This window comes from Camellia sinensis, unplaced genomic scaffold (assembly GCF_055761805.1).
Source record: "Camellia sinensis isolate YWXY unplaced genomic scaffold, ASM5576180v1 Unanchor12, whole genome shotgun sequence".
Taxonomy (NCBI): domain Eukaryota; kingdom Viridiplantae; phylum Streptophyta; class Magnoliopsida; order Ericales; family Theaceae; genus Camellia; species Camellia sinensis.
Genome location: NW_028128998.1, coordinates 2,434,778 through 2,578,956, shown reverse-complemented (window position 1 = coordinate 2,578,956; position 144,179 = coordinate 2,434,778). Strand labels below are relative to the sequence as shown.

The window sequence follows — 144,179 nt, the reverse complement described above, 5'->3', positions numbered from 1 at the left end:
TCGACTACAACAATTCTATATATTTCTCTACCATATACATAATTCAATTTCACTCCACATAAGCACTTAGTCATGTAAACACAGACGGACTATTCTTTTACGACGACATCCATCCCATGAAAAACCAAGAATTCTTAGTAGAACGAGTATTGATCAAGTACCCTTCTAATGAGAAATCAAGGAATTTAACATGCGCAAACAACATCCCAAACGTCCAATCCCATACCCATTTAGTCACATAAGCATGTTATCACATAGTCACAAAATGCATAATACTTCCTAAACATGCTAAATGAACCCATTGTGGTTAAACAACCACTTCCCACGAGTTCTAAGTATTCAAACCCGGTAGCTCTAATACCAAGTTGTAACGCCCCAAATTTCTAGCCCAAGTGATAATACAACAATCATGACACTTTCAAGGAGAAACGAATATAAATCTCCAAACTTACATTACATGATACAATAGTTCTTGATGCAACAATACATTAACCCAATAACAAGTAAATAAAAAAATAAATACCCACAAGGGTTTACTAGTTTCCAGGGCTTGAGCCTAGTTACACAAAATGGTTATTCAAACCCACACACATATAGCCCTTGGCTTACACACAGAGTCACAGCAAAATGAGAGTCTCGTACTCTCAACACACATTTCCTCGCCTTTAGTTAGGCAGCATCACCACATCTTTTCTTGCACAAAAATCCCGTAGGGTGAGCATAAAGTCCAATAGGAAATCTTTAACAAAGTATATACATTTTATACAAGTCTTAAGAGATGAAATGCACTGTAGACACCCCATTTTTGACCGTCCTCAAGACTTGGACGTCACCGTTTGAACACTCGGTGATTATCCATGTTTGTGTTCGTTTGGAGTTCCCGGAGGTCTCGGCTCGCGCGCCCCGCCTCAGGATCTCCGAACTTGACCGTTTAGTGTCCGGTTTTGCACCGAACACTTGTGTTTTGCCTTGGAAGGGCAGGGTAGGGCTTGTAGACCATCCCCACCCATCACCGGCAGTGGCTAGATGCCACCGGCTGGTTTTTGCTGCCACCGGCAAAATAGTTTGCCGGTCGGCACTATTTGTTGCCAGTCAGCACTTTTTTGTGCCGGTCGGCACTTTGTTTGGCCAAGATGGCATTTTTTGCCGGCCGATTGCTGTTCATCTGCTTTTGCAGATATTTTAGGACAGCTGTATAACTTTTTCTCCCCTCCATACACGTGTATGGAGGGATCTCCCTCTTGCAAAGCTTGTTGAATAAGCTTTACAAGAGGCTTATAGAGAGAGCTCTCTCTAAGGCTTAAAAAAAGAGGCTTAGACATTTTTGAGAGAGAAAAAGACAGAGGAGAGCTCTAGTTTTTTTAGGGTTAGGGTTAGACATACACAATCTATCTCTCTTTCCCTCCCATTTTGCATACTAGGTGTTTTGTGCCTTACTATTGCACACAAACACCTAGTGTTTCACCTTCCTCTTGGAGCTGAGGTTCTAAGGAGTGTGTTTTGAAGTTTTGGTGTTGGTTTGGAGCTCAAGGAGGCCATTGGAGCACCATTGTTGAAGAGGACTACAAGGGTGAGATTCTAGTCCATTTTTCCCCCATTTTTGCATTGATTTTCTACTAGTCTTAGAGCTGTTTTTGTGATTATTGTATAACATAAAAAAGTTCTATTTTTAAGCCCTCTTTATTGTTTATTAAGAGTGTTTTGTTGTTTGAGGGGTGTTGACCACCCTTAGGCCTCAAAAGGCCTCATTTTGAGCCATTTTGTGCTAGCTCCGGGATTTTGGTTTTGAGGTCTCTTCACCACTGAAATCTTGAGGGATTTCAGTGGTGAAGATGATCCTTTGAAGTCCCAAGAAGGAGAGGGCCACCCCCTCTCCTTGTTGTCCTTGAAAAGGGCACATTTTGGCCTTCCTAAGGAAGCCTATGCTTGAGTGTGTGTTGAGCATGTTTGGTTTGTTTTTCATGCTTATATATCCATGATATAACATGATTTAAAGTTGGTTTTGGAACCTTATGCATGTTTAGCATAGTTGCCTTATAATGCCATGTTTGTGCCTTAACATGATCTAGGTTGTTAGCCTTTGTTGGAGCATGTTTTAGGCTTGTATTTGTGAAGATTATATGCTTATTTTGCCATGTTTTAGATCTGTCCATAGTCGTTTGGGTCGATTTTAGCATGCATTATATGGCTCCTTTGCATTTAGGCTTGTTGGCCTTGAGTATGTGCATGTGTAGCATGCAATCTTTGCATTGTTTTGGTGATTTGGGATCATTCTACATGTCATTTCAGTCCCATTTCCATGCTTGTTTGATTGCCTCGCATGCCTCTTTAATGCTTTGAAAGCATGTTTTGCAATGTTCCATGTTTTGGTGCCTTTGCATGCCTTTGAATTTGGGCCACTTAGATGCCATCTAAGGAGTCCTTTGGCCTTGTTTTAACATGCTAAAAATCTATTTTTAGTTGTTTAATGCATGCCATGTTTGGTCATGATAAGTGTAGTTCAATGCCTTATCGACTTGCCTTGAACACTTGGACTTTTTGTTGCATGCTTGACTTGATTTATAATTTGATTTGGCATCATTTTATAACATGATTTTAAGGCTCATGTTGCATGCTAATTTGTCCATGTTTCCTTCTTTCAAGTGTGCTTGAATGTTGTTTGATTCATGCTTAAGTGTTGGTCCTTATGAGCATGTGTGTGTTCATGCCATTTAGCTCTCACTCTTTAGCACTTTTGGCTACTGTTTTAGGCCTATTTTAGAGTCGCCTAATTCATGTTTAAGTCCATCTTTGCATCCATTTGCATTGCCATATGCATGCTTGTATGCTTGCATAAGTGTTTTGCCATGCCATGTTGCATTCCTAGCTTGTATGCCTAGGTTGCATTGCATTTTGCATGCATGCCTTGTTCCTTGAATTGGTGATAGGAATTGGGCCTAATTTGTTTGATTGGTGTGCATTGCATTTGAAACCAAAGTTGCATACTCGGTTCTTTGGGCCATCATGCATGGAAATGCGTGATTGGTGGTCCGAGAACCGAGGCACATGTCCCTTTGAGTCATCACAATGATAAGAGACATGGTTGATGCATACATGCCTTGAAATATGCTACCATGCCTTGTTTTGCCCTTTGTTGCTGTGAGTTGCAGGTTCTGCAGGAATACTCTGCCGACCGGCAGTGTAGTGTGCCGACCGGCACATTCTTCTCTGCCGACAGACCCTATTTTGTGCCGATGGCCATACTACACTGCCGGTGGAAGTTTCACTCAGCCGGTGATGATCCCCTCTGTCCAGGGATGTAGTCCTGAGGCTTTGACAGCCTCTAGAGGAGGAAAGGAAGGAAAACAGAGGCATCTTGCGCATGGTGGCGCGTCTCCCGAGACGCTTTCCTGCTTTAATTAATTTAATTCAATTTGTTAATTAAATTAGTTAATTTGTAATATTAATTAGCTTGCGTAGTTAGTTAATTTGTAATATTTATTCGGTCCCTCCAAGCGAGGGCAAATCTGTAATAAGTGTGTGTGGGTGTGTGAATGTCTTCCAATCCCCACTTCTTTCTTCCCTTTTACTTACCTGCTTTGATGGTTAGTATTAGGGCACGTCTAATTTAGCATACCTTATGCTACGCATGTGTGCATCCATGCATTTGTATTGCATGCATTAGGCTCGGTACATCACGCTAATTGCATCAATACTTCAATTCCCAAACTGAATACGTGATAATTGTGCATTTTCACATGACATGTTTAGGATAGCCGAGCCTATTCTAGCAACATTTTGTATGCGATGCATTAGGCACTTCACATGGACTTGGATCATGCACGATTGCTAACAAGTTCTTTGTTTTGGCACGGAGTACTATGTAAGTATTTCCGCTTTAGCATATCGCACGAGTGTGAATGTTGCCATGACAGCATGCTTGACATGTGGCTAGATGCTTATGTGTTAAACTGTTTTGAATGCCTGTGGGTGAAGGCCGGATTGTTTGAGTTGGAAAAACTCGTTGAAATCCGTATTTTAGCCTACTTGCGAGTAGCAAATTCCAAAGCATTTTTCAAACCAAACGGATATGCAATGTTTATTTCCAAATTAGGCAATCTAGTCTATACTTGTTTGCTGTGCGCATAACATAGTAATTCTAGGCTAATAAATGGAATAAGAACACGTAACGTTTTCAAAAACGGATATCACGGTTAGTAGAGGCCGGTCTTCGGACCGGGCGAAAGGGGGTGCTCATAGCTGACCTTCCCCGATCGTACCCAAGCTCCCGAGCCGAGACAACTCCGGTGATGACGGACATGTGGCCTTCGGCACCGAGTCAGGGTTTCCTAAATTCCCCCATTTTAAAATATTTAGGTGGCGACTCTGTATCTGGCAAAGCAGTCCATGTTTGGCACTACTTTTCAAAAAATCTGTTTTCTCAAACGATTTGCCAGATTTGGACTCTTTGGTTCAGATTAAGAACCGTGACACAAATCGAGTCCGAACTGTAGCATGAGGCCCACGCGGGCGCTGTTACAGTTTCTGGCGACTCTGCTGGGGAGTTTTAGAGAGTTTGACTTGAACTCGTGATATCCTGTTTTGATCTCATTTATGTGTTTCTTTGCATTGCATGTGCATTGGTGCGCCTAGGAACACAGTGTTTGCCATCTGCCATTCCTGAACGGTTTGCCGGAGGCTTGTCTTGTCAAGGCATGTCCATAAGGCTGACCGGCTATGGGCTCTGACAGCATGGGAACACAAACCCCGGTTTTACCGGGGCACCCTTTTTGACCATTCGACCTAGTGCATATTCGGAATCCGTAGTGACCATTCCAAACTAGGACAGGTTGCTTACCCGATAGGTTGTGTGAAACCGCTGTGTGCGTAGTGAAACCCTAGCTCCTGACAAAATAGGACAGGGAAACCCTACCCAAACATAGGGGTGTTTTGGCTCTCTCTTACTTGCTATGTGCTTTTAGAGTGTCCCTCTACAGGAACGCACATGTCGGTTCGCAAGCCAGAGTATCTAACCTGGGAACACCAGTATCAGTATCAGTTGTGAGAATCAGTTATCCGCGGGTATCAGATTCAGTATTTTGGGGAACAGAAATCTGGGAACAGTGATCAGCAGTAGGGAACAGTTGTTCGGCTACACCCGTGTTTGATCAGTTTGGGCTGAAGTGCTGTCTGTTTTTCTTTCAGTTCAGAGAGTTGCAGAGTTGATACAGGACAACCAGTATCCCCCCTTTGCTGAGGCAGGATTTATGGCGGCACAAAGTTCAGAAGAAATTGTGGTTATGGCAGCTGTATCGGAGCAGGGAACCACTCCGCAGAATGAGGCCAGCATCAGTATGTCATATCCGCCCAGGATGCCCGTTGTGCACCCGGTCTGGACTCCCCAGTTATACCAGGCTCGTGAGCCCACCACATTCGAATTGATGGGGATGATAGGCGATCTCCAAAGGTCTGTGGCAGACCTCGCCTATGGAATGTCGGCTTCGCCGCCAGCGGCACCGTATGCCGGGAATTTTGTACCACAGGAGCCCCCGCTACTGGGGCGGATTGTGATAGAGCTCAGCCAGCCAGAGGTGACTTCCGGCTATAGCCACGACATGCCAGCACCAACCCAGACCCTCGATCAGGCTGAGGCCAGGGGAAAGGACAAGTCAAAGATAGACGCCGACCCCATTGAACAACTGCTGTGGGCAGTCGAGGCTCTGAAGGCCAGAGGGATGAACAAGCAACAAACATCTGCAATAGTGACCAAAGCTATAGATGATGCTTTCCCCGCTCCAACCAAAGGCAGTTCAAGCCAGGCAGAAAACCGGGATGGGCCCCGTCATGCCCAAACAGTTCCTGTTGTTCCCAACCCTGCACCGGGAAAGGTTCAAAAAGCCAAGGCAGCGCCAGCTGATCCTTTCGCCAGCGCGTCTGGCAAGAATCCTCAAACTGCAAAGTACCTGCCCCGAGGGCGCAGAGTCTTTCACGACCTCCACATGCCTTTGTCTAGGGCATTGTCGATATTGGCGAAGAATGGGCATCTTAAGCCTTTGGAGCCCCGAATGCTCCCGAAGAATCTCCCCGCCACCCATGATGCTACCTTGTACTGCGCGTACCATCAACAGTCCGGTCACAGCACCGATGGATGTTCCCGCCTTCGTCATGAAGTGCAGGATTTGATTGATAACAAGGTTATCCTACCACCCACCTCAGGCAAGCCCGTTACCACCCAGTTGCTGGATTTCGAGGGCTCAGATACTGCGAGTATGTAAAGTGAACCGCCTGCGGGCAACATTTGGTACATTTTTGGATGAAGCGTCTGGCACGCATTTTTGAGCATCGGTGAAACCGAGTTTTGTAAATCCTGGCTTGGATATCGAGTCAGTCTTTTGTTTTGAGTCTGTCTCTCTGTCTTGAGTCAGTCTTTTTCTGCTTAAGTGGCTGTCTTGTTGTATCGAGTCAGTCCCCGTTGTATATAATACCAGGTGATTCTGGGGTTGTTGCCTCGAACACCGTTTTGTTTTGTAATTATCTGTTTTGTTTTGAGTCTGTCTCTACCGAGGGGCCGGTTGCACCAACAAAGCCGATTGAAACAGCTGTTGCTATCTCAACCTTCATGCTTGCTTTCAGCATAAGTGCCAGAGAATTTGATTGGGCTGACAGTACATCTCGCCTGCTCTCCTGCGCGCCAAACTCATAGCATTAACCTAAGTTTTTCAAAAAGAAAACCTTTTGAACACTGCGGTGATAAAAACGAAGAGGAAGGAATTCCTCGGGTTTTGCAAAATTTTGGTCATTTTGAGAGAAAGAGAGGCGTGCTAAGCCTTTTTGTGAATAAAGCCATGCTTGTTGGCGTGAGTACTGAGAAGGACCCTGGCCTGATCCAGATTGGTTCCACACTATCTTCGGCGCGAGCGATTCGTCGCCTTCTTAAAATCTTTCAAAAACAAATATTTTACGCGGCCTTGTGAAGACCTGTGTGGAATCGCTCTTGAGATCGCGCAGCTTAGGATCGCTCTCAGCCTCAAGATTCAACCCGTTCCGACTTTGAACCCATTCAGACTGTTCAGAAAAGTTCAACGGACAAATGCCATGAAAGGCCCGTGTGGCCAGTTTTGAGGTAGCCTTCGATCACGAAGCATCAAAGTCGAATCAGAAGGAGTAGATCTCGCCGGAAGAAGCTCGTAGAGCAACCCTGATGGATTCTCCGCAAATCAGTGCAACAGCCGTTCTCCTAGACACAGAGAGGCTTCAATTTCAAAAAAAAAACATTTGGCATGGACTTGCTACACTTTTACCCTTTGAGAGGCTCGCTGGGCCGAAAACCCGGAAGGGCGACCCAGGCAAAAGTTAGAGCAAAACAAAAAAAAAGAGAAGAAAAGAAAAGCAAAAAAAAAGAAAAAAAAGCAAGAAAAAGAAAAAAGAAAAGAAAAAGAAACGAACAAAAGAAAATGAAAAGAAGCTCGCAAGGTCGAAAACCTGCATTGGGCGCCTTGGCAAAAGTAAGAGCCAAACAAAGTGAAGGTTAAAATACCCGAGTGGACCTTAACCGGAACTACGTAAGGCTTGATTCCCATGTTTGGGATACGTAGGCAACTTCATCATGAAGTCCAGCCCCCAACGCTTTCATAAGCGTCTCAGTCCATGCAATGGTTTCGATTTCATCTCAAAGTCCAGTGGCCGACACTCTTCAAGGTGATTGTGTCCATATATGTGTTGTGACCGTCTTCGTCATCTCTGTGTCTAAGAGCTCGACCACCGCCAATGAAGACTGTCTGCGGATTGCTGCGGCACCATCCCAAACAAGGGGCAACTTTCCGTTGCCACAAGCCGTCGTGAGACGCCATTCAAACTAGGGGCAACTTTCTGTTGCCTCCTACCCCCCTTTAAACCAGGGGCAATTTTCCATTGCCTCCGATCCGATGTTGCGCATCTCGAAGGGTAAGTTCCATGCTCGTTGAGCATTGACTGTTTGAAAAATAGTTTTTGAAAATTTTTACTGAGGTTGACTATTTTCTCGAAAATTATTTCGTTTTCCAAAACCGGACCATTGTCTTGGATCCAAAAGGAAAATTTTCAGTGCTTGCTGCCTGACTTGCATGCTTTTCAAATCAAAAATCGAACAAGTACGTTAATCCAACTCTCGTTTTGATCAAAACCGTTTTAGTAGAAGGCAAAAACGAAAAATGGTTAAAATGATGAACTAGGGGCACAGTTGAGCCAGGCGTTCTGTCTCTCCCCCGTCATCGACGTACTTGCCAGAAGAGCACTCTGCCCGCTGGAAGAAATAGCCGTGAGCTAACGGTGTTGAGCATGAACCCGCACCTTTCATTTATCCATCAAATCACCCCGGGGAGGGATGAAAAATGAGAGATTGAAGAATAGAGAGGTGTAAGTTGAGAGAAAAGTGAGGAAAAGGGTTTTGAGAGAAAATCCGAGCTTGAGAGCCGAATGATGTGAGAATCACAAATCAGAAAGGGTGGGAAACAATGCCCAGATTGAACTGGCTCCTCGTGGTCCGAGGTCCCCCATCTTCGGTTACGCGTCTGTGTGTCGTGTCTCTTTCATTTGACGGTCTCGTCTTTTGTTTTGAGTCTCTCCCGAACATGTCTCGTTGTGTTTAGGTCGTATACCTCTTTATTTGAGTCCTTTCCGCTGTGTTCAGTGGTAGGCTCGATATCCCGGTTTGAAAAACCCTCATTTGATTTCAAAAATCATTTATGCTCAGAATGCTGTGCCATTCTCTACATTCGAGCGTGTTTCGACTCCAACCGGTTCCATCTTTGAGCTCCGTCATGTCAGATTGGGCCGTTTGTTCAGAGTTTGCTGTGTGTAGAATGAACCGAATGCTGTGTTTTGGGCTGTATGCAGATCAATCCCCAACAGAGTAAGGGCTGTGTGTCTAAGAATCAGGCAGTGGGTTACTTGGATCATTTTGCTGTTGGCTGTTTAAGTTATCTGATTATTACAGTGCAAGTGTTCAATTTTCAGACAACCAATCAATTCCATTTACATTGAGGTGTAACATGATGAGATGCGATGTAATGCATGAAATGTGTAAATGTAAACACTTTTTCAGATAAAAAGTCTGTTTCATTTCACTATCTTTTCAAATGTACAAGCTTTGGAAACAAAACCTGCCTGTGGCAGTACAAGGTAATCTATCTACCAACCAAAAAGAAAAGTACAAGGAAAGAAAGAAAAGATAGCAAAAATCTACATCTGTGTCAAGCACTCCGAAGGGCCGTCAGTCTGTCCTGGTCCTCTTCCTGGACGAGGGTCCAGGAGCATCATCAGCGTCGTCGTCAGAGCCTGAGCTAAAACCGTCTCCGGTCTCCTCCTCCGATGACTCTGCCTCCGCCTCTGACTCCTCGTCGTCATCCTCGTCCGGGACTGGAGCTCGCGAGCTGCTCCCGACGTGAGTACGCCCACCCCTAGTGCGGGGAAATATCCTGCCCTCCTCATCTCTCCCCCGGGCAGGGACAGAAGGTCTGGCTGGAGCACCTCCTGCCATGGGAATCTGGAAAGGAGGCTGAAAAAGTACACAAAAAGTGAAATGCATCAGTATACTGTAGACAGTTTATCAGTGCAGAATGCAGTGTATGAATACAGTGTATGAATGCCGTGAGCAGTTTATCAGTACAGAGTACAATGCAGAATGCAGTGTATGCAGTGTTCAGATACTGTGAGATCAGTGTGTCAGGTGTTGTGCCGTGAATCAGATTATGCGAAGCAGTGTATGAATGGTTTGAGGCCAGTGTCAGAAGGACACACCGGTATGCTGTAGACAGCCAGAAGGTCAAATGTCCGCTGGAGCATCCCCATCATCGAGGCATTCATCGCCAGCGACTGACGGGTGTACTCAGAAGAAGCCTGCAAAAGTATCAGATGCATCAGTATTCTGTGGAATATCAGTAAACTGAAATGAGATAACTGTACGAAGTGCAGTGATACATACCGGCGGAAGGTCGGGGATGTCAGTGAACTCATGCCCAGCTGGTGGAGGGGCGAAGGGGATCTGATAGGTCGCCCCACCCTGCCCCTGGAAAGTCAGCACAGCGGGCAGGGCAGGCCACCCAGCTCCTCGTCCACCCCGCACTCCGCCCCTGCCACGGACCCGGGCCCTCCTCGAAGATCCGGCCCCTGCTCCTGCTCCGGCCCCAGCCGCCGATGCTACAGGCCTGGCCCCCTCTGCTCGACGGCCGCTCAAAGGTCACATCAGGTACGTCCGCACGTACTCCTGATAGTCGCCGGTGCCTCGGAAGCCGGCCTCCTCCCAGCCGATGGAGTAATCATCCAGCTGCTCAGTGGTCAGCCCCTCGGTCTCCCTCATCTCTGCAGGAGGGTGAACCGGGACTATCTGCTCAGGTAACCCGCGGGTCTGGCGTAGAAAACGCTCCCCCAGGTACCAAGCCCGACAGACCGGGCCCTCTAGCAGAATCCGGAAACGCGAGGTCTCCTCAGCACCAGGGAACCGACCCCGCATCGCCGACGGCAAGGAAGCCCATGGCCGCCATGTGATCTGAAAGTAACAGACAGTCTGTTATCTACTGTTATTGAAATATGCAGTTGGAAAGCGAAGCTTAAACGAACTGAAAGTAAAGCATACCTCTGTAGGGGTGATGGTGTCGAAATATCGGCGGAAGAAGCCGAACGTCTCCCGAGGTCGCCGGGTGCATCTCCCGTCAAAGCGACTCGAGAAAGGAATAGCCGGAGGAGGCTCCGCAACTGGTACAGGTGCAAGCCTAGGGAAGTAGGCGTAAACCCACAACTGCAAAACAGATGTCAGTATGACCATCAGATAAAGCAGGGTATACAGAATAAAGCAGAAATGGCAGAGCCGTGTGTTGAGCCGTGTATTGTGTGCAGTGTACAGTGTGAGCAGTGTACAGTCAGTGCAAAGCAGAATGTATGTGTGTGCCGTGTGTACAGTATACAGTGAGTGTAAAGCAGACCGCAGTGTGTGCAGTATACAGAGTACAGAAAGTACGAGACAGGAATGAAAAAGCGGAGAAGAAGTGTACCTCCCAAGCCCGCCAGTAACCTCCAAGCAGCTGGCCGCTGCCGCGAGAAGCCGAGCTCATATAGCCGTACAGGGTGGCCAGAGCAGCGCCGCCCCAGTCATAGTGCAAGATGTCTCGGACGTCCACCAGTGCGCTGAGAAGGCAGAGAGGCACGGTGTTCGCCCGGTCGGCGAAGATAGTAGTCCCGAAAAGGAACATGAGGAAGCCCCGAGCATACCTCTCCACGTCCTCCTCGGTCATCTGAGTCTCCTCCCCCAATGCGGGCAGGACCCTGAACTGTGCCTCGAACCAGGAATAGCGGACGAAGCCTGGGCGAGCTAGCGGAGGGGCCTCCCCCAGTAGATGAACCTGAGCGGCGGTCCACTCATCCATCGCTATGTCGAAGGGGATCGGATCACCCCCTACCCCGATGCCTGTGAGCATCGAGAAGTCATGAGGGGTCATCGTCATGTCCCCTGTAGCAGAGAAATGGAAAGAATCGGTGGTGTCCCACCACCTCTCCGCCAGAGCAGCAAGAAGAGGTCTGCAAGTAGACAGCCTAGAGAGTCCTCGGCAGAAGGAGCCGAAACCCGCCCGGTCCACGATGCGTCGGACCGCATCAGGGAGCTCGTCATACCACTCCCGCGCACCAGTATTCCCATACCCGCGAATGGTATGGGAACCCTCCTGCAAACAGAAAACAACAATGGCAAGACAACATTCAAAATGCAATTTTGAAAAGACAGATATCGCATGTATGCAAGTTTGCCAGATTCAGGCAGATACCGGGTGCCGGTGTGCTTACAGAAAATACGTGTGCTGTGTCAGCGTGTTTGGGCGTTTCAGAACAGATATGGCATGTATGCAAGTTTGACAGCTTCAGACAAATACTGGGTACCAGTGTGTGTGCAGTAGAATACAGTAAGTACAGTGTGTTTGAGTGATTCAGGGCTAGTGCAGTGTGTGTGCATGTGTCAGTCTCAAGCAGATATCGGTTGTATGTATGTTTACAGTCAACTACGGTCTACGGCATATTAGATTTCAGCAGTTAAAGAATACAACTAACTATGGCAGTTTTTGTATCCTACATTGCGAAAAGTAAAGCAGAAGATGAAGAGTTACCTCGGAAGTGCCGAATGAAAGGTGGGAGGTAGGCTCACGCAGTAGTAGCTCAGGCGCCGCGTACCTCTCGAAGCTCCGGAACTGACGTAGACCGTCTGGAGGCAGAACGTGAATCGCCGGCTGGTAGGTCGCCGGGTCGAACGGGCGCTCGCTCAGTGGTAAGAGCTCGACCCCGGGGTCCATCTCGTGGTCCGGGGGAGTCCCGACACGTGGAATGTCGTCCGCCATGTAGAGAGTGGTGTGAAAATGGCCGGAAAAGGAAAACCGAGCCGGAATACGAAGAGTCAACTGAAAAGTCAACTCCCGAGAGGGTCGAAAATGGCCGGGAAGGCCGGAATGTGAAAAGGCACGGAAATGAAGAGGAAAGTGAGGGGAACAAACCCCGAGAAGGCGAGAACGCCGAACGAGGCGCCGAAACGAGAATGTGATCGGTGGAAAATGTCCGAAACGCGAAGAGAAACGCGAATCCGACGACGAAACGGGCGTAGAACGCGAAGAAACGGGCGAAAAATGAGACAGAAGCACTCTAGAGAGAGAGGGCAAGAATTTTCGGCGGTGGAAAAGTGAAGAATAGGGTTTTCAAGCCCTATTTTATAATGCCCGAAGTGAAAAGACAAAACTGCCCCGATTCAGCAACTGTTTGCCGGTCGGCAATGTTTTGTGCCGGCCGGCACTTTTTTGTGCCGATAGAATTGTTTTTGTGCCGATGGCCAGCCAGTGGCCTCCCCTTTCTGCCGGTGGGGTTCCCACAGCCTTGTTTAGGCCATTTGAGTTGTTTTGGGTCTTCATAGCTCAAGAAAGTGCAGGAAAGTGCATCTCCGATGTTCAACCGGCCCCCGTTTTGACCGCTGGCCGTGTCTCCAGTGCGTGGCACTCGAATTCGTGCAAGGTGTATCCTTTTTGTATCCTTTTGAATTCAAAAGTTGCCCCATGTGTGTTGCACAAGTTCATCACACTACTTCGGTGCATTACATCGCACTATCGTGCGCCACCCCTGTGCATTGTCGTGCACATTTCTCATGCATCATCATTGCATTTCCATTCCATGCATTGTCGTGCATTCCGGAATACATGCGTTGTTGCGCGTTTGAGCCCGTTTACATTCCATGTGGCGTGCATGTCACACTGGTCATCGCACTGTTTTGTGCATTGCATTGTTCGCGCTGTTCTGCGCATTGCACTGTTTTGTGCATTTCAAACCTCGCGCTGTTCTGCGCATCGCACTGTTTTGTGCATTTCAAACTATCGCACTGTTTTGTGCATTGCATTGTTCGCGCTGTTCTGCGCATTGCACTGTTTTTGTGCATTTCAAACCTCGCGCTGTTCTGCGCATCGCACTGTTTTGTGCATTTCAAACTATCGCACTGTTTTGTGCATTGCATTGTTCGCGCTGTTCTGCGCATTGCACTGTTTTGTGCATTTCAAACCTCGCGCTGTTCTGCGCATCGCACTGTTTTTGTGCATTTCAAACCTCGCGCTGTTCTGCGCATCGCACTGTTTTGTGCACCTCAATTGCATCTGGCATGTATCCCCTCGCGTTATTTTACGCACCTCACTTGTACTTGTTAGTACATTGCATTGTTTTGCATACGAACCGGCTTCGCGAAGCGTGTAAGTCCAATTTTCAAAATTCTGCATTCCGTGTGGCATACGTGTCACACATGCATACATTTTGGATTCCGGTCTAGGAGACCTTAAATCCTCTGAAGGTGCAATTCCTTCGGTGTTTGTCGTGCCCGAACGACTTTTCGGTGGTCTGGTAAAGCCACCAGTCTGTGCTTGCGATGAGTTCCTAGAAGACCAACGGGGACGGTGGAAACTAGAGTTCGAACGGCTTATGCCTAGAACGCAAAGGTTCGGGAGTTCCGAGACTAAAGTCTGGTTTAAATACCCAGGGGTTTACCCTCGGCTTGAAATCTGTATGGAAGCCCCATAGGTTGAGGCGGCATGTCTACGCCTCAGTTCTGGATACTGAACCAACCTAGTATATCACCCTGTTGGTAAGATAGGGAAAGTTGCAATCATAGTCATTGCATCATAGTGCATTGTCATGCATTTGCATTGTAGATTGCATGCATTCATTGCATCACCTTCCGCCTATGGCTTGCGCCTTTCCAGGTTGAGCTTGGTCCGGTATGTGCCCTTACTTTTCATGTTAGAACACAGTTCTTGTGTATCGCGCCGATTCCACGTTGATATGTTGGTTGAGGGTTGCGGCACCTTTTCTGTGTTACACATGGCTCGTACGTGTACATGCCTTTCCTAGGCAAGATTTGGTTTGGCTTGTATGCCATATCCATTGTATCCATGTCCATTCCATTGCATATTTGTAGATATTGCATTGTAGATTGCATGCATTCATTGCATCACCTCCCGCCTATGGCTTGCGCCTTTCCAGGTTGAGCTTGGTCCGGTATGTGCCCTTACTTTTCATGTTAAAACACAGTTCTAGTGTATCGCGCCGATTCCACGCTGGTATGTTGGTTGAGGGTTGCGGCACCTTTTCTGTGTTACACATGGCTTGTATGTATGCATGCCTTTCCTAGGCAAGATTTGGTTTGGCCTGCGTGCCATATTCATGTATTACATTGTAGTGTAATTTTTGCATCCGGCATTAGGATCATTATCCTTTCTCCAGCGGGTTGTTTCCCCACTTATGTCAATTCCACCCAATACTTGTTCTTGCGTCTGTCTACAATGCTCACAGTTCAGTTGACCGTTCTGTGGTAGACAGACTTGTTATCTCCATCAATCTATTTGACATAGATGTGGTTTCGAACCGCTCGTGATTGGATCACGATTCAATTGCTTTGCATGTAGCTTGCATTGTTTCAATTACATTGCATCTACATTTACATTGTTTATACATTGTTTTGTATATATCGCATATCGTTTTGCATCCACATTTGCATTGTCATGCATGTTGCTAACCATATTGTACCTGTTAAGTTTGTTTTCTTTGCAGGCACGATATTGTATGTACGGTTCATTCGAAGCTGGTGCAACCAGACGAGCCGCACAGGTATTGTATCTCCCGAGTGAGACGCATTGAGAATTCCATAATTCTCTTACATCCTTTCTGCATTGTAGTGTAGTTTGGTTTGCTAGCTTAAAACCGTTGCATGTTTGCTTCGTTACAGCTTTCTTTGCATGATCATAAGTTATGCTCGGCTCCGTGCATTGTCTTGCATTTTGCCCCTGCCTTCGGGCGCATATCTTATTTGTATTGCATGTTTGTCTAAGTCTTCGGCCTTGTCAAAAATGGGTCGTCTCTGGGCTTTGACATTCACTCCCGTCATTGTTATGACTTTCGAGTTCTGTCAAAGAGGGGCAACTGTAGACACCCCATTTTTGACCGTCCTCAAGACTTGGACGTCACCGTTTGAACACTCGGTGATTATCCATGTTTGTGTTCGTTTGGAGTTCCCGGAGGTCTCGGCTCGCGCGCCCCGCCTCAGGATCTCCGAACTTGACCGTTTAGTGTCCGGTTTTGCACCGAACACTTGTGTTTTGCCTTGGAAGGGCAGGGTAGGGCTTGTAGACCATCCCCACCCATCACCGGCAGTGGCTAGATGCCACCGGCTGGTTTTTGCTGCCACCGGCAAAATAGTTTGCCGGTCGGCACTATTTGTTGCCGGTCAGCACTTTTTTGTGCCGGTCGGCACTTTGTTTGGCCAAGATGGCATTTTTTGCCGGCCGATTGCTGTTCATCTGCTTTTGCAGATATTTTAGGACAGCTGTATAACTTTTTCTCCCCTCCATACACGTGTATGGAGGGATCTCCCTCTTGCAAAGCTTGTTGAATAAGCTTTACAAGAGGCTTATAGAGAGAGCTCTCTCTAAGGCTTAAAAAAAGAGGCTTAGACATTTTTGAGAGAGAAAAAGACAGAGGAGAGCTCTGGTTTTTTTAGGGTTAGGGTTAGACATACACAATCTATCTCTCTTTCCCTCCCATTTTGCATACTAGGTGTTTTGTGCCTTACTATTGCACACAAACACCTAGTGTTTCACCTTCCTCTTGGAGCTGAGGTTCTAAGGAGTGTGTTTTGAAGTTTTGGTGTTGGTTTGGAGCTCAAGGAGGCCATTGGAGCGCCATTGTTGAAGAGGACTACAAGGGTGAGATTCTAGTCCATTTTTCCCCCATTTTTGCATTGATTTTCTACTAGTCTTAGAGCTGTTTTTGTGATTATTGTATAACATAAAAAAGTTCTATTTTTAAGCCCTCTTTATTGTTTATTAAGAGTGTTTTGTTGTTTGAGGGGTGTTGACCACCCTTAGGCCTCAAAAGGCCTCATTTTGAGCCATTTTGTGCTAGCTCCGGGATTTTGGTTTTGAGGTCTCTTCACCACTGAAATCTTGAGGGATTTCAGTGGTGAAGATGATCCTTTGAAGTCCCAAGAAGGAGAGGGCCACCCCCTCTCCTTGTTGTCCTTGAAAAGGGCACATTTTGGCCTTCCTAAGGAAGCCTATGCTTGAGTGTGTGTTGAGCATGTTTGGTTTGTTTTTCATGCTTATATATCCATGATATAACATGATTTAAAGTTGGTTTTGGAACCTTATGCATGTTTAGCATAGTTGCCTTATAATGCCATGTTTGTGCCTTAACATGATCTAGGTTGTTAGCCTTTGTTGGAGCATGTTTTAGGCTTGTATTTGTGAAGATTATATGCTTATTTTGCCATGTTTTAGATCTGTCCATAGTCGTTTGGGTCGATTTTAGCATGCATTATATGGCTCCTTTGCATTTAGGCTTGTTGGCCTTGAGTATGTGCATGTGTAGCATGCAATCTTTGCATTGTTTTGGTGATTTGGGATCATTCTACATGTCATTTCAGTCCCATTTCCATGCTTGTTTGATTGCCTCGCATGCCTCTTTATTGCTTTGAAAGCATGTTTTGCAATGTTCCATGTTTTGGTGCCTTTGCATGCCTTTGAATTTGGGCCACTTAGATGCCATCTAAGGAGTCCTTTGGCCTTGTTTTAACATGCTAAAAATCTATTTTTAGTTGTTTAATGCATGCCATGTTTGGTCATGATAAGTGTAGTTCAATGCCTTATCGACTTGCCTTGAACACTTGGACTTTTTGTTGCATGCTTGACTTGATTTATAATTTGATTTGGCATCATTTTATAACATGATTTTAAGGCTCATGTTGCATGCTAATTTGTCCATGTTTCCTTCTTTCAAGTGTGCTTGAATGTTGTTTGATTCATGCTTAAGTGTTGGTCCTTATGAGCATGTGTGTGTGCATGCCATTTAGCTCTCACTCTTTAGCACTTTTGGCTACTGTTTTAGGCCTATTTTAGAGTCGCCTAATTCATGTTTAAGTCCATCTTTGCATCCATTTGCATTGCCATATGCATGCTTGTATGCTTGCATAAGTGTTTTGCCATGCCATGTTGCATTCCTAGCTTGTATGCCTAGGTTGCATTGCATTTTGCATGCATGCCTTGTTCCTTGAATTGGTGATAGGAATTGGGCCTAATTTGTTTGATTGGTGTGCATTGCATTTGAAACCAAAGTTGCATACTCGGTTCTTTGGGCCATCATGCATGGAAATGCGTGATTGGTGGTCCGAGAACCGAGGCACATGTCCCTTTGAGTCATCACAATGATAAGAGACATGGTTGATGCATACATGCCTTGAAATATGCTACCATGCCTTGTTTTGCCCTTTGTTGCTGTGAGTTGCAGGTTCTGCAGGAATACTCTGCCGACCGGCAGTGTAGTGTGCCGACCGGCACATTCTTCTCTGCCGACAGACCCTATTTTGTGCCGATGGCCATACTACACTGCCGGTGGAAGTTTCACTCAGCCGGTGATGATCCCCTCTGTCCAAGGATGTAGTCCTGAGGCTTTGACAGCCTCTAGAGGAGGAAAGGAAGGAAAACAGAGGCATCTTGCGCATGGTGGCGCGTCTCCCGAGACGCTTTCCTGCTTTAATTAATTTAATTCAATTTGTTAATTAAATTAGTTAATTTGTAATATTAATTAGCTTGCGTAGTTAGTTAATTTGTAATATTTATTCGGTCCCTCCAAGCGAGGGCAAATCTGTAATAAGTGTGTGTGGGTGTGTGAATGTCTTCCAATCCCCACTTCTTTCTTCCCTTTTACTTACCTGCTTTGATGGTTAGTATTAGGGCACGTCTAATTTAGCATACCTTATGCTACGCATGTGTGCATCCATGCATTTGTATTGCATGCATTAGGCTCGGTACATCACGCTAATTGCATCAATACTTCAATTCCCAAACTGAATACGTGATAATTGTGCATTTTCACATGACATGTTTAGGATAGCCGAGCCTATTCTAGCAACATTTTGTATGCGATGCATTAGGCACTTCACATGGACTTGGATCATGCACGATTGCTAACAAGTTCTTTGTTTTGGCACGGAGTACTATGTAAGTATTTCCGCTTTAGCATATCGCACGAGTGTGAATGTTGCCATGACAGCATGCTTGACATGTGGCTAGATGCTTATGTGTTAAACTGTTTTGAATGCCTGTGGGTGAAGGCCGGATTGTTTGAGTTGGAAAAACTCGTTGAAATCCGTATTTTAGCCTACTTGCGAGTAGCAAATTCCAAAGCATTTTTCAAACCAAACGGATATGCAATGTTTATTTCCAAATTAGGCAATCTAGTCTATACTTGTTTGCTGTGCGCATAACATAGTAATTCTAGGCTAATAAATGGAATAAGAACACGTAACGTTTTCAAAAACGGATATCACGGTTAGTAGAGGCCGGTCTTCGGACCGGGCGAAAGGGGGTGCTCATAGCTGACCTTCCCCGATCGTACCCAAGCTCCCGAGCCGAGACAACTCCGGTGATGACGGACATGTGGCCTTCGGCACCGAGTCAGGGTTTCCTAAATTCCCCCATTTTAAAATATTTAGGTGGCGACTCTGTATCTGGCAAAGCAGTCCATGTTTGGCACTACTTTTCAAAAAATCTGTTTTCTCAAACGATTTGCCAGATTTGGACTCTTTGGTTCAGATTAAGAACCGTGACACAAATCGAGTCCGAACTGTAGCATGAGGCCCACGCGGGCGCGTCTACATGCACATGTCATGCTATGCCCCTTTTTGAAAATAAATCACATTTTTATCTTTTGAAAACCATCATGCTCAATGATGTCATGCAATTTCAATTGTTCAAAACTTAACAATTTATTTCAAGGGCGGTAAGTACAACTCTGGTAATCTCTAGGTAGGTGTCTGCAAGTAGACTATACAAGTACTACCAATTTGTCATTTTTACCAACATTGACTAGAAGGCTCGACACCTATAATCTGTCATTTTTACCAGTATTAACTGGAAAGCTAGACACCTATTCAATTTCATCTACACCACCTGTCAAGACTTACCACCGTATTTACCCCAAAACCAATTCATGGAAACTTGTTTCTCAACATTCTTTTCTCAATGCAAGTTTTCAAATCAACTTTCAAAGTTTAATGTAATCAAATGAATTGATATGTCAATAACACAAGATGAATATAAATAATTTTATTCCAATTCATCATCCAAGGAATAACACAATTCCCTCTTCTCAAGTATCCTCAACAATTAGTCATTTCAAGACTATTTCAACGTTTTGAACAATAATTTCCAAAATGAACAACAATTCTCATATTCCTTGAAATTCATCATTTACGCGCTGTCTTCGTGCAGGTTTTAACGATCACAAACGACTCCAAGATAGAACCCAAAACTTTACAGGATCTGACACAATGCACAGTTGCACTAGAAGAATTTGCCAAAAATGTATCAATTTCCAGAAATATGGAATACAAAAATACAGTAAAGAGGAGAGAGAGAGAGAGAGAGAGAGAGAGAGAACAGAGAATGTTGTATATTTTTCCCAATGTTAGAGTCCTATATAAAAAGGCTCTATGGTGTCTGTTAGGAACAAACACACCTATTGCTTTTGAAACCAAACACATATTTAAAATTCAAATAAATAAGACTATTAAAATAAATAAATAAATAAATAAAGTTTTGAAGCTTTTAAGAAATCTCCAACAAAATTGCATTAAGCGAAATTCTGGGACAAGAAATTTAAAATTGTGATAGAGAAGTAACCTCCAAGTTCAATAAATTAATCAAGACACATAAATTGAAGAAATTTAATTGCAGAATGTTGAGATTTTTTTTTTTTTAAAAAAAAAAAAAGCAGCAATACTAGATAAACTTTCAAATAATTTGGAAGGAACAAAACTTCAACAAAGCTGTTGCATTGTTTTCCAAGTGGTAGGTCTATGGTTAGCAAGCTTAACTTCTTTCAGATATGTTTTGGACTGCTCTTGGAATAATAGAATTTTATCCAAAGGTTGCAACCAGTGCTCTTGTTAATCCAAGTTATACACTTCGCTGCCCAATCTTATCTCAAATAGTTGGTGCTCTTTTCTTCTTTGGAAAAGAAGACTTGACTTGATGTTGCTCCTTAATCACCCCTACCATTGGTACAAATCTTTTCAGTGTGCTAAACATCCCTATTTCTCACCCACCACCCTCACCAAAACCCACATTGACCACACCCCCAACCCAAACTCGGTACTGCTTACAAAACCCATAGGTCCTAAGCGTCATATCTGGCTTCCCCAATCATAAACTCAACTTCAAAAGTTACCAAGCTTTTTTTATTTCCCTCAACAAAGTATTCCCTCATTGAGAAAAACCACCACTTTGTATGTATATTGAGTGGGTAATTTGTATGAACAAATTGGGCCGCGTTAATTAAGCCGCGCTAATTGGGCTGAACTAGTTGGGCCAAGCACTGGGCCAAGGTAAGAGCTTGGGTAGCTCGATTGGGGATTGAATGGAATTGGAGCTAGCTAATTATGTGCAGGTCATATACAGAAGTCCGAGGGGGCTTTGGTGAGGAATGCCGAGCTCAATTTAGTTCGGCAGGTTGTCATTTGGCTGAGTGTACAAATCGGCTTGAGAAAGGGAGCAAACTGAGGTGACCTCAAGGAATGAAGCTGAGCTAGCTGTAGCTCAGCAAAGCACTACTCTTTGGTCAGGATTAGCACAGCTCGACTAGAAGTAGAACAAAGTAGGGTAGCTCGGTTGAGCACAGTAATAGCCGAGCAAAGAGTTATGCCATCTCGCTTGGCTTGCAGTGAGGAGGGTGTTCCCAGGATAGGCATTATCCTCGAAGAATATAATTCCTAAGAGGACTCTGCAGTGGAGAGTTAGAGTCCTACTGGGATTGTGCCACGCAGAATCTATAAAAGCTCATGATAACACCTATATCCAGGTATTGCAATTCTCACTTGTGAATACACATAGCTTTGTGTCCCTTGTCAACTTGCTGACTTAGGCATCGGAGGGATTTCTGGCACACACTCACCGGCTTGCTTACGATTGTGTTTTCAGGTGATAAAACAACAACGTTTGGACGAGCGCAAACTTGATCAATAGAATTATACGAGAAGAATTATTTTGTGCTCGTACAATTGGCGCCGTCTGTGGGAAGAACACAGAGAACTTACCTCTTGATTGAGTTTTTCCTCCAACTAGTTCCAATGGCGCACAACGAAGACTTGCCTCAATCTACCGTCAACAAGAAAACTCTAGAAGGGAACATGAGGCACGATGATTTTCCTCATGTTCCGCCCATGGTAGACCTAGACCCGCAGCGACGGAACCCTCATCGGGGCGTTCAAGAAAAACGGGGCTGAAGTCCCCGTTGCTCTCAGAGCCTAGATGGACAAAGTCGCAAGATGGATGCCCAAGTCTTAGAGGACTATATGAGGGAGCAAGATGAGTTAGTCAGAAGAATGGTGGCAAACATGGAAACTATGAAGCGACAGATAAAGGGCAAAGGTGTTGTAGGGGTTGAGAGCAGCGAAGGAAGAATGCATTCTCGCTATACAGGACATCGGGATAGGCAGGCCACGCCTACCCATTCTAGGAGTAGGAGCCTCAGAACAGGCGATACATATTCAAGAACTTCCAGGACTTGTGACTCTAGGTCTGAGAGAGTGAGGACTTAAAGGTCTTACCCAAAGGGAAGCAATTATCGACCCTCGCATACTCACCAAACTACCTCTAGACACACTGAGTTTCCCTGGTTGGTGGACTTGTGAACCGTTCTAGAAGAAAGGGTGCAAAGGAAAGAAGACGCCCAAGCCTGTGACCCTCATAGGGTCTCAGCTTTGTAATGGTTGGCACCTCAGATGTACGAAAGCGTTAAGGTTGGAATGCTAGTATCACGCCTTGCTTATAAACCAGCTGACAAAGCGTTGGCAAGGCTGCAGAGCTCGTCGTTTGTTCTGGCAATTGAGAACGCACCACTGCCCTTAGGCTTTAACCAGCCTAAGTTCACGACCTATGACGAAAAGTCGGATCCCTACATGCACCTAAGCAACTTCCGTCAAGTTATGGCCATATATTGATGGAATAAAGCTCTAATGTGCATCCTATTTCCGTCAAGCCTCAGCGAATCGGGCTTGACTTAGTTTGAGAAGTCTGAAGGTGGCATTGCTTCATGGGCGCAACCGACGGAGGTGTTTGTCACCAAGTTCAAGACAAACACCAAGACGCTAGTGGAGATAGACCAGTTGCTCGCCATCGACATGGGCGGAAAAAAAAAATGCTGAAGTCCTACAATAACAAATATTGGGAGACCTTCAACCACATAGGAGACTTCCCCACCAACCTAGCTATCGCACAGTACAAGTGAGGTTTTCCAACGGACTGCAAGTTGAAGGATTCAATGACAATGACGCCGCCCCTCACAATAGAAGCCCTAATGGAAAGAGTGCATCAGCACATCAGGGTAGAAAAAGCGAGGCTCATGCCACGGGTAAGTCCTGCACAACAGCGATGTCAGACAAAAAGCCCCCAGCAAAAGTTAACGTAGTCGAGAGGAAGGATCGACCGTGTAGAAATAATCGCGACGAAGACCGCAAAGCAAGGAGGCTAAGGGTCTGCACCGCCATCACAACGGTGTTCAAGAAACCTATCTACCGAATATTGAATGAGATCCACGATGAACCCTTCGTTCAACGGCCGGTCAAGTTGGGTGAAGCGCAAAGGGGCTATGACGAAAGATATAGGTGCACCTTCCATGACGAAGTTGGGCTCCGAACTGAAGATTGCACGTCTCTGAGGCAACATTTGAAAGAATTGGAGGAAACAGGCCACCTAGATCAGTACATTGAAGGGGGAGCTCAACTTGCTTTTCAAGATGGCAATGTGGCAGATGGGATGCCGGCAAATGGCTTGCCTCAAGGCGTGATAAATCTAATTCATAGAATCATTGAACGTAAGCGAGTCTACGAACTCAGAGGGATGATCAAAAAGGCAGAGCACGTGAGGGAAGTGCTGAGAGTCCAATACCATAAAGAAAGGGAATACCATCACTTTCTTAGATAGGGACTTGGCGAGGTTGCAGAACCCTCTCAACGATGCACTAGTGGTTACTTTGCGCGTCAAAAATTTTGATATTAAAATGATATTGATAAACTAGGGGAGCTCGTGCGAGATAATGCACTATGAGACTTTCAAACAATTGAAATTGGAGGACAAAGATTTGGTACCCGCGACTTCCCCACTGGTCAATTTTAACTTGATGCCAGGATGGCTGGTCGGCAAGATCATTTTTCCGGTCAAAGCTGGCTCAATGACAAAGCAAGTGGAGTTCTGAGTGTTGAAAGTCCCTTCCACTTATAACATCATCTTGGAGAGGGCATGGATGCATGTCATGCGAGCCGTTGCATCGACCTACCATCAGGTAATGTGGTTCCCTAACGAAGCTGGCGTAATTGAAGAGGTCTTGGGAGACCATATTATGTCCAAGTGATGCTTAAAAATCGACAAGAATGACCCAAAGAAGTTATGTTTTCTCGGCTCATCCTTGTCTAGCACCGAGAGAAAGGAGCTGATAGAATTTTTGATCTCCAATATCTAAGTGTTTGCCTAGACGCCATATGATATGCTTGGCATTTACCCAAATTTCATCTACCATTAACTTAATGTCTACCCCACCGCTAGACCAATTATACAACGGACTCGCAGATCGGTGCTATACCATGTAGAGTAGTGGCTGAAGAAGTAGGAAACCTGCTGGAAGTAGGGGCTATTAAAGAGGTTCACTATCCCAAGTGGATCTCCAACACTGTGGTGTTGCCCAAAAAAAATGGTAAATGGTTTGCATGGACTACAAGACAGTCAACAAAGCGTGCCCAAAAGATAGTTTCCCTTTACCAAGGATAGACCAACTAGTGGACCTAACTGCAGGTCACAACCAACTTAGTGTTCTCAATGCGTATCGTGGATACCATCAGATTGCTATATATGAACTAGACCAGGAGTTCACATCCTTCACGACTCCGAGGGGGTTATATTGTTATAAGGTCATGCCCTTTGGCCTGAAGAATGCGAGGGCAACATTCCAGTGAATGGTCACCAAAATGTTTGAACCATTGTCAAGTAAAATAGTGGAAGCCTACATTGATGACATGGTGGTCAAAAGTAAGGATAAAGCAGACCATCTTAACAACCTAGCTGAGATGTTTCAAATCTTGAAGATCTACAAGTTGCGTCTAAACGCCTCTAAGTGTGCGTTTGGGGTAGGGTCAGGCAAGTTTCTTGGCTTTCTAGTGACCAACTGCGATATAGAAGCAGATCCCTCCCAAATTAAGGCTGTTCAAGAGCTCAAAAGGCCTAACACGGTCAAGGAATTGCAACACTTGACAAGCCTAGCAGCCACACTAAACAAATTTATCAGTCGATTGTCAGATAGGTATCGACCATTCTTCCAAGCGCTTAAAGCAAAATTTCAGTAGGATGAAGAGTGCGAATAAGCTCTAAAGAGCCTAAAGGAGTATCTGACCTCGCCAACACTGTTAGCAACCCTAGTGCCTGGAAAGGAACTTTTCTTGTACTTGGCGGTTTCTTAATATGTCGTTAACGCGGTGTTGGTATGTGAGAAATGAATATAACCCTTGCTCATCTTTTATGTGAGCAAGACCATGCTGGATGCCGAAATGAGATATTTGTCATTAGAAAAGCTTGTTTTAGCCCTAATGGTAGCTTCAAGAAAGCTGTTGCACTACTTCCACTCACACACTATGGTCGTGTTAATGGCGTTCCCTCTAAAAGCCTTGTTTGAAAAGACGAACTTCTCTAAAAGAACACTGAAATGGGCAGCGGAGTTTGGACAATACAACATCAAATTCCAACCTAGGATGGCGATTAAGGCCCAAGCTTTGGCAGACTTTGTGGCAAAGTTTGCCCCAGGAAGTCATTCTGTTTGTCTGGTTGACCTGACTGAGGAAGCCTAACAATGGGGGGAAAGTGCTGGAGGAATTGAGCAGCCCCTATATCAACCTGGTTAACCGTGCAACGCGCCGTTAAGCCTAACAGTGGCTACATCATCCTCAGAGGCCAACAGCATATTGCCAAAGAGAAAAGGAGCAAGCCACACAAATACAAGCACAATTTGCGATGACATACATGAAAAGGAAATAGTAAAGCAGCCGAGCACTGAGGACCAGATCTGAACGATGGCTAAAGACTTGGAAGAAATCACCAATGTCCTAGACCCTAAAGCATCTTTAGATCCATCCACATGTTGGAAATTGTTTGTAGGAGAGATGTGGAAGCTCTTCGTAGATGGCGCATCCAACTGGTATGGGGCCGGACTTGGCATAGTCCTTATCTCGACAGACGGCTTGACCATTGAATAAGTAATCACACTTCGATTTCCAGCATCCAATAACGAAGTGGAGTACGAGACACTATTAGTCGGTCTGAAGTCAGCCCACCGGATGAAGGCCACCGAGCTAATGGTATATAGTGACTCCCAATTAGTAGTCAACCAAATATCTGGCCACTATGAAGCAAAGGATGACAGAATGGCCAAGTATCAAAAGCTAGTCAGAAACGAGATTATGAAATTCGAAGTCATGAGGATAGAACAAATTGGCCGAGAAGAGAATAGCACAGCAGATGAACTGGCTGGTTTGGCGTTGATGGCAGACACTTCTATCCCACACCCTTTGCTAATTGACTTCTTGCTAAGACCAAGCATTGAGGAACCTGAAGCGGCCGAGGTACTATGCACCAAGCTAGATCCCTCCTAGATAGACCCCATCATCACCTTCTTGAAAGATAAGATTTTGCCAGAGGACAAGAAGGAGGTGAACAAGATTCGAGCAACGTCGCAACGGTTTTGGCTTTCTCCATCCCTAGCGCTATACAAAAAATCTTTCACTGGACTATACTTGAAATGTGTCCATCCTAGCAAGGTTGAGGCATTTTTGTTCGAAATACACAAGGGCATTTGTAGAAGCCACCAAAGGGGTTGATCTTAGGCCTACCGAGCTATCTCACAAGGGTATTGGTGGCCATACATGCAGGCAAACATAAAGAAGTATGTTAAGAAATGCAAAAAAATGTCAGAAGTTAGCACATCAAATCCATCAGCTAGCTAGAGAGCTTTTACCTCTGACCAGCCCCTGGCCTTTCGCAATGTGGGCCTTAGACATAGTGGGACCACTCTCAACTATGCTAGGCTCCAGAAAGTTCTTAATCGTGGCAACAAACTACTTTACAAAATGGGTGGAGGCAGAGGCACTCACATCCATCAAGGAGAAAGACGTCAAGAGGTTTGTTTGGCAAAACATCATAACCTGGTTCAGAATTCCCAAGGCCCTGATATCAAACAATGGCACCCAATTTGATGGAAGAATCTTCAAGGGTTTTTGCGAAGAACACAAAATAGAATTTTACAACTCCACGCTAGTGTACCCCCAAGCCAATGGCTAGGTTGAAGCATCGAACAAGGTGATCTTAGATTGCTTGAAGAAGAGGTTAGAAAAAGTGAAAGAAAAGTGGGTTGAAGAACTACCCCATGTCCTGTGGGTCTACCGAATAATACCAAGATGATCAACTAGGGAAACGTCCTTTGCCTTGGCCTACAGCATGGACACAATAATCCTTTTGGAAGTCGGCCTCCCCACTATTAGAAGCGAAAATTTTGACCTAGAGCTGAATGGAGAAGTAATAGCCTTGGAGCTAGATATAGTCGAAGAACAAAAAGAAAGGGCTCTGATTCACATCGCTTCGTATCAGCAATAATTGTCCAGAAAATACAATAAGGTGGTGCATCCAAGGCAATTCAAGATTAGAGATTGGGTACTACATAAAGTAATAGGAAACACTTTGGTGCCTGGTGATGGCAAATTAGGACCCAACTGGGTGGGACCGTACAAAGTTATGGGGCTAGCAGGAAAGAGAGCTTACCACTTGGAGGACAATGATGGCCGAGCTATCCCAAGGCCATGGAACACAACCAATCTCAAAATATTTTATTTTTAGCTTTTTGTACTTGTCTTTTTACAACTCTTTGTTCGAATTTAATAAAACAAGTAGACAATTTCATTTTGAACACTTTTTCAATACTTGTACGTATTTCTATTGTTTAAAAATCTTTGCTCAACTAGCGGCAAAGTGGGTTGGCAGGTTTGACCAACCCCTTCTTAAAATCTTTGCAAGCCTGGGGGCAAAGAAGGTTGGCAAGTTTGACCAACAAGTTTTTGCACTCCTTAACCGAGATGGTCATCTCGGCCAAAGAAGGTTAGCAGGTTTGATCAACAGGTTTTTGCACTCTTTAACCGAGATGGTTATCTCGGCCAATGAAAGTTAGCAGGTGTAACCAAGTTTTTGCACTCTTTGACCGAGATGATCATCTCGGCCAGAGAACGTTGGCAGGTTTGACCAACAAGTTTTTGCACTCCTTGACCGAGATGGTTATCTCGCCAGAGAGAGTTGGCAGGTTTGACTAATAAGTTTTTGCACCCTTTGACCGAGATGGTTATCTTGGCTAAAGAGGGTTGGCATTTTTGAGCAACAATCTTTTACAGTCCTTGACCAAGATGGTTATCTCGGCCAGAGAGGATTGGCAGGTTCAGCCAACAATTTTATGCACTTTTTGACCGAGATGATTATCTCGACCAGAGAAGGTTAGCAGTTTTGACCAATTTTTGCACTACTTGACCGAGATGGTTATCTCGGCCAGAGAGGATTGGCAAGTTTGACCAACAATTTTTGGCACTCTTTGACCGAGATGATTATGTCGGCCAAAAAAGTTTGATAGGTTTGGCCAACAGTTTTTAGCATTCTTCGACCGAGATGGTTATCTAGGCTAAAGAAGGTTGGAAGGGCCATGTGTAGCTGAGCTGGTTAGCTCGCCAAAACATGCATTCAAAGTTGCAACATTTGAAAAGAAACACAAAATATATGCAAATAGTTGGAAATTTTCATTGATAAATGAAATGACTACAAAATGGGGGGCTGCTAGCCCAGTTACATTGCCGAAATAGGAAGAAAAGGAAAAAAACTACAAAGATGGAAAATATAGAAGCAAGTTTCATCACGGACAAGCAAACAGGTCGTCCAGCTCAGTATCGACACCAGCACCGACTTCATCGCTCGCCAAGTCGGCTCCAGTACCATCCTCTCAAGACCAAGTCAGTGATGCCTTCTTCGACAATCAGATTTGGCTCGGTTTGGCTCAATACTTCCAACCGAGCAAAAAGATCAATGGTTGGAGCAAGAGCATTGTTTGGCGCCGGGCTCTCCTTCTCCACCTCCAAGAATTTCTATTGAACGGCATTAGCATAACTCGTTATATAGCTTGGTATGAAATGTGGAGTAGGATTCTAGAAAACGTCAGAGTTAGGCACCTGATCGAGCTTCTCTGCCGCGGCTTTCTAACCACTTAAAGAAGATATCTTTGGTGACTTCGCATTGTTGAACGTAGGTTTCCTCACTCTCTTTGAAACTACAGTCCTTATCATCCTCCATCTTCTTCTGCATCGACGCTATTTCGGCATCTTTCTTCTCCTTCAGCTTGGCAAGCTCACGAAGATAGCGGTCTTTCTTTTCGACCAAGGATTTTTGCTTGGCTACCACAGCCTCATTGAGTAGCTCAGCCAATTGATCTCAATTAGTGGATAGCTCGGCCAGTTTGGCATTTACCCCCTTAAGCTCAGCATCCTTAGCCTCACTTTTGGCAATAGTCGCCCACGCTGTCTTCCTCAATTCAAGCGCACATCGGTGAGCAGCGTGGTTTTTCTGCACGGCCTATAATTCGGCCAAACAAGAAAAGAGTTAGACTGAGCCAAAAGTTGAAAATAAACAAAAAAGAAAACGCAAAACCCAAGCTTACTAACACCATAGGCTTGGTAGTTGACCGAATAGCTCTTAGCTCGGTCAGCTGTTCGTACCGGTCCATGTCGGTAGGCAGGTAGGAGGCCCTCTTGCCTAGATTAAAGTCTAGGTCGCTGTCCTTCTCAGTGCATACCGAATCAACCGTGGTCACAGCACAGCCTTTAAATGTCATAGCTGACGCCCAATACAGGGGAGAGGAAATGTCAAAACCACCAGAGTAGCGGCTTTTGGATGATAGTGAAGTTACAGGCAGATCGGCCTCTGGCTGCTCGGTCTCCTCTTCATCCATTAGTCACTGCTGCTCGATGGGTGAAATGCAGGCACGTTTGGTGGGCCAAGATGATGACGCCCTCGCTTTTAGGAGGGCAATGGCAGTTTCGCGCGGCTGCTCGGAGGGAGGATGCTCAGTCTGGAACTCGCCGGTGGCTTGCTTGGTGATTAGCGCTCAGACAACTCTCCTCTTAGCCATTTCTTGTTCTTCAGTGAGAGGGACGAGGTTGATTTCAGGGAGAGTTGGGTCAGGCTCAGGTGAGGACTCCAAGAGGAAGTCGGTCACCTTGCTCTTTCGCTTACCGCTATACCGGTAAGTCGGTTGGAAATTCAGGAGCTTGGTCTAGTCTTTATGCCGGTATCATAGTGCGGCACGGAGTCTTGATTGGTGTAGGGGTAGTTCTCCTTGAGTAAATTCAGATCTGTAAAGAAAACAAGGGTTAGCATGGTATAGCCCGATTTTTGGGCTTCGTGATCTTCAAAGTTTCCAGAGACCTAGAGAAAGTCGTCATCATGCAAGTCTTTGTCTGGCGTTCTCTTGATGAGTTTCTCTCGACCTCTCTTTATTTTGAGATAGTATACCCATCCGTCGTCATTTTGATTGAGCGAATATTGGTGGAAGATCTTGGCTAATCTGAGGTTGAAACCGAGACAGTGATTTAGCTCGATGATCCCATTTACTATCATATAGGTGTTAGTAGACAAATGAGTTGGGTAGAGCTTGGTTTGCCATAAGAATTCACAAATGAGAGACTAGACAGAAAACTATAGTCTGCCTTCTACAATGGACAGCACGGTGAAAGGGACGAAGCCAGGCTTGCCCCAAGGAATGGTGTCTAGCTCGGCCAGAGAGAGGTGTACATCATCAGGAATGTTGTAGGCCTTTTAGAACTCGGCTATGGCACCTGGTGAGCTAACCATGAAGCGGTACTTGCCCATGGTCTTAAATTAAAAAAGATAATAAGTTTTCTCAACTGGCTGGCTCGACTTCGATTGGGTATCTCGATTGAGCAGCACTGCCAAGTGCTGAAGTGAGGGTGTGCTTGGCCAACCTAGCCAAGTCTGCAAAGTGACAAATAAAAGGTGTTATGCCTAAGTGCTGACTGAGCTAAGACAACAGTGTAAACTAATCGTTTGATATTTTGCTTGGCCTGAAGTGTGTACACACGGTGCTTGGCTCGGTCTTCAGGTAACGGTCATAGTTCAGCCCAACAGTAAAGCAAGGTGTTAGCTCCGCTAAGGAAAGGCCGACTAATTAGCTCAATTGTGACCACGGGCAAGGTTTTAGCTCAATCAAGATCATGTGTGGGGCTTCTAGCTCAATTATGACTAGGTCAAGGTTTTAGCCCAGTCAAGATCATGTGTGGGGCTTTTAGCCCGATCAAGATCGTTTATGGTTTTTCTAGCTCTGTTGTAATCATTTAAAGTGTGTGCAAACAAGATTTTAGTTCAGTCGCTTTGCGATTTCAGATTGAAATCACTGTTTATGACTGGTTCTTGTTCCAGTCAAGAAGATTTGTTTTCGAACATGGAATTTTAATGGTTTTTTTACAGAGGTTATAATCTCAAGATCATTTTATGATAGGTTAACATGCTAAAACATTGTTTTTGAGCCTAGATGGTGGATTAACAGCACTAAAACATCAATAATGCGGAGAACGCCATGAATATTCATGGAAAAAGTGAGTTGGTTTGAGAAACTTACATTTTCAAGGGCTGAATCGAGTTCCAGACTGCAGAAATGATTCTCTGGGCAACTGCGAGTTGAATAGTGCAAATGTTTGAGGCATTGACGGGAGAATCGAGAAGAAGCATGAGTTCTAGGGTTTGCAGTGGAAGAAGTTGAACAGTAAAGGGTTTTGAGCGTATATCTGGGCTATATATATGAAGAAGGCATAAAGGTGGGACTGTTCAAATATTTGGGGTAGTGTGTGATAATTGTAGTAGAGTTACGGGCATAGTAGGACCTCGCCATGTGTCACAAACATACCAAGCATAACATATGTGTCAGAATAGTGGCAGAACGGGTGATACAGTTGACAAGACTTCTTAAAATCGAGCTAGTTCTGTGACCAAGTAACTATTTTAGTTCGGCTGATGTGAGCATTCATGGCTCGACCTGAGAGAAGTAATCTCAATCATGCTTTCTAGATGGAATTAAAGGGCAATTGAGAAGATAATTTGTATGAACAAATTGGATCAATCTAATTGGGCCGCGCTAATTAGGTTGAACTAGTTGGGTCAAGCACTGGGCCGAGGTAAGATCTTGGTTAGCTAGGTTGGGCACTGAATGGAATTGGACCTGGCTAATTATGTGCAGGTCATATACAGAAATCCGAGAGGGCTTCGGTGAGGAAGGGCGAGCTCGATTTAGTTTGGCAGGTTGTCATTGGGCTGAGTGTACAGTTCAGCTAGAGAAAATGAGCGAACTGAGGTGGCCTTAAGAAATGAAGCCAAGCTAGCCCTAGTTCGGTAAAGTGCTATTCTTTGGTCAAGATTAGCACAGCTCGGCTAGAAGCAGAACAAAGTAGGGTAGCTCGGTTGAGCGCAGTAATAGCCGAGCAAAGAGTTGCGCCATCTCGCTTGGCTTGCAGTGAGGTGGGTGTTCCAAGGATAGGCCTTATCCTTGAAGAATATGATTTCTAAGAGGACTCTGCAGTGGAGAGCTAGAGTCCTACTAGGATTCTGCCACGCAGAATCTATAAAAGCTCATGACAGCACCTATATCCAGGTATTGCAATTCTCACTTGTGAATACACAGAGCTTTGTGTCTCTTGTCAACTTGCTGACTTAAGCATCGGAGGGGTTTTCGGCACACACCCGCCGGCTAGCTTACGATTGTGTTTTCAGATGATAAGACGACAACGTTTGGAGGAGTGCAAACTTGATCAACAGGATTATACAAGAAGAATTATTTTGTGCTCGTACATATATAACAAGAAAAGACAACAATATGTACCAAACCAACAATATATATGTTGAATTCGAGTCAAGGGTAACTTTGTGGACAGTAGCTCATGCTTTACAATATTTTCTTTGCCATCATGCTTCAGCCTCGAATTATACATCTTGAGCCATGGAAGAAACATGAAAATTGGGGTTTTAAGTTGCAGAGATAGACTAAGACTAAGAGAGATGACTTTGGGTTGTCAATGGTGGTGGGGTTGATGAGCGTTGGATTGGTTAGACCATAGTTCTAAATCGCGATATCGATATTGGTAGTATCGACCAGTACATATCGAGAATTGGTTGTTGTGGCCGTGAAATTTTAAAAATTATTAGCAATCCCTCTAAAACTCAATTTTATGCCTTTTTTTGTTTTTTTTGGCGGGGGGACTCTTTTAGCCTTAATTTGTCACATTTTAATCAAAATTTTGATATATAGGAGAACTTTTGACTCATTTTCAACTAAATGATATGTATATATTTTAGTCTCAAGCTTTTTTTGGCATATATTAAACTTTTAATAAAAAAAATTGATGTAGAAATATTTTAAAAATTGATATGTTAAACTTTTAAAAATTGATGTAGGTGTACAAACAAATAAATACGAAAAAAAAAACTCTAAACATTTACAATCTACAAATCCACCATAAACATACGCACCTTCATGTACCTCACTCTTCTTATCCATTTCAATCTCTCATACCATAATATAACCACAAAGATTCCTATCCTCTCTCTCTCTCTCTCTCTCTCTCTCTCTTTAAAAAATGGTTGACGCTGACCGGAAGTTCTAGAACAATGGCTTTTCTGGCCAAACCCAGAAAAATATTTTAGCTTTAGATCGACACTAAAACAAGACCAAAAAAAAAAAAAAGAAATACGAAGTAGAAATAGAGCATAGCAAAACCCACAACAACTCACCAAAAACGGACGACAACAACAACAAAACAGGTTCTCTGCTCCAATTTCATCCATACTGGTGATTGCAAATCTGTATCGGACTGTATCGCCCCATGTATCAGATTCAGACCGCTACGAACTGGGACTCGAATGCTACGACTGTGAATTTCATTCTCACCGGTATACCAGTCCATATCCAAATTGGCACTCTGATTTTCCGGTACGAATAGGTCGGTATGGTACATATCGGCTGATATTTAGATCTATGGGTTAGACTAGGGATAAAAGTGAGAGATAGCATATATTGCATTTTTTATTTGACTTGTCCAAAGATTGATATTTTCTTTCTTTTATTATACTTTTAGTCTTTAGTTTTATTTTTTTATTTTTTTGCCTTTTATTTTTGAGGTTGAAATGGGCATTTTAAATTAATAGTATGATAAGGTCAGCAAAACCAGTCAGAGTTAGTGATGGACAATTAGTGACAGAGAGTTAACAGAAGGGGCGATGTGTTACCAACAAACAAACCAGAAGGGATGTCATTGTTATTTCAGAAATCTCAGAGGAGGTATCTATAATTTCGTTAAACCTCATGGAGCTCTATGTAATTTACCCAATTAATTTTTATTTTATTTTATTTATTTATTTATTTTTACGATTTCTATGGTCCACTGCACTTGCACAGACATAACATTTAACTTTTTTATCATTATTTTCTCTTGAGTTTTCCCAACCACATTATAAAAATCATTACTATGCTATTTTTGTATCCACACTTATTCAAACTATGCTATGTTTGTAAACGTAAAATAGTAATTTATGAAATTGCGTGATTTTGCCATAGCGGCCCAAGGTTATTAGATATTTTAAATTAAATATCAAATTGAGACTTTATATAAATAAATTTTTTTAAAAATTGAGGTCGTCAGCACTAAGAATTTTAAATCTTTTTTTTTTTCCTTTTTAGGCCTTAGGCAGCCATCTATCTTGCTTAATGGTCAATCTGCCTTGAATTTTGTGATTTCAAAAAGATGCATGATTTAAGATTTCACTCATTGTTGACACTTGCTAACTTAAAAATTGGGCCTCTTTTGGGAAGTGTAAAAAAAAATAAAAATAAAAAATAAACTAGTTTATTGACTTATTAGTTTCTTTGACTCATAGTACCTCTCTATTTTTTGTACGTTTTTTCATAATAAGCAAAAAAAATTAACTATTTTAGCACTTTCCAAAACAACCCTGAGACCTCGTTTGGAAACAAGTTATTTCAGTAATTTTTCAGCCTTTTACGAAACGATGTGTAGAAAAATAGAGAGAGTGATGTGACAGCTTATAATGATTTTTTGACTTTTTAATTAAAATATGTGGTAGCGTTTGGTAGAATTTTAGAATTATAATTTAATAATATATGTTTGGTTATGAGTTTTGAAAAGAGTTTTGAATTGAGTTTTAGGGGGAGTTTTGAGTTTTTGAAATTAAAAAAATTATTGATTCAAAAACTTACAACTCATAACCAAACACACAATTCAAAATTCTATTCAAAACTCATAAAAAAGTTTAAAAAAAGTTCAAAAATATTTTTTATTTAAAATATAAAAAAATAGCAAGTGTCAATTGCCCTAAAAAAAATCTGAAAAATAATTTTTATTTAAAATATAAAAAAATAACAGGTGCCATGTTCTTCAAAAATAACAATTTATCCCTTAAAAAGATAGACAAGTATATTTTTTAGACTTTTAAAAAAATTATATATATATATATATAATGATATATAAGTAAGATGATTAATTGATAATTAGAGAACATATGAGAGAGAGAGTTGCTTATGTATTCTAAGGCAATGTCACATAATTACGTTTAAAAAATGAGTCTAATTTTTTAATTTAAGTAACATTACATATATTTTTATGAATTTGGATTATTCATTTATGCAGGATGAATGTGAATAATTAATAATATTTAGTGGATTTCTTTATTCAAAACTTTGTGTTTAAGTAGGGGTTTAAGTAAAGTTAAACCTGTTTTTTCAGTCTCTAAAGCAAGCGATTTTAGTTTCGACCAAATTTTATTTGGTTTAATTTCTTCTTTCATCTTTTAATTTTTTCACAAATTTAAAATCTACATTCAACTTGCATATTTTCAAAGCTGTCAAATATATCTCCTCCTCCCTATTCTCTCATGTTTTGCCTATACCAAATTAACCCTTCCTCCCTATTCTCTCACACACGAGGCAAGTTGTTGGGATATGCCATAGTACTTTCAGGTGAGAGTTAAGTTGGGCCTCTTACAAATTTTATTCTCAAAATTGATACATGGATTTGTTGGCAAGGCAAACTTTGGGAAACAGATTGATCAATGGCATTGTTGTTGTTGGCATTGTACAAAATCACACACAAATTGAAAAGTTAAAAATGATGCAACAAACCTTTCACAAAATTAGTCCCAAAGAGAAACAATAGGATGCAAAACCTTTCTTTTATTATAATTTTATTATAAAGAAAAGAGCTTAACTTGGATAAGTTAACACATTCCATTGTGATACAATGAGGGCAAGGCAGGGCTAGGATAATATTAGTGACGTTGCATAGTACAATACATTCGTGGTATTTGCTCAGAGGGCAAGTGTGCCTGCTTTTACAATTGTGGTAATATTAGTGACGTAGCATTACCACAATTGTAAAAGCAGGCACACTTGCCCTCTGAGCAAATATCACGAATGTATTGTACTATGCCCGGCTTACCATGCTCCTTCAGACACTCTGCTTGCAGGCAACATCCGTGCATGGCAATGCAACCGGCACCACCACGAAACATATCTTTGCTGCCATTGCTTGCTTCTTCTTCTCTTGCTGCATCCCTACATTCCATCATTCAATCACCACCCACACCCACATTCATGTTCATACACACACACACATATATATCTATATAATAAGGCAAGAGGCTTTTTGAAAATGTCTTCAAATATATGAGAGATACATTTTGAATCAAGGGTTTAGATCCATTCTAATAAATATCAATGGTTCAGATGTGTTTGATTCCCGCCCAAACGCTCTCCTCTCTCTCCCCCACGTCTGCCTAAACATATCTCTTCAACTCCCTCTCTATAGGTTTCTCTCTCACGTTCTCACTTCAAAATAAAAAAAAAAAAACCTGATCTCCTGTTCTTACCTTTACCCTTCTACATCCTTCACCAACACACCACCACCGATCTGTTGCCGCCGCTTACCACCACCGACGCTGCTCATCATCTGTTCTTCTGCTTTAGATGAACGATCTCACCCACCCTCTTCCTCCTCAACGACAGGCGAAAGAGAGAGCAGCAGCAGAAGAGTCCCAAGTGGCCAATGAAAGTTGAATCGGAAGCTAATCCGATGGCTACACCATCTGAGAAAAGTCTGGTCCCAATCCGAGAAGTTAATCTGAGAAGCTCTCTCTCTCTCTCCAAAACCCTTGCCATACCTGAAAGTAAAACACCTCTCTCTCTCTCTCTCTATCATATTATATAAAACTATCTTTGCAATCGATTAGCTGTTTTGGGTTTGTAACAGAGGATTCAAGTTTTGCTGCTGAAAAGAAATTAGGCGATCCGACTAACAAAATAGAACATTTTTTATTACTCTCAGACTGTTTAATCTTTGCTCATATCAAATTTTGATTAACTGTTTACAGGAACATTTGATTTCTATAAATTTCAATTTCTATACATGATGTTTGAAAGGATGAGTGAGTTCAATAGGCCAACTCTTGCTAGAACAATTCTAAATTATAAAAAAAATTAAAATAAAATGTTGATAGTGGTTAAAAGGTTTAAAAGCATCAGAAAACCCGAAGTTTCTAACTGTGAAATTGTAATGAAATTGAGGTAGAAATGGGTTTGAACTTTTAACGCACTGATTAAAGGTTATAACAAACAGTCGGTTATTAGTCCAAAATGCAAACCAAAAATGTTTCTGATCATATATGGTAGTAATTTTACATGGCAAGAAATATAAAAGAATGTTCAGGTTATTAATTGAGCAACCAGCTTATTTCCTCCATTTGAAGCATTGTTCTGAATGAAAGCTGAGATTAAATCAAGTGTTTAATCACTACTACAATAATACCTAAACATCACACATTTATATTTAAAAACATCTCACTTTTATAAAGCATGATTAAAAATTTAATCTCAATTTTTGAAATAATTGAGATGTTACTTTTTTTTTATTTATTATCTTGGCTCTTAATTAATTGTGATGGTAGTTTATCATTTTGATCTCGCTTTTTTTATTCCATTCCACTTAATCTCTCCCTGTATTCATTCTGTTTTTCATTCATCTCTCTAATATTCAGTTTCATTCTGCTTGACCTCTTCATATCTTCATCGACTGGGGCTTCGTTCTCATCGTGTGTGGTTTATGAAATACTTGGAGTGATTGATTTCAGTCCATTGAAGTGATTAGAGAGATTGCAAGTCATGGGTTCTTATTCTGTTTTCATATTTAGCTTTGTTGTTTGTAATTTTAATGAGTAAGATGATTGCACTCAGAAGTAATAGCTCAGTAATTACCAATTCAAAAAAGGTTCAATGACCTGAAATTTATAATTTCTAATGCTTGCAGAATGATGATGCAAATTCGATATTTTTTTAGGGTAACTACACCATGCCATAACTTCCCTTAAATAAATAATATTACCTTAAATAAATAAATGAATAAAATAAAATAAAAAGAAAATAGGAGTAGCATGCTTTGCTGCCATATAATATTTGATATAATTACATCGAATTCTCTTTTAATAATATTAAAATAATCAAAATTAATGGTTTGTGGACATATGATAAATAAGAATAGAATATATATATTTTAACGTAATAGCATTTGACATTTTTCTTTTTTCATCCATAAACCTAACAAATTATTAGTAAAAATGGAGCCAAGTTTTAGGTAAATTAAAATAATTATGTCAAATTTATAGAAATCAAGTTAAAGGTTTACAGGAACATTTTTGATTAACTGTTTTACTCTTTGCTCATATATGTACCTTCTTTTAATTAATTGTACCTTTGATTAACTGTACCTTCTTTTAATTTTATTAGTTATGTCATGAATTGTAAACTCTTCTTAATTCCTCAATTTCATGTATACAATCTCATCCCTCTTTTGGTGTTGTTTAGTTGTGTTTTCTTTGTTAATGTTTGTTGATTGATTAGTTGGGTAGTGAAAACTGTAGTTGTTTTACATGTATGGTAATTATGTTAATACTTGATTGTATTGCCTCGATGGTAATTTTGTGATATGCTTAATGATGTTGACTGCCTTTCTCTAATTGCAATCTTGAATAGAAGAGTTTCTGACAGTTTGAGAGAGGTGGTCGATGGTGGGATGGGAGGTGAGTTCCTCCTGGCATGTAATAATGAGGAGGAGAATGGGAGAAACGCTTATTTACACCATGCCTTCAGTTTGTTTTGGGGTGCTGGAGATTGATGGGTCCAATAGATTTTAGAAATTCATGGTAATTTAGAAATTTATTGATCTGCTGGAGATTGATGGGTCCAATAGATTTTCTGGGTTTTGCAGCCTTAGATTGTTGATTTCTACGCGTGATTGATAGTACAATTAGCTGGGTTTTTCTAATCAATTGATGTTGAAAAGTTTGAGAATTGTGCATGTATATAATCATAGATTATGTATACGTATAGATGTTAGAATTTCTGTTTCTTTATTTTATTACACGTAACTTCTTGGAAATCACCATTTTTACCTAACATAAGTATAGATGATACAGATGGAAATCACCATTCTTGGAAATCACCATTCTTGGAAATCACCATTTTGAGAATTGTTTAGTAGTGATTTATTAATAACACCATTTTTACCTACCTTCTTGGAAATTACCATTTTGAGCTTCTCGCGAGGTTGTTTTTCTTTTTGATTATTTGTTTTTATTGATTGATTAATAACATATTTTGTATAAGCTAATTTATTATTATTATTAATAGTTAGTATAGAGCACATGTGTGTTCAAATTGTGAGATGGGTTTTTATATTTGGTTAAACATTCTGGAGAGTAATTGAGTAATTGAGGGAATTATTGACTTCTTTCAGTTAGCAATGGGTTTAGTTCTGAGTTTTTGAATTTTGCTTCGAAGCTCTTGCAGGTTTGATGATCTTCACAATCTTCTCTTTGTTATGTTTCTTTTTCATTTTTTATTTATGTAGCTTTCAATTTATTTGGATTGGTGTTTCTAAACCTTAAACTAATATGTATTTGTTTTTCTTCGGCCTCCTATAATTTATTTAGCAATGGGTTTACTTTTCCTTAAATGGGTTTTGTTAGCAATGGGTTTGATTCTCAAATATATATCAGTTAGCAATGGGTTTTGTTTTTCTTTGGATCACCTATAATTTATTTGGATTGGTGTTTCTAAACCTTAAACCTTAAACTAATTGTGAGATGGGTTTTTGTTTTTCTTTTGTGTTGAAGGAAAAGCAGCAGCAGCAGATGCCTAGCTCTTCGGCCTTCTCTCCAATCTCCTCCAGCAGGTATGATTCCTGACATATATAATATCCTTATCTATGTATTTGTACCATTTTTGTTTGGTAGATATGAAATTATAGAAGTGGCAAAACATGTGTAATGATTAAGTTCTAATTATTTCTGAATCTTTGATGAGATCTGTCATCTTGGTATTTGAATTTGATAGATTAGGTGATCTGGGTTTTCTCTTTTATTTATCATTGAGTTGGGTTTCAATTGTTAGGGTTAGATTCTCATTCTCAGTGTTCCTTTTGCTGCCATTTCATTGTTACAATCCAGAGGCTCCAATGTTATTTTACATTATTTATGGGTCATTTACATTGGGCTCCATACTGTTATTATTAGAATTCCATTCTCCCAAACCTACAATTTTATTAATTAAACTCAACTCATCTCAATCTAATACATTTTATCCAAGCACCAAGAAGTACATTAGTTTTTGAACTGGTTGTGGTGACCATTGAGTGTAGAACACCATTTAGTGTAAACTGGTTAGTTTTTTATTTTGTTGTACACTGGTTAGTTTTTCCAATTTTCTGTAGAACACCATTGACTGTTTTTTTATTACCACTGGTTAGTTTTTTATTTTGTTGTACACGGGTGATCCTCCTATTGTTATCATAGCAGCCACAAACATGGGGTGATCCTCCTGTTAAAATTAGAATTGGGTTATTCGGTGTTGATTAAAATTAGAATTTTCTTTGATTAGAATTAGAATTCTAAAATTAGAATTAGAATTATTTGATTCAATTTCAGTTTTTCTGTTATTGGGTTTTGTGAATTTTTTTTTTTGTTTCAGTGGCTTCAAGGTTCTGATAATTGATCTGTTTTTATCTGATGCTGCTCTCCAATTCTCCAGTCCTCGATTTTTGCAACTCGAACTTTGCTCGCAAGGTAACCTTCATCATCTTCTGAATTTTTTGGGTCTATCTTTGCGCCTTCTTCCAAGGTATTCATTCCCTTTTCCCACCACTTCGAATTGTGTTGATTGTGGACATTTGACGAGTTCTTTGCATTTTCTTTTCATTCCCTTTTCCAAGGTATTCATTCCCTTTTCAATTTCTTTGCATTTTCTCTGAATTTTGTTAATGGGCATTAGTTTTTTTGTTTCAATGGCTTCAAGGTTCTGGGACAATTAGATCTAATTTGATATAAATGGTGTTTTTTTTTTAATATAGAAACTGGGCAAACCCTTTTTCCATTGGATTGATAGTAGTTTATTACTTGAGTCTTTCAGCTCACAATTAATTGGAATAAGTTTTTTTTTTTTTGTGTCTTTTTATAAAAAAAGACAAACTAATTTCATGACTCAAAAATTTTACCAAGTTTTTCTGCTAAACTACCAACTAAATTAAGCCTTAGAAAATGTAGGCTCGCACCCTCTTTACGAGACATGAGCATCTTGAAGGAGTTGGAAAAATTTGTTCTTTATCTGCTCGCAAAACTTTTTGCTTTATTGTTGAATATAAACTGTGTTCACACCAATTGTTTTCAGTTCTCCTTGCAATATCTGTTCCATACATGAAAAATAATACATGGAAGTGAAACGTACGCATTCCTTTTAAGCACTAAATTGTACAGATTCAGTCAGTTTGTTTTTTTGTTCTCCTCGCACCCTCATTTTTTTTCCCCCTTTATTTGGGAGTGGGGATTGGTAAGCTGTGATAAACATATATTTATATAGTTTCAGCATTGCCTATTACTTTTTTAATACCCTATAAACAATTGCCCCCTTACTGTATAATGTTGATTTGTTGTTTTATCCATTGAATTTTATTATATCAGTTTAGTCTTATAGTTTATTTAATTTCAATCTAAATTTTGTTGGCTGCTACCCATGAGCTTACCAAATAGATCCAAAGAGGCTGGTTTGATATTTTTCTTATGGTCATGTATTGCTTAACAAATATTCAAAATTTATTGAAGGTTGGAAGCAAAATGAATCTGAATGGGTGTAGGTGAAGATTGAAGAAGATGACGGAGGGTTACATACACAAAATTGATGGGACTAAACTGATATAATAAATGGCTTTGGGTTTTTGGAAGAAAATAAATGGGGTTTTTTAAGTTGTATTGATTTGTAAATGATGGGAGAATTAAGTTAGTTAGAGTTTATTGTTGAATTACCAAGCGAAGATTTTGCTTTTTGAATTTTATTTTATTAAATTCTTTCTTAAGAACACGTCTTTCTTAAATTTTCCCTATAACATTATGTGATCAATTAAAGGAAGTTTCAAAAAGAAAGAGTTGAAAAAAATAAAATCTAAAGAAAATATTGATTGATTTTTATAAATTAATATTTTTATCAATCATTAATTTGTATTTGTGTTGATAATGTGTTGTGTTTGTTCGTAGTGTTTGCATTGGGTAACCAATTATTATTTTGCAACAATGTATGTGTTTGGTTTGAATGGGGTGGTCTATAAAAAAACATTTCAGTAGTGTGACAATGCGTGTGTTTGTTTTGAATTGGATAGTCTCTTTTAATTATCATATTGGCTGCCTTTTTACAAGTCTACATTTCTTCAGGCTTAAGTTTTTCTTATCTCTCTAATGATTTTGTATTTATTGTTGTATAAACTAAACGTGCACTTCTTTGACTAATGAGTGTTGAAACAGGGGCAATCTCGAGTGAGCAACAATCTCGAGGGCAGAATTTACACTATTTTTGGTTTTATTATTGACAAACTTTGAAAACGATTGACGTTGTATAAAGTTAAAGATTATGGCAGATTGACGCTGTAGAAATTTATATAGATTTGGTTTGGTTTGAGAGTTAAACATTTGAAGGTGTTTGTTATTTAGATTTTGATCAAGAATACTATTTTCGTATTGGCATGGTGTGCTCCAAACAGAGAACACCATTTTGTTGTTCCTTTTATTTGAAGTTGTGTTTATAATAAAGGGGATCCCCTTGCTCAAATGTATGTTATCTATTCATTTTTTGTATGTCATGGTAAAACAGATTAGGTATGCTTGATTCTCAGTGTTCCTAGCTTAAGAGAGAATGACATATGAAAATTATTCAAACAGAATATTGTTTACACCGTGCCTTTAGGCACGGGCATACACTAGTATATATATATAACAACACAAAAACCATAACTTTAGCATTGCCCAAGTTCAATTTTTTGTTGAATGGGTTTAATTGCACTTTTCATTTCTATAGTTTGAACACTTTGGTCCCCAAATTGGAGTTAAAATTAATAATTTTTGAACATTTGTCAATTTTTTAAAGTGTACACAAATAAGATTAACAAATTTTTTAATGAAATGACTAAATTGAAACTAGTCTAAAAATGTAGGAATCAAATTATTCAAATTGAAACTATAAGGATTAAAGTAAAATTTGAGGCAAATTTTAAGGGTAAAAAGTGTAATTAACCCTATATAAAAATAATGCACTAATACTATGTACCTGGAATTTGTATTTGAATTTTACTCAAAAAATATGAATTGTATTCGGATCTATGCATGGATTCTATAATATAGTAATTGAATCTCAACCACAATTTTTCATTCTAGGCAAAATTTTTGAATTATGATAATTTTTTTTTTTTGTCCTAATTTGTTTAAGCTATTTTTTTTTTAATAAGTTGTAATGATAAAACTCACCAAAGCAACTAAGATACACTACATCAAGAATCCAATGTAAAGAATTTTTTAAATTTGTTTGTGAAAAAAGTTTTCTATATCAGTGAAAGATAAATGAAGATATGACACTAAAATATTAAAATACCATACCACTAGTAATGAAGAGAGCAAACACCACAACAACAGCAATGGAGAGGGTCTTCATGGTTGTTTTCCAATAGATGCAAACACAACTCAGGTTTTTCTTTTTTCTTTCTTTTCTTTTTGTTGTTGTTGTTGTTGTTGTTGTTGTTGTTGTTGTTGTTGCAATATATGTTTGTAACTAAGCAAAATAGATTTTATAGGACTTTGGGGAAGACAAGTGTACCATGTTTATTAAGATATATACTGCTTATTGTAGCAAACATAGATTATACTGATGCCCTCTCTTGATTTTTTTTCCCATATAAGCACAATAAACAATGTTAATAGGACTGCTTTTACAAAGTCAAAATGCATTTATTCTCATAAAATCATTCCAAAATTACCATAAAAATGAAAACAAAAATACAGGTGCCAATCAAAAATACAGATAGAACCATGTTTTTATGTATAGTGATAAGAAAATTAGGTAATAAATCTTTTTATATATAGCATTTCCTTTTTTGTTTTGTTCTCATTTTTTAGTCCAAAAATTTGTCTAATAATAAAAAAATTATCATAAATGGTTGCAATTTCTAATTTTTTACGAATGAATAATTGAATTAGCATATAGAACCACCCCAAATTGGAATCTTCCAAAAGTCTTTCTTATAACTAACTTACCATAACCAGAACAATTAATTCTTTATTACCTTAAACCAAAATTTTACCATATACAATTTGGTAAATTGAATAATTCCGACAATTTCTTTACTTTTTCAATAGTTTTTTCAATAAAAAATTAAATTGACACTTAATTATAAATCACTCTCCACATACCTATATTCTACTTAATTCAAATTACTTTATTATGTTCCAATAAGTCTTGTCGGTGACATAGTTACTAAAATATCCCTAATAATAATATTCATATAAAAGTCTGAATATTCTGTGATGTGAACATTCACATTATAAAATATGAATATTCACATCACCAAGTTGTTAACCATGCAAAAAATATTTCTTACGATAAAACTATCCATAAAATATCTTAAATATGATAATTAAGATTTAGTGGAACAAATGTCCAAATAATAAGACTTATTTAAACACAATAATATGTTATAGACTAATTGTGATACAAGCATTTGAAAATGATTTCTTAATAAATCTCTCAAAATTAAACCCATATAGGCCTTGTTTGGGAAGTTAGCTAGTTGGTTATTTTAGCCTGACTAAAAAAGTTGTGTTTGGAAAGTTGATTTTTTTTTTTCCCAGTTGATTTAATAGTTGTGAGAGAAAAAATAAAATGATTATGCACTCGTTTAGTTACAAAAAGACGAAATAGGCTAAAGCCAACAAGACAAAATGTCACATTCAAACTATAATCATTTTATTTTTTTCTTACAAAAGTCAAAAACAGCAAAAAGTCTATCCCAAACGAGACTTTTTAACCTCAGCCTAAAATAGTCAAAAATTTAAAAGTCAATCCACATTCCAAACGAACCCTATTTGTTGGATGTAACATTTTATCTTATTAACTATTAGGGTGTTCAGCGAATATTCCGATCCGACCGAACCGAACCTATCCGCCGCATTTTGGACAGATGCGTGATGACGAGCAAACGGTTGTGGATAGATTTTTCCAATCGACCTAGTTTTGGATGAATGATGGATTTGAGGTTCCTTTGGCCGCAACCGAATCGTCAAATCGCGAGCACCCCTAATAATTTGTAAGCCTTTGTGTTTTCAATTTGTTTAGATATTTTGTTTGTATTTTCAATTGAAAAATAATTTAGATATTTTGTTGTGTTTTCAATTTATTTTCAATTTGAAAATCTTTTTATCAAATGACAAGTGTTGATATTTGGTGTTTTTGTGTGAAAAATATAATACTTAATTTTGTCATTTAAAAAAAAATCAAATTAAATAGTTTTTGAATTTAAAAAAAAAAACTAATGGAATAGTTTTGATAATGCATGGTTTTCTTATTTGTATTTATTATTGATATTTGACAATTTACTTGATAATCTTTTGGTTATGTTTTAAAAAAAAAAATGTTGACAAGTTATTATATTTTGTTTAAAATTTGTAAAAGTTTAAACCGTTAAACCAATTCGTATCTATCTGTCAATCCGCTCAATCTGTATCCACCAATTCGGCGGACGGATGCAGATTGATTTTTGGATTATTTTTTTCAATTCGCCAATCCGGCAGAGGATGGCGGAATGGAGATTCCCCAACCACAAACCAGATCACAAACGCTCCTATTAATTATTTTAATCTATTTTTATTTTTTAATAAATTATTTTAACCCAACTCTCACCCAAAAATATTTGCTTCGTCTCTTCTTCTCCACTATATTTTTGTGCAATTATTCTTTTTACTACCTTTTTAATTTCTAATTTTATTCCACTAACCCAAAAACTGAGAAATGAAAAAAAAAATAATAATCTTAATTTAATAATGAATGTTGAACGCTGTAATAACTAGGTAGCCATTTATAATTTTAAAACATTGCCTAATTTGTTAATGCAATTAAGGTGGAATGCATTAGGGCATATATTTTTTTTCCCATAAAATTTGAGCAAAAACTCATTTTGATATCAAATGTTCCAATAGAAAGTTTTAAAGCTTCATCAAACCACCGGTCAATTGACCAGTGTAATTTTCTTATAAATTTTTGTGTTAAAGTGGTCATCTAAGGGATATTTGATAGTGAAAATCCAACAACAATAGACAATAAATTGATAAAATGCACAGTCGTTCTCAATTTGATGAAAGATTTGAAAAATCCTAAATTTAATGAACCGTTGAAGGATCAAAAAAATAATTTTTTCATCAAATTTAAATTTAATAGACCATTAGAGATGATCTTAGTAATTGCTATCAAGCACAATTGACTAGAAGTTTAATCACTTACTACTTAAAATGACTGGAAATGTGAAAAATGACTTATAATATTTAGTATTTTTAAACCTTACACCAGTATAACGCAAACTAGGTCAAATACCCCTAGTTTAGCACTAGAAATTCAGTAATAACCATTTCAATACTTAATAATTTCACTTTCTCAAATAAACCCCTTTTTTTAAGTATGATAAATAAAAATAAAACCTATTCAAACATAGATTGAATCTGGTGGTGCATTTCCAAATGCGGTCACAATGCTTGATCTATTTTGGATGAAAACCATCTAACAAGTAGAAATTCACTAGGAAAAAAAAAAACCTGTAAAAAATTTTTTTTTCTTTTTTCTTTTTAGGCCTTAGGCAGCAATCTATCTTGCTTAATGGTCAATCTGCCATGAATTTTGTGATTTCAAAAAGATGCATGATTTAAGATTTCATTCATTGTTGACACTTCGCTAAGTTAAAAATTGGGCTTCTTTTGGGAAGTGTAAAAAATAATAATAATAATAATAATAATAATAATAATAATAATAATAATAATAATAATAAAACTAGTTTATTGACTTATTAGTTTCTTTGACACATAGTATCTCTCTATTTTTTGTACGTCTTTTCATAATAAGAAAAAAAAAAAAACTGTTTTAGCACTTTCCAAAACAACCTTGAGACCTCGTTTGGAAACAAGTTATTTTAGTAATTTTTTAGCTTTTTACGAAACGATATGTGTAGAAAAAAAAAAGAGAATGATGTGACAACTTATAGTGACTTTTTGACTTTTTAATTAAAATATATGGTAGCGTTTGGTAGAATTTTAGAATTATAATTTGATAATAGAGTTGCATTTCGAGTTTGTGAGCTTTGGAATTATGATTTAAGTATGAAAAATTTGTTTGGTTATGAGTTTTGAAAAGAGTTTTGAATAGAGTTTTAGAAGGAGTTTTGAGTTTTTGAAATTAAAAAAAGTTATTTATTCAAAAATTTACAACTCATAACCAAACACACAATCCAAAGTTTTATTCAAAACTCATAAAAAAGTTTTAAAAAATTCGAAAATATTTTTTATTTAAAATATAAAAAAAATAATAGGTGTCAATTGCCCTCAAAAAAATCCAAAAAATAATTTTTATTTAAAATATAAAAAAATAACAAGTGCCAATTGTTAACATAAATTTCAGAACATGAAACTTCATGTTTCGGATCATCTACCATGTATATCATCAAGAAAACAAGACTAAAACGACATACCTGAATCCATCGATGAACGGTTAAACGGAAGCGTCTGATTGTCAATAAAACCTTTGATATTGACTTTGTTAAAGCCTTCTAATCCTTTCCCTTATGTGCCTTATGTTTCTCCTTGAGAGGATTTAGAAAACAAAACAGTATTCTTGTTTTTTCACTCTTGGGAAGGAATAGGGACCATAACCTTTTAAAGGTTGTAATTGGTTTTCATAACTGAAAGGTAATGAAAACCAATAAATTAACCATTATTGGTTTCATAACTGAAAGGTAATAAAAACCAATAAATTAACCATTATTAGTTTCATAACTGAAAGGTAATAAAAAACTAATAAATTAACCATTATTATTATTGGTTTTAAAACTGAAAGGTAATGAAAACCAACTTTAACCAATATGTTTTAATTTCTATTTCTGCCCCTCATAGAAATAGAAATTATACAACTAGTATCTACACATTAGGTCCATAACACATATACCCTTAAGCCTATTAACTAAATTGAATCACTTAAATTGTAGGCTTCTTATAAATGATAACACCACATTTAATTATGTGGTCCCATTGAGACATTATCTAACAATCTCCCACTGGACCACATATGTATCCTGAAAAATGTGCTTAACTTTAGTGAGCTCAGAAATTTGTTATCATAACTTGAGGGTATCCAATCAATCTTGTCCATTAACTATATTAATATAGGATCAAAGCGGTCTTCGTTACATCAATCGTAACTCGACCCACCAATGGTCACGTATACAAATATAGCTAAATGACATAGATCAATCATGGATGCGTAGCATGGAAATTACATGTGATGTGATCCATACATGCCTATGTCCAACTGGTCCTACTTAACTTTATTGAGATCAATACTTCACAATACGTAACAGAGCGTAATAAACTGAATACTTCATTTCTGCAGAAATTAATCTAATTACATAGATAAAACTCAAGGCTGACATAAAGCAGTAATATAAATACAAACTCCCACTAAACCAGAATGTTCTCAAATAGAACAACACCCATATGAGCAGTGTGCTCATGAAAGACCTTGGGTGGTAGTTTCTTCGTAAGTGGATCCGCTATCATGGAGTTTGTCCCAATGTGCTCTATGGAAATCTGTCCACTCTGCACTCTTTCTTTTACAACTAGGAACTTGATATCAATATGCTTTGATTTTGTCGAGCTCCTGTTGTTATTGGAATATAAAACTGCAGACTTATTGTCACAATATATCTTAAGTGGTCTTTCAGTGCCTTCCAAAATACGCAACCCAGTGACAAAATTCCGCAGCCATATCCCTTGGTTTGATGCCTCATAACATGCTACAAACTCTGCAGCCATGGTGGATGAAGCTATGAGCGTCTGCTTTGCAGACCTCAAAGAAATTGCTCCGCCAGCTAACAGATAAATATAGCCTGATGTGGATTTCCTACTGTCTTGGCATCCAGCAAAATCGGAGTCGGAATATCCAATGACCTCTAACTTATCCGATCTCCTATATGTGAGCATATATTCCTTTGTTCTCTGTAAATATCGCATAACACGCTTGACTGCTTTCCAATGATCCATGCCAGGATTACTTAAATATCTGCCTAACATGCCAACTATAAATGCAATATCCGGACGCGTACATACTTGAGCATACATTAGACTCCCTACAACTGAGGCATAAGGAATCTTCTGCATTTCTTGAATTTCAAGACTGTTCTTCGGGCATTGGCTGAGACTAAACTTGTCTCCCTTAGCAACCGGGGTTTCACCTGATTTACAATTTTGCATGCCAAATCTAATGAGTATTTGTTCGATATAGCTCCTTTGTGATAATCCCAGAAGACCCCGAGAACGATCTCGGAGTATTTCGATTCCTAATACAAAGGAAGCATCACCAAGATCTTTCATTTCAAAATTCTTAGATAGAAATCTCTTGGTGTCATGCAATAAGCTTATATCGTTTGTGGCAAGCAATATGTCGTCAACATATAAAACCAAAAATATGTGTTTACTCCCACTGAACTTGTGATACACACATTCATCAACAACGTTAGTTTCAAAACCATACGAAGTGAGAACTTGATGAAATTTGAAGTACCACTGACGAGAAGCTTGTTTGAGTCCATAGAGGGATTTAGTCAATTTGCAAACCATATTCTTTGGGTCTCCTGACACAAAGTTTTCTGGCTGCACCATATAAATTGTTTCTTTAATGTCACCATTAAGAAAAGCTGTTTTGACATCCATCTGATGCAACTCAAGATCAAAATATGCAACAAGCGCCATAATTGTCCTAAAAGAATCTTTCGAAGAAACTGGAGAGAAAGTTTCTTTAAAGTCAATTCCTTCTTTTTGAGTAAAGCCTTTGGCTACAAGACGTGCCTTATACCTCTCCACATTACCATTTGAATCCCTTTTGGTTTTAAATATCCATTTACAACCTACGGGCTTCGCACCAACTGGTAATGAGACAAGTTCCCAAACATTATTGTCTTGCATAGACTTATATTCTTCATTCATGGCTTCTATCCACTTATGAGAGTTGGAACTTTCCATGGCTTGACGAAAGTTGATTGGATCATCTTTCGACATTCCATTTTCTACCTCATGTTCCTGGAGATATACAATATAATCATCTAAAAATGCAAATCTCCTTTCTCTGGTGGATCGCCTTAATGGCACAGATTCTTGAGGTTGAGGTTGTAGAGTTTGTTCCTCAGGAACAATTACCTCATCTTGAATGGGGGTTTGAACTAGCAATGACAGGTATAGGAACCTGTGATTGGTCAAAAGTAGTAGTAGGAAGTGGGATTACTCCTGCTTCCTCCTCAAAGACAATGTCTCTAACTGGATTTCTCCCCCCAAACTCAACATCCTCAAAAAATGTTGCAATTCCCGTCTCAAATATTGACCTATTTGTGGGATCATAAAACTTGTAACCCCGTGATCGTTCGGCATAGCCAATAAAGTAGCTGCTAATGGTTTTAGAGTCCAATTTTCGTTCATGAGGTTTATAAGGCCTCGCCTCAGCAGGACACCCCCACACATGCAAATGTTTTAGACTAGGCTTACGCCCAACCCAAAGCTCATAAGGTGTTTTTGCAGCTGCTTTAGTTGGCACCCGATTTAAGATATAAGTTGCTGTCTTTAGAGCCTCACCCCAGAGGGACTCTGGTAAAGTAGAATGACTGATCATACTTCTTACCATATCCTTAAGAGTCCGGTTTCGTCTCTCAGATACACCATTCATGCTAGGTGATCCTGGCATGGTGTATTGTGGGACGATTCCACATTCCTCCAGGTATTGTGCAAACGGTCCTGGACGTTGTTCACCTGATCCATCATATCTGCCATAGTATTCACCACCACGGTCAGACCTGACACTTTTAATCCGTTTGTTGAGTTGTAACTCAACTTCGGCCTTAAATCTTTTGAATACGTCTAAAGACTGTGATTTCTCATGGATAAGAAATAGATACCCATATCTGGAATAATCGTCTATGAATGTGATAAAATATTGTTGACCATTCCAAGACGCCATAGGGAATGGGCCACAAATGTCCGTATGAATTAGTTCTAAGACATCTGTAGTCCTATGGGCACCATATTTCTTTATTTTGGTCTGTTTTCCCTTGATACACTCAACACAAACATCAAAATCTGAAAAATCAAGAGAGTCCAAAATTCCATCAGACACAAGGCGCTCAACTCTAGATTTAGAGATGTGACCTAGGCGTTTGTGCCATAATGAGGCTGAATTTTCCTTAGTTAATTTACGCTTTGTACCTCGTGATTCCACGTGCAAGGTTGCATTATAAGATGCAATAGTTTCGAGCAAATATAGATTATCAAACACATTAAGTAAACCAGTACCAACAACATTGGAATTAATAGACATACTAAACTTCATATTTCCAAAAGAACAATAATATCCCAATTTGTCCAATACAGAAACAGAAATTAAATTCCGTCTAAAGGACGGTACAACAAAAGTGTCTAATAAATCCAAATAATAACCAGTTTTCAGTAATAATCTAAAGTGCGCTATTGCCTGCACTTCTATCGACTTGCCATCACCCACAAAGATGTATCTTTCAGCATCAGTTGGCTTTCGGTAGTTCAGGCAACCCTGCATAGAAACACATATGTGAGTAGTAGCACCAGAATCTACCCACCAAGTGTTTCTTGGTACTGAAGCTAAATTTATTTCAGAACAGACCAAAACATGAAATGGACCTTTCTTTATACGCCAGGCGACGTATTTGGCACAATCCTTCTTTCTGTGTCCGGGCTTGCCACAAAAGAAACAACCATCCTGCGTTTTCTGTTTCTTTGGTTCCGGACCCTGAGGAATAGCAATTTCCTTTCCCTTATGCGTTCTTTTGCCCGTATGCTTGGAGGTGCTTGCCAGATGAGCACTTTCAGTCCTTTCTTGCTTCAATCTCTCTTTCTCTTGCACACAAAATGAAATGAGCTCATTGAGAGTCCATTTCTCCTTCTGGCGGTTATAACTGACCTTAAATTGGTTAAATTGTGCAGGAAGAGAGATAAGAACTAAATGCACGAGCAAATCATCAGATAGGTCGAGCTTTAGTGCCTTAAGTTTTGAAGCAAGATGAGACATTTCCATGATGTACTCGCGAACATTACCCTTGCCTTTATACTTTATTGAAATCAAGCTTGCTAAAAGCGTGCTTGTTTCAGCCTTATCGTTTTTAGCAAAACGCTTTTGAATTTCTAAAAGAAATTCACCGGCAACGGTAACATCCTCTGTTATTGCACCCCGAAAAACTTCTGGAATCCCACGCTTCATGATCATAAGACTTATCCTGTTAGAACGATCCCACTTTTCAAAGTACACAGTTTCCTCAGGAGTACTTTGTGCAGTGAGAGCATTCGGTTTTGGCATCCTTAATGCCAAGTCTATGTCCATGCAGCCGAGAACAATCAATATGTTCTCTTTCCAGTCCTTAAAGTTTGTTCCATTTAACATTGGAACATTGTTCATGTTGGCAGAGATTGAAGTAGTCGACACTAAAGCTGAATCGAAAAGAAAATAAAAGGAATGCTCACATTAAGTTACCAAACAGATAATCTCTAAATAAATTAATTTAATGACAACATCTCAAGATACCTAGCACAACATTAATACCAAACCTTTGGGTAGTGATATTAACTGTAAGTGGTATTCTTGTTGTAATGATCAAACATTGACAATAAGTTATGTCAAATAACAAATCTATCTTTTGATAGATTTATTATTCACATTAGGTTTTCTTGACAATTGGCACATGTTTATCACCACAAAATGTGTGTGTAATTCTGCCAAGTTTTAATCATGTCTTTGGACCGATAAATACCCGCATGAGATACACAGACATGAACTTCAAAACATTCCATATAAAACAATCTAGACAAGAGAGATCACTTTTGTGACATCTTGTTTGAATTGACTTATATTTAGAACATTTGAAAATTAAATTTCCGTAGACGTTGTATGAAATTACATTAAATTTAAAGATTTCTAAATTTGTTACCCCGTATATGTTATATAATCTGCAGCAATCCCAATTATATACATATATATATAAATACATGATGTTCACCATTTGAAAAATGAACCCCCCATCCGAATTATGTTCCATTTCCAGAAAACAAAACAGAATTTGCAGCAGAGGGAAAAACAGAAATACAAAAAACAGAATCTGATTCCAAGAAACTAAATAGGATGAATAAAAGCATATCTATTCTGATAATACACATGATATAACCGCTCTGATACCACTTGTTAACATAAATTTCAGAACATGAAACTTCATGTTTCGGATCATCTACCATGTATATCATCAAGAAAACAAGACTAAAACGACATACCTGAATCCATCGATGAACGGTTAAACGGAAGCGTCTGATTGTCAATAAAACCTTTGATATTGACTTTGTTAAAGCCTTCTAATCCTTTCCCTTATGTGCCTTATGTTTCTCCTTGAGAGGATTTAGAAAACAAAACAGTATTCTTGTTTTTTCACTCTTGGGAAGGAATAGGGACCATAACCTTTTAAAGGTTGTAATTGGTTTTCATAACTGAAAGGTAATGAAAACCAATAAATTAACCATTATTGGTTTCATAACTGAAAGGTAATAAAAACCAATAAATTAACCATTATTAGTTTCATAACTGAAAGGTAATAAAAAACTAATAAATTAACCATTATTATTATTGGTTTTAAAACTGAAAGGTAATGAAAACCAACTTTAACCAATATGTTTTAATTTCTATTTCTGCCCCTCATAGAAATAGAAATTATACAACTAGTATCTACACATTAGGTCCATAACACATATACCCTTAAGCCTATTAACTAAATTGAATCACTTAAATTGTAGGCTTCTTATAAATGATAACACCACATTTAATTATGTGGTCCCATTGAGACATTATCTAACACCAATTGCTCTAAGGAGAAAAAAAATAAAAAATGAAAAATGAACGCTGTTCCAGTCAACCGGTCAGACGTCTCGGAGAATATAACCGGTTAGACGTGTTTTCAAAAGTGGGTTTGAAATCAATTTTTGAAAGCTGTAACCAAACACTACACTCAAACCAAGAGTTAGAAATGTGATTTGAAAACTGTGATGACCGGTTTCGTATACGTCACTTCACTTATAGTCCTTTTTGGGTTTGTTGTGTTCGAAAGCTTTTTCTCAACTTTCGGTCCATGTTTATTCTGGGTTTGAGTGTCACTTGTTTTGGAGGGTGCTCGATTGAGTATGGAGTGTCTGGAATCGAACCAGAAAAAAATTCTGAGCAAGAGGACCAAGGCTGCACATGCAAGGCCTTGGGCCGCACGTGTGAGAGAGGGCCGCACGTACGGGGGATGAGGCTGCACATGTGGGGAAGTGCAGGCATTTGAACATTACACACTGCATTATATGCAGGTACGGAGGGGGAATGCGATAAGGTGCCACACGTGTGGGGGTCAGAGCCGTACGTGCGGACGGGCCTAAGTCCGTAAAGCTCTGTTTTTCTTCTCTTTTTGGGCTGTGTGTGTCACTTTTCCTATATCACTCTCTCACTAAAAACACACTACTCTCCCTTCTCTCTACATTTCATACCCCAAAACTCTTCAAACTCTTGATCCCCTTAGATCCATTGCATCTTCAACCCAAGTTCCTTCATCAAAGTTGAAGAACACCTCAAGAGCTAGATTGTGTACGGTGGAGATTGGGTTTTGGCACCATTGATTTCAAGGGTTTCATCTCATTTTCTTCTTCAAAACATGAGGTAGTAACTTCTTTGAGTTATATATACATGTCTATGCAAGGTTAATGTGATTTTGGAGCTTTCTTAAAGACATTATAAAAAGGTTGTGGTTTTTAGCTCAAGAAGTTAATGGTTTTGCAAAAGAAATCCATCTTTTGTTTCATTGAAAGATTTTCTTGAATAATTGAAGCTCATTGTCATAAAAATGATGTTTTTGGTGAGATTTTACCAAGAAATTGAGAAATGCATTGTTTCGGTGAAAAACCTAGAAATTTGGGGGGTTTGTTGGATGTTGAGAAATTATGATTCTACTTGTGTTAAATGAATGTTCAAATGGAGATTTCATGACATTAGATGTAAAATGTCAAATTTCTTAGTATATGCGAAATTAGTAAATTTCCTTGGAATCTATTGTATATGTAGATATGTATATGAATCTTGAAATGACAAAATGTTGAGACCTTATGAGATGTGGAAATGTTGCAACACTTGGATAGAGGTAAAAGTTCATGAATTATCCGTGTTAAATGTATTGGAAAAAGAAAGTGGAAATTGTGATCGCAAATGGAACAATTGTGGGGAAATTATTTTAATGGTTGCATGATACATCGCATGGGTAATCACTACATGGCATGGTTAATTGTTGCATTGCATGGATAACTGTGGCATTGACATTTCAATATATAGCTAGTTATAATTATTGAATTGGGATTTGAAACTTGCATTGAGAAAGAATTATTGAGAAATGAGAACTATTGTAATGTCTTGGGATAAATATGTTAGTAAATCCGGATAGGAGGTGTAGATGGAATTGATTAAATTGGCCTGAGTGTCCGGGGTGAAAGACCGAAAACACGCGCGGAGGAGGTACTACTTCCTTTCCGGTTAGCAACCGGTAAAGTAGGTTTTTGATAGTGCTAGTTATGCCTACTTGCAGATACCAACCCAGGGATTACCTAAGTTGTATTTACCGCCCCAATGAATTAAACAGCAAATTTCTAAATTGTAAAGAATTTCAAGTTAGCGTTGTGCATGGTGGTTTTCAAAAAGATGTAAACGAACTCTTTTTTTGGGGCGTAGCATGGCATGTGCATTTCATATTGGGAATTCTTGCATAAACGTATATACTTTGTTAAGATTTCTCTACTGGGCTTTATGCTCACCCCTATGGGACTTTAGTGCAGGAAAAGATGTGGTGAACCCGCCAAACTAGGGCGTGGGAGTATGTTTTGAGAGTATAAGGCTCTCTTGTTGTGATTAAAATTTTTGCAAGCCAAGGGCTATTCATGTGTGGGTCCGAAAGACCATTTTTGTGTAACCGGGCTTAAGTCTTGGAATATGTAAGCCTTCAAGGGCATTTTATTTATTTTGGGATTTGATGTTCTACATGCTATAGATTCATGTATTTCTATATCATTGAATGTATAATTCGCATGTGAGACTTCCGTACAAACCTTATTGATTAATGATGTAAAGGTTGGAGAATTGCTATTATTCTTTAATGGATGTTGGTTGATGTACCTAATTTGTGTTGGGTGATTTTAAGGCGTTACAACTTGGTATCAGAGTTATCGGGTTTGAATACTTGGGGCTCACGGGGAGTGGTTGTTATACCACGGTGGGTTCATTTCACATGATTAGGTGATGTTTCGGATTTTGTGATTATGTGATAACATGTTTATGTGACTATATGGGTATGAGATTGGACTTTTGGGATGTTATCTGCGCCTATTAAATTCCTTGAGGTCTCATTAGAAGGATATTTGATCAATACTCGTTCTATTAAGAATTCTTGGTTTTTCACGAGATGAATCTCATCACAAAAGAATAATCCGTATATGCTTACGTAACTAAGTGCTAATGTGAAGTGGAATTGAATTGTTTGTGTGGTAGAACATATATGGAATTGTTGTAGTCAAACTTGTGAGGCAAGTTGCGAGCACATTTGGAATTATGTGCTAAATTGTTTTTCTTGTTCCTTAAGTAGGATGTTAGGAAGGGGTCAAACCCGTGGTGGTAGAGGTGGAAGGTGTGGTAGAGCTCGCAGGGGGGTGCATAATATGGCCAAGCAAGTGGGGCAAGCAGAAATTCCAAAGGAAATGGGTCAAGCCACAATGGGGAACCCTAGCCTGAGAAATGGCAGGGGCCTTGAGGGTATCGATGAGTATACTGAGGGTAGAGAATCAAGCTAGAGAGAATGTCGTAGAGATGAGGGCGAGCTTTCTCACTAGGGAGTTTTTGCGGGCCAAGCCGGATGAGTTCCATGGTGGCCCCGAGCCTAAGAAAGCAGATAAGTGGCTCGAACAGACAGTGAAGACATTTGAGATGCTTCACATCGAAGGCAGTGAGCTTAGAGTGACTCTTGTGAGTTACTACCTCAAAGGGAATGCAGGCCAATGGTGGAAATAGGCCAATGGCCGAATAGAACCAACATGGGAAGCATTTGTGGTGGTTTTCCAAGACAAGTACCTACCTCCCACTGCTAGGGAGAGGTTGAGGCAAGAATTTCAGGACCTTAAGCAACTCAATATTTCCGTGGCCAAGTTTGAAGCAGCCTTCTCTAGTTTGTCCCGGTTTGCACCGGAGTTAGTGGCAATGGAAAAGCGTCGTTGCATTGAGTTTGAGAAGAAACTAAGAACAAAAATCTTGTTCAAGGTTGCCGGGAACATGATCCGGAATTATGATCGACTTGTGGAAGCGATGGCACACGTAGAGATTACCGTAGAGGCCAAGGAGGAGAGAATTCGAGGGTCAAGGTCGAGGGGTCAAGGGTCACAAGGGGACTATAGGCCAAACAAAAAGAGAAAGAACACATTTTCATCCTAGTCCCAACCGCAGCAGTCTAGATCCACCTTTCCCTTGCCTAGTGCAGGCCCGGGGAAGAGTGCGCAAAGTGGTTTTTCTTGTTTCAAGTGTGGCCAACTAGGTCACAAGGCCTTTGCATGTCCACAGAAGGGAGGAGGGCAACAGATGTTGCCACCACCACCACCTAACCGATGTTAAAGTCAATCTCAAAGTAGGGGGTAGGGGCCTACTTGATATCAGTGCAGTCAGCCAGGGCACATAAAGAGAGCTTGCCCGCAGTTGGGAGGTGCATCTGGCATCAGGGTCGAGGCTGACTCAGAGCCACTAACAGGATCACTCAGTCCAGACTTTGCGAGCTAATCAGGGAGCCGCTTCGGCTTAGTCAGTGCAGCAGGCCTATGCTCCGAGAAATAAGTAGGTTGACTAGAGGCCACAGGAGCGCGTATATGCTGTTACCGCACCAGAGCAATTGCTAGGATCCTCGGTTGTGAGAGGTATTTTTGTTGTGTGTAATTCTTTGGCTAATGTGTTGAAAGATACGAGTGCGTCTCATTCATTCATATCTACTGCATTTGCGTCTGTATTGGGATTAGAGGTGGCACGGTTAGCATCTCCGCTCAGAGTAGAGTCACCAGTTGGGGGTACAGTTGCCTTAGATGGGAGGTGTCATGGTTGTGAGATAGAGGTTACCAGGCGTCGACTCCCGTTTGCTTTTGTGTTGCTAGACATGTTGAGTTTTGATGTTATTCTAGTTATGGATTATTTATCTTCATATCAAGCAGTGACTGATTGTTTTTGCCAGAGGGTCACAGTGTGCACCTCAAGTGGTGATTGTTTTTACTTTCTGGGGGATAGGGTTGATAAGGTCTTGTCGCCAGTTTTTGACCCTCATAGTAGAAACGAGCTTAGTGGCCTTCTTGCTACTCTCTTGGATAGTGAGAGTGATGAGACTCGTGTTGAGTTGCCAAGGGTAGTTTGTGAATACCCGGACGAATTTCCCGAGGATCTTACTAGTTTGCCACCCCACCAGGAGATTGAGTGAGTGCCTAGAACGACACCAATTTCTATGGCGCCTTATAGATTTGCATCTGTGGAGTTGCATGAGTTGAAGATTCAACTCCAAGAGCTTTTAGACAAGGGTTTCATTCGCCCTAGTACATCGCCTTGGGGAGCGTCGGCTTTCTTTGCGAAGAAGAAGGATGGGTCGTTGCGGTTGTGTATTGATTACCGTAAACTGAACCGGTTTACCGTTAAGAACAAGTATCCTTTACCCAGAATAGATGATTTGTTTGACCAACTTAAAGGGTCTTGTTGCTTTTCAAAGATAGATTTGAGGTCAAGATTCCATCAGTTGAGGGTTCGGGAGGAGGACATCCAGAAAATGGTCTTTCGTACGCGTTATAACCACTATGAATTCCTTGTAATACCTTTTGGGTTGACTAATGCACCGGCTTCCTTTATGGATTTGATGAACCGAATTTTTAGAGAATACTTGGATCATTTTGTGGTTGTCTTTGTGGGCAACATCTTAATTTATTCAACTTCCGAGGAAGAGCATGAGACTCATTTGAGGGTAGTACTTGACTTGCTTAAAGAGCACCAGTTGTATGCCAAATTTGAGAAATGCGAGTTTTGGCTCACTGAAGTGAAGTTTTTGGGTCATGTAGTGTCAAGAGAGGAAGTATCTGTATATTCTTCAAAAATAGACGCCATGCAGGATTGGGAACAACCCAAAAATATTTTTGAGATTCGGAGTTTCTTGGGATTGGTAGGGTATTATCGATGTTTTGTAAGGGACTTTTCTAGACTAGCCGCGCCTTTGACTAGATTGACTAGAAAAGGGGTCAAGTTTGTGTGGAGTGAGGCTTGTGAAAAGTCTTTCCAACAGCTTAAGGCTAGACTGACTACCGCACCGATGTTGATAATTTCGAAAAGAGGTTTGGGTTACACTGTGTATTGTGATGCGTCTCGGGATGGGCTTGGTTGTGTCTTGATGCAACGGGGAAAGGTTGTAGCTTACGGTTCATGACAATTGAAAACTCATGAGAAGAATTACCCCACCCACGACTTGAAGTTAGCAGTAGTAGTGTTTGCCTTGAAATTTTGGAAGCTTTATTTGTATGGTGAGAATTTTGAGGTTTTCTCCGATCATAAGTATAGCGACCCCGGTCTTTTCCCATTTAATTATTGTATCCGGACTGTTCCGTAGATTCTGTCATTGTAAAATGGTTGTTGTTGTTATTCCTTATTTTCTCATTTGGAATTATAGGATGTGTTGGGCAGGTTTGTTTCAGGTTGGTTGGGTTTAGAAACTAAGAGTTGCTGTCCAGGTTTTTGGTTCTTCGCTCGAGCGAGGAGTTGTTCGCTCGAGCGAGAGGTAGTGTTTGATTTGGACCTGTAGCTGTGCATTCTTGGCTCGAGCGAGCTTTTCTTCGCTCGAGCGAGTTAGTTCAACCTTCGCTCGAGCTATAGTTCCTTCGCTCGAGCGTGTGTCTGGGTTCAGACCTGAGGGTTTGAGTTCTTCGCTCGACCGAGCTTTCTTTCGCTCGAGCGAGCTTTTGAGTTGTTGGCTCGAGCAAGGCTTCCTTGGCTCGAGCGTAGTTTCTCTGTGTCTGGTCGCTCGAGCGACCAAGTCTTCGCTCGAGCGAGCCTTTCCAGTTTAAATACACAGCAGCGGGATTTGATCAGTCTTTTTCATATTCATTTGATTCAAAACCCCAGGTTCGACCTCTCTCTCTCCCTACTCACCTTCTCTCTTAGGTTTGATCTGTTTAGAGAGTGTTTCAACCCTAGTTGCTTTATTAAAAAGATAGAGGGAGTCGAGGGCTTCCATTTAATCTGAACTTTTGGCAATTTGGAGCACTTTTGTATTTGGGCATTCATCTCCATCTTCTCCATTCGGGTTACTCTCTTCGAGGTAGGGATTTCCTACTCCATTTTATAGGTTTTGTCCTAAGTTTTGGTATTTTAACATGTTGGGGATACTTTGGTGAATTTTGGGAAAAACCCTAGTTGTATTATTGAATTTATTTGTATAAGTAATTCATGGAATTGGGAAAAGAGGGTTAAATTCATGGAATTCATTGATTAAATGGTGTAATTGGATAATTGGTATCATTTGTCTATGGAATTGTTGACATAGTTATTTTCAGTTTAGAAATAACTGTTTTGGGCTATCGGTTGAGGATAGTCGTGATTGTTGTAGATATTGCATGTGGATTAGGAATAACTGAACTTATCACATTGGTTAAGTCATTAGTTTTGACTATGGCATTGATACAGAAAATACGTGTAATGATTGAGCATTGCATTTGCATACATTGTTTTGTGTGTGGGAGGAGATAGGGGATGTACTCCACGGTTTAGGGGAAGATAGGGGATGGACCTCTAAACCGGATTTTTGTTTGGGAGGAGATAGGGGATGGACTCCATTAGCATCACTTTTATGTGTGCTTATTTATAGAAGTGTTTTATTGATACATCACTAAAATGTGTATCAATCTGGAAGTATGAAGTGTTTGATTTGAGCTTGAGTCTCATTTGTTGTTAATATTGGAAGATTGTGAATATGATATAGGTGATTTCACTGTTATAAGTTTGGCCAGGTTCTGAGCCATGTTGATAAAACTGGAAAGTAAAACGTATCTTTGGCAATAATGTCATGAGTCTGTAAAATGTTGTAATTGATTATTTTGGTTAAACATCTGTTAAATGCTACTGCTTTATTCATTGCTTATATGTGGTTTAGTATATTTCTACTGGGCTGTGGCTCACCCTTTATGGGAACATCATTTTCAGGTTCAGGTGATAAACTACCTCCAAGGAATTAGCTTGGGAGGGTTTGGCTTCTGGATTGAAGAAGACTACTTTTAGATAACTGTCTTAAATTATAAGTACATGTAAACATTCAAGCCTAGGGCTTTTATTGTATTGAGTTAGAACTCATATTTTTGGTATCCAAGTGTTGGCTTGGAAAGATGTAAGCCTGTAGGGCATTTTATTCGATGATATATGTTATGCTTTATTTTGTAATACTCTGATGAATGAATTAATAGATTATCTTCTTTAAATAATGAATGTCAATGATATATATAATGGGTTAATTTTTAGGGCGTTACAACTTGGTATCAGAGCGTACCGGGTTTGAATACTTTGGGTACGTGGGAAGTGATTAGTATCACATTGGGTTCATCTCGTTTGATAGAGACTTAGTGTAATGTTATACGCTTATGTGATAACATGTTTATGTGATTATGTGGGTATGGAATGTAGTTTCTAGGATGTTGATTGGACCCTTGAGTTTCTAGTAGTCTTGTTGGAAAGGCACTTGATCACTGCTGCTTCCAACCGGAACTATAGTAACCCTTTGGGACTATCATTATCCGGGAATGAAATTCGTAGGTGCTTATGTGATTATGTGCTTACGTGGAATGAATTATTGTTGTCCATTGCATTAGGACGTGAGTGTTTAGCTTCGGCACATTTATTAATGTGCTAATGTCTTTGTTTCCTTTATTAGGATGTCAGGACGAGGACGAGGACGCGGTAGGCGTGGTAGGCCGGGTAGGCAGGAGGTGCCTGTGCCAGAAGAGATTCCGGCAGTTCAGGAGGGAATTGGCCAGGCCAATGTGGCCGAGCCAGTAGGCCAGCAGGCTATGGGCGCTCTAGCCCGAGAGATAGCAGGGGCATTCAGGGAGTCAGTAGGCATTCTTAGAGCTGAGAATCAAGCTCAGGCTGGTATTGCGGATGCAGGACCTTCCTTTCTGAAGAGGGAGTTCTTCCGGTCTAATCCGGATGAATTTGTGGGTGATCCTAAAGAGCCACTTAAGGCAGATGAATGGCTCGAACAGACAACGAAGACGTTTGAGATGCTTGGCATCGAAGACGAGGGATTGAAAGTGACCTTGGCATCTTTCCAGTTGAAGGGGGATGCAGGTCAGTGGTGGAAGTTTACTAAGGGGCGTATAGGAGGTACATGGGAGGCTTTTGTGAATGCTTTCCAGGAGAAGTTCTTATCTCCAGCAGTCAGGGAGAAGCTGCGAGACCAGTTTTGTCAGCTTAAGCAGGCGAGTTCTTCAGTGGCCGAATTTGAGGCTGCATTTACTAGTCTGTCCAGGTTTGCACCTGAGTTGGTGGCGTCTGAGGAACGCCGTTGTATTGAGTTTGAGAAGAAGTTGAGGCGTGGCCTCAAGCTGAGAGTTGGGGGAACTATGATTCGGGAGTATGGGCGTATGGTTGATGCTGCAGCCCACATGGAAATAATGATGCAGGAGGAGGAGGAAGGGCAGAAGGGCTCTAAGAGGAGTCAGGATGGTCAGAATGATGGTAGGAGACAGAAGGGTTTTAATCCCCAGCAGTCTCAGGGTAGCTTTTCTCGATCGACTTTTCCTGTACCGAGTGTTAGTTCGGGGAAAGGCAGCCAGGGAGACATTACCTGTTTCAAGTGTGGCCAGCTGGGCCACAAATCTCCAGTTTGTCCTCAGAGGGGAGGAGTTCAGAGAGCAGCATCTTCTTCGGCTCGATCTCAGAACCAGAGTCAGGGTAGAGTTCAGCCACTCTCGTGTTATCAGTGTGGTCAGCCAGGGCATATGAAGAGGTATTGTCCGCAGTTGGGTGGCACATCTGGTGCATCTGGTTTGAGGCCGATTCAGGGTCAGCAGCCAGCTCCGTCGGGTCAGGCCTCAAAGGCCAATCAGGGGGCTTCATCGTCTCAGTCGGTGCAGCAATCTTATGCTCCTAGGGTTGAGCAGGTTGATCAGAGGTCGTCTGGGCGCGTGTATGCTGTTACCGCGCAGGATCTTGTGCCAGCACCATCAGTTGTGAGAGGTACTTTCTTGTTTTGCAACTCGGTTGCTAATGTTTTGATTGATACGGGTGCATCTCATTCCTTTGTGTCTGCTGCATTTGCATCTGTTTTGGAGTTGGAGTTAGTACAGTTAGCATCTCCTATTTGTGTAGTGTCGCCTCTTGGGGGTGAATTGATTTTGAAACACGGTGTTAGGGGTTGTGATATAGAGGTTGATTACCATAGAATCCCATTTTCCTTTGTAGTTATGCCTATGAGAGGTTTCGATGTTATTTTGGGCATGGACTGGTTATCATCATACCGGGCAGTTATTGATTGCTACCGCCAGAGAGTCACTTGTTGTACCGTGAATGGTGAGTATTATCATTTTCTGGGGGACCGTGTTGGTAGTGTTTTGCCACCGGGGTATGTTCCGCGAGGACGGAGTGAGCTTAGTGGTCTACTTGCTAACCTTTCGATTAGTGAGGGCGGTGAGACTCAGATTGTGTTGCCAAGGGTGGTGTGTGAGTACTCGGACGTTTTTCCCGAGGATCTTGTTGGTTTGCCACCGCATCGAGAGATTGAATTCTCTATTGACTTAGTGCCCGGCACGGCGCCGGTTTCTATGGCACCTTATCGTTTTGCCCCAGCTGAGTTAGTTGAGTTGAAGATCCAACTCCAGGAGTTGTTAGATAAAGGCTTTATACGTCCTAGTGTTTCGCCTTGGGGAGCACCGGCCCTCTTTGTTAAAAAGAAAGGTGGTGCTTTGAGACTTTGTATAGATTACCGGAAATTGAATCGGGTTACGGTTAAGAATAAGTACCCTATGCCCCGTATAGATGATCTGTTTGATCAGTTGAAAGGTTCCCGTTGTTTCTCGAAGATAGACTTGAGATCAGGTTATCATCAGTTGAGAGTCAGGGAGGAGGATATTCCAAAGACGGCATTCCGTACGCGGTATGGCCACTATGAGTTTTTGGTGATGCCATTTGGGCTCACCAATGCACCGGCAGTATTTATGGATTTGATGAACCGGATATTCCGGGAATTTCTAGATCGTTTTGTAGTCGTCTTCGTGGACGACATCCTTATCTATTCACCTTCAGAGGAAGAGCACGAGGAACACTTGAGGGTGGTGCTTGATTTACTTAGAGCCCATCAGCTTTATGCTAAGTTTGGGAAGTGTGAGTTCTGGCTAGAGGAGGTGAAGTTCTTAGGCCATGTAGTTTCTAGGGAAGGGGTGTCTGTTGATACATCCAAGACAGAGGCAGTGCAAGATTGGGTACAGCCTAAGAGTGTGTTTGAGATCCGCAGTTTTCTGGGATTAGCTGGGTATTATCGCCGGTTTGTAAGAGATTTCTCCAGATTAGCTTCGCCTTTGACTAGATTGACTCGGAAGGGAGTCAAATTTGTTTGGAGTGAGACTTGTGAAAAGTCGTTCCAGGAGTTGAAAGTTAGACTGACCACTGCTCCAGTCTTGATTATTCCGGAGAGAGGGTTGGGTTATGCAGTCTATTGTGACGCCTCACGAGAGGGTCTTGGTTGTGTGTTGATGCAAGAGGGGAAAGTGGTTGCCTATGGCTCACGTCAGTTAAAAGTTCACGAGAAGAATTACCCTACGCACGATTTAGAGTTAGCAGCTGTGATATTTGCCTTGAAGATTTGGAGACATTATCTTTACGGTGAGAGGTTCGAGGTATTCTCGGATCATAAGAGTCTGAAATATCTATTCACACAGAAAGACTTGAACTTGAGGCAGAGGAGGTGGATGGAATTTATTGAGGATTATGACTTTGAATTGCATTATCATCCGGGCAAGGCCAATGTTGTGGCCGACGCCCTTAGCAGGAAACCTGTTGGTGACATAGCTAGTATAGCCATCCGAGAGTGGGAGATGTTAGGTGCACTTGGAGAGTTTGATTTGCTTCTGGACGAATCCGTTGAGGCTGCGGCCTTGTTTTCTGTTGTTGCGCAACCTACACTTGTGACACGAGTGTTAGAGGCTCAGAAGGGCGACCTTGAGGTAGAATCCTTCCGTGAGAAGATTTCTGGTGGGAAGGTTGAGAAGGGTTTGACGGTGTATCCCGACCTGAGTGTGAGATACCGAGACCGTCTGTTTGTGCCGGAGTCTCATCGAGAGGAGGTACTCCGAGAGTTTCATCATTCACGCCTTGCGGTGCATCCGGGAGGTACTAAGATGTATCGGGATTTGGGTCGCCAGTTTTGGTGGCGGGGTATGAAGAGAGATGTGGCAGCTTTCGTGTCTAAGTGCCTTACTTGTCAGCAAGTGAAGGCCGAACATCAGAGGCCAGCGGGTTTGTTACAACCCTTGCCTATTGCCGAGTGGAAGTGGGAGCATGTCACTATGGACTTCGTTGTAGGTCTTCCGAGGACTCAGCGGGGCAGTGATGCTATTTGGGTGGTTGTAGACCGGTTGACTAAGTCGGCGCACTTCATTCCTATGCGCGTTAGAGATTCAGTAGATCATCTTGCCGACTTGTATATTCGGGACATAGTGAGGTTGCACGGGGTTCCAGTGACGATCATCTCCGATAGGGACCCTCGTTTTACTGCCAGATTATGGCAGAGCTTGCAGAGCGCCTTAGGTACTAAGTTGACCTTTAGCACAGCTTATCATCCTCAGACTGATGGGCAGTCCGAGCGTACTATTCAGATCCTTGAAGATATGCTTCGGGGTTGTGTTCTTGACTTTAGCGGGTCATGGGAGAGGCAACAGCTTCCAGTCTAGTATTGGAATGGCACCGTTTGAGGCCTTATACGGCTGACCGTGTAGGTCTCCTGTTTGTTGGGCCGAGGTGGGTGATGCACCTCTGTTGGGTCCGGAGTTAGTGAGGGAAACGACAGAGAAGGTTAAGCTTATCCGTAAGAGGCTTATTACAGCCCAGAGTCGTCAGAAATCTTATGCCGACCATAGGAGGAGACCTTTGGTGTTTGAGGTGAGTGATCATGTCTTTTTGAAGATATCACCAAGACGGGGATTGATGAGGTTTGGGAAGAGCGGGAAGCTGTCCCCTCGATTCATTGGTCCTTTTGAGATCCTTGAGAGGATTGGCGAGACTGCTTATCGTTTAGCTTTGCCGCCGCAGTTGTCCGGAGTACATGACGTGTTTCATGTGAGTATGCTTCGGAAGTATGAGCCGGATCCATCACATGTATTGGATTGGACCGATTTAGTAGTTGATGAGGATGTCTCGTATGAGGAGAGACCGGTTAGGGTCTTGGATACGCGGAATCAAGTCTTGCGAGGCAAGACCATTCCTTTGGTGAAAGTTTTGTGGAAACATCACGGGGTGGAGGAAGCCACATGGGAACGTGAGTTGGAAGTCCGCGAGAAATATCTGGACATGTTTATTGATTTGTAATCAGGTAGTTAAATTTTGTAATATTGTCGAACTTTAAAGCTTTTTATATATGTTTTAAGCTGTAAAACATTTAGAATGTTTTGATTAATGGAAATATTATGGAACTTGCCTCGAAATGGAAGTTTAACGGAACATTGTATATATTGAATATATTGAAAATTGTTGAAATTGAAAGAAAATTGCATAGTGTTAATGCAGGTTGAAATATATGGTTGTTTTGCATATTGTGGCATGTCTCTTTGTTAAGAGATGGAATGGCCGGTGTTGGGTCAAGTTGTTTATTAGTGAGTTATCATATTGTTGAAATTTGAGAAAAACTTGTTTCCGAAACCTTGTGCTTAATTTCGGGGACGAAATTCTTTTAAGGAGGGGAGGTTATAGCGACCCCGGTCTTTTCTCTTTAAATTATTGTATCCGGACTTAGGTTCCGTGGATCCTGTCATTACTTATTGGTTGTGGTTGTCCTTTAATCTCTTTGTATTTGAAGTATAGGTTGTGTTGGACGGGTCTGTTACAGGTTGGTTGATTTTAGATGCCAATAGGTGATGCCCAGATTTTGGCCTTCACGCTCGAGCGGAAGTTTTAACGCTCGAGCGGTCCCATCGTTGTTGCTTCTCCGCTCGAGCGGGAATTTTGACGCTCGAGCGTGATTTTCCATCTCCCAGTATTTTGCTCTGCAGTTCTTCCGCTCGAGCAGTAGTTTTTACGCTCGAGCGTGATCCCTTGTTTTTGCTCCTCCGCTCGAGCGGGGAGTTTGACGCTCGAGCGGGTGCCAGCGCCTGCAAAACTTCTGGAAGGGTGCAATCGGCGCTCGAGCGGCTTTCTTCACGCTCGAGCATGATTTTGTGTCTTACGCTCGAGCGGGGATTTCTACGCTCGAGCGTAGAGTCGATTATATCAGTCCGTGATTTCACTTTTTGGATCACTTTTTGACCTACTTTTCCTTCATAACTTTTTAAAAACCGCCCCTGGAGTATTTTTATCTCTCTCTCTCCCTCTACACACCTTCTCTCTTTCGATTGATCTACTTAGAGTGAGTTTCTACCTTAGATCCTTTATTAAAAAGTTAGAGTGAGTTGAGGGCTTCGTTTTAATCTGAGAAACTTGGGATTTGGAGCATATTGGTCTTTGGTCTTCATCTCCATCTTCTCCATACGGATTATTTTCTTCGAGGTAGGGATTTTCCTACTCCATTTTATATGCTTTGTTCTAAGTTTGGTATTTTGATAGGTTGGGGACACTTTGAAAATTTTGGGAAAAAGAAACCTAGTTGAATTGCTAAATTGATTTGAGTAATTAACTTAAGGAAATTGGGGAATTTGGTTAAATCCATGAAATTGGGGAATTTATTGATTAAATGGTGTAGTTTGATAATATAAATCACTCGCCTATTGAATTGTTGGTATATTTACTTTTCGAGTCTAGAAATAACTATTTTGGGCTATCGGTGGAGGATAGTCGTGCTTGTTGTAGACATTGCATGCGGATTAGGGAAAATTGAAACTAATCGATTTGTTAAGTCATAAATTTAGACTATTGAATTAATACAGAAATTACATGTATTGATTGAGCATTTCATATGCATATTGTTTGGGAGGAGATAGGGGATGTACTCCACGGTTTAGGGGAAGATAGGGGATGGACCTCTAAACCGGATTTTTGTGTGGGAGGAGATAGGGGATGGACTCCATTAGCACCATTTTTATGAGTGCTTATTATATTGAAGTGTTTTTACATGATTATTGATACAGCACTAAAATGTGTATCAAATGGAAAGTATGAAGTGTTTTGATATGAGCATGAGTCTCATTTGTTTTGTTGATATTGGAAGTAGTGTGAATATGATATATAATTCACTGTTGTAAGTTTGGCCAGGTTCTGAGCCATGTTGTTAATAATGGGAAGTGAAATGTGTCTTAGACATTAGTGTCATAAGACTGTTTAATGATAAAATTGATTATCTTGGTTAACCATTTATTGAATGCTATAGCTTTATTCAATGCTTATATTTGGTTTAGTATTTTTTCTATTGGGCTGTGGCTCACCCTTTATGGGAACATCATTTTCAGGTTCAGGTGATAAGCTACCTCCACGGACTTAGCCTGGAAGGATTTGATGTTTGGGATTTTGAAGACTTGTCTTTAGTTATATGTTTTATTTTGTTATTTTTGGGATTTCATGTAAACATTCAAGCCTAGGGCTTAACTTGTAAATGAGTTAATACTCATCCTTTTTGTGTCCAAGTGTTAGCTTGGAAAGATGTAAGCCCTTAGGGCATTTATTTTGATGTTGCAGGATGTTACATGTGATGTCTTTCAATAAGAATACTCTGATGAATAACTCAAATGATTCATTTTCTTTTATAAATGCATGTTAATGTTATGGTTATTATGGGTTTATTTTGAGGGCGTGACAAAAACACTCTGTATTGAAATGAATGAACTCTCCGAAAAAAATTGTTCTCTTCCTCAATGAGATTGACATGTATTTATAGAGGTCACTGGGGCCGTAAATTTGGATAGATTCTAGCATCATCCAGCCAATAGAATTTCTGCATGCACCTTTCAACCATCAGCCATTCAATTGCCTTTGGAACTCATTCATCAAATAGAATTCTGCCTCATACATCTTTGCATTATCCAACCAATAAGATTTTTCCCTAACATTACATTGCATCACTCATCCAATTAAGTTTCTTCATCCACGTAACTGTGTTTTGTTGATTGGCCGTATGATGCTATTTGGGGAATGAATTTGATTTGGGCTCCCTTTCCTTTAATTTCCATTTAGTCCCATCATTTATTCTAATTGCAAATTATTCTATAAAAATTAAAATTAAATCATTAAACTCACAACTAAAAATAAAGTAGGGGAATTAAATTAATAAGAGTGTATTAATGATTAAAAATAATAAAATAATTATACATTTTTTACCATTCATCACCAAACTAAAAGGGAAGTCAGTATAATATGCTAAAAATATAAGACTTGTTGTATTTTCCCTAATTCTCAGAGAGATCAGTGTAATTTACTCTTTTTTTTGGGGAAAAAAAGCAGCATCATTCAAAACTAATCATCATCAATTTATTTCAATGGTAAAGTTCATGTAATTGTTTCTAAAATTTTAAGTTTCATGTGTCAAAAATATTTTAGAGTTTCAAATTTAAGCAAATAAATGTGTTCTTTTAAAACTAAGAGATGTGTCCCTAATAAAAACACACTACAATTTCTATATAAGACATTAACTTTCAACATGTTAATTTGGGTTTCTTCTCTTGTTTTTTTATTTATTATTTTCATATATATTTTTTATCATAAACGATTTATTTACCTTTTTCTATGTGCGCAAACGTCATAAGTACCGATAGTAATTTGATTTGTATCTAGGAGTTGTCCATTAGCTATTAATACGTTCGCGTGGTTAGGTAGTAACAACTTTAAAAAAGCAATTATATGTCTCACATAATGACAAGCCAAAATTTATTTACTTTACTTTTGATTTAAATATTTATAGCAATATTGATGGTTTATTGTATAAAATTTCCCCCAACATCTTGTGCAAAGCACAGATGACAGCAATGGGTGGAGTAGCATAGAGCAGTGGCCAACAGCTTTTATGTTGTGTTTGGTTGGGAGGTTTGGGGAGGGATTTGGAAAGGGAAAGGGAAAAGGTGTGTGAAACTAGGTGAAAGGTATACATTTCACCTAACTTTTTCCTTTCCCTTTCCAAATCACTCCTCAAATCCTCCAACCAAACACAACGTTAGTGTTCTTGATACTGGTGGAATTGATAACAAGTACATCGTCTAAATTTTTCCATCCACAAAGGATTTCCAATACCATAGCACCTTCCCCTTGCATTTCAATAATGAGTTTTTTTTTTTTTTTTGTGGTTGAAATAGTTATTTGTATTTTATAAGCTATAAGTAGAAGCTGCACCAAATACTCTTACACAAACTTTCAATATAAAAAAAGAGAGTTATAAACAGCTCATAAGTTGCACCAAATAGTCCCATTCATAAACTAAAAGGCTGTGATTTCTCGACACAATATTCCACCAATCTCGCCAAGTTCAGATCGTGAGTGCTGCCTATTATCTTGACTTGTTCAGCCAAGAAAAAGACTTATTAACATGGCCTAAGCCAACAAGATACTTCACTGCAACTTTGGTTTTACCATTGCTTAGAAGAGAGCTCCTTCAAAGACCGATATCATCCTTGCCAAAGTTTCCTTATATCAGTCAGTGACTTTGAGCTCACAGTAAGAGAATCTCATGAGCATTGCCGGCACTTCTTTATCTAATAATCCTCTGCGATTTCATCAGTTCCTCTTTTCTAACTTGGAAAGGAAAACACATATGGAAATTATAATAAAGAGACCGGAAAAACACTCGGCTGGATTCCAGTTTGATTACAAATCTGATTATTGACTTAACCTGCACTTTATATTGACCTTTATTGAGATAATCTCTGTTAGTATATATAGAGCATTTTCCACTTGAATTTTTATTGGATACTTCACTTGAACAAAACAGAGCAGCTCCGCAGTAGCAACTACTTAAACGGGCTTAGCTTCCAGCAATACTCTTCATGCCTGTGTATTCGTTGTATTTGAGTTGTCCGCCTTGACAATGAAGTAGGTAAAATTCTTTAACTTTATGAGCTTGTGATATTTTGAAGCTTTGCAAGACAAGGGAGTAATTTCAGAACATCCAAAATTGTGATGCTCATCATTTATTTGCTTAATATAGCTTGCTTGTATTGTTGTTTACCACTTTTGGGCAACTGCAGTCCATACTTGCCACGCTATCGTACCATATCTACTGCAAACTAATGGTGGCTCAAGGGTTAGACAACTTAGGCGGTTGATTAGGTCCCTGAGTAGAAGAGGGCCTACTTATTGTATATTCATTATACAATATGTGTATACATCAAAGAAATTATAGCCAAAATAATTCTTCAAAATAAAAAGAGTAACAAAAAATCTCACTAAATAAATAAAAATGGTTAAATCTTAAACTATCAAACAAGAATACCACTTCATGAGTTTTCTTAGACTATCAGTCAAATCATAAGGAGAGAAAACAACCCCTCTTACTAGAGAACATTTACATTACACCTCTTGCATTCTCTAGTCAAGATAACAAAAAATAATAATTATAAATAAAAGGCTTTTTTATCAAAATTATTTTGATTGTAAAGGTTAGGGAAATTTTTATGAATTATAAATAAAAATTATAAAAAAATATTACAAAGGGCCCCAATTAGATTTAGCCATTGAACGCACAACAGGTTGGGCATTGATCGAATGTGCAAAATCAATGTAAAACATGATACAAGAAAAGTATTTGCAACTTAGATTTCAGTTTATCCATTTCCTGTTACAGATCAGTAGGTTATGGGAAAACAATGGGGCAAAAACATTGCAAGTAGAATGTGAAGTTTTTTGTTCATCATGTCACATTCTTTTTGTTTTCCCAGTAAAGCTCAAAGTGAAGTAAGAAAAAAAATTGCACATTATGCAGACTAACTGATGTACAAAATGTTTTCCTTCCCAATAATTCAAGAACATAACATTTTAACCAAATTAATTAGTTATAAACTGGCTCTAAATTTGTCAAAAATATAAGTCGGCTTTGTTCCTTCTTCAAACTTAATTTACTATTCATTGACACATCTTTTGGAGAAGAAACTTTGAATCGTACACTAATTTGATGTTCACTTGTTTTACTTGAATCATGAGAAAACTCGCATACTCTCACAAAATATCTATCTTCTTCCCCTTCACAACAGAACTTGAGAATGTTTAAATTAAAACTATGGGAAATCTAATCTTGCTCATTCATGTGGTTTTTGTATGTACTATGGAAATGATGATGGAAGAACTTGAAGAAATAGAAAGGGAAAATATTATTGAGAGTGTCGAAATTTTATCGACACTACCTAAAACACCATTAATCTTGGTATCATGGAGTGTGATCTGCACAAATAAAAATCTTAGATTATAATTCACTACATAAGAAAAGGAATACAAAAACTTTAAACAATCAGCTGTAATTTTCTTGTTTGAGTCTACTTTCTTTACCTTGGTCCTGATAAAGCTGATGTAAATAATGGAGTAGCAACACCATTGCCATCCACTTGGTGACCAGCTACTGTAATGCTCTTGGTACCACAGGAGTTGTGAAGCTATAATCCAAATTGTTTTCAACTTCAACTAAACCCTCCAAGACCTTAACCACCACTGACATAGAAGGCCTCCTAAAAAAATCACTTTATAGACACCACGCAGCAACGCTAATCATTTCCACGACTTTTGCTCTATTTGTCTGCATGTCATCATTTATTTATCAACAATATCCAAAAGTCATTCCTCTTCTACTTTCCTCTTAAACAGACCTAGTAAATGTATATCTTCTTCAGGCTAAGATCGATCCAAATTTTTTCGCCCACACAACATTTCTAAGACCAAGACACCAAAGCTATAGACATCTACTTTCTTAGTGATAATTGAGCTCAACCATTCGGGAGCCAAATAGCCTGGTGTTCCCCTCATCATTGTTACAACTTGGCTTTAGTCCTTATCAATTAGTTTTGACAATCCAAAATCAGAAATTTTCGCATTGAAACATTCATCTAAGAAAATGTTTTGGGGTTTGATATCCAAGTGAAATATTTTCTGTCTGCATTCCTCATGGAGATAGGTTAGCCCCTTGGCTATATCCATGATGATCTTTTTTCTAGATTGCCACCCAAGTGTGAGGTCTTGGTGCCTTTGGAAGATCCATGTATCCAAGGATCCATTGGACATGTACTCATAAACTAGAAAACGATATAATTTTTCAGCACAAAATCGAATTAATCTCACCAAATTGACATGGTGAGTGCTACCTATTGTCTCAACTTCAGCTAAGGACTTCTTAACCTGACCAAAGCCATTGAGACGCTTCACTGCTATGTTGGTGCCATCACTTAGTGTCCCTTGAAACACTGACCCAAATCCTCCTTCGTCAAGCTTATTATCGAAATTGGTTGTCATGACTTTCAATTCTTCGTAAGAGAATCTGGTAGGCATCCCTGGTAGTTGATCAATATAGAACTTATCAAGGTCCTCGGATTCTCCTTTATTTCTAAAAAGGAAAAAGCAAAAGGCAACCACAAAAAATACACCAAATAAAGCACCGAGACTGGATCCAAGTATGATTATGACTTGCTTTGGTTTCCTACGAGATTTCTGTACTTTCAGAAACATAGTAACGTCATCACACCCTCTCTCATTATTTATAAGAGAAAAGACTTCAGATAATAATAAGCAACCTTGCCTTGAATCGTTAAAGCCCAACCTATTTAAAAACAAAGCTGCTTTGCATGAGCAGTTTTTCAAGCAACTTGTCTTGCAATCGTTTAATGCTAATTTTTCATCCAAGTAAAAGTTCGTGGATGTGTATGCGTACGGGTTAATGTAAAAGTAACTAGTATTGTTAAGCTCCAAGAGGGTGTGATATTGAGAATGGTCACAAGAAATGGGTGTAGCAAGGGAACATCCAAGGTTGGGTTGCCTATAACTTATTTGCCTGAAAGTGCTTGTTTCACTATTGGCATCGTCAGGACAGGCACACTGCCCATTTGAAGAACAGATGCCGTAATTGCCACACGGCATGGGATACCCACACTCGCTGCCCGAAACACCATGGGATGTCAGCAGATCCGCCACCTCATTCCATTCCTGTCCTGCCAACTCATAAGCCTTCAAATGCCCATTAGGATCCAACCTTAAGAACTGAGCTGACGATGATAATGTAACGGGGATTTTCTGCCCAATAAAGCTTTCGTTCTCGAATTTGACATAGTTCACATTCGAATAGATTTCAAAATAGACCAAGGGTGGATTGGATCCTGCATAACCGGACAGACTGTGATGCTGAAGCGTTAGCGAAAACAAACCTGGATTCCAGTTCGATGCGTTTGTGCTGGAGATGAGCTTCTGGCCAGGAAACAAAGCCTGACCAACAAGTAAGGAGTCAGTTGGGTGATCAAATGACTGCCAAACCGTTTCACTGTTTGGGTCAAAGAGGACTAGGTTTCCCAATTCGGTGAATTTCATGCCGAAGACGGACTTTGATGATATGTTGGTAGACCAAACGAAAGTGCCATCCGAGTCATGCAATATCAAATCTCCATCTCCAGTGAGTTGCAAGGTGGCGGTAATTTGAACAGGACGCTCTCGATTAGCAGACCAAACCAGTTGCGGGGCTCTTATAAAGGAAAAGTTGTTGATAGATGGGTGGTATATACTATCGAAGATTACAACACCAAAGAGGCATGATGACTGAGTTTGTTGAGTTGAAGGGCAATAGAAGCCACAGATCAAATGTGAGCCAATATTGGATGATGCTTCGAGGACTGGTGAAAAATCGGTGTAAATTGAGGGGTTGTTGCTCCAATTAGTAAGATAAGTTAGCCATTGGAGGTGCAATTAAGGCATTGTTGAAGAAGGGTACAAAGGCTATGAAAAAGATGATAACAGCACCAAGATGATAACAAATAGTGCAAGATAGATCCATTGGTGGTGGTGTTCTATCCATTAGAGCTCTGTTTCTTCTTCTGGATCATAAGTTTTGGCTTTCTTTTGCAAAAGCTATTTAAAATCAGAGAAGGCATAGAAGAAGACAGGTGCATTTGAAATGTTCCACTCTGTAAATGCTTAAAAAAATTAGGAGAAAAGACCGTATACATTGTATAATTAAAATAAAAAAATAACATAATTATATATTTTTTAAATTATAATTATATAAAAAAAATTGCAATCAAACACAAATAAAATATAATTAAAAATTTTAAAATCATAATTAAAGTAATATTATAATTAAAAAATAAAATTAATCATAATTAAAAATAATAATATAAATAAGAATACATATAATAACATTTCCTGTCAATTCAAATAATATAAATAAGAATGCATATAATAATATTTCCTGTCAAATCAAGGGAAAGTGCACTTGATACATACATATATATATATATATATATATCTATATAATAAGTCAAGAGTGTTTTTGAAAATGTCTTAAAAATGTATGTGAGATACATTTTGATCCCATGGTTTAGATCCATTCTAATAAAAATCAATGGTTGAGATCAATGGTTTATATCAAAACAAGAGTGTCTCAAAGGTTTCCCGCCCATACCCTCTGTCTCCCCCTGTCTCCCCCATACCCTCTGTCTTCTTTCCATTCCTACTCTCTGATGAGATGTGAAGCTTGACAGAAAAATACTACTGCACTCTTAACTGCTGGAGAGAAGCACATACGAAATTGAATTGAGAAGGTTGGAGAGAAGCACATGTCAACATTTTATTGAATTCAAACAGAGGTGGGCTGAATTCTAACAGAGGTGGGTTGGAGAGAAGCACATTTTGTTCCTGAACTGCTGGGTTGAATTCAAAATTATTGAATCCATATATGCTGGGTTCCTTTCCTTTCTCTTATGCTTTCTCTCATTTTTATTCTCTCATTTTTGTTCTTCTTATTGAATTTTTTTTTTCCCTCAGCTTTTGCCTTCATCAGAGCTTACCGTTGTTCACTCTGGCTCCAAGTGAAACAGGAACTTCAAACAGAGGTAACTCGGCTGCTCGGTAAAATGAAACCACTTAATGATACATGCTGGTTTTGCCGATGATTAATATATGATTAACTCGGCTGATTTTTCTAATAAATTTTTAAATCCTCCATCTGCGTTTAATTTTCATCTGCGTTTAATTTTTAATTCCCCTGCTGCGTTTAATTTTCATGCGCATTAACTTACAGTTTCTTCTTTGTTTGGGTTTTCCAGCTTTCTGTTCAATCCTCCATCTCTGTGTCTGTGCCTTCTTCATGAACATATGAAATAATATGTAACCCATCAATTAGATATTGGATATTGGATTTGATCGTGTGTGTTATATATATAGATATATATCTATAGTTAATACTCTCTCATATCTTGATGGTGATCGTGTGTGTTATATATATATATATATATAGATATATATATATATATCTGTAAATTTGATTTCTGTTCAATCCTCCATCTCTGTGTCTGTGCCTTCTTCATGAACATATGAAATAATATGTAACCCATCAATTAGATATTGGATATTGGATATTGGATTTGATCGTGTGTTATATATATAGATATATATCTATAGTTAATACTCTCTCATATCTTGATGATGATCGTGTGCATATGCATTGGTTTCAATTGGAGTATATAATAAGTCAAGAGTGTACATATGCATATAGATATATATATATTAATCATCTATGATAGAAATATAATAAGTCATTGGTTTCAATTGGAGTATATAATAAGTCAAGAGTGTACTCATTAACCAATCTACTATAACGCAGAGTCTGGAGTAAATTTGATCATTAAAGTATTTAAATACTTTAGGATACAATTTAAAATTTATAGGATACAATTTTCTATCATAAAATATATTTATGATCATTAATAGGATACAATTTATAGGATACAATTTTCTATCATACAATATATCATAAAATTTATACTTTAGATTTTAAAATTTTCTACAAACAGAGGTGAGATTTTGATCATTAATAGGATACAATTTACAATTTATAGGATACAAAATAGGATACAATAATATATTTAAATGCTTTTATATTTTTATCATTAAAAGATAGGACTCCACCATTTCGTTTCATTTGCTCCAGACTTGAGATTATAGTAGATTGGTTAATCTGATGCTTTAGTTTATGATTAAGAAAATATTGATTAAGAATATTTTCTTAGTTGATTAAGAACTTCAAACAGAGGTGTTAGAGGTTGAAAAACATATTTTGAAAAACATGATGATGTTTACCGCTGTGACTTTCTATTTTGAAAATGGTCCCCTCGCAGAATGGTGTTGGAGGTTGAAAAATGTGACATATTTGGCACAATGACATCTGGAAAAATGTGAGTTGAAAAACATATTTGGCACATAGTATTTTAATGATTAAGAATAGCATTTTAAGAAAATATGATTAAGAAAATATTTATACCAGCATATATTTTCTTAGTTGATGATTAAGAAAATATTCACATATATTTTCTTATCATCAATGTAAAATATTCACATTAACAGCATATATCATCAATGTAAAATATTTATACTTAATGACTACCAGCATATATCATCCAGAGTGAAGTTCCCCTTGCACCCAATGACTACTCAGTAAAATATTTATACTTAATGGCTACTCAGTAAAATATATTTATGATAGAAATATATTAAATTCTTATAATATATTTTTAATGAGTAAAAATGTATGTTATTTTAAGTATGAATGTTCATTTATATTAAATTCTTATAATATTTATACTTTAGTTTATGATTAAGAAAATATTGATTAAGAATATTTTCTTAGTTGATTAAGAACTTCAAACAGAGGTGTTAGAGGTTGAAAAACATGATGATGTTTACCGCTGTGACTTTCTATTTTGAAAATGGTCCCCTCGCAGAATGGTGTTAGAGGTTGAAAAATGTGACATATTTGGCACAATGACATCTGGAAAAATGTGAGTTGAAAAACATATTTGGCACATAGTATTTTAATGATTAAGAATAGCATTTTAAGAAAATATGATTAAGAAAATATTTATACCAGCATATATTTTCTTAGTTGATGATTAAGAAAATATTCACATATATTTTCTTATCATCAATGTAAAATATTCACATTAACAGCATATATCATCAATGTAAAATATTTATACTTAATGACTACCAGCATATATCATCCAGAGTGAAGTTCCCCTTGCACCCAATGACTACTCAGTAAAATATTTATACTTAATGGCTACTCAGTAAAATATATTTATGATAGAAATATATTAAATTCTTATCATATATTTTTAATGAGTAAAAATGTATGTTATTTTAAGTATGAATGTTCATTTATTTTATTTACTTAGTTTCACATGGTTGCGAAAGTTCATTTATATATATAAGTATGAATGTTCATTTATTTAAGTATGAATGTTCATTTATTTTATTCACTTAGTTTCACATGGCTCCATGTATCTCCTTGCACCCAACAATATCACTTATTTTTTAATTGAAATCAGGAACTTGAACTTGAAACAGGAACTTTGCTCGGCTGCTCGGTTAGTTAATCAGGAACTTGGAGCCATAAAAAATAAAAAGCTCGGCTGCTCGGTTAGTTTATTGCTTTGGTAACGTTTGGGTGCAGCTTCTGTTATTATTTTGCTTTGATATTGAGCCAACTGTGTTTTCAAAGAATTCTACTCAATGTGTTTACTGAGAATAATTTTAATTGTCCACTGTTTTCAAAGAATTCTGTTTTCAAAGAATTCTGCTCAATTAGAATAATTCTGCACAATGTGTTTTCAAAGCAGAATTTCTTATCACCAAAATCACCAAATTCTGCTCAATGTGTTTACTGTCAACTATTTATCACCAAAATCATAAATTTTGGTTCCGCCAAAAATTCTGCTCAATGGAATTTTTAAATTAGCTTGGTGTTATACACTTGAAAATTGGTTTCAAAAAAGGTTATTGACACATATTTGAAGACATGTTATTGAACTACTTGATGTTATTGAAGACATTTTTCTAATTATTGAACTACTTGATATTTGATGACATTTTTTAAATTAGTTATATGGGTAATTATGATTTATTATTTCTTTTTTTGGAAAATATATTAACTTTATTATTTTTTAAAATTTATTTTAAGTTTTATATTTTGAATTCAATCATACAATTTGCTATTTTATTTTCTAAAACAAAATACTTATATATACACATACACTATATGGGATTCTTTTTAACTTGATATCCTAAATAAGTACAAAAGTTGCCTACCCCTTTAAATCACCACTGCAATGTTGGACACTAGAGATCCCACAACAATAAAATTGAATGAAACTTTTGTGACAACCATGCCACAAAAAAATTAGGAAATTAAATTGAATAAACCACTATACCATAACGATCTGTTTGGAATGTGTTCAACACTCCAAAAAGAAAAAAAAAAAAAAGAAAGAGAGAGAGAGAGAGGTTTATTACACAAAAAAATTAAAAAAATTGTATATAAAATTAGGTAGGAAATTAATGAAAATGTGGTTTGACTTTTTGCTTGGTTTAGTTCAGCCTCTTGAATGTGTTCAACACTCCAAAAAGAAAAAAAAAAAAAAAAAAAAAAGGTTGTGGAGAATCCAAGCCCCCTTTTGGCTTTAGAGATGATTTTTTTATGACTCAAAATTATTGGTTTGAGATATCATATTCAAAAGAAGCTTGATGATATATTTTACTGAGTGCTTTGATTTTTCTATGTTTGTTATTTAAAATGAAATTCAGTGCTCTAAAAAAAAATAGATGATCTTCACAAATCATGTGAATATGTGAATCTAAGTGCCTTGGATTTTTTAATATTAGGTGCATTATATAAAAAGATTCTGTATATACAAATTGTGCATAAATTCAATTTTAAAAAATTTGGTTTGTTTGTTTACTTAATCATCAACAAAGAAATTATTAGGTGTTTACAATTTTTTTTATGGTTTACTTAATCATCAACTAAGAAATTATTCTGTCAGGGTTTACAATTTTTTTTTTACTTGCTCTTATATTTTGATTTGCAGTATTGGTGAACATTAAAAATCTTATATGTTTATTTCTTAATTTGCATTAACATTAGGGAGAGTTGTTATTTATTTGAATTTTGTAGATCATGTAATACAAGCAAAAATGTTACAAGTTATATATATATATATATATATATATTTTTAATGTTTTGACAAAAATACAAAAATAAAATTTTGTAGATCATGTAATACTAGCGTATTTTGTAGATCATGATATACAAAAATATATATATATATATATTTTTAATGTTTTGACAAAAATACAAAAATAAAATTTTGTAGATCATGTAATACTAGCGTATTTTGTAGATCATGATATACAAAAATATATATATATTTTTAATCTTAAAATTATTTACATCGTGCCTTCTGTCAATTTTGATTAAACATCGTGCCTTCTCTCATAACTATTAAACATTGAGGAAATGTGTCTCTCATCGCCAAATTTCTGTCAATTTTTAATCAGAATTATTGTCAATTTTTTTAATAAAAAAATCATTAAACAGAAATTGGTTTGCTATTAAAAAAAAAAAAATGTTATACACATTGTGTTTACTGTCAACTGTGTATAATAGTTGGTACAAAATGTATTATTTAAGAAAAAAATATATATATTTTTAATCTTAAAATTATTTACATCGTGCCTTCTGTCAATTTTGATTAAACATCGTGCCTTCTCTCATAACTATTAAACATTGAGGAAATGTGTCTCTCATCACCAAATTTCTGTCAATTTTTAATCAGAATTATTGTCAATTTTTTTAATAAAAAAAACATTAACCAGAAATTGGTTTGCTATTAAAAAAAAAAAAAAGGTTATACACATTGTGTTTACTGTCAACTGTGTATAATAGTTGGTACAAAATGTATTATTTAAGAAAAAAAATATATATATTTTTAATCTTAAAATTATTTACATCGTGCCTTCTGTCAATTTTGATTAAACATCGTGCCTTCTCTCATAACTATTAAACATTGAGAAAATGTGTCTCTCATCACCAAATTTCTGTCAATTTTTAATCAGAATTATTGTCAATTTTTTTAATAAAAAAAACATTAAACAGAAATTGGTTTGCTATTAAAAAAAAAAAAAAGTTATACACATTGTGTTTACTGTCAACTGTGTATAATAGTTGGTCTGTCAATTATTTAAAAAACATCATGCCAACCAAATTCCTATCAATTTTGATTAAACATTAACCAGAATTATTGTGAACCAAATTTCTCTCAGAACTATTAAACATTGAGGAAATGTCTCTCATCACCAAATTTCTATCAATTTTTAATCAGAATTATTGCCAATTTTTTTAATCAAAAAAAACATTAAGCAGAAATTATTTTCTCATCAAAGAATTACTGTCAATTATTTGAACTATTAAGCACAAATTTGGTCCTTACACATAAGGTTGGTCTCAAAATTATTTGGCTATTATACACAAGAAAAACGTAATAGATCCAAAATTTTCACTAAATCAAGGATGAACAAATTTTTTTACCAAATCTCCAATAATAATACTTTTAATCTTTTCTGATAAAATTTTAAAATAGAGTATGGATAGGAGATGGTTTTCTTTCATAAAAAATAGTATAGATAGGAGATGGTTTTTAGGATAAGTTTGGAATTTTTTTGTAAAGATTTGAAGAAGACCATGAGAGTAAGGATTGGAGTATTCGTATCAGATCAAACTTTTAATCAAACTTTTAATCAAATTTGATGAACAGAGAGAGAGAGAGAGAGAGAGAGAGAGAGTAAGTTAAGTAATTTACTAATCATAACCATCATGGTTTGGTTGTCCTGACTCCTTTACTTAGGGGCTTCTATTCTCCCTTTTATTTATTTATTCCTTCCAAAATAAAAACCTAGGCTTAGGCGCCCATAGGATTGTTTGACGAAAAGGCATTATTCATTTCTATTCAACTTACTAAACCATCAAGCACATCACTAATCACTGGAATGCTCAGTTGAAGAACTCTACATGCTCAATTTTATTTTTCAAAAATAGATGCAATCAACCATGATTTAGTCACCCTTTTGATGAAAGAACATTTCATTTAGTGGGTCACACATGTATGCAAGATATAGAGAGAGACATCACTACGATATACTTTTACACAAAAATTGTACCATTCAAACGTAGTATATTTGTTGTGTGATTCTAAAAAAAAAGGGACTGTTTTTTTCATTTTTTTTTTTTGAATATCTACAGTTCCTAATTAAAAGAAAAATTTGAAAGACTTGGCATGTTAACATTTATGTGTAATATGGCAAAAGAGTTTATGTTTTTATTTTTTATTTTTTTTTATTTTGTACAGATGATAAATATTTTTATCAATTTTTTTGAATATTTTTTTATAAATATTTTAGTTCTCTGTGTTGTACAGATGATAAATATTTATGTGTAATATGGCAAGAGCAACTAGAGCTCCTAATTAAAAGAAAAATTTCAAAGACTTGGCATTTTAACATTTATGTGTAATATGGCAAGAGAGTTTATGTTTTCTTTTTTCTTTTTTTGGCACCTTTTTAAAGGAGTATAGTATTCTATGTTGTATTTCAAAAAAATCTGGTGAGTGTATATATGTGTATATTACTTTAGTTGTCTTTATGAAAAAAAAATGTATTAAACTTACAAGTATTTAACTTAACCCAACTATTTAACATTATTTGTTTTGCTTTGAATCAAATTCACCAAGTATTTAACTTAACCCACAAAAATGTATTCAACATTTTATTATAAAAAAATAAAAATAAAAATTGTACCATTCAAATATAATATATTTGTTGTGTGATTCTAAAAAGAAAGTGATTGTTTTTTTTTATTTAATTTTTTTTTTGAAAGACTTGGCATTTTAACATTTATGTGTAATATGGCAAGAGATTTATGTTCCTTTTTTTTTTTCACATTTTTAAGGGAGTATAATATTATATGTTGCATTTCAAAAATTCAGGTCAATGCATATGTGTGTATTACTTTAGTTGTTTGATGAAATAATTATTCATTATTGCTTATAAAATGGCTTTCTTATGTGGTGAATTTTTTTTTTGGCATAAATTTATGTTTGGACTTTCCAAATCATAAATGGTGAACTTCAAAATATTTATGATTATAATGGGTTTTAATTTTGGTTTTAATTTCATCTCTATAAAATTGAAGTCAGTTAAGAAAGAGAAAAGTTCAAATTCGGACAATTATTGTGCTCAAGTTTTAATTTATCATTTTAATTTTAATGTGATTGTTAAAAAACATCTATTCTAAATAACATTTCATTTTAAATGTTATTTGAATTTTATTTAAATAACATTTCATTTCCAATTTTTTGTTAATTCCTAATTTTTATTGTGCTCAAGTTTTAATTTATCATTTCATTTAAATAACATTTCATTTTAAATGTTATTTGAATTTTATTTAAATAACATTTCATTTCCAATTTTTTGCTAATTCCTAATTTTATTATTGCTAATTTTTTGTTTCTTTGTGTCTAAAATTATATAACCAAACATTTTTAGGTTGAAGTACAACAGTTATGAACAATATCACTATTTTTGGTCAAGTAAGTTTTTTTTCTTCTTTTTTCTCTTCATATAAATTTAAGTACCTCTCTTATAAATTTAAGTACAACAGTTATGGACAATATCACTATTCTAATTATATTTTTTCCTCATACTTTATAGGTGGATGGGGACTTACACCGAACCGTAATATCACCTCCCTTTACTAATTTTCTTATTTATGTGTATAAATTTTTATTTATCACTCTAAAATTTTTGTATGTATAGGTTCGATTTCTTCAAGAAAGAAATGTTAATGTTGTTATTCGCGATGAGCGTGACCTTAATACTATTCACATTCATGAGGTAAGCCTAAAAGTCGCTTCAACATTGGACATGTATTTTTTTATCATTTTAAAAATAATTTATAAATATATTCTACTTATTTTTTACAGGCAAAGGCAAAGGAAAAAGACAAGGCAATATCAAAGGAAACAAAAAAAGCTATTCCTTATGGCAAAGGAAAGGAAAATGCACATCCCATGGTATGGTTTCTCAACAGTTTTTAAAAGTTTCTTTTTCGAATATTATATAGATTTTTTTAGGAATTGCATAGTGTCATATACTATTTTTTATGTACATTTTTCAAAAGTTTCTTTTTCAAAAATTTATTCAATTCTTTTTATTGAATGTGAAATGTTTTTCTGAAGCATGTTAAAGTAAGCATTTGTACAACATGCTAATGCATTTGTATAAACATTAATTTGAATTTTTAATATGTTTGTCTATTTGTATGATAAAAATATGTTGCATTGAGACAATATGTTGCATCTACAACATAGCATAATAAAAATAAAATAGAAGAAAACGAAAAAGGAAAATAAGAAGAAAGAATAATTATGTGATGAAAAGGAAACTACATAATATAATTTTTTTTTAATTTTTATTTTTCTTATAAGAAGTTCTTAAGGAAAGAAGAAAAAGACAAAAATGCATTTTAATACAACAGAAACAACAAGAAGAGAGAAAAGGAAAGTACAAGACATTACATGCTAATATTCACATTTTACGTACCCAATGATTTAATATTTACCTTTTCAACGTACATTTTGTAAAGAGATGGGTAGTGTCTTAAAATCAATAAGTACGTGCATAGTGAGTTTGCAGTTTTGTGTTTTCAAATTATTTTTCCCTTCCTTTTTAAATTTCATTGGTTCTTATATGACTAACAACTTAACCGAGTGAAGAGGAAAAGTTAGTTAAAAGGAAGAAAAATTACATGATGAAAGGGAAGCAAGTTAGTTAATCTTCACATTTTATGCACATTCTTATATAATATTCTCATTTTAGGCACACAATGATAATGTGTTATCAAAAGCTGCATTGGCCCAACGTGCACGGCGAGAACGTGAAAAAAATCAAAAGCCATGTAACGCCCTCAAAATAATAACAATAAACCCATCAAATAACACATTCATTAACATATGAAATAACCACATTCTTCTATTCATCAGTATTTCATTACAAAAAGTATTACATGTTAACAATAAAAGCAAAATGCCCTACGGGCTTACAGCTTTCCAAGTTAACACTTGGTTATAACAAAAGAGTACTAACTCATACACATTAAGCCCTTGGCTTGTATTTACATGTAATACATCAAAAAGTAAAATGACATCATTATGTCCGCCTCAAGCCTCCCAAGCTATGTCCTTGGAGGTGGCATGCTTCCTGCACCTGAAAATGATATTCCCATATAGGGTGAGCCACAACCCAGTAGAAATACACTAAACCAACCATGAACAATGACTAAAATATTAGCAATTGATAGATGGCCAACACTGATACAATCACATAAATCACACATTTATGTCAACCGACTAATGAGTCCAAGTCACTTTTCATTTTCCCTTATTCAATAGACAAGCATGCTAGCTCTATCATCATTTCCACAGATATGTATGAAAAAAAACTATATCCCACGTACAGATAAGCCTACAAGCTATATCCACATTCTCAACAGATATGTATAACAACAATATCCACAGATAAGCATATAAGCTATATCCACGCTTCACAAAGATAAGCATATGAGCTCTATCTTCACTTCTCTAGACAAGCATATGAGCTGTACCTACGGAGTTCATCCCCTATCTTCTCCCAACACTATCCAGTTTAGAGGTACATCCCCCATCTTCCCCTAAACCGCGGAGTACATCCCCTATCTCCTCCTCTACACATAACGTATACAAACACAATGGTTCTATATACGATCACCCAATACATACAATTAATGTATTCTATCAACCGTCGAGTTCCATGACACATTCCATTGATTAGTTTCAGTTTGCCTAATCATCATGCATTGTCTACAACAATCACGACTATCCTCTACCGATAGCCCAAGCAGTTATTTCTAAATAGAAAATAAATGCACAATGGATATTCAATCAACATTTCATTTCCTTATTCTTCTCAATTAATTATCCCAATTAATTAAACAATGTAATTAGGTCAATTCCCATAATTAACATTTCAACCCTTAGGTCCCATTTTCATCAATGATTTAACATTCATTCCATTTCTCTAAGCCAAACATGCATCTAGGTTTATTATGAGTAAACCCCCAACTTTTGTAAAATAGCACAAAAGCCCAAACTCTCACAAAATGACCAAACCAACCCCAACATCTCAAAATACCAAAATTTAAAGACAAAATCCATAGAGAGGAGTAGGATATCCCTACCTCAAATTCGGAGCCCCAAAGGAGATGAAGACCAAAACCAAAATGCTCCAAACCTCGAAATTTTCAGATCAAAAGGAAGCTCTTGACGATCAACACAACTTTTGTGAAGACAAAAGGTGAGTAAACGATCCTTACTAGATCAAAACTAAGAGAGAAGGGCTGATTTAGAGTGAGAAGCTCTGAAAATGGCTTTTTGGAAAAGTAAGAGAGAGAAGAGAAAGCAAAAAGTGATTTGAAGAGTCACAAATTCGGGACTTTAACCCAGGTGTACGCTCGAGCGTAAAACACCCCGCTCGAGCGGCCACTCACAGACATACGCTCGAGCGGCCAACCTCCCGCTCGAGCGCAGAATGCACTCGCTCAGCACTTTTGCAGAACCAGACCTCCGCTCGAGCTCCCAACCCTACGCTCGAGCGTACAACACTGCACAACAACTACTGGATGGGTGTATTCCCCGCTCGAGCGCCAACATCTCCGCTCGAGCGGACAGGCCCAAAAATCTGGGCAACTAGTTTTGGTTTCTAAAACTCAACCAACCTGAAACAAACCCGCCCAACACATCCCATAACTCAAATATAAAGAAAAAGGAATGTAAACACGATGATAACCAACTACCAACATCCACGGACACATGTCCGGATCACTGTACAACAAGGGTAAACCCGGGATCGCTATAACCTCCCCCCCTTAAAGAATTTCGTCCCCGAAATTAAGCACAAGTTTTCAAAAACAAGTTTTTCTCCACTTTAAACAATGTTACACTTTAACATTCAACAATTCGACCCATTACCGGTCCCCCCCTTCCATTGAACAAGAGGCATTTCACAATATGTAAACAACATATGTACTTTCAACATGCATTAGCATTATGCATTAACTTTCCAATTTCAACAATATATTCAACATATACCATGTTACAATCAACTTCCATATGAGGCAAGTTCCCAAAACATACTTCCAATAACCCAAACATTTTCAATGTTTCACAACTTAAGACATATATAAAAGCTCTTAAGTTCAACAAAATGCAAAATTTAAATACAAGATCACATATCAACAAACAATTCCGGATATTTCTCTCGGACTCCCAACTCACGTTCCCAAGTGGCTTCTTCCACTCCGTGATGTTTCCACAAGACTTTCACCAAAGGAATGGTCTTGCCACGCAGGATTTGATCCCGCCTATCCAAGACCCGAACCGGTCTCTCCTCATACGAGGCATCCTCATCTACCTCTAAATCAGTCCAATCCAACACATGTGATGAATCTGGCTCATACTTCCGAAGCATACTCACATGAAACACGTCATGCACCCCGGACAACTGCGGCGGTAAGGCTAACCGATAAGCAACCTCGCCAATCCTCTCAAGGATCTCAAAAGGACCAATAAACCGAGGGGATAACTTCCCACTCTTCCTAAACCTCATCAGACCTCGCCTAGGTGATATCTTCAGAAAGACATGATCACCTACCTCAAACGCCAAAGGTCTCCTCCTACGGTCAGCATAAGATTTCTGCCGACTCTGGGCTGTAACAAGCCTCTTACGGATAAGCTCAACTTTCTCCGTCGTCTCCCTAACCAACTCCGGACCCAACAAAGGTGCATCACCCACCTCGGTCCAACAAACTGGAGACCTACACGGTCGGCCATACAAGGCCTCGAACGGTGCCATACCGATGCTAGACTGAAAACTGTTGTTGTAGGCAAACTCTACCAAGGGCAAGTGCCTCTCCCACGTCCCACTGAAGTCCAGGACACAACCCCGAAGCATATCCTCGAGGATCTGGATAGTACGCTCAGACTGCCCGTCAGTCTGAGGATGATAAGCCGTACTAAAGGTCAACTTAGTGCCCAAGGCACTCTGCAAACTCTGCCATAACCTAGCAGTAAAACGAGGATCTCTATCTGAGACGATCGTCACTGGGACCCCGTGCAATCTCACTACGTCCCGAACATACAAATCGGCAAGATGATCCACCGAATCTCTCACGCGCATAGGAATAAAGTGCGCCGACTTAGTCAACCGGTCTACAACCACCCAAATAGCATCACTACCCCGCTGAGTCCTCGGAAGACCTACAACGAAGTCCATAGTGATATGCTCCCACTTCCACTCGGCAATAGGCAAGGGTTGCAACAAACCCGCTGGCCTCTGATGCTCGGCCTTCACTTGCTGGCAAGTAAGGCACTTCGATACGAAAATCGCCACATCTCTCTTCATACCCCGCCACCAAAACTGGCGACCCAAATCCTGATACATCTTAGTACCTCCCGGATGCACCGCAAGGCGCGAATGGTGAAACTCTCGGAGTACCTCCTCTCGGCAAGACTCCGGTACAAACAAACGGTCTCGGTATCTCACACTCAGGTCGGGATTCACCGTCAAACCCTTCTCAACTTTCCCACTGGAGATCTTCTCTCGGAGGGACTCTACATCAAGGTCACCTCTCTGTGCCTCTAACACTCTAATCACAAGTGTAGGTTGTGCAACAACAGAAAACAAGGCCGCAGCCTCAACAGATTCGCCCAGTAGCAAATCAAACTCGCCCAGTGCTCCTAACATTTCCCATTCCCGGATGGCTATACAAGCTACATCACTAATGGTCTTCCTACTAAGGGCATCGGCCACAACATTGGCCTTTCCCGGATGATAATGCAACTCAAAATCATAATCCTCGATGAACTCCATCCATCTCCTCTGCCTCAAATTTAAGTCTCTCTGTGTAAACAGATACTTCAAACTCTTGTGGTCCGAGAACACCTCGAACTTCTCACCATAAAGGTAGTGCCTCCAGATTTTCAAGGCAAAGATCACTGCTGCTAACTCTAGGTCGTGGGTGGGGTAATTCTTCTCGTGTATTTTCAACTGACGTGAGCCATAAGCTACCACATTCCCTTCTTGCATCAACACACAACCCAAACCCTCTCGTGAGGCATCACAATAAACCGAATAACCCAACCCTCTCTCCGGAATAATCAACACCGGAGCGGTGGTCAATCTAACTTTCAGCTCTTGGAACGACTTTTCACAAGTCTCACTCCACACAAACTTGACTCCCTTCCGAGTCAGTCTAGTCAACGGTGACACTAACCTGGAGAAATCTTTCACAAACCGACGGTAATACCCAGCTAATCCCAGAAAACTGCGGATCTCAAACACACTCTTAGGCTGTGCCCAATCTTGCACTGCCTCAACCTTGGATGTATCAACAAACACCCCTTCCCCGGATACCACGTGGCCTAAGAATCTGACTTCCCTCAGCCAGAACTCACACTTTCCAAACTTGGCATACAGCCTATGGGCTCTAAGTAACTCAAGCACCACTCTCAAGTGTTCCTCGTGCTCCTCCTCAGAAGGCGAATAGATAAGGATGTCGTCCACAAAGACGACCACAAATCGGTCTAAGAACTCCCGGAAAATCCGGTTCATCAAGTCCATAAAGACTGCCGGTGCATTGGTAAGCCCAAATGGCATCACCAGAAACTCATAATGGCCATACCGCGTACGGAATGCCGTCTTCGGAATATCCTCTTCCCTGACCCTCAACTGGTGGTAACCCGATCTCAAATCTATCTTAGAGAAACAACGGGAACCCTTCAATTGGTCAAACAAATCATCTATACGGGGCATAGGGTACTTATTCTTAACCGTAGCCCGATTCAACTTCCGGTAGTCAATACACAATCTCAAGGCACCATCTTTCTTTTTAACAAAGAGGGCCGGTGCTGCCCACGGCGAAACACTAGGGCGAACAAAGCCCTTATTGAGCAATTCCTGGAGCTGAACTTTCAACTCAACCAACTCTGCTGGAGCAAAACGATAAGGTGCCATAGAAATCGGCGCCGTGCCGGGCACTAAATCAATAGAGAACTCTATCTCTCGATGAGGTGGCAAACTAACAAGATCTTCGGGAAAGACATCCGAATACTCACAAACCACCCTCGGCAACACAATCTGTGTCTCAACACACTCACTACTCTCAAAGCTAGCAAGTAGACTACTAAGCTCACTTCGCCCTCGCGAATCATACCCCGGTGGTAAAACACTACCAACCCGGTCTCCCAAGAAATGGAACCACTCCCCGCTCAAGGTACATAACGTGACCCTCTGGCGGTAGCAATCAATAACAGCCCGGTATGACGATAACCAGTCCATACCCAAAATAACATCAAAACCCTTCATGGGCATGACAACAAACGGAAAAGCAAGCCTATAATCGGCGACTTCTATATCACATCCTCTAACACCCTGTTTCAGGATCAACTCACCACCCAAAGGCGATACCACACAAATAGGAGATGCTAACTGTGCTAACTCCAATTCCAAAACAGATGCAAATGCAGCAGATACAAAAGAATGAGATGCACCCGTGTCTATCAACACATTAGCAACCGAGTTGCAAAACAGAAAAGTACCTCTCACCACTGATGGAGCTGGTACTAAATCCTGCGCGGTAACAGCATACACGCGCCCCGTAGGCCCCTGGTCTACCTGCTCACCTCTCGGAGCAAAGGACTGTTGCACAGACTGGGATGACGAAGCTCCCGGATTGGCCCTCGAGGCCTGCACAGACTGAGCTGGCTGAAAACCCTGCGTCTGCCTAGAACCAGACGCTCCCGAAGTGGCACTCAACTGTGGGCAAAACCTCTTCAGGTGCCCAGGCTGTCCACACTGGTAACAAGACAAGGGCTGCCCCCTGCCCGAACTCTGACTCTGCGGTCTAGCTGAAGAAGAAGCAGCTCTCTGACCTCCACCCTTCAGCGGGCAAACAGAAACCTTGTGACCCAACTGGCCACACTTGTAACAGGTGAAATCCCCCTGACCACCTCTCCTGGAGCCTGCACTCGGGACTGGGAAGGTCGATCTAGCAACACCACCCTGCGACTGCTGAGGGTTAGGACTCCTCTGCCTCCTGCCATCACCCTGACTATCCTGGTTCCTCTTGGAGCCTCTCTGCCCCTCATCCTCCTCCTGCATCATGAGCTCCATATGAGCTGCAGCATCTACTAGGTGTCTATACTCTCGGATATATGACCCACCAACTCTCAACTTGAGGCCCCGCCTCAACTTCCGCTCAAACTCATAGCAACGGCGTTCCTCAGACGCCACCAGTTCAGGTGCAAACCTGGACAAACTAGTAAAGGTAGCCTCAAACTCGGCCACTGACAAGCCCTGCTGATTAAGCCGGCTAAACTGATCCCTCAGCTTCTCCCTAGCTACTGCAGACAAAAACCTCTCCTGAAAAGCATTCACAAACGCCTCCCAAGTACCACCAACACGAGCCTTCTCATACTTCCACCACTGACCCACATCTCCCTTCAGTTGGAAGGATGCCAAGGTCACTTTCAGTGCTCCGTCCTCGATGCCAAGCATCTCGAACGTCTTACTCATTTGCTCTAGCCACTCATCAGCCTTCAGTGGCTCTTTCGGATCCCCGATAAACTCATCCGGATTAGACCGGAAGAACTCCCTCTTCAAGAAAGAAGGCCCTGCCTCAGCAGCCTGATTCCCAGCTCTAAGAATACCCAACGCTCCTGCTATCTCTCTAGCCAGGGCACCCATAGCCTGCTGACCCACTGGCTCGGCCACATTGGCCTGACCAACTCCTTCCTGCACTGCCGGAATCTCACCCTGTAACGGTACTTCCTGCCTCGCAGGTCTACCACGCCTAGCACCTCTTCCTCATCCTGACATCCTAATAAAGGTAACACAGAACGTTAGCACATTCACAACTGTGCCGAAACTAAACACTCACGTCCTAATGCATGGACAACTGTAATTCACTCCACATAAGCACATAAACACATAAGCATTTACGAATTTCATTTCCGGATAATGATAGTCCCGAGGCGTTACTAGAGTTCCGGTTAGAAATAGCATTGATCAAGTGCTTTTCCAACAAGACTCCCAGAAACCCAAGGATCCAATCAACATCCTAGAAACTAAATCCCATACCCACATAGTCACATAAGCATGTTATCAATTAAACACATAGCATGTGATACTACATCTAAGTCTCTACCAAGCGAGACAAACCCATTGTGATACTAATCACTTCCCACGTACCCAAAGTATTCGAACCCGGTACGCTCTGATACCAAGTTGTAACGCCCTCAAAATAATAACAATAAACCCATCAAATAACACATTCATTAACATATGAAATAACCACATTCTTCTATTCATCAGTATTTCATTACAAAAAGTATTACATGTTAACAATAAAAGCAAAATGCCCTACGGGCTTACAGCTTTCCAAGTTAACACTTGGTTATAACAAAAGAGTACTAACTCATACACATTAAGCCCTTGGCTTGTATTTACATGTAATACATCAAAAAGTAAAATGACATCATTATGTCCGCCTCAAGCCTCCCAAGCTATGTCCTTGGAGGTGGCATGCTTCCTGCACCTGAAAATGATATTCCCATATAGGGTGAGCCACAGCCCAGTAGAAATACACTAAACCAACCATGAACAATGACTAAAATATTAGCAATTGATAGATGGCCAACACTGATACAATCACATAAATCACACATTTATGTCAACCGACTAATGAGTCCAAGTCACTTTTCATTTTCCCTTATTCAATAGACAAGCATGCTAGCTCTATCATCATTTCCACAGATATGTATGAAAAAAAACTATATCCCACGTACAGATAAGCCTACAAGCTATATCCACATTCTCAACAGATATGTATAACAACAATATCCACAGATAAGCATATAAGCTATATCCACGCTTCACAAAGATAAGCATATGAGCTCTATCTTCACTTCTCTAGACAAGCATATGAGCTGTATCTACGGAGTTCATCCCCTATCTTCTCCCAACACTATCCAGTTTAGAGGTACATCCCCCATCTTCCCCTAAACCGCGGAGTACATCCCCTATCTCCTCCTCTACACATAACGTATACAAACACAATGGTTCTATATACGATCACCCAATACATACAATTAATGTATTCTATCAACCGTCGAGTTCCATGACACATTCTATTGATTAGTTTCAGTTTGCCTAATCATCATGCATTGTCTACAACAATCACGACTATCCTCCACCGATAGCCCAAGCAGTTATTTCTAAATAGAAAATAAATGCACAATGGATATTCAATCAACATTTCATTTCCTTATTCTTCTCAATTAATTATCCCAATTAATTAAACAATGTAATTAGGTCAATTCCCATAATTAACATTTCAACCCTTAGGTCCCATTTTCATCAATGATTTAACATTCATTCCATTTCTCTAAGCCAAACATGCATCTAGGTTTATTATGAGTAAACCCCAACTTTTGTAAAATAGCACAAAAGCCCAAACTCTCACAAAATGACCAAACCAACCCCAACATCTCAAAATACCAAAATTTAAAGACAAAATCCATAGAGAGGAGTAGGATATCCCTACCTTAAATTCGGAGCCCCAAAGGAGATGAAGACCAAAACCAAAATGCTCCAAACCTCGAAATTTTCAGATCAAAAGGAAGCTCTTGACGATCAACACAACTTTTGTGAAGACAAAAGGTGAGTAAACGATCCTTACTAGATCAAAACTAAGAGAGAAGGGCTGATTTAGAGTGAGAAGCTCTGAAAATGGCTTTTTGGAAAAGTAAGAGAGAGAAGAGAAAGCAAAAAGTGATTTGAAGAGTCACAAATTCGGGACTTTAACCCAGGTGTACGCTCGAGCGTAAAACACCCCGCTCGAGCGGCCACTCACAGACATACGCTCGAGCGCAGAATGCACTCGCTCAGCACTTTTGCAGAACCAGACCTCCGCTCGAGCTCCCAACCCTACGCTCGAGCGTACAACACTGCACAACAACTACTGGATGGGTGTATTCCCCGCTCGAGCGCCAACATCTCCGCTCGAGCGGACAGGCCCAAAAATCTGGGCAACTAGTTTTGGTTTCTAAAACTCAACCAACCTGAAACAAACCCGCCCAACACATCCCATAACTCAAATATAAAGAAAAAGGAATGTAAACACGATGATAACCAACTACCAACATCCACGGACACATGTCCGGATCACTGTACAACAAGGGTAAACCCGGGATCGCTATAAGCCATGTTCTGCATACCAATTGGGACAACGCCTGCGACGAGAACGAGAAAGAGAAAGATCGAAGGAATGTATTAACCCAAGACAACCTTCTTTGACACCAAATTGGTAAAAAGAAAAAGAATCTTTTACCCAAGACAATTTTGAATTTTTTACTCTTACTATTACCACTTTATTATATAGATTTTAATTTGTTCACAATCTATTTCTGTAGGCCTCCTCCTACAACTCCATGTAGAAATGTTGGTGTGGTCATCCGTGATGAGCACGACCTTAATGTTATCCGTGTTCGTGCGGTAAGTACAAAATCAAGTCAAACATTGTATGTATTTTATTTATATAAGATTATATAAGATTTTTTTTAATCTTTTCAATATTTTATTTATATTTGTTAGGCAAAAGATAAAGAAAAGGTCAACCCAATGTCTAAAGGAAAAGAAAAGATGGCTCCTTCCGGCAAGAGAATGACAAATGCATGTCAAGTGGTATATATTCTTTTTTAAAAATATGATGCAAAACTAATCAAAATTTTGATAGTTAAAATATATGAGTGTGTAAAATGAATTTATTGTTTTATGTTGTTTTTGTATAATGATTGTAATATGTTTTCCTGTAACTTGCTATTATTTGTATGTATTTTTCAAATTTATTTATTCTTATTTATAATGTACCATCCATAAGTTGCTACTTATATAAAGAGAATAGGAAAAAAGAAACGAAGAAATAAAGAAAAAATATATAAAGAAAGGAGAAACTAAATAAGATAGGTTTTTAATTCTTATTTAATATATAAAATAGAAAACAAAAAAAGGGAAAGGGAAAGTGAAGAAATAAGAAGATAGAAAGGGAAGAAATAAGAAAAAAAGAAATAAAGATAACACTATTAAAGGTATAAAACAAATAAAATATAAAACAAAATTAAGAGAAATGGAAAAAATAAGAAGATAGTTTCATTTTAAACACAAAATATTCACATATTTTGTTTCAATGATAAAATATTTTCTTTTTAGGCACAAAATGATAATATAATATCAAAAGCTGCATTGGCCCAACGGGCACGGCGAGAGCGTGAAAAAATTGAATTTCAATGCTTGCAACGAGAGCAAGAGGGATTAGAAGAATGTGTTCAAATAAGACAACGTTCTTTAACACCAATTCGTCGCGATCGCACTCACTTGGAGTGGGAAACAATAACTGAAGATTCTCAGTCGGCACAAAAACGAACAATGGTTACCTATCATCAGACATGTTCGTTTTCTATGCCAAGCCCATCTTCAAATTCACAAAGGAATCGGTAAATTACTGTGTCTACTCCTATAAATCGATTTCTTCAAGCACATCTTCAGATTCTCATATCTTCAATACATACTTTTACTCATACCGTTTTGTTTTACAGAATTTTATTTATACACAAATATTTGTAGGTCTACTCCTATAAATCGATTTCTTCAACAAGATCTATGTACTGATGATGAATTAGAAGATCTACCTACGAGTATATCAATTGGCGCCCGGGCACACAAAGAATCTTGCCGCCATTATCTTGGCAAGATGGATGTATTATGTCCTTATTGTTCAGCCTTACATTGGATGGATGAAAAATTGACAAAATCATCTATAAAGCGTCCCTTATTCGGAACTTGCTGTTTGGAAGGGAAGATTAGGCTGCCTTTACTTATTACACCCCCTCCACCACTTCAGGCATTGTATGATGGGAATAATGATCAATCAAAATCCTTTCGAAGTTATACTCGAGTGTACAATGCAGCCAATGCTTTTACAAGTCTTGGTGCTACATTGGATCCTAGACTACTCAGTGGAAGGGGCCCTACATCATTCACAATTCATGGGGAATTGCGACATCGAATAGGATCACTACAACCACAACCAGGGCAGGATGCGAGTTATGCTCAGCTGTATATCTATGACCCTTATTCAGCTTTAGAAATTCGTAATCGTAGAAATCCTAACTTGAGAAGGGATGTTCTCAAAACTATTCAGGATAGTTTGTTGCAAGTCAATGCATTTGTAGATAAATATCGCCAGGCTCATGCCATTTTACATCAATTAGACTCGGCAGGACACAATCTACCTGCTCATCTTCATTACAGTTCAACAACTGATCGACGTCGGTATAACCTACCAACTACAGATGAGATTGCAATTGTAATACCAGGTGATGGAACAGAGGTAAATGGAATGAGAGATATTATTTTACATTTCCGAGGAAATAATGAGTTGATGCAAATTAATGAATGTCACCCAGCATACTTGCCATTACATTATGTTCTATTATTTCCATATGGTGAGCTTGGATGGGAACCTGAGTTGAAATTGTGGAATGTTCAGTATGATCGACCTTCAATTGATCGACTTACTCAAATGAATTTTTATAGTTATCGTTTGTTTGAACGACCCACAGAGTATTCAACAATTTTGAGAGGTGGGAAACTATTTCAAGAGTTTTTGGTAGATGCTTGGGCTGCAACTGAGCAAAATCGATTGACATACTACAAGCTTAATCAAGGGAAACTTCGGGCTGCGCTTTACCAAGAGTTGTCAGATATGGATCCAGATTATGTGCGACCTGGACAAATTGGTCAAAGGTTTGTTTTGCCATCTTCATTTACTGGTAGTCCTAGACATATGTTTGAAATCTTTCAAGATTCAATGGCTATCACACGATACAACCAACACCCAGATATTTTTCTTACCATGACTGCAAATCCCAATTGGCCAGAAATTACTTCAGCATTATTGCCATATCAAAAACCTATTGATCGTCCTGATTTAATTGCCCGTGTTTTTGAGTTGAAGAGAAAATGTTTGATGAAGGAGATAGAAACAAATAAAGTGTTTGGAAATAAAGTTGCACATGTTTTTACAATTGAATTTCAAAAACGAGGCCTCCCTCATATCCATGCACTTTTATTTCTCAAGGGCCCAGACAAAATTCGGACATGTGCTCAAGTAGACAAATTGGTGTGTGCAGAATTTCCAGACCCAAAAGACGATCCAATGCTTTTTGAAACTATCAAATGTTGTATGGTACATGGACCATGTGGTGCTCGAAATCCGCAAGCACCATGTATGGAAAATGGTAGATACACTAAGAGATACCCTCGAGCTTTCACAGAAACAACAACTATGGATCAAGATGGATACCCTATCTATCGTCGTCGCAATAATGGTCAAGTACATACTGTAAGAGGGCAAGAAGTTGATAACAGGGATGTCGTACCATACAATGCATATCTTTCAAAACTTTTCAACTGTCATATAAATGTGGAAGTTTGTGCCGGAATGAGATGTGTCAAGTATATACATAAGTACATTTATAAGGGTTATGATCGTACAACGATGGTGTTAGGAATGATAAATGAGATTCAACAATATCTTGATGCAAGGTATATTGGACCTCCAGAAGCTGCTTGGCGAATATTTGGTCATCCTTTGCATCCAGAGATGCCAACAGTTGTACGATTGGCACTTCATTTACCTGGAATGCATCGTGTTGTTTTTAACCCAGAAGAGTCATTACAAACGATTCAATCTAGAGCTGGTCAACAAATGTCAACTCTTACTGGCTTCTTTGCATATTGTGCTGCCAGTGAAGATGAATGTCCATTCACTTATCAAGAATTTCCACAACATTTTGTCTGGCTCAAGTCAGAAAAGAGATGGAAATCAAGAGAAAGGGGATATGCAATTGGTAGAATGTACTTTGCTAGCCCTAATTGTGGTGAAAGATTTTATCTACGTTTGTTACTAACCGTTGTCAAAGGACCAAAGTCGTTTCAGTCTTTACGCACAGTCGATAATGTTGTGCATGATACATTTAAATTAGCATGTATTGCAAGGGGGCTTTTAGAAGATGATGAAGAATGGATACAATGCTTGAAAGAGGCTGTAGTCATAAAAATTGGATATCAATTGAGAAGATTGTTTAGTATTATTCTCACCCAGTGCTCTCCACTAAATCCATATGTATTATGGAATCAATTTTCAACGCATATATGTGATGATCTTGCACATAAGATTTGTACATTGTTTGTCATTTCTAAACCAACTGAGGCTCAAATTGAAGATTATGGTCTCCATCTTTTGAATCAAATGCTTCATGAATCAGGCAAAAGTTTAATTGACTTCCCACCCATGCCACAACCTACTGCAAATTGGAGTGCAGTAGTTGGTAATCGATTGATAGTTGAACATCAACAACTGCAGAGTGAGGCAGAACATGCAGATCCACAAATTACTATTGATTGTCTCAATAATGGACAGCAGAATGCTTATAATACAATCACTTCTTCAGTTTTTCAAAATAAAGGAACTGTTTTCTTTCTGAATGGGGGTGCAGGAACAGGGAAAACATTTCTATACAATACGATTGCATTAAAATGTCGTAGCCTTGGGCATATCGTTGTTACTGTGGCTTCGTCTGGAATTACATCACTGTTACTGGTAGGAGGTCGCACTGCACATTCAACATTTTCCATTCCGTTAGATGTCTTGGAAAATTCACTTTGTGGGTTTAGCAAACAATCATTACAAGCTGAGTTATTTAGAGAAACAAAACTCATAATTTGGGATGAAGTTCCTATGCAACATAGACATTGTGTTGAGGCGGTTGATCGTACATTGAGGGACATTTGTGATAGTGAAAAGCCATTTGGGGGTATTACTGTTGTTCTTGGAGGAGACTTTCGACAAATCTTACCAGTTATACCCAAAGGAGTTCGTGAGCAAATTGTGAATGCATCATTAAGACACTCTGTTCTATGGAAGCATATATATATCTTGACTTTGGATTTGAATATGCGCTTGAATCATGAAGGCCATGAAAATGCTAATTTTGCAAATTTCTTGATGGAGGTAACACTACTTTAACCTGTATTATATAGATTTTAAATTAATAAATTGTGTTTACACTTACTCTTTTATTGATTTCACTTTTTTTTAGATTGGGACCAATCCTCAAGAAATCGTTAACCTTCCATCAACAATACACAAATGTCAAGATTTGAATGCATTACTCTCTACAGTTTATCCACAATTGAATATGATAGAGACGTCAACCCCAACATTTTTAACTGAACGCACAATTCTGTCTGCGCGTAACGATGATGTCAGTGACATTAATACTACTGCGCTGAATATCTTTCCAGGGAGGTTATATACTTATCTTGCAGCAGATAAAATGTCTGAAGATAATGAAATTGATCCTACCATTACAAATAGATATCCTAATGAATATTTAAATTCATTGGATCCTCCTGGGTTGCCAACTTTTAAGTTAGAGTTGAAAGTGGGTTGTCCTATAATATTGTTGAGAAACATTGCACCGAAAGATGGACTATGTAATGGTACAAGATTGATGGTTACTAGGTGCGGCACTCGCATAATTGAAGCTCAAATTTTAACTGGAGAAAAGTTTGGCAATTTGGCATTCATACCAAGGATATCTTTGACACCATCTTCTTCAGAAATGCCTTTCCAAATGACAAGACGTCAATTTCCAGTCCGATTGGCATATGCCTTGACCATTAATAAATCTCAAGGACAATCTGTGAAATTTGTTGGGGTTGATTTGCGTATACCAGTGTTTAGCCATGGGCAATTATATGTGGCATTGTCTAGATGTACATCATTTGATCGTATAAGTATTCTCCCTCCTAAAGATAATTTGGATTCTACTACAAATATTGTTTATCCTGAAGTGTTGCTGTAGTACTCTATGCAGATTAAATGACGTTTTATTATAAGGTAACCACGTACATTTATTTATGTTGATTATATAACTTTTTAAAAAATTTCAATTTAATAATAATTTGAAATTTGGACTTCTGTAGGATTGGACCGAAAAATCTATGGAGCTTAAAAGGAGAAATACGACTACCTTGCTTCGATGGGGATGTAATAAGGTAATTTCAATCTGAAAGTATTTTGACATGTATATTTCCAACACATGTACTAATCTATATTTTTTTTGTTCCACAAATTACCAGATTGTTGTGCATATTCCTCATTGGGGATACATAAAAGTTGATACAAAGACTTTTTGGAAAGTAATGAGGAGGAAGTTTGGGCAAACGCATATTTGAAGACATGTTATTGACACATCTTTTGTAAAGCATACATATTTTTGGTGTATGACAATATAATTTTTTGTGTATGACATGTTAGTGACACATCTTTTGTAAAGCATACATCTTTTGTAAAGCTTTAACCCACTTTTTGTAAAGTTTTAACCTACTCTTTTGGTGTATGACAGTATAACTTTATTTCTATTTTTGTTCAGTGTTTACACTTTTTTTTACTGCCTTTTATATTTTGATATGCAATATAACTTTAAATCTTAAATGTTTGTTTCTTAATTTGCATTAAGATTAGGAAGAGTTGTCATTTTATTTGAGTTTTGTAGAGCGTGTAATACAAGCAAAATATTTCAATATATTTTTTCAGTATCTTTATCAAAAAATGACATAAATTATAACTGCATTTTAATTTTAAAATTATTTACACCGTGCCTTTAGGCACGGGCATACGCTAGTCTATATAATAAGGGAGAAGAGGTTTTGAAAATGTATAAAATGTATGTGAGATATATTTTGATCCAACGGTTTAAATTGTCCCATCTAAATTTCAATGGTCAGGATATCTTCATTTCCTACCCAAATGCCCTTTGAGCATCAACGGCATCAAAATCTAATGGTAAGAAAATCTCTCTCTCTCTCTCCTCTCCATCACAGGTACTCATCTCCTCTCTCTCTCTCTCTGATTTCAATTTTTGAAAACTCTCTCTCTCTCTACCTGCATCGGAGCCCATCTCGTGCGACGACCACCGACCATCGCGACACCGACGACCACCGACCACCTCTCCTTTGTGTGTCATCCTCTCTCGACGACATCACCGACCACCTCATCTCCTCTCACCCTCCTCTTTCGTCTCTCTCCCCTTGCAAGGTAAACTAGAACTTCCAACTTGAATTCATGATATTTTTTGCTTGAATCTGAATTTTTTGTGGGTTTGGTTGTAAAGTTGCATTTCATAATATTTTTTTGCTTGAATCTGAATTTTTTGTGGGTTTGTAAAGTTGAATCTGGATATTTTTGACATGTGGGTGTTTGAATAGATTTTGATTTTGAAATGAGTTGAATAGATAAACGTTGGATATGTAAACCCAAAATCTGTTTCATAGATTTTGAAACATTCTTAACTGTTGAATAGATTTTGAATCTGTTTCATAGATATGTAAACCCAAAATCTATGAACCCAAAATCTATGTAAACCCAAAATCTAATTTAACCGTTGGATACACTCTCTATATAAACCCAGATTTTGAATATATAAACCCAGTTGAATATATAAACCCAGATTTTGAATATATAAACCCAGTTTATACACTCTGTTTTCATAGATTTTGAAATAGATTTTGAATCTGGATTTTTCATTTTTAAAAAATTTTGGGTTTGAAATGGGTTTCACTTGATAGATGTTTGAAATGGGTTTCAAATGGGTTTCACTTGATAGATATATATTAAAAATCTGGATATTCCAGTGTATAAAATTGATATTCTCCATGTTCTCATAGTCCAGTGTATAAAGTTGTGGGTCTGAAATAGATGTAAAGTCCAGTGTATAAAATTGATGAAGGGTTGAAGATGTTCTTAGTAAAATGTTTAAGACCCTAAAATGTGGTAAAAAATGATTGAAATCTATCACATTCTTAACCTAACTCCCTGAAAGAAGTTCATGAAATGTACTTTGGTTTTGATGATCTCAATGTGCAATATGAGATGATAGTATGGTCTAATTTGATGCTAACTTTAGCTTATTTTGGGAACCGATTTTTTCTTTTTTAAATTTATTATGAAAAAATAATAAAAAAAATATATATAATATGATTTAAATCTATATAATAAGGGAGGAAGGTTTTTGAAAATGTATAAAATGTGTGTGAGATACATTTTAATTTAATGGCTGAGATTAATCCCAAGTTTATATCAATGGTTCAGATCAACAGATCTCCCGCCCAAACAACTCTTGCCCTCTCTCCCACGTCTAGCTAAACACATCTGCTCTACACATTCTCTCTCATCCTTCTCCTCATCCCAAAAGCTGCCTTACCTCTCCCTCTATACCTGGCTTACTACCTCCTCCATCGTTAGCGCGATCAGATCCGATCCTCCACCCCTCTCCACGTCGTCACTCTCTCCAAACTCGCTGCCATCACCTCCCTCATTGCTTCCTTCATCTACCTCCTCGGTTTTTTCGGCATTGGTTTCGTCCAATCCTTCATCACCCGTGCTTCTCACGACCGCTTCATCCTCAAAGAAGATCGCTGCCTCCCCCTCCTGTGCCCAAACTGATGGATCTGCCGCATGTGAATCGTCAAATTGGTGTGATTTGGGTTTGATATTTTTTCCCCTTCTCTCTCTGTTCTTCTCTGTTCTTCTCCTTCATTTCATTAATACATACATTCATGAATACATTGATATATTTTTAGTTTCATCATCTGGGTTTAAAATTGGGTTCATTGGGGCTTACAATCTGTGTAATTTTGTTTCCTGTTTTTTTTATTGGGACTGCTAATCAGTTTTCAAAAAAAAAACCGATCTTCTTTTCTTTCTCTCTCTCTTGGTGTGTATTTATAAATTCAAAAATGAAGGATTTCTAAATAGTCCTAATGGAGTGTGGGTTCCATTGTAATAGAGATGTTTGTGGTTTTTTTTTTTTTTTTTTTTTACTTTCATGTCATTAGAGCTCATTAATTTAGAGAATGTATCGTTATTCTTATAAATTTATGTGTGTTTTTAACTGCACAACCCACTACTTTTTATGAAATTCTGACTAATTTTATTGCACTTAAGTTGTTTTGTTTTAATTGGTTGTTTTTTTCATTTCTTTCCTTTTGCCTAAACAAAAAATAAAAAATAATTTTTTTAGGAATTGCTTGGTCTTATGAACTAGGTCAGTTATGGTTAGCAAATTTAGGGTTTGTGCTTCTCTGTGTTGTTTTCTTGAATTATTGATTGATCTAAGTTTGATATTTTTTAGCTAATGAGATCACCTGATGTATTTTTAAACAATCTCAAATGAGTGGTATCTGATGCTAGATTTAGTAGATGCCTTGACACTACCAAGTAAAATTAGTTTAGGGAGGAGATTAGGTATTCATACACATTGCTAACTGAGATATTAGTATAGTTTTTTTTTTTTTTTTTGAAGTTTTAAAAAGAAGGTGAAATGGGGATGTGAAATGGAGTAATGGCAACATAAGAGAGTTCAAATCAAAATGAATGCATCAGTCATGGGGACTCTGTAAATTTCACTTTAATTTGGGACAAGACAAGAAGGTTGGACAACAAGGTTTGCTTATGTGTTAGTAAATATATATCATCATACTAGCTAGAAGCACTATTATTCTGATCACGGGTGGAACTACTTGGCACGGGATTCTCTATCCCTACATCCCTTTTTGTGTCGAGAGATTCTCACACACACATACCACGACTGACAATGCATTGGCACAAAGGGACATAGGGATTTGGGTATAGAGTATCCCTGGACGAAGTACTTCAAATATAGAGTATCCGTTAATTCATTGGGGCTTACAATCTGTGTCATTTCATGAATACATTGATATTTTTTTATTTCCTGTTTTTATTAGAATTTTGTGTCCAATACTGTTTTTATTATAATTTGGGGTTTGCAAACGCGTGTGTATTATGAAAACTCAACATGATATGTATACGCGTGTGTATTATGATTTATATGTAAAATGGTATAGTAATTTGTCTTAATTTTATAGCCTTTAGTTTGAGTCTATATTTTGAGACAATTTAGAGATTTATTGCTTAGATGAGCTACTGGAATATGTGCTTGAGTTTATGTATAAGCTGGGTTTCTACTCATTAGTTTATCACCGCATTGTGCTTATGGAAATTTTCAATTATGTTTGTGTCTCATTAGCACATGTCTAATGTATATGAAGTTTTATAGGACTACAGTTTTTTGAATATTTGTCACACAATTTTGATTTTTAAAAATGCCTTTAGAATTGCTAACTGAATGAATAAACATGTCACATTTAGTTAATAACTGCTAATCAGTTTTCAAAACCAACTCATGTTTCTCATTCAGCAAACAACGCAAAAAATTAGACATAGAATTGCAAACGCAGATGAGGATAAAAACAGTATTGGACATAGAATTGCAAACGCAAACAACCCACCATTCCTTCGAACTCGCATTGACCAATACTCTCTCTTTGATCTCTCTCTCTACCTTTCTGTCTCTTTTTGGCGTTTTTCATTTTTTTTTACCTCAATTACTATCTCTTCGCATCTAATTTTAAATCTCTGTGACCTTTATTGTGTTTGATTCTTCTCATTTTTAGGGTTTTGGGATGAAATTGATTCTAATGAACAAAAACAAGAAGTAGAAGAAGATAAGAAAAAATAGCTTTAGTTAAATAATAATGCTACAGGATTGTTATTGTTTAAATAATTGTTTTTATATTAACAATTTACTTATTTTTTAAATGCAACAGTTGATTTTTGAAATTGTGCTTCAAAATCGGGTGTTTTGAAAACCCAATTTCAAAATAAGTTAATTGAAATTGTCTTTTGAAATACTTATTTGTGTTGAATATCTAAATTGGCTGTGGTCATAAAAAATATCTAAACAGGTATGGTTCGATCACCGTAATGTCTGGGTCTCATTTGTTTCAAATTGGGATAGTTCATGTGTGCGATGACGATAATTAGATACTAATTTGGAAATCATGATGTTTTCGCAGTGACAATTGCCCTTTTTCATTATTTTTGACCTCGATTACTATCTCTTTGCATCTAATTTTGGGTTTTGGGATGAAATCAACTCTAATTGCTATGCATATTTTTGGGATGAAATCGATTCTAATTGCTATGAAATCGATTCTAATTGCTATGCTATGCAAAAAATAATTTCTACTATTTTTATTTACATAGATCCTGAGGTCCAAGGGGTCTTAACTGCTGCCCAGAAGCACTGGCCTCACATCCATATATTTGATTCGCTGGTTATGGCAGATTCGGCTGTCAAGATGGTAAAAGCTGGTTGCTAATATATCACAGTTCTAGGAGTTGATTTTATGTCAGAAAATGTGCGGGCAATCCTTGATCAGGCTAGCTTCTTAGAGGTAGTCTTTTCCTCTTTTTTTCGTGTATTCTTATTTCATCACTTTGTCAGTTACAAATCCAATTCTAAAACAGTTTTCAAGTTAACAGAGTAAAAAGTGCTACTTGGTCAACAAATATTTTAATTGAAGCATAGATTTCATATTTCAAGAACTAATAAATTAACATAATTAAAACATGAAAACCAACATTGATTCATATTTTGACTTCAAATTTTTAGCAACAAATGGGATAAATTATATTTTAACCCAACAATTATATTCACTTACATTTTGATTTCATCATTATTTGCACGGGCGTACACTAGATTGGAAGGGTTTTGAGCAAAGGTGTAATGTGTTTGCATAAACAAATTATTACATGTTATATAGAAAAACATATAAATCAATTATTAGTTGAGGTTTCTAGAGTGTTTTTGTTGTTTTCTTTTCTTTAAATGTTTTTTTTCTCTTTTAAACTTTTTTTGTCTAATTATTTATTCAATTCTTCTTTCTTTTTCTCTTTTTTCAACGAGGCAATGGTGGTAGTGAATTCTATTGATGTCTCCAACAATGATCCTAGATCAGCAAGGCGATGCTGGAAACTATATTTATTTGCCTTTGTTAATTTTTTGGGGGTATATTTATCTGTTTGTTGATTTATATATATATATATATATTTATTTGTTTGTTGTCCAGAGAATCATATGCTTCATTGTTTCAAAGTAAAGTATTCATATTTTTTCTATTGTTTTGATTGTTTTATCAGCAAGATGAGTTCAGTTAATTGGTTTTGTTGGCGGTTGATTTTGATATTTTGGGTTATTTTATTAGTTGGTGCACTTTTTGTAGTACTTTAGTTAGTGTGCTTTGATTTTGTTCAGCTTCTATTTTCGTGGCATTGTTATGTCGTTGGTGAGAGAGATAAGGGAAAACGAGAGGAGTGTGGTATGGGAGGCAAGGAGAAGATATAGAGAGTGGTGGTTGTGCAATGGGGGAAGGGGAAAGTCAGAGAAAAAAATAGAACTGTGAGAGAGGTGGACGTGAAGGGGGAGCTAAATGGAAATACAAAAAAAGAAAGAAAAAAAAAATTTAGAGCATCGAGTTGGAAAAAAAAAATGAGTTTAGAAAATTCATTGTTTTGGAATGGATTATTTTCAGCCGTTATCTTCAGTTATTTTGGAATGAATTCTTTTTTGTGTTGTTTTAAAATCTGTTTTGTTGTGTGGTCAGAAAATTCATAAAATTCTGTTTCGTTATCTTGAGTTATTCAGAAAATTCATTGTTTTGGAATGAATTCTTATATTTTTTCAGGTATGGTTTGGTTTTGTGCTTTTAAATCCTTAAAAGCCATTGAAGCCTCAATGGAACTTATGTCTATCAGACCCTTTCAGATCCAATATCCTTTCAGATCGAAGGAAAAGCTCCATTCATCCTCCATGTGGAAGAGGAAAATAATAGCGTACTGCTTTTAATCCTCATAGAAGAACCATCCTAAAATTCCTAATGTGAGTTTTCCTTTTAAATTTTTTCTCCTTTTCATTATACAATATATGCACCTTTTAGGCCATCAACTACTCTTTCTATCTCTCCCTGTCTCTATTTTCTTTTATTTTAATTCCCTAGCTCTAAACTTCAGTTACAGCAGAAAATAATTGTCAAAGGCCAGTTAGAACTATTGGGTGCATTTGATATTGAAGATAAAGCCTCTGAAATTTGATGTGAGCCCAAATCAAGTGATAAGAAACAATATCAGAAGTGAAAAGAAAGAAGGTCAATAATTTCAAATACTTTTATTTGGCTATATTTTAGAGCAATAATTTCAATTTTATAGTTGTTTTTAATTGATGACTTTTACATCATCCCTACAATTACTCTCCTTGAAGTATGTTTTCATTCATGTAATTTATTCAACCACATTGGGGCATTATACATGGTTATCAAAATCGCGGTTTGGATCATAGTCCTACAATCCTAAATTGTCAAAACGATCCAAATCGTTGTAGGATCGGTGTTATAGTAGGATCGCAAGTAGGATCATATGTTGGATCATAAGTAGGATCACTGGATTTATGATTTTTCACCTTATTTTTATTATTCATCATTCTAATTTGTATTTTTACCTAGAAAGTAGAATCTTACGATTCTCAATCTGATCCTACAATCCGATCCATGAGACCCTCTCACCGATCCTATGTAGGATTTCAATTTTAACAACCTTGGCATTATATGGCCGCAATGATTTTTCTCGATAGCTGATTTTGGTAAGTTGGATTAAAAATGGATTTACTTAACCTAGGTTTGAATTTATGCTATTAAATTGGTGAGGTAATGTAACATTAAATTGACGTATATGTATGACATCCAAGTCTAAAGCTCCACAAATCGTATGAGTGATAGTTTTTTTTTTTTTTTTTTTTTTTTTTGGTACAAGGAACAAAATCCACTATTTAAGTGGTTATATGGGTTCGATCGCCCCCCCCCCAAAAAAAAAGGGGTTATATGGGAGTGCCTTTACGCACAAGTTATGCATTAGACATTAACAATGTTGACTTTTGTTTAATATGGGTTCTCATGTCCTAGCAGCCCAACCAATCCCATTGCCAAAAGTCCAAATCTTGCTTTAAAAAAACTCTTTAAATTTTTTGAGTTTAGTCTGTTTTGCGTGAATTTGGAAAGTAAAAATAAAACGTGAGTGAAATCTAAATGAAATATCAGTTAATTTTTTTTTCTTTAATGTTACAGATATTTGATGTGGTTTCAGTACATCTGGTTGTTTTTCTATTGAATTTGAGCAATGTTGATGCCCAAAAAGCACGTGTTTTGGACTACTTTGAGTACTCTGCTATGAGCTGCAGAGCTCACAGCGCCAGCTGAACAGATTTTGGAGGAGTTGGTGATGGAAGCACCTTCAATACAGAGGCATTCAAGGCAACAATAGCTCATCTGAACCAGTTTGAATCGGACAGTGGATCACAACTCTTTGTACCTCCTGGAAGATGGTTGACTGGCAGCTTCAATCTCACCAGCCATTTCACACTTTACCTCCTGTAAACCGTGGTTAGTAATAGAAGAAAGGAGGGTATTTAAAGTGAGGGTGAGTGGGGGGACAATTAAATAGAGAGTAGGAATTCATATGTGGATAATCTTGCAACAAATCCGATATAAATAAAAAAGAACAACAGCGCAAGGGCAAGTTTTTTGGGAATCCTATGCTTCAAGGTTATGTACATATTGTTATTATGGGTCATTTAGTTTTAGGTTATGTACATACTACTATTATGGATCATTTAATTTTAATCTAATACATTTGATTTGAATTCCATTCTCCACAATTAATTACAAGCACCAAGAACTGGTTTGCAATGTCTACTTGCCCTGTAGTATGGTTGTGGTGATAGTTTATGAAGAACAGTAGGTATTGGGTTTTGATTGTTGTGAAATAGGATGATGAGTGACTATAAGGTGGAGACGATCAATGATGGTATGCAAGAGTTCTATACCCATCTCTGATTTATTATTTTTATTTTTAATGTGGATTTTCGTAGACCTAAAGACAGTAAATCATCTATACCCATTTCTGATTTATTTTTTTATTTTTAATTTTATATTTTTTGAATAAGGTAGAACGATTTTTGAATTTGTCCCAAAATGTATCAGAGATACATTTCGTTTGAATGGTCGAGATGATTCCTAATCAATATCTAACGATTGAAGTATGTGCAGTGATTTTAGGATTCGATCTATGTTCTTCTTGCTGATTAATTTTTAATTGTTGTTTGTGCTATGATGATCTGGGTGTTATGAGTGCTCATTGTTGTTGTTGTTGATTTTAGGATTGGATCTGCGTTTTTCTTGCTAATTGATCTTTAATTGTTGTTGGTGTTGTGATGATCTGGGTGTTGTGAGTACATATTGTTGCTGTTGTTGATGAATTATGATGATGCAGATAAGATAATGTATAAGACTTGATCTGTGCAAAGTAAATTTTTGTAACTAATATTTGTACAGGCTCTAATCTGTTTTATTGTTAATTTTTTGATTTTTTTTATGATGATGATGAACATATAAGATTTGGTGATTGTGTTATTGTCGAAGAACAAATATGATTTGTTGTTGATGATAATGATCTTGAACAAATGAGTGTGTAAATTTCTCATGGACCCAAAGACAGTAAACAGGATGATGGTGTTCCCTTTGTGGGTTTATGATATTTTACATTGTATTGTTGTGAGACTTAATTTTGGCATTGAGTTGGATTTTTGTAGTCCTTTAGGGTAAAATTTGTTTTTGATGGTTTTGAAATGGGTTTCAAAGCCCATTTCATTGAAATATTGGTTTGTGTGATTTTTTATTTTTGTTGATTAAGTATGTGTTTGGGTATGATTTGGATTTGAGTTTGTATTGGAGGAGGTCGGTGTATGATTTACAAACAATAACCAGTCACTTATTTATAAGCAATAAATCAGAGATGGGTATAGATGGTCCGCAACCTTCATTGGTTTTGCGGCAGCCTAAGTGACTTACAGCCTAAGTCGCTGTTTGGGTATGATTCACCATAACATTGTTTACGCCGTGCCTAAAGGCACGGGCATACACTAGTATATATATATTTTAAGAGGCTGACACTTGAAATGTTGTTCAATTCCTTTTGGATTTGTTTGGTTTGTATTTTAAGATATAATTTTTAAGAATTTTTTTTAAAATTTTGTTTCATTTAAATTTTTGAAAAAAAAAATTCAAAATCACTTTCTCTCTCCTACACTTCAATCAATCATTTTTTCTCTCTCATGTATACTTCTCAATTACTTTTTCTCTGACACACATCTATTCAACTATAACAAAATATCAAATCGTCCCAAACTCCCAAACTGTAAAACTACTTTCAAAATATACAACCAAATAAACCAAAAAAATTCTAAACTATCTCCAATTTTTATTTTTTATTTTTTGAAAATTTATCTCAAAACACAAATCAAATACACCCCTTAGCTTCATTTGGAAGTTAGTTATTTTAATAGGTTAAAATATTTATGTTTAAGAAGATGATTAGATTTTTTTTATAGTTAGATGTAATGTTTTTGAGAAAAAAAAATGAAATGATTATGCATATAATATGATATTTTATCTTATTAATTGTTTTAACTTATTTTATTTTTTAATAGATTTACAAATTAAAAAAAAAAAAAAAAAACCTTTGCCAAAGAAGACCTAAACGCGCTCGCATTTTGACTAAGCTTTCGTTTGGCAACTTGGATTGGGTTGGATTTGGGGTTATTTTAACCACAAAACGACAAAATAGACTTTTTAATCTAATAAGACAAAATACTACATCTAATCCATAATCATTATATTTTTTTTCTCACAAAAGTTAAAAAAACCAAAAAGTCTATTTCAAACAAGGCTTTTTAGACCCATGCTAATAAAGTCAAAAAGTCAACTCACTTTAGAAACGAACCCTGATACATGCACAAAATGCGTGTTGTTCAACTCTTCGTTGACTAATACATGCATAGAGTAATAAATAGAGCAATGATAGAGAGGTTTAATATTAGGAGATTGACTAATAAATTATATATTTTGAACTTGTCATCCACATTGTAGTGTCACATTTAAAAAAAGTATATTAAAGAGTTTTTTAGTATCACATCATACCAGCCAGATGGGAGTGTCACATGTCACGTTTGGAAAAAGTACATTAAATTTTTTTTTTATTTTTGACAGCTTAATGCATATTTATGGAATTGAGTTGTGCTGCCAAAGTGGAGAGGACGAAATTAATGTGACAACTTGTATATTGATTGGAGCAAAGACCCTTATCAATCAAGTTTTGAAGGGAGGTGTAATGCCTCCAAAGAGGACCAATTAGTCTTATCTGTCCCAAGGTGTCCCACCCAGGCTATGTAACGCCCTCAAAATAATAACATTAAACCCATCAGATAAGACATGCATTTACATATTAACTAACCACATTTCTTTATTCATTGAGTTTCATTACATAAGTATTACATGTTAACATCAAAACAAAATGCCCTACGGGCTTACAGCTTTCCAAGTTAACACTTGGTTACAACAAAAGAGTACTAACTCGTTTACACATTAAGCCCTTGGCTTGAAGTTACATGTAATACATCAAAAGTAAAACAACTACGCTATGTCCGCCTCAAGCCTCCCAAGCTATGTCCTTGGAGGTGGCATGCTTCCTGTACCTGAAAATGATATTCCCATATAGGGTGAGCCACAGCCCAGTAGAAATACACTAAACCAACCGTGGACAATGACTAAAACATTAGCAATTGATAGTTGGTCAACACCGATACAATCACATAAATTATATATTTATGTCAACGACTTACAAGTCCCAATTACTTTTCATTTTCCCTTTTTCAACAGATCAGCATGCTAGCTCTATCATCATTTCCACAGATATGTATAAAAACTATATCTCACATTCAGATAAGCATAAAAGCTATATCCACATTCTCAACAGATATGTATATCAACAATATCCACAGATAAGCATACAAGCTGTATCCACATTCTACAACAGATATGTATATCAACAATATCCACAGATAAGCATACAAGCTGTATCCACACTTCACAAAGATAAGCATATGAGCTCTATCTTCACTTCTCTAGACAAGCATATGAGCTCTGTCTACGGAGTTCATCCCCTATCTCCTCCCAATACCTATCCGGTTTAGAGGTACATCCCCTATCTTCCCCTAAACCGCGGAGTACATCCCCTATCTCCTCCTCTACACATAACGTATATAAACACATTGGTTCTATATACAATCACACAATACACACAATTAATGTATTCTATCAACCGTCAAGTTCCATGACACATTCCAATGATTAGTTTCCGTTTACCTAATCATCATGCATTGTCTACAACAATCTCGACTATCCTCCACCGATAGCCCAAAGCAGTTATTTCTAAAACAGAAAATAAATGCACAAATGGATATTCAATCAACATTTCATTTCCTCATTTCTCACCAATTAATTATCCCAATTAATTAAATAATGTAATTAGGCCATTTTCCATAATTACCATTTCAACCCTTAGGTCCCATTTTCATCAATGATCCAACAATCATTCCATTTTTCTATGCCAAACATGCATCTAGGTTTATTATGAAGAAAACCCCAACTTTTGTAAAATTACACAAAAGCCCAAAACCTTTACAAGATTACCAAACCAAGCCCAACATCTCAAAATACCAAAATTTAAAGACAAAACCCATAGAGAGGAGTAGGTTATCCCTACCTCAAATTCGGAGTCCCAAAGGAGAAGACGACAAAACCCAACGTGCTCCAAAACCCGAGATTTTCAGATTAAAATGAAGCCCTCGACGATCAACAACTTTTTTGTAAAGGCCAAAGGTGAGTAAATCACTCCTACTTGATCAAAACCTAGAGAGAAGGTAGAGTCTAGAGTGAGAGGCTCAACAATGGTGATTTTGGAAAAGTAAGAGAGAGAAGAGAAAGTGAAAAAGTGATTTGAAAAGTCACAATTTCGGGACTTAAACCCAGTCTTCCGCTCGAGCGTAAAACACCCCGCTCGAGCGGCCACTCACAGACTTCCGCTCGAGCGGCCAACCTCCCGCTCGAGCGTAGAATGCTCTCGCCCAGCACTTTTGCAGAACCCGGCCTCCGCTCGAGCTCCCAACCCTACGCTCGAGCTCACAACACTGCACAACAAAATACTGGATGGATGTAATCTACGCTCGAGCGCCAACACCTCCGCTCGAGCGTACAGGCCAAAAATCTGGGCAACTAGTTTTGGTTTCTAAACTCAACCAACCTGTAACCAACCCGCTCAACACATCCTATAACTCAAATTCAAAGTAAGAAAGGATGTAAATAAGATAATAAACAACTACCAACATCCACGGACACATGGCCGGATCACTATACAACAAGGGTAAACCTGGGATCGCTATAGGCTAGCCATATGCCCAATTGACTGCTATATATCATGGACCAAGAGGATTACATTCGAAATTATTGGAATTAATATAACTAACAAATCACAAAATTAATCATCGAATAAGTATAAACATTGTTAGTTCTATGATTAATTTTACAGTAAATTATAAATATATCTTTTAAGATTTGCTTCAAATACAAATTGTATTTTATAATTTTGAAAATTATATCTGATCCTTGAAATTTCAAATTTCATAACAAATAACTCATTTTATTAATAAATCATCAAACCAATTAACAATTTTAATGATGTTAGAAATTTATTTCAATTAATAATTCAGATAATTTTATTATTATATAGGATAGTAGTTAGAAATTTTATTTTTTTTCAATTAATTATGTTAAATAAAAAATTCAAACATTAGGGTATTTGTAATTTTTACAAATCACGGAAGACAATTCATATTTTAAACAAATTTCAAAAAATGTATTTATAATTTAACCTTAATTTTATATGTAAATGATGTTTAAATGTCAAAGAGTTTTTGTATCATCATGATATGGGCATCTAGATCTTCTTTGAGACTGCTTTCACCATAATACTCTTTGCCATTCAATTCATCCAAAACCAATCATTTGAAATGAAGATATTCTGAATGAATGAATATAAACATTATTGCTCTTTCATCCAATCAGATCAAAGTAAAGTCGCTTGATTATACCTCAATTGTTGTGTAATTCCAAGGCCATCATATGAAATCAGAGTTGGAAGTATATCACCATTCACTTTATTTTATGAGATCAAATTTTCATAGATAATCACGAGAGCATAAACTAAAATTTTACCTTTTTCTTAGGGAAGAAAATTGGAAAAATCTCATTTTGTTCTCCCTCAAACTATCACATTTATATCACTTCACTCTCTCAATTATCAATTTTAAAAATTAACGCCTTAAATTATTAAAATTATTTCACTTTGTTTCAAGTTGTCAAGGCCATTACAATTATTCGATAGAAAATTTCACATTACTCCACAAATTATTACACTTGTATTATATTTATCTTTTGGACTATCAAGTTTAACAATTAACGCATTAATTCATTTGTTTCAAATTATGAATGATGTTAATAAATTCTTATGAAAGCTCATATGAGCAAATCAAAGAGGCATGGAAAAAAAAATAAAATTATTCTCCAATAATATCTACAACTACAAGGAAAAGAGTAATGATAGTATTTCTTGGATGTTGTTGAATGATTTCATTTAAAACTCAAAATGACTTCGCTTTCATTCCCTCTTCTTTTTCTTCTCTTTTTTTTGGTCAAGCTTGTTTGGCCTGGTATTAATTTAGTGGTAAAAAGGATGGAGTTCAATTACATGTGCAAATCTCATTTACAAATTGGTATTAATTTGACTAGAGAGGGACTACATTTCCCTTCCTTGCTCCTTATACCAGTGATCAACTCATATGATTTTGGAACAAAGGGAACTAATTTTACTGAATTAAGGTGTTAATTGTTAAAAATAATAATTAAAGTAACACAAAGGTGACAATTTTTTATAAGGATATTTGGGGGTTTAAAATAGAAGTGTATTTTTTTTCTGTTGGAACTTTCATGGAGATGGACTAGTCCTTTGGCTATGTCAAAGGATGATCTTTCTTCTGGTTAGCCAAGCTAGAGCAACCACTTGTTTCCTGTTAAATACCCACTATTACACATTTATTCATAAACTAAAAGTCATCGATTCTCAACACAACATCTGAATGATCTTTACCAAGTTTAGAAAGTGAAAGTTGCCTATTGTCTTGACTTGTGCTGCCATGAAAGACTTCTTGACATGGCCTAAACCATCAAGATGATTCTCTGCAACTTTGTGCCATTGCTTAGAAGAGTCCCTTCAAAAACCAATCCATATCGTCCCTGCTAAAGTTTCTTTTTGAAATTATCAGTACTGTGAGCTCATAGTAATATGTGCACTCCAGGAACTTGATCTATGTAGTGGACAGTTTGGCCATTGAATGCTCAACAGGTTGGGCATTGTTGGGGAAAAACATGGCAAGTGAATACTGAATTTTTTTGTTCATCATGTCTCACTCTTTGTGTTCCCAGTCAAGCTCAAGGTGAGGGAGAAAAAAAGGCACATTCTAGAGACTAAGATGTACAAATTTCTTTCTTTCCAAGCAATTCAAGAACAAATTTTATCAACCAAATTTATTAGTCAAAAAATGGCTCTGAATTTCTCCAAAATATAAGCTCGCTTTGTTCTGTCTTACACATCTTTGGAAAGAAAGTTTGAAAAACCCACTAATTGATATTCTCTCGTTTTACTTGAATCAAGAGAAACTCACATCCTCTTACAAAATATCTATCGTTTTCCCTTTTGCAACAGAACTTGAGAATGTTTGAATTAAAAAAATGGGAAATCTAATCTGGCTCACTACATTCATGTGGTTCGGTATGCTCTATGGCAATGATGATAGAAGAACTTGAAGAAAGATAAAAAGGAAGAATATTATTGAGAGAGTCAAAATTTTATCAGTGGAAGAAGACACTACCTAAAACACCATTAATCCTGGTATCATGGGGTGTGATTTGCACAAATAAAACTCTTTAGTTATAGTTCACCACATATTTGGGCTTAGAGGACCTGGGTGTGTGAACAGGGAATTTTAAAGGACCTTTCACAAAATTAAGCAGAAATACAACTCTTAGATAAGTCTTTACAAATTCCAACCACATCCAAGTTAGAGTGGTGTGAATGGGGAACTATACCAGACATGTTTTGACAGTTTTCTTCCCTTGTATCAATGTTTAATTCCAGAGTAACTTGAAATCCTAAAACTTATTAGTCCAAAAACCAAAAAAAAAAACCAACAGGAGAGAAAGAAATACTTAATACTTTAAACAATCAACTGTATTTGTTTGTTGAACTCTACTTGCTTTATCTTGGTCCTGATAAAACTGATGGAAATAATTGGCTAGCAACAGCACCAATGGCATCCAATTGGTTACTGGCAGCTCTGATTGCTCTTTGTCCCACAGGAATTGTAAAGTCATAATCCAAATTGTTTTCAACTTCTACAGAACCCTCCAAGACCTTAACCACCACTGACATGGAAGGCCTCCTTGAAAAATCACTTTGTAGACACCACACAGCAACCCTCATCATCTCCACAACTTCTTCTCTACGTATTTGCATGTCATCATTGTATTTATCAATGATATCCAAAAGTTGTTCCTCTTCTGCTTTCCTCTTAAATAGACTTAGTAAATGCATATCTTCTTCAGGCTGAGACCTATCCAAATTTTTGCGCCCACACAACATTTCCAAGACCACGACACCAAAGCTATAAACATCTACTTTCTCAGTGATAATTGAGTTTAACCATTCGGGGGCCAAATTGCGTGGTGTTCCTTTCATTATTGTTTCAACTTGGCTTTGGTCCTTATCAATTAGTTTTGACAATCCAAAATCAGAAATTTTTGCATTGAAGTATTCATCTAAGAGGATGTTTTGGGGTTTGATATCCAGGTGCATTCCTCATGGAGATAGGTTAGTCCCTTGGCTATATCCATGATGATCTTCTTTCTGGAATGCCACCCAAGAGTGAGGTCTTGGTGCCTGTGGAAGATCCATGTATCCAAGGATCCATTGGACATATACTTGTAAACTAGAAGCCGATATGATTTTTCAGCACAGAATCCAATTAATCTCACCAAATTGACATGGTGAATGCTGACTATTGTCTTAACTTCAGTTAAGAATGACTTCTTAAAATGACCAAAACCATTGAGACACTTCACTGCTATTTTGGTGCCATCGCTTAATGTCCCTTGAAACACTGACCCAAATCCTCCTTCCCTGAGCTTGTCATTGAAATTGCGTGTCATGGCTCTCAAGTCTTTGTAAGAGAACCTGGTAGGCATCCCTGGTACTGGATTGACATAGAACTCATCAAGTTCCTCGGATTCTCCTTTATTTCTAAGAAGGTAAAAGGAAGAGGAAACCACAAAAACTACACCACAGAAAGCTCCGAGACTGGACCCAAGTATGATTATGAGTTGCCTTGATTTCTTTTGAGAAGAATGTGCTGGTGAAGATGGAGATGGAAATGGAACAACAACAACAGGAGCTGGAGATGGAGATGGAAATGGAACAACAACAGTAGAAGACGGAGATGGAGGTGGAGGAGAAGTTTGAGATGGAAGTGGAGGAATTGGTAAAATAGAAAAATATGGAGGTGGAGGAGAAGTTTGAGATGGAGGTGGAGGAGAAGTTTGAGATGGAAGTGGAGGAATTGGTAAAATAGTTACCGGTTGGGCATTGTTGAAAGGTGCAGAGGATATGAAAAAGGTGATAATAGAAGCAGCAGCAACAACATAATAATAGATAGTGCAAGAACAACAGCAACAACACAGACCCATTGGAGGGTGGTCTATGTCTATCCACTAGAGCTCTGTTTCTTCATCTTGTTCACTAGTTTTTGGTTTTCTTTTGGGAAAGCAATGGAGAAGAAGGTGTTGAAGAAGAAAGGCGAGTTGCAAATTCCAGATTTCGTATCTGGCATATGCAGAATTGCCAGGAAAGTGCTGCATTTCAAATCACTCGTAAATCACTATTACAAATAACAAAACAGAAATGTTTGGGATCCAATTTGATCTTGGCCCTTGAAGTGTGTGTGGGGTCCACCAATGTATGTATGGGCCCCACATTATGAGTGATTGGGATGAGAGTGGGGTTGTGAGGTCATGTTTGTGTGGTATCTCTATCAGAATTGATGACAAAAATGTTAGGAACCCATGTACTCTGTCCCAGATTTTTCTTGAGTGATTTTCCTTGAGTGGGTTTTTTTTTTTTTGGATGGATATTAAATTGATGTAGTGTGAATACAAAGTATAAAATGAATTTAATTCAACTTGCTTGGCTTGAGTTTTCTGAATTCACTTTTTAGATAATTGAAATTTTTTGTTTTCATTGAATATTTTTAATATTTTAAGTATTTTTTTAATTTTTTAAAACACCTAACATAAATATACTTAAAAAATATAACATTTGTAAAACAAATTTAAAAAAATTTACTAAATAACAAATGTACCAAAAAAACAAAAAATGAAACTACAATATATTATCGTATTCTAATGTATTTATTAATTTTTTAAGATATTTTTTTTATAAATATTTTACTTTTTATATACATGTAAGTAAAGTGTATCCAAAAAAGTAAAAAAAATTGTTTAAAATTTAAAAAATATTCAATAAAAAAACGAAAAACGAAAAACGAAAAACTTAATTTTTAGAAAATTAAATTTTAAAAATTGAAACGAAACACAAAGTTATTTCTGTGTAAAATTCAAACTATAATTTTTAAAGGTTTAGGTTTGGACGGTGTTGTTGGGTCTGTGAGGCCTACCACGGGTTCTATTTTGATAATCTGAATTGTCAATATATAGAGCTTGTTGAGTACTTTATTCTTGTAAAAAATCACGTTGATCGGATATCGATACCTACTTGATTAGATCAAATTTTTGTCAATAATTTACTTTGAAAATTATATTTTCCATTGACAAAAATCTGATCTAATCAAGTAACTATTAATATCCGATGAACATAATTTTCTACAAGAATAAAGTACTCGACAAATTTTACACACTAAACAAGTCAAACTATTGAAATAAGAACCATCATAAACATCCATAGATCTAACAATATGTTCCAATTCAATCTCACACTGAAGATAAGCCTCGCCCATTTTTAAAATGAAAAATGTTTGAGACTTCCATTTTTTGAAGACTCTCACAACCTTATTTGGATCTCGACCTTTGATATATGAATGAGACTCACTCATGTATATGTGAAGTCCACACCATCAATAATAAAGATGCAAAAAAGATTGTGAGGATGTCTAAAAAATAAGAGTCTCAATTACTCCCTCCGTCCCAAAATATTAGTCTCTTATTCCATTTTTCATTGTCCCAAAATATTAGTTCCTCTTCAAAAATCAAGTACAAAAATAATACAAATTTCCTATTTTGTCCTTCTTTTAAATTAATAAACAATATAAAAAGTACAATTATGACATTAATATTCCCAAAAAATGTACTATCAAAAGGATAATTTTGAAAAATTAACTTTTTTCAAATGCAATAATTATACTACCAAAAAAAATTAAATTCTCTAAACGGGACCATTATTTTGGGACGGAGGGAGCATTGTTGTTTTTAAAACCGTTCACAACAATTATTGCAAGAGTCCTTGAGATGTTTTCTTACGTTCCCCACTCCTTCTGTTACGTCAAAAAGTGCGTGGACATTTTGTTGACTAATAAAATAATATTAATGCATGCACAAACAAAAAGATCGGACTTTGATCTTCTCGTTTAAGCACTATTGTTTGTGACAAATGTAAGGTATTTTTATAATAAGTTTAAGCGAATTTTTTAAAGTCTCCAATAATAAGATTTTATAAAATAAATAATATATAATTGTTTGTATTATATATATTGTGTGGGTGAAAATCTGACCACACTGCCCGTTTAGTGATCAGCTGGTGAGCACAGGCAGAATAGATGGCTTCAGCAACCTGCAACAGAAAGAAAAAGCTCCGGCAGTGGTTCTTCCACCCGGGGGCACTCCGACGATCAAGTCAGTATATCTCTCAAAGATAATCAAGTGCTAAACTGAATACTCAAAATATAAATTGCATACCTTAGACCCATGGGGGTGCCCCTCTTTTATAATACATTCAATCCAAGTCCCACTGGAAGTATGACTTCTATGAACTCCAAATCAGTGTTTACTTTGGGACTCTTTAAGAGATAAAGATAAACTCCCTAGGAGCTTTATCCTTATCTTAGGTTAAGTCCCCTCTTCGTCTTAGGACTCTTGCCCCTTATCTCGGATTCCGATATCTTCGGAGATAACCTCGGCAACTCCGAGATCACCTCGGCGTAACTACCAAGACACGTGGCACCTCGGCTGACACGTCGGCGTCACCTTGCCACGTGTTGGTATTCAGAAAACATATCCCCACAACTGCCCCCTAGGTTCTATTACCTCGGCATTCTGAGGTGATGGAACCTATACCGATATTTCGATATTCCTTTTCTGAGTAATGGCTTAACAAAAATTGTTTAGCCGAGATAATCCATTTTCAGCCGATGTATTCTCTTCGGAGAACAAGGTTTCAATCGTACTTTGTCACGCGCATGAGCTGTCATGCATATCTAACCGTTCCTCTTACGTGCCTTGTCTTTATTGGAGCGTGTCGGTGACGCGCCTGAAGCTGTCTGTCATTCGTCTGCGCCGTCTGACGCGTGCGTTGCTCTAGGCGTAATAATTGCCCTATTTTTGCTGCCGTTTCACGTTTTTGACAAAACTTTTCCTTTGCCTCTATTTTTCCTTCACTTTTTCATTATGTCTTCTTGCTCTTTTTTCTCTGAAATCTCTTTCTTCTTCAAATCTGCCATTGCTTCGATCTTTCTTCTGGAACTGCTTTTAATCCCTCATCCTTGTGAAGCCTTCTTCGCTGTTGCAACCGGTTTCTGAGTTCGGCGAACATTGCCCCGGCTTCATTTGTTCCGGTAAGATTCGTTCCCGTCAATGTTAATTTCCCTTTATGTGCTTTTGTCTGCCTGTTGCCATTACTGATCTTGTTCGAAGCCTTAGTTTTATTTGAACCTTAGATTGTGGCTACATCTTGAACTTCTATACTTTTTCACCATTCTTCTTGCCACTGTTCTTGATTTTTTATTTTTGTATTTCTTTTGTTTCTGAGAACTATACCTCTGTTCTTGAATCTGAAACTTCGTCTTTGTTTTCTGTTTTTCGTATCTGTCCCAGATCTGTGCCTTCGATCTTTATCTTCATAGCTCATAGATTTGGGTTTTGTCTGTAGAATCTTTAATTTGTAGGGAAACTGAAAAACGCCCATCCTCTGAAACACATTTCTCTTAGTTTAAGCCGACATAATGGGTATGTGGAGGCATAGGGTAAATACCCCAACAAAACTTGAATACTTTAGGCAGGAATTCTCCATCCCAGCCGATGTTCATCTTAAGCTGGCTGGGGATAATGATACTATCGTGCCCACAGACCATACAATGCCTTTTCCTATAGTTGCTTTTACCGAATGTGGACTTCGGCTTCCACTTGATCCCCTTTTTCGTCAAGTTCTCCATTTCTATAAGCTGAACCCCATGCAACTTACTATCAACACCTACAGGGTGATTAACGGTATTATAGCCTTAGCTAGGCGAGAAAACCTTAGAATTACCCTAGCCGACCTTCAATACTGCTATACCATGTGCCCTCTCGACTTGAAGGATAGGGGTTTCGTCTATTACCTTAAGCCGAGATCTACTCAGTACAAAATTGTAGCCGACCTCCCAGACTCCAACAAGGGGGCTGGAGATGATTTTCTCATTGCTTCTGGAAACTGGGAATTTGGCCCTGACGAGGATGTCCACCTCTACCCTCTTCCTCGAACAATTACAGAGGGCAAGAGTAAGAGTCCTGAGTCAACACTTAGTTGTTTTTATTTAAGTCCTTAATACTTTCTGTTTCTGACGTCTATTTCTTTGTTCTGCAGATCTTCATCAGCCACCGAAAAATTTTCGTCAATCCTTCTTCCCAGGAACAGATCTGAAAACACTTCTTAACCTTCCAATCCATAAACGAAAAGCCCCACTGTTACTAAACTTCATCCCTACATACAAGTCCACTTTACCCGACGTCCCAAGAAAAAGGAAGAAGAGCCTTTCTCCACCCACAGCTACAACTTTAACCGCTTCAACATCGCGTACAGACCAAGAGTCTACATCTGACCCTGTCGATCTTCCATCGACTTCGGCTCCCTACTTAATACCGATCCCAGAACGCAAACGTCGACGTAGACTTGTTAAAACTGCCGAGATGGTTCGTTCGAGGCCTGTCGTTCAAGATCTCCTCGCCGACCTTCCGACCGACGCCGACGCCGTACCAACCCAATCAATGCCGCCACCAAAGCCGAAGAGAGTTAAAAAGGCTCAGCCCAAGGCCAAGGCTGTAGATGCCGAAGTTGAGGATGCTTTGCCTATTTCTAAACTGGCAGAGAGTAAGAAATCAGCCTCCGCTTCCACCAAGAGGTCTGCTGAGGGCCAACCCTCAGGGTCTACACAATCAAAGAAGCCAAGGTCATCGTCTGCGACGACCTCGGCGTCAAAGAAGCCCGATGTCCCCTGGGCTCCTCAATTGACTCTGGAGGATAGGCCCATTATGGCCAGTGAAAGTGCCGATGACATCAACGTTGGTGTCGCCCTTAGTACTGCTCTCCTCCTCCCAAATGATCTGGAGCGCAATGCGGGGTTTAGTGAGTATGAGAATTATGCTCTCATGCTCCAACATTCTGTTCAAGTAAGTATTTCTGTTAGCATTTGTGACTTTTCCTTCTGTTTCTTACTGAGAAAATTTTCTGACACTTCTGTTTTCTTTCAGGCTATCCAACACGCCCATTCATTTTCAATGCAATCCTTTGAAAATCGTCAAAGATTGGTTGATATGAAGAGGGAAGCATCTTCAATGAAGAGAGAGATAAAGTCCCTTGAGGCAAAAATGAAAAAACTGGAGGATCAGGCCGAGGCTGCAACCAAAGCCCAAACTTTAGCTCTTGAGAAGGCCAAATCTGCTGAGGTCGTTAAAAAAGTTGCTGAGGCTGAGAAAATAGATGCCGAGGTAAAGAAGGCCCAAGCGGAGAAAGAACTCCAGCAAGCTCTGGCCACCAAAGAGGCCGAAATCAAAGAGGCCGATGAAAAGGCCTACGCTCAAGGTATGGCCGACGTTGCAGAAGACTACAAGCTTCAAGTCAGGCAGGCATGCAACAGGGGATTTTCCCTTGGTTGGATGTCCCTGATAAAGAAGCTTGATCTTCCTGCTGACTCGCCATTGCGTCAGGCCGACGCTATTCCTTTACCATTTCCTCCATCTCCTCCTGTAGGCGAATCAGAGTCTGAGGCTGATGCAGTGGATGAAGATGAAGAAAAAGATGATGGTGAGGCCTTGGTGAGAAAACCCAAGGATGCTACCGAAGCCAAGTCCCCTCCTCCTGCTGAGCAGGTTATGGACTTAACTTTGGATGAGGAGGGTGATGAGGTTGAGGGGGCGACCAAGGAGATTGTTTATAGCGACCTCGGTCTTTTCCCATTTGATTATTGTATCCGGACTTAGGTTCTATAGATTCTGTCATTGTATAATTGTTGTTGTTGTCCCTTATTTTCTCATTTGGAATTATAGGATGTGTTGGGCAGGTTTGTTTCAGGTTGGTTGGGTTTAGAAACCAAGTGTTGCTGTCCAGGTTTTTGATTCTTCGCTCGAGCGAGGAGTTGTTCGCTCGAGCGAGAGGTTGCGTTTGATTTGGACCTGTAGCTGTGCATTCTTGGCTCGAGCGAGCTTTTCTTCGTTCGAGCGAGTTAGTTTGTTCTTCGCTCGAGCAATAGTTCCTTCGCTCGAGCGTATGTCTGGTTACAGACCTGTGGGTTTGAGTTCTCCGCTCGATCGAGTTTTCTTTCGCTCGAGCGAGCTTTTGGGTTGTTGGCTCGAGCAAGGCTTCCTTGGCTCGAGCGTTGCTTTTCTGTGTCTGGTCGCTCGAGCGACCATGTCTTCGCTCGAGCGAGCCTGTCCAGTTTATATACACAGCAGCGGGTTTTGATCAGTCTTTTTCATTTTCTTTTGATTCCAAACCCTAGGTCCGACTTTTCTCTCTCCCTACTCACCTTCTTTCTTAGATTTGATCCACTTAGGGTGTGTTTCTACCCTAGATCCTTCATTTAAAAGGTAGAGGGAGTCGAGGGCTTTCATTTAATCTGAACATTTGGCGATTTGGAGCACCTTGGTATTTGGGCACTCATCTTTGTCTTCACCATTTGTGTTGTTTTCTTTGAGGTAGGGATTTCCTACTCCATTTTATAGGTTTTGTTCTAAGCTTTGGTAATTTGATATGTTGGGGATACTTTGGTAAATTTTGGGAAAAACCCTAGTTGTATTATTGAATTAATTTGTATAAGTAATTCATGGAATTGGGAAAAGATGGTTAAATTCATGGAATTGGGGAATTCATTGGTTAAATAGCGTAATTGGGTAATTGGAATCATTTGTCTATTGAATTGTTGACATAGTTATTTTCAGTTTAGAAATAACTGTTTTGGGCTATCGGTGGAGGATAGTCATGATTGTTGTAGACATTGCATGTGGATTAGGAATAACTGAAACTAATCACATTGGTTAAGTCATTAATTTCGACTATGGCATTGATACAGAAAATACGTGTATTGATTGAGCATTGCATTTGCATACATTGTTTTGTGTGTGGGAGGAGATAGGGGATGTACTCCACGGTTTAGGGGAAGATAGGGGATGGACCTCTAAACCGGATTTTGTTTGGGAGGAGATAGGGGATGGACTCCATTAGCATCACTTTTATGTGTGCTTATTTATATAGAAGTGTTTTATTGATACAGCACTAAAATGTGTATCAATCTGGAAGTATGAAGTGTTTGATTTGAGCTTGAGTCTCATTTGTTTGTTGATATTGGAAGGATGTGAATATGATATATGTGATTCACTGTTATAAGTTTGGCCAGGTTCTGAGCCATGTTGATAAAATTGGAAAGTAAAACGTATCTTTGGCAATAGTGTCATGAGACTGTAAAATGAAGTAATTGATTATTCTGGTTAACCATCTGTTGAATGCTATTGCTTTATTCATTGCTTATATGTGGTTTAGTATATTTCTACTGGGCTGTGGCTCACCCTTTATGGGAACATCATTTTCAGGTTCAGGTGATAAACTACCTCCAAGGACTTAGCTTAGGAGGGTTTAGCTTCAGGGTTGAAGAAGACTACCTTTAGTTAACAGTTTTTATTTATTAGTACATGTAAACATTCAAGCCTGTAGGGCATTTTATTCGATGTTACATGTAATGCTTTATTTAGTAATACTCTGATGAATGAATTAATAAATTGTCTTCCTTAAATAATGCATGTCAATGATATATAATGGGTTAATTTTGAGGGCGTTACAACTTGGTATCAAAGCTTACCGGGTTTGAATACTTTGGGTACGTGGGAAGTGATTAGTATCACATTGGGTTCGTCTCGTTTGATAGAGACTTAGTGTAATGTTATATGCTTATGTGATAACATGTTTATGTGATTATGTGGGTATGGAATGTAGTCCCTAGGATGTTGATTGGACCCTTGAGTTTCTAGTAGTCTTGTTGGAAAGGCACTTGATCACTGCTGCTTCCAACCGGAACTATAGTAACGCATTGGGACTATCATTATCCGGGAATGAAATTCGTAGGTGCTTATGTGATTATGTGCTTACGTGGAATGAATTATTGTTGTCCATTGCATTAGGACGCGAGTGTTTAGCTTCGGCACATTTATTAATGTGCTAATGTCTTTGTTTCCTTTATTAGGATGTCAGGACGAGGACGAGGACGCGGTAGGCGTGGTAGGCCGGGTAGGCAGGAGGTGCCTGTGCCAGAAGAGATTCCGGCAGTTCAAGAGGGAATTGGCCAGGCCAATGTGGCCGAGCCAGTAGGCCAGCAGGCTATGGGCGCTCTAGCCCGAGAGATAGCAGGGGCATTCAGGGAGTCAGTAGGCATTCTCAGAGCTGAGAATCAAGCTCAGGCTGTTATTGCGGATGCAGGACCTTCCTTTCTGAAGAGGGAGTTCTTCCGGTCTAATCCGGATGAATTTGTGGGTGATCCAAAAGAGCCGCTTAAGGCAGATGAATGGCTCGAACAGACAACGAAGACGTTTGAGATGCTTGGCATCGAAGACGAGGGGTTGAAAGTGACCTTGGCATCTTTCCAGTTGAAGGGGGATGCGAGTCAGTGGTGGAAGTTTACTAAGGGGCGTATAGGAGGTACGTGGGAGGCTTTTGTGAATGCTTTCCAGGAGAAGTTCTTATCTCCAGCTGTCAGGGAGAAGCTGCGAGACCAGTTTTGTCAGCTTCAGTAGTCGAGTTCTTCAGTGGCCGAGTTTGAGGCTGCATTTACTAGTTTGTCTAGGTTTGCACCTGAGTTGGTGGCGTCTGAGGAACGCTGTTGTATTGAGTTTGAGAAGAAGTTGAGGCGTGGCCTCAAGCTGAGAGTTGGGGGAACTATGATTCGGGATTATGGGCGTATGGTTGATGCTGCAGCCCACATGGAAATTATGATGCAGGAGGAGGAGGAAGGACAGAAGGGCTCCAAGAGGAGTCAGGATGGTCAGAGCGATGGTAGGAGACAGAAGGGTTTTAATCCTCAGCAGTCTCAGGGTAGCTTTTCTAGATCGACTTTTCCTGTGCCGAGTGCTAGTTCGGGGAAAGGCAGTCAGGGAGACACTACCTGTTTCAAGTGTGGCCAGCTGGGCCACAAGTCTCCAGTTTGTCCTCAGAGGGGAGGAGTGCAGAGAGCAGCATCATCTTCAGCTCGATCTCAGAGCCAGAGTCAGGGTAGAGGCCAGCCACTCTCGTGTTATCAGTGTGGTCAGCCAGGGCATATGAAGAGGTATTGCCCGCAGTTGGGTGGCACACCTGGTGCATCGGGTTTGAGGCCGATTCAGGGTCAGCAGCCAGCTCAGTCAGGTCCGGCCTCGAGGGCCAATCAGGGGGCTTCATCGTCCCAGTCAGTGCAGCAATCTTATGCTCCTAGGGGTGAGCAGGTTGATCAGAGGTCGTCTGGGCGCGTGTATGCTGTTACCGCGCAGGATCTTGTGCCGGCACCATCAGTTGTGAGAGGTACCTTTTTGTTTTGCAACTCGGTTGCTAATGTTTTGATTGATATGGGTGCATCTCATTCCTTTGTGTCTACTGCATTTGCATCTGTTTTGGAGTTGGAGTTAGCACAGTTAGCATCTCCTATTTGTGTAGTGTCACCTCTTGGGGGTGAATTGATCTTGAAACAAGGTGTCAGGGGTTGTGATATAGAGGTTGATTATCATAGAATCCCATTTTCCTTTGTAGTTATGCCTATGAGGGGTTTCGATGTTATTTTGGGTATGGACTGGTTATCGTCATACCGGGCAGTTATTGATTGCTACCGCCAGAGGGTCACTTGTTGTACCGTGAGCGGAGAGTATTTTCATTTTCTGGGGGACCGGGTTGGTGATGTGTTGCCACCGGGGTATGTTCCGCGAGGACGGAGTGAGCTTAGTGGTCTACTTGCTAACCTTTCGATTAGTGAGGATGTTGAGACTCAGATTGGGTTGCCAAGGGTGGTTTGTGAGTACTCGGACGTCTTTCCCGAGGATCTTGTTGGTTTGCCACCGCATCGAGAGATTGAGTTCTTTATTGACCTGGTGCCCGGCACGGCGCCGATTTCTATGGCACCTTATCGTTTTGCCCCAGCCGAGTTAGTTGAGTTGAAGATTCAGCTCCAGGAGTTGTTAAACAAGGGTTTCATACGTCCTAGTGTTTCGCCGTGGGGAGCACCAGCCCTCTTTGTTAAAAAGAAAGATGGTGCTTTGAGACTATGTATAGATTACCGAAAATTGAATCGGGCTACGGTTAAGAATAAGTACCCTATGCCTCGTATAGATGATCTGTTTGACCAGTTGAAGGGTTCCCGTTGTTTCTCTAAGATAGACTTGAGATCAGGTTACCACCAGTTGAGGGTCAGAGAGGAGGATATTCCGAAGACGGCATTCCGTACGCGGTATGGCCATTATGAGTTTCTGGTGATGCCATTTGGACTCACCAATGCACCGGCAGTCTTTATGGACTTGATGAGCCGGATCTTCCGGGAATTCTTGGATCGGTTTGTAGTCGTTTTTGTGGACGACATCCTTATCTATTCGCCTTCTGAGGAGGAGCATGAGTCACACTTGAGGGTGGTGCTTGAGTTACTTAGAGCCCATAGGTTGTATGCCAAGTTTGGGAAGTGTGAGTTCTGGCTGAGGGAAGTCAAATTCTTAGGCCACGTGGTATCCGGGGAAGGAGTGTCTGTTGATACATCTAAGGTGGAGGCAGTGCAGGATTGGGCACAGCCTAAGAGTGTATTTGAGATACGCAGTTTTCTGGGATTAGCTGGGTATTACTGTCGGTTTGTGAAAGATTTCTCCAGATTAGCTTCGCCTTTGACTAGATTGACTCGGAAGGGAGTCAAATTTGTATGGAGTGAGACTTGTGAAAAGTCGTTTCAGGAGTTGAAAGTTAGGCTGACCACCGCTCCAGTATTGATTATTCCAAAGAGAGGGTTGGGTTATACAGTCTATTGTGACGCCTCACGAGAGGGTCTGGGTTGTGTGTTAATGCAAGAGGGGAAAGTAGTTGCCTATGGCTCACGTCAGTTGAAAATTCACGAGCAGAATTACCCTATGCATGATCTAGAGTTAGCAGCTGTGATATTTGCCTTGAAGATTTGGAGGCATTATCTTTATGGTGAGAAATTTGAGGTATTCTCGGATCATAAGAGTCTGAAATATTTGTTTACACAGAAAGATTTGAATTTGAGGCAGAGGAGGTGGATGGAGTTCATAGAGGATTATGACTTTGAGTTGCATTATCATCCGGGAAAGGCCAATGTGGTGGCCGATGCCCTTAGCAGAAAACCTGTTGGTGTCATAGCTAGTATAGCCATCCGAGAATGGGAGATGTTGGGTGCACTTGGGGAGTTTGATTTACTTCTGGGCGAATCCGTTGAGGCTGCGGCCTTGTTTTCTGTTATTGCACGGCCTACACTTGTGACTCGAGTGTTAGAGGCTCAGAGAGGTGACTTTGAGGTAGAATCTCTCCGTGAGAAGATTTCCGGTGGGAAGGTTGAGAAGGGTTTGACGGTATATTCCGACCTGAGTGTGAGATACCGAGACCGTCTGTTTGTGCCGGAGTCTTGCCGAGAGGAGGTACTCCGGGAGTTTCATCATTCACGTCTTGCGGTGCATCCGGGGGGCACTAAGATGTATCGGGATTTGGGTCGCCAGTTCTGGTGGCGGGGTATGAAGAGAGATGTGGCAGCTTTCGTATCTAAGTGCCTTACTTGTCAGCAAGTGAAGGCTGAACATCAGAGGCCAGCGGGTTTGTTGCAACCCTTGCCTATTGCTGAGTGGAAGTGGGAACACGTCACTATGGACTTCGTTGTGGGTCTTCCGAGGACTCAGCGGGGTAGTGATGCTATTTGGGTGGTTGTAGACCGGTTGACTAAGTCGGCGCACTTCATTCCTATGCGCGTGAGAGATTCGGTAGATCATCTTGCCGACTTGTACATTCGGGACATAGTGAGGTTACACGGGGTTCCAGTGACGATTGTCTCGGATAGAGATACTCGTTTTACTGCCAGGTTGTGGCAGAGTTTGCAGAGTGCCTTAGGCACTAAGTTGACCTTTAGCACGGCTTATCATCCTCAGACTGACGGACAGTCCGAGCGTACTATTCAGATACTTGAGGATATGCTTCGGGGTTGTGTTCTAGACTTTAGTGGGTCGTGGGAGAGGCACTTGCCGTTGGTAGAGTTTGCCTACAACAACAGTTTCCAGTCTAGTATCGGTATGGCACCATTTGAGGCCTTGTATGGCCGACCGTGTAGATCTCCTGTTTGTTGGGCAGAGGTGGGTGATGCACCTCTGTTGGGTCCGGAGTTGGTGAGGGAAACGACGGAGAAAGTTGAGCTTATCCGTAAGAGGCTTGTTACAGCACAGAGTCGTCAGAAATCTTATGCCGACCGTAGGAGGAGACCCTTGGTGTTTGCGGTGGGTGATCATGTCTTTCTGAAAATATCACCTAGACGGGGTTTAATGAGGTTTGGGAAGAGTGGGAAGTTGTCCCCTCGGTTCATTGGTCCGTTTGAGATCCTTGAGAGGATTGGCGAGGCTGCTTATCGTTTAGCTTTGCCGCCGCAGTTGTCCGGAGTACATGACGTGTTGCATGTGAGTATACTTCAGAAGTATGAGCCGGATCCATCACATGTGTTGGATTGGACCGATTTAGTGGTTGATGAGGATGTCTCGTATGAGGAGAGACCGGTTCGGGTATTGGATAGGCGGGATCAAGTTTTGCGAGGCAAGACCATCCCTTTGGTAAAAGTTTTGTGGAAACATCATGGAGTGGAGGAAGCCACTTGGGAGCGTGAATTGGAAGTCCGCGAAAAATACCCGGACATGTTTATTCATTTGTAATCTTGTATTTAGATTTTGTAATATTGTTGAACTTAAGAGCTTTACATATGTCTTAAGTTGTAAAACGTTGAGTATGTTTTGGTAAATGGGTGTATCTTGAAACTTGCTTCATTATAGAAGTTTAGTATAGCATTGCATATGTTGATTACATTGCTGAGTGTGTTATATATATCATGCAATTGAATATGATATGGGGATTGTTAACATTGAAAGGAATAATGCATAATAATGATACAGGTTGAGATATATGTTGTGTTATATATTTAATATGAGATGCCTCTTGATAAAGAAATGAAATGACCAGTTTTGGGTCAAGATGTTTACTAATGAATTGCTAAAAAAAAAAAAAAAAACAATCTGTTTTCAAAAACTTATGCTTAATTTCGAGGACGAAATTCTTTGAAAGGGGGGAGGTTATAGCGACCCCGGTCTTTTCCCATTTGATTATTGTATCCGGACTTAGGTTCCGTAGATTCTGTCATTGTATAATTGTTGTTGTCGTCCCTTATTTTCTCATTTGGAATTATAGGATGTGTTGGGCAGGTTTGTTTCAGGTTGGTTGGGTTTAGAAACCAAGTGTTGCTGTCCAAGTTTTTGATTCTTCGCTCGAGCGAGGAGTTGTTCGCTCGAGCGAGAGGTTGCGTTTGATTTGGACCTGTAGCTGTGCATTCTTGGCTCGAGCGAGCTTTTCTTCGCTCGAGCGAGTTAGTTTGTTCTTCGCTCGAGCAATAGTTCCTTCGCTCGAGCGTATGTCTGGTTACAGACCTGTGGGTTTGAGTTCTCCGCTCGATCGAGTTTTCTTTCGCTCGAGCGAGCTTTTGGGTTGTTGGCTCGAGCAAGGCTTCCTTGGCTCGAGCGTTGCTTTTCTGTGTCTGGTCGCTCGAGCGACCATGTCTTCGCTCGAGCGAGCCTGTCCAGTTTATATACACAGCAGCGGGTTTTGATCAGTCTTTTTCATTTTCTTTTGATTCCAAACCCTAGGTCCGACTTTTCTCTCTCCCTACTCACCTTCTTTCTTAGATTTGATCCACTTAGGGTGTGTTTCTACCCTAGATCCTTCATTTAAAAGGTAGAGGGAGTCGAGGGCTTTCATTTAATCTGAACATTTGGCGATTTGGAGCACCTTGGTATTTGGGCACTCATCTTTGTCTTCACCATTTGTGTTGTTTTCTTTGAGGTAGGGATTTCCTACTCCATTTTATAGGTTTTGTTCTAAGCTTTGGTAATTTGATATGTTGGGGATACTTTGGTAAATTTTGGGAAAAACCCTAGTTGTATTATTGAATTAATTTGTATAAGTAATTCATGGAATTGGGAAAAGATGGTTAAATTCATGGAATTGGGGAATTCATTGGTTAAATAGCGTAATTGGGTAATTGGAATCATTTGTCTATTGAATTGTTGACATAGTTATTTTCAGTTTAGAAATAACTGTTTTGGGCTATCGGTGGAGGATAGTCATGATTGTTGTAGACATTGCATGTGGATTAGGAATAACTGAAACTAATCACATTGGTTAAGTCATTAATTTCGACTATGGCATTGATACAGAAAATACGTGTATTGATTGAGCATTGCATTTGCATACATTGTTTTGTGTGTGGGAGGAGATAGGGGATGTACTCCACGGTTTAGGGGAAGATAAGGGATGGACCTCTAAACCGGATTTTGTTTGGGAGGAGATAGGGGATGGACTCCATTAGCATCACTTTTATGTGTGCTTATTTATATAGAAGTGTTTTATTGATACAACACTAAAATGTGTATCAATCTGGAAGTATGAAGTGTTTGATTTGAGCTTGAGTCTCATTTGTTTGTTGATATTGGAAGGATGTGAATATGATATATGTGATTCACTGTTATAAGTTTGGCCAGGTTCTGAGCCATGTTGATAAAATTGGAAAGTAAAACGTATCTTTGGCAATAGTGTCATGAGACTGTAAAATGAAGTAATTGATTATTCTGGTTAACCATCTGTTGAATGCTATTGCTTTATTCATTGCTTATATGTGGTTTAGTATATTTCTACTGGGCTGTGGCTCACCCTTTATGGGAACATCATTTTCAGGTTCAGGTGATAAACTACCTCCAAGGACTTAGCTTAGGAGGGTTTAGCTTCAGGGTTGAAGAAGACTACCTTTAGTTAACAGTTTTTATTTATTAGTACATGTAAACATTCAAGCCTGTAGGGCATTTTATTCGATGTTACATGTAATGCTTTATTTAGTAATACTCTGATGAATGAATTAATAAATTGTCTTCCTTAAATAATGCATGTCAATGATATATAATGGGTTAATTTTGAGGGCGTTACATTGTTACTGGGCAGCTACCGTCCGATCTTCTTTTGGTAGAAAGAAGCGTTGAGACAACAATCGCAGAAATCGATGCCGAGATACAAGCGGAAAAAGTGGCCGACGAGGTTCCACCAGAATCGTCCGAGGTCCCTGTCCCTCCAGCAGCCAATACTGAGGACTCTTGAAAAATTTGTTTTTTGTACTTTTTCCTTCTCTTTCTGTATTTTGCACTTTGTACTCTTTTAATTTCTGAAAAATGAAAAACTCCTTCTTAGGGCCGATGTAGCATTTTCAATATGTAACTGCAACTGTTCCTTCTATAAATGTTTTCAATCTTGTGATGTTCTGTTGACTGCTTCTGCATAGTTCTGTACTTTGAAATTTTTTGCATGCTTCTTCATGTTGCTTCCTTTGTGCAATCTTTACCTCGGGTTACATACCTCGGGTATAACTACAAAAACTTTTACTTCGGCAAGATACTGACCTGCAAACTTTTCATAAATTTTAACAAGTACAAAACATATATTACTGACTGTAAACTTTTGCAAGTTTCTTCTTAAGTTCCAACAAGTACCAAACAGTGATCTCAGATTGACCTTCTTGTAAATTGCCACAAATTTCAACAAGTATTTAAATAACATACTTAGCCTTTACTTTAACCTGTAAATTTCTGCATATCCCAGTGGGTAATCATATGTCGGCTTAACATAAGCTTGTAAATTGCTACAAATTTCAACAAGTGTTAAGCATTTTCCTTAGGGTTAAGCAACCCACATATTGCTATGAGAACTTAAGTAATAACCTCGGCTTAACTTCAACTTGTAAATTGCTACAAATTTCAACAAGTGAAGATAAGGAATCAGCTTAATTCCAACTTGTAAATTGCTACAAATTTCAACAAGTGAATTAAGGAATAATCTCGGCTTAACTTCAACTTGTAAATTGCTACAAATTTCAACAAGTGAAGATAAGGAATCAGCTTAATTCCAACTTGTAAATTGCTACAAAGTTCAACAAGTGAATTAAGGAATAATCTCGGCTTAACTTCAACTTGTAAATTGCTACAAATTTCAACAAGTGAAGATAAGGAATCAGCTTAATTCCAACTTGTAAATTGCTACAAATTTCAACAAGTGAATTAAGGAATAATCTCGGCTTAACTTCAACTTGTAAATTGCTACAAATTTCAACAAGTGAAGATAAGGAATCAGCTTAATTCCAACTTGTAAATTGCTACAAATTTCAACAAGTGAATTAAGGAATAATCTCGGCTTAACTTCAACTTGTAAATTGCTACAAATTTCAACAAGTGAAGATAAAGAATCAACTTAATTCCAACTTGTAAATTGCTACAAATTTCAACAAGTGAATTAAGGAATCATCTCGGCCTATTCTTTGCCCCCAATGTGAACTTGAGTTCAACTCGGGTTCACATTAATTATGTCTTCAATGCATAACTTTATCAATCATGTGTTGAAAGAATTCTGAAAAGGCTTTATTGATGATATCGGTCAAAAAAAAAATGATGCACATCTAATAATAGAAAATTTTCAAATTACAAGTATTCCAAGGTCTGGGCAATGCTTTGCCCTCATTGTCCTCAAGCCGATAAGCTCCATTGCCTAATACTGAAGTAATTCTGTAAGGTCCTTCCCAGTTTGGGCCAAGCTTGCCTTCCCTGGGATCCTTCTTATTCCCGACGACTTTTCTCAGAACGAGGTCGCCGACTTGAAAATCTCTTGGATTGACCTTCTTGTTGTAAGCTCTGGCAAGCTGTTGTTGGTATACTGCAAGCTGAATTGCAGCTCTCTCTCTTCGTTCTTCTAACAAATCCAGATCTCGGGCTAAGAGTACGCCATTGGTGCCATTCTCTACTCCCTGGGTTCTGATCCCAGGGATGCCGATCTCTAATGGGATGACTGCTTCTGTGCCATAAGCCATGGCAAAAGGGGATTCTCCTGTTGATCTTCTCGGCATAGTCCGATATGCCCAGAGCACGTTGGGTAACTCATCTACCCATTTTCCTTTTGCTGCCTGTAGTCTCTTTTTTATTCCGTCCAGAATTACTTTGTTGGATGCTTCTGCTTGCCCATTGCTTTGAGGAAAACTTGGTGTTGAGAAATAATTCTTGATCTTGAATTTTGCACAAAAGTTCTTGACGAGTTTGCTGTCGAACTGTGTTCCGTTGTCGGCAACTATTGCTCTTGGAATCCCAAATCTGGTGATGATGTTTCTCCATATGAAATTCTTGACGTCCACATCTCGGATTTTTGCAAGAGGTTCTGCCTCTATCCATTTTGTAAAGTAATCTGTTGCTACCAGTAAGTATTTTCTATGCCCAGTTGCCTGGGGAAGTTGTCCAACCAGATCCATGCCCCATTGGGCAAACGGCCATGGGCTGGATACTGGGTTCAAGTCGGCAGCTGGTTGATGTATTAAAGGTGCAAACCTTTGACATTGTTCACACTTCTTTACATAGGCTTCGGCATCCTTTTGCATGTAGGGCCACCAATACCCCTGGGTAATGGCCCTGTGGGCTAGTGATCTGCCCCCGGCATGGCTTCCACAAATTCCTTCATGAATTTCGTAGAGAAAATCTTCAACCTGCAAAGGATGTACGCACCTTAAAAGTGGTCCAATGAAGGACCTCCTGTAGAGATGGCCTTCTGCTGATAGGCTGAATCTGGCCGACTTCAGTCTGATTTTATGTGCTTCCTTATGGTCTTCAGGCAACTTTCCCTCTTTTAAGAATGCAATGATTGCATCCATCCAGCTTGGTCCCAAGTCCAAGCACATTGCTTCTTGTTCGGTGCTCTGTTTTTCAATGCTCGGGGACGACATGTAGTCGATCATAATTGTCCTTGTTTTTCCAGTTTGAATCGAACTGGCCAGGTTAGCCAACGCATCGGCGTGGGTGTTGTCATCTCGGCTAACTTGGAGTAATCTGCAGTTCTGAAATAGGGCCGCCAATCTGATGACTTCCTTTGCATATGCCGACATTCTTTCGTCCCTGGCTACAAATTCTCCTGTTGACTGGTTAACAATGAGTTGTGAATCACAAAAGACAATTACCTCATCCGCTTCTGCTGCTGCTGCTAGTTTTAGCCCTGCAATTAATGCGTCATATTCTGCGTCATTGTTTGAGGCTTTGAACCCCAAACGGATGGACTGTTCTACTATTTCTCCGTCTGGAGATATCAGCAGCACTCCTGCCCCTGCTCCCTGGCGGTTTGAACTGCCGTCGACGAATAGTCTGAATGAATCCCCGATGTAAATGCTGCAGGGTCTGAGCTTTTCCTTCCCTTGCTTTTCTTGCTGGGATTCTTTTTGCTTATTAGGACAATGCTTATCTTGGCTCGGCGGAGCCCGATGTGTGATGGCTTCAGGTGTGAGTTCTGCTACGAAGTCGGCCAAAACTTGGCCCTTTATTGCTATTCTCGGCCTAAACTCCAGGTCAAACTGGCCCAGGGTTACTGCCCATTTTGCTATCCTTCCTGTTAAGTCTCCTTGTTGCAACAAGGATTTTAGTGGGTGCTCTGTTAGGACCACAATCTTGTGTGCCTGAAAGTAATGGCTCAATTTCTTTGAAGCCATTACTAAGGCCAACATTAATTTTTCCAGTGGTAGGTATCTTGTTTCTACGTCGGCCAAAGTTTTACTTACATAATAAACAGCCTTTTGTTCTCCTTTTTCCTCTCGGATTAGTACTGCACTGACTGCGTGTTCTGAGACTGCTAAGTACAAAAACAGTTCCTCCCCTGACACTGGGTTGGAAAGAACCGGAGTTGTGGTCAAGTACTTTTTTAGGTCGGTTAAGGCGGCCTCACATTCTTCTGTCCATAGGAAGTCCGTGGCTTTTTTTACCAGGTTGAAGAAGGGTCTGCACTTGTCTGAGCTCCTGCTGATGAATCTGTTTAGGGCTGCGGCCCTCCCGGTAAGTACTTGGACTTGTTTCGCCGATGTCGGGCTCTGTAGTTCTAGGATGGCCTTGATTTGGTCTGGGCTAGCCTCAATGCCCTTTCTTGTTACCAGATATCCTAGAACTTTACCTGATCCAACCCCAAAGGCGCACTTCGAGGCGTTGAGTCGGAGCCGATATCTTTTGAGTATGTCAAAGACCTCTTTTAGGTCGGCAAGATGACCTGTTGATTCCTTGGTCTTTACGACCATGTCATCGATGTAAACTTCTACTGTTTTGCCAATCAGGTGTTTAAACATCTTTGTTACTAACCTCTGATAGGTTGCTCCTGCGTTTTTCAACCCAAAAGGCATTACCTTGTAACAGTACAGGCCTTTAGGGGTGATGAACGCGGTCTTCTCCTCGTCTGGAGGGTACATGGCAATCTGGTGGTACCCTCTGTATGCATCCAAAAAACTCATCCTTTCATGTCCCGAAGTAGCGTCTACCAGTTGGTCGATTTTGGGCAGAGGAAAGCTGTCTTTGGGACAGGCTTTGTTGAGGCTGGTAAAGTCTACACAAACCCTCCATTTGCCATTCTTTTTCTTTACTACTACTGTGTTGGACAGCCATGTTGGGTACTGAACTTCTCAGATAGCCCTGGCCTCCAGGAGTCTGTCTATCTCTTCTTCTACTGCTTCGACATGTATCAACGTCGGTCTTCTGGCTCGTTGAATCACAGGTTTTGCCGATCTGTCGACATTCAGCCTGTGGCAAGTGACCTCGGGGTCAATGCCTGACATTTCATAAGGTGTCCAGGCGAACACCTCTATGTTTGCCCTTAAAAAAATTTCCAGTTCTTTCTCTTCTTCTCTACTTAAGCCTGAGCCGAGAAGAAAGAAACGCTCTTCGTCGTCCTCTTGGACGAAAACTTTTTTTAGCGCCTCTTCGCTTTTTTCGGCTGGTTCTTTCCCGACGTCTTCTAGGACCTCCATGCCCTCATCTTCAACTTCTGCTGTCCTTGGCTCCCGTATACTACAGGTGGACTTCATTGCTGCCATGGAGCAATTTTTTGCTTGTAGTTGATCTCCTCTGACTTCTTCAATCCCATGCTCTGTTGGGAACCGTAGTAGTTGATGCAGCGTTGAGGGAACTGCCCCCATTGCATGCAACCACGGCCTTCCCAAGATGATGTTGTATGGTGAGGGCGTGTCAATTACCAGAAATTCCGTCTTGATCTTCTTAGTGCCGGCTTGTACTTCCTGGCTTGTTGCGCCTAGTGGCCATGTCGGCGTTCCATTGAAGCCGACCATCGGGCCGCTGGATTGTTCTAAGTCATCGGGGTGGAGGCCCAGCTCCTTGTAACATCTGACATACATGATGTCACAAGAGCTGCCTTGATCTATTAGGATGCGTTTCACTTGGCACTCCCCAACCTGGAGGGATACTACCAAAGCATCATTATGGGGATGTTGGATCAATTCCAGATCGGCTTCAGTAAAGGCTATTATCGGCCCTTGGCATTCTTCTGGCCGATGTCTCTTCTCCCCAACTTGGTAGATTTGCTGTAAATGTCTTACCCTCTGGGTTTCTCCTCTGACTTCGTTTTCGTTGACCCTTGAGTGGATCACATTAACCACCCTCGGTCCTCCTGCTGGTGGTAGTTGTGCTGGTGGAGGCGGTGCTGCTGGTGCTTGAGGCAATCTTGCCTGTTCTTCCCTTGTCCTGGCCTCATCAACCAGGTCCCTCAGATGGCCTTGTCTTACCAGGTCCTCCAAGTGTGCTTTTAGGGCTCTGCAGCCTTGAGTTGGGTGCCCTTCTTCATTGTGGTAGGCACAACGTCTACCAACGTTCCTTCCCATGAATTCCCCTGGTGCTCTTGCCGGAGCCCTAAAATAAGGTTGATTTCGAATCTGATCTAAGACTTTATGGATTGGGATCCGAAATACCGTTGTCACCGCTTGTTTATTTCTTAGTTCTGTTTCTTGTTTAGTCAGCCCATTGTTGCCTCGGCCTCGCTTCGGCGAGCCATTGCCCTTTTCTTGCTTTACCTCTTTGCTTCCCGATGTATCTTCCTCGGCTCTGGCGTACTTCTCAATTCTTGCCATGAGTTCTTCCATGCTCTTTGGCAATGTTTTTGCCAAAGACTTTCGTAACGGGCAGTCATCTTTCAGGCCGTTCTTGAAGGATACGACCGCTACCTCTTGGTTGCATTCGGATATTCGGTTGAACACCTCGTAGTACCTTTTTGCATAGGCCCTAAGGCCTTCTTCCTTGGTGATTCTTAGAGCCATCAGAGCATCAACCCTCAGGGGTTGCAGCTTGTTGGTCACGAACCTGGCCACAAACATCTCGGCCAGGCCTTCCCATGTCTTTATGCTTCCATTTGGTAACTTATGGAACCAATCAGATGCAATTTCCCCAAAGGATGAGGGGAATACTTTGCAGAGCAACGGCTCGTTTCCGCTATATAATGCCATTGAATTCAGGTATAGCCCAACATGAAAGTTTGGATCTGACTTACCATCATAGATTTGGAACCTCGGCATACTGAATCTCTTGGGTGGTTCGAATTTGTCCAGTTCCACCGAGAAGGCTGTCTTCGGTTTTACTGGGGAGTTTACCTCGGCTTCAGCATTCTGCTGCCTCCTTTTGAGGTAGTCCCTCAAGTCTTCTTTGCTCCTCCCTGGAGCTCGGCTGTCTTTGGATTTTAATCTTTTTGGTACACTGCTTTCGGCCTCGTGGTGGGTTCGTTTGGGTCTTTCTTCATGGGTTGAGTCAAAGTGGAGTACTTGCCCCTGAACATGTCGATGTTCTTTGGGGTCTGGATTCTTCATGCGGTGCGTCCTTCGGGACTCTTCTTGCCTCGGTTTTTCCCGTCCGACTTCCCTGGAAGGCCGGTGAGAATGTCTTCCGCTCCTGGTATGTTGAGGGACCTCGAGGATTGTTTTTCTTCCGCCTTTTTGGGTGTTGGTTGCTGGTATCGGTGTATCTTGCAGCGGGTATGGTGGTTGCATAACATTATTCTGCATCATGAAGTTGACGACTGACTAAAGGTCTGCCAACTTGTTCGCCAATTCTTTTACTTCCTCGTCCCTCCGTAGGCACCTGTCCCTCCATACCTGGAGGTTATCTTCATTGTAGTACTTTCCTTGGTTTGTTCTTTTTGACGTGTCACCTTCCAGGTTGACGTCGTTCTCTTTGTGACCCTGGTCACGGGCTTCTTCGTTGTGGTTGTCTCCTTCAATGTCAAGGTCAATTGGTCTGCCACTCCCAGAGGGAGCGTCATCCCCAATATTTTCCTGCTGTCCGTTACTGGCCATCTATTCTTCTTTCGTTCCCACAGACGGCGCCAAATTGTGTGGGTGAAAATCTGACCACACTGCCCGTTTAGTGATCAGCTGGTGAGCACAGGCAGAATAGATGGCTTCAGCAACCTGCAACAGAAAGAAAAAGCTCCGGCGGTGGTTCTTCCACCCGGGGGCACTCCGACGATCAAGTCAGTATATCTCTCAAAGATAATCAAGTGCTAAACTGAATACTCAAAATATAAATTGCATACCTTAGACCCATGGGGGTGCCCCTCTTTTATAATACATTCAATCCAAGTCCCACTGGAAGTATGACTTCTATGAACTCCAAATCAGTGTTTACTTTGGGACTCTTTAAGAGATAAAGATAAACTCCCTAGGAGCTTTATCCTTATCTTAGGTTAAGTCCCCTCTTCGTCTTAGGACTCTTGCCCCTTATCTCGGATTCCGATATCTTCGGAGATAACCTCGGCAACTCCGAGATCACCTCGGCGTAACTACCAGGACACGTGGCACCTCGGCTGACACGTCGGCGTCACCTTGCCACGTGTTGGTATTCAGAAAACATATTCCCACATATATATATATTTTTTTATCAATTATAGTCTATTAATTATGATTAAATTCAATTATAATCTGTCGATCAAAATTATAAACTATTTTCAAAAAATAATCTTGACCATATTTATTACTATTATTATTATTATTATTATTATTATTATTATTATTTATGTTGACATACATGTTAACCTGACATGACAGATGTTTTAAGGAAATGTCATGATGACATGTTAAATGGAGGGTCAGAAAGTTAGCCGTTGCAGCAATTTGAAACTTAGTTGCTGAGATCAAGGAGCCAAAATCAAATCAAGTACCAAATTTGTAAAATGGATCTTATCAAACATGGGGTATAGATAACAATGAAGAAATCATGGGCTTAAAGTTATCTCTTTCTCTCACGCTGTTGAGCCTATGAATAGACCAAGAGAGATGTAAAGAAAGAAAAATCATCAACTATCAATCACACTCACAAAGAGTTATTTAGGAATAGTATTAAAGTAGCCATTTTAGGAGTAGATTAAATTAGGAGTACTTATGTGTAGGTCCTAATAAGTGGACTTATTATCTAATAGGTCATATGAGAAAAATTTGTCATAAAAAAAGGTTACTAATTGTAAGTTTTAACGACAATTTATAAAAATTATGATAAAAAAGTCACTAATTGTCAATTTTTAGCGACGTATGTAAAAAATTGTCACAAAAAAATATTTTTAGCGACAATTTTACCAAGATTTATTTTCAATAGGACTTGATGAGAATTAAGTCTAACTATTAGGACCTATTAGTAGTTTACTCTGAGTAGATTTTTCAACCCCCATTTCTTTTCTTTCTGTCGATTGCTGTATTTGTTCAATGCTTTATTCTTGTTAAAGTTTTTGTAACTAGTAACAAGTGACAATTTATTTGAATTAATGCATATTCTATTATGTTCCATTTCTTCTTTATTCAATTAGCTCCAAGGAAGTCCTTAATCTGTTTAAGGTATAGCACTCAACCACAAAGTCTGATATTTTTTTATTTATTAAATTTTGTTTAAGTTTGTCGATCAATCACTGTTGATTGAGTCTAAATCAAATTTTTACCATCAATAATATTTTTATATTAGTCAAGGTTTTTTTGATATTTTCATTAAAAAAAATTTCGACTTAAAGATATTTTATCCAACTTAGAGAAATTTCGTCTTAATTCACAGAAATTTTGAAATTTCTCTATTACTCTGTGAAAATTAAAATTTCTTTGAGCTGTGACCGAAATTTCTCAGAGTTTGATGAACTTTTTTTGAGTCGGGTAAAATTTTTTTGAGTCAAATTTTCTTGGTGAAAATGTTGAGGGATTTTAGCTAATAAAAATATATATTTTAAACCTCTTCTATTACACAAAGTTAAAAAAAAAAATTCACTAATTATCCTTATATAGTACCTACATATAAATATATTTAATAAATATTATGGGGGTGGGAGTCAAGTAAAATGAGGTGGGAGAAATCAAAATCGGTTCCCACTACACTTCTTCATCGACACAAGAAAAATGGGTACAATTTTTTTGAAGGCGTAAATACTATTTTACCAAAAAAAAAAATAATAATAATAATAAAAAATTAAATGTTCTGTCAGTGGACCATAGAAATTGGGGAGTCCATGACTTTCCAACGTTTCATTTGGCCTTTGTTTTTGGAACTGGTGTTCCTTTGGCTAACATGTCATTTTTTTTTTTCGATTATATTACAAGGGTAGACTAGACTGGGTCGAAGTGTAGGGCGGCTAGAAAAATTAATATAAAAAAAAAAAACCATTAAAGCAATTGAAATTTTGATTTTTTGAAATGTTCGTCAAAACTTGTCGCTATATCTAGAAAAATTAGTGAAACATTTTTTTAACTTTGGGTAGTATAAGTGGTTTAAGTTATATTTTTTTTTATTAGTTGATGTCTCTCAATATTTTTATAGAGAAAATTTGACTTAGAAAAATTTCAACTTTTACTGAGAGAAATTTCAAAATTCCTCTAGTATGATTACAGAAAAATTTTGAAATTTCTTTGTGAAATTAGAAAAAAAATTATGTGAAAATTAAAATTTCTTTTAGTCGGACAAAAATTTTATGAATCGAATTTTCTCTGTAGAAATGCTGAGGGCTCTGAAGTATTTTGAAAAAATTGTGTATCCTTTTTCTTATAAAATCTTAATATTAGGGATCTTAAAAAAAATTATCTAATATATATAATTTAATTTTTTTATTATAGTAAAATTAAAACACTAAAATATTATACCTAATATTAATTTTTACTCATTTATTTTTTTATCTTATATCTTATAATTCTCAATAAATATAAATCATTATCTGTAATATAATATATTATTTATAATTTTTATTCATATTCTCAACTTGTAAAATTAATCATCTTTCGCCCCGCCATCTCTCACCCCAGACTTGACCCGTGACCATCCATTGTTGACAGTTTGGTAAGCTAAAAGCTATGATAAATTACACTGATATTTCCTAAAGTTTAGAAAAGGATAATTTGCACATCAACCAAACCATAAGATGGTAATGTAAAATTTGTCTAAATTATCCAACAGGTCATACCTATATATATCATATGTGATCGGTCCTTCCAAGTGTAAGGCCATGTAACTAATTTTTCCTACCTTATCTCCTACATTAGAGGCAAATTGATTATGTATCATCTTAAACTTATTTTGACAATAGGCTAAAATAGTCAAAAAAATTAAAAAGTCACTATAAAAAAGTTAAATTATTATCTCTATTTTTTTACACATTTTTTCATAAAAAATTAAAAAACTTAGCCAATTCCCACAACACCCCTTATTATAAGATTGACACCTAACCACGTAATAGATCGGACCTACCAGATTAC

General features: G+C 38.6%; 2 protein-coding genes, 3 long non-coding RNA genes and 1 pseudogene across 5 annotated transcripts; 4 read left to right on the top strand and 2 right to left on the bottom strand.

The window, feature by feature from the left end:
• The first annotated feature begins 57,270 nt into the window (after positions 1 to 57,270).
• On the top strand, positions 57,271 to 57,888 carry LOC145814702 (uncharacterized). Its single transcript, XM_082911707.1, has 2 exons — positions 57,271 to 57,426; positions 57,472 to 57,888. The coding sequence occupies exons 1-2, from the start codon at positions 57,271 to 57,273 to the stop codon at positions 57,886 to 57,888; spliced, it is 573 nt and encodes a 190-aa protein (XP_082767833.1).
• A 15,032-nt stretch (positions 57,889 to 72,920) lies between these two features.
• LOC145814635 (G-type lectin S-receptor-like serine/threonine-protein kinase SD2-5) lies at positions 72,921 to 75,629 on the bottom strand. Its single transcript, XM_082911606.1, has one exon. The coding sequence runs from the start codon at positions 75,136 to 75,138 to the stop codon at positions 73,609 to 73,611; it is 1,530 nt and encodes a 509-aa protein (XP_082767732.1). The 5' UTR covers positions 75,139 to 75,629; the 3' UTR covers positions 72,921 to 73,608.
• A 958-nt stretch (positions 75,630 to 76,587) lies between these two features.
• On the top strand, positions 76,588 to 84,547 carry LOC145814634 (uncharacterized). Its single transcript, XR_014357999.1, has 5 exons — positions 76,588 to 76,655; positions 79,168 to 79,239; positions 84,199 to 84,242; positions 84,364 to 84,387; positions 84,469 to 84,547. It is a non-coding gene; the product is annotated as an uncharacterized LOC145814634 (long non-coding RNA).
• Positions 84,548 to 95,125: 10,578 nt separating this feature from the next.
• Positions 95,126 to 96,284, top strand: LOC145814633 (uncharacterized). Its single transcript, XR_014357998.1, has 3 exons — positions 95,126 to 95,298; positions 95,398 to 95,487; positions 96,013 to 96,284. It is a non-coding gene; the product is annotated as an uncharacterized LOC145814633 (long non-coding RNA).
• A 9,368-nt stretch (positions 96,285 to 105,652) lies between these two features.
• Positions 105,653 to 108,025, top strand: LOC145814686 (uncharacterized). Its single transcript, XR_014358029.1, has 3 exons — positions 105,653 to 106,188; positions 107,479 to 107,672; positions 107,804 to 108,025. It is a non-coding gene; the product is annotated as an uncharacterized LOC145814686 (long non-coding RNA).
• A 9,024-nt stretch (positions 108,026 to 117,049) lies between these two features.
• On the bottom strand, positions 117,050 to 118,533 carry LOC145814700 (G-type lectin S-receptor-like serine/threonine-protein kinase SD2-5; annotated as a pseudogene).
• Positions 118,534 to 144,179: the final 25,646 nt, after the last annotated feature.

Bases quoted from the DNA above. Each gene is read 5' to 3' on its own strand.
- LOC145814702 (XM_082911707.1), top strand. From the start codon at position 57,271: ATGAGGGCGAGCTTTCTCACTAGGGAGTTTTTGCGGGCCAAGCCGGAT. The intron at 57,427-57,471 runs GTGAGTTACTAC...TGGTGGAAATAG, and splicing joins GTGAGCTTAGAGTGACTCTT to GCCAATGGCCGAATAGAACC.
- LOC145814635 (XM_082911606.1), bottom strand. From the start codon at position 75,138: ATGAAATTCACCGAATTGGGAAACCTAGTCCTCTTTGACCCAAACAGT.